The 141020-nt window shown below is 46.7% G+C and overlaps 2 protein-coding genes across 3 annotated transcripts; one reads left to right on the top strand and one right to left on the bottom strand.

Annotated features, from left to right (window-relative positions):
• Positions 1–31733: 31733 nt before the first annotated feature.
• On the bottom strand, positions 31734–102969 carry trappc11 (trafficking protein particle complex subunit 11). 2 transcript variants are annotated; one of them, XM_055632047.1, is made up of 31 exons: positions 102842–102969; positions 95257–95483; positions 94359–94528; positions 93514–93584; positions 90236–90350; positions 84573–84672; positions 81860–81933; positions 80352–80448; positions 77767–77900; positions 76016–76163; positions 74090–74183; positions 72350–72429; positions 69744–69822; positions 69560–69614; positions 68622–68767; positions 65934–65995; positions 65719–65851; positions 62381–62511; positions 61175–61330; positions 59837–60024; positions 58882–59030; positions 56895–57016; positions 53961–54080; positions 51343–51408; positions 48814–48970; positions 45202–45313; positions 40399–40490; positions 38171–38304; positions 36181–36348; positions 33559–33619; positions 31734–32207 (listed from the first exon to the last, which is right to left on the bottom strand). In XM_055632047.1, the coding sequence occupies exons 2-31, from the start codon at positions 95458–95460 to the stop codon at positions 32188–32190; spliced, it is 3438 nt and encodes a 1145-aa protein (XP_055488022.1). In that variant the 5' UTR covers positions 95461–95483; positions 102842–102969; the 3' UTR covers positions 31734–32187. The 2 variants fall into 2 exon arrangements, with proteins under 2 accessions (XP_055488022.1, XP_055488023.1); XM_055632048.1 differs by lacking the exon at positions 33559–33619.
• A 435-nt stretch (positions 102970–103404) lies between these two features.
• On the top strand, positions 103405–116694 carry rwdd (RWD domain containing 4). The gene is made up of 6 exons (XM_055632049.1): positions 103405–103608; positions 108741–108821; positions 110003–110112; positions 111756–111906; positions 114498–114609; positions 116441–116694. Exons 1-6 carry the CDS (start codon positions 103585–103587, stop codon positions 116626–116628), a joined length of 666 nt encoding a protein of 221 aa, XP_055488024.1. The 5' UTR covers positions 103405–103584; the 3' UTR covers positions 116629–116694.
• The last annotated feature ends 24326 nt before the right edge of the window (positions 116695–141020 follow it).

Below are 141020 nucleotides of genomic sequence, written 5' to 3' on the forward strand. Positions count from 1 at the left end.
ACAGCCTACTCAACCTCTCCCTGTAGCTCAGACCCTCCAGTCCTGGCAACATCCTCGTAAATCTTCTCTGCGCCCTTTCCAGCTTGACAGCATCTTGCCCACAACATGATGCCCAAAACTAAACACAATACTCTAAATGTTCCTCCTTTTTGCTTTAGGGGCAGCATGGTGGCGCAGCAGTAGAGTAGCTGCCCTTCAGCACCAGAGACGCAGGTTCGATCCCGACTACGGGTGCTGTCTGTACAGAGCATGTACGTTCTCCCCGTGACCTGCGTGGAGTTTTTCCGAGATCTTCGGTTTTCTCCCACACTCCTTAGACGTGCAAGTTTGTAGGTTAATTGGCTTGGATTCAGATTCAGATTCAGATTCAACTTTAATTGTCATTGTCAGTGTACAGTACAGAGACAACAAAATGCATTTAGCATCTCCCTGGAAGAGCGACATAGCATATGATTTTAATAAATATTTACATTAGCATATATACAGACATAGTGTTTTTCCTGTGGGAGGAGTGTCCGGGGGGGGGGTGATTGGCAGTCACCGAAGTACGTTGTTGAGTAGAGTGACAGCCGCCGGGAAGAAGCTGTGCGGCATCGGAGGGACCTGTAGCGCCACCCGGATGGTAGGATGATAAACAGTCCATGGTTGGGGTGAGAGCAGTCCTTGGCGATGCTGAGCGCCCTCCGCAGACAACGCTTGCTTTGGACAGACTCAATGGAGGGGAGCTAGGAACCGGTGATGCGTTGTGCAATTTTCACCACCCTCTGCAAGGCCTACCGGTCGGAGACAGAGCAGCTGCCATACCATACTGTGATACAGTTGGTAAGGATGCTCTCGATGGTGCAGCGGTAGAAGTTCACCAGGATCTGAGGAGACAGATGGACCTTCTTCAGCCTCCTCAGGAAGAAGAGACGCTGGTGAGCCTTCTTGATCAGAGTTGAGGTATTTGGGTCCAAGAGAGGTCATCGGAGATGTTAACACCCAGGAACCTGAAGCTAGAAACACGTTCCACCTCCCTTGGGTTTGTATACTTGGTATAAGTGTGAATTGCCCCCAGTGTGTGCAGGCTTGTGTTAGCGTGCGGGGATCCTTGTGTCGGCGCAGACGCGGTGGGTTGAAGGGCCTATTTCCACGCTGTATCTCTAAAAGTCGAAAGGCCCCGAAATATCCTTTTAAACCGCAGTTGAAACTGTTGTATAATCTGTCGATTGTTTAACCCTGAAGGAGTCTGAAGAAGGGTCTCGACCCGAAATGTCACCTATTCCTTTTCTCCAGAGTTGTTGCCCATCCCGCTGAGTTACTCCGGCATTTTGTGTCTGATTTTTTAACTCATCCCTTTGCGTACATCAAACTGATGTGCCGGGAGAGGAGAGGCGAGGCGAGGCGAGGCGAGGCGAGGCGAGGAGAGGAGAGGAGAGGAGAATGGAGGAGAGGAGAGGAGAATGGAGAAGAGTAGAGGAGAGGGAAGGGGAGGAGGAGAGGAGCGGGGAGGAGAGGAGAGGAGAGGGACGTCGGTTCGCGGGAACTGCTCCAGTGCATCGAGCGCGCGGGCCGACGGTATTCATGTATAACATATGCAGAAATAATTTTGCCATGCCGTTGTATATGTGGCAAATAAAGCAACATTGACTCGTGACTATGGAACAGTACAGCACAGGAACGGGCCCTTCAGCCCACAATAGAATTCATTGCCATCGATGATCCCTCTCACTTTAAATGTTTAAGAAAGAACTGCAGATGCTGGAAAAATCGAAGGTAGACAAAAGTGCTGGAGAAACTCAGCGGGTGAGGCAGCATCTATGGAACGAAGGAATAGGTGATGTTTCGGTTCGAGACCAAAAACGTCACCTACGCGTTTCAGTGATTGCTGAACCAGACTAGGGGATGCTGAGAAACTCACCGGGCTGGGTTTCTCCTCTTTTTTATCTCCCCCCACCCCACCCCAACGCCCAGCTTCATCTGGGTCTCGACTCAAAAAAATTCCTTCGTGACTGTCTCACCCCTGAGATTCTCCAGCATTTTTGTCTACATTTTCCAGCATCTACAGTTCCTTCTTAAACATTTCCTGCGAAATCTCCTCAAAAATGCCCAGTTTATCCAAGTCTCCTCACGGCTTTCCAAAGACAGATACCCTCTCTCCAGGCAACCCCCTGGTAAATCCCCTTTCCATCCAACTCTAAAGCCCACTCTCCGCCTTGCTTTAATGGGGCCGCCCCCAACGCCCACACTCCTCAGTCTGAAGAAGGGTCTCGACCCGAAACGTCACCTATTCCTTCGCTCCATAGATGCGTGACCTCACCCGCTGATTCTTTTCTCCAGCATTTTTTTTTCCCACTCTCACGACAAAGCACATTTTCCTCACTGGAAAAAAAGGTTGTGACTGTCTACCCTATCTAAGCCTCTCATAATGTTCAGGTATCTCTTCAGCCTCCGATTATCCAGACAAAACGGTCCAAGTATTTCCAAGTCTCCTCACGGCTAATACCCTCTCATCCAGGCAACATTTTGGTAAATCTCCTCTGCACCCTCTCCAAAGCCTCCACATCCTTGCTGTAATGGGGCTGATCTTAAATGTTGGGATAGTCCCAGCCTGTGAAAAATATCCATCTTCTAGATGGAACGCATCCTCAGTGATGTGACCTGGGGGTCATCGGGTGTTTCGGGTCTCACAACATCAGACACCCTCGCCCATGCGACCCAGCCGGGGTTGATCAGGCCCCGACTTGCGTCCCAGCAGCAACCGCCCACGGATCGGCCATCTTAGTAACCACTCTGCAGGGTTTGGGAGACTCTAGTGCGTGGAGGGACTGGGCTCTGTGGGGGTGAGTCCCGGCCGGGCTCCTCCTGCATCTCACCAGGTTCAAGGCCTGTGCGTGCGCTGCACCTCTATCTCCTTCTCCGAGCATTTCATTCTCGCCTGATGGATATTTAGGCCATGGTGGTTCATTGGGCCTTTCCGTAGATTTATTGGGTGACTTTCTCACGAAAGACACATACTGGGGTGCTAACCCAGCCTGTCCCGGGTGCCGTCCTTCCGTGCCGTCAACTGTCTCTCCAGTAGTCACCAAACTATTCCTGGTTGTCACTCAATCTTTTCCTAGGTGCCACTGGCCTCAACTGCCTCCTCTGGTAGCTCGTTCCATACACCCAACACCCTTTGTGTGAAAAAGTTACCCCTCAGATTCCTATAAAATCTTTTCCCCTTCATCTTAAACCCATGTCCACAAGTCCCCGATTCCCCTACTCTGGGCAGGAGACTCTGTGCATCTATGCGATCTATTCCTCTCATGATTTTGTGCACCTCTATAAGATCATACTCATCCTCCTGCGCTCCAAGGAATATAGACCCAGCCTGCTCAGCCTCTCCCTATAGCTCACACCCTCTAGTCCAGGCAACAGCCTCGTAAATTCTCTCTTTGCCGTTTCCAGCTTGACAACAAACTACCATTTCACCACTTGTGTTGCCTTTGTAAAAACCTGTAGTTCATGATAGTTTATTCTATAGGACTTTGGTTAGGCTGCATTTGGAGTATTGTGTGTAGTTCTGGTTACGTGAAGAATGTGGGGGCTTTGGAGAGGGTGCAGAGGAAGTTTACCAGAACGCTGACTGGATTAGAGGGTTTCAGCTACAGGGAGAGGTTGGACAGACTTGGATTGTTTTCTCCGGAATGTCGAAGATTCAAGGGAGACTTAATGGTTATGAGAGGCAGGGATAGGGTAGATAGGGTAGACATTCAGAACCTTTCCCCCCCCCAGGGTGGAAATGTCCAATACTAGGGGGCGTAGCTATAAGGTGAGAGGGGGGAAAGTTTAAAGGAGATGTGCGGGGCAGGTTTTTTTTTCACAGAGGGTGGTGGGTGCCTGGAACGCATTGCCAGGGGTGGTGATGGAGGCAGATACGATAGTGGTGTTTAAAAGGCTCTTGGATAGGCACATGGATATGCAAGGTATGGAGGGATATGGAATACAGGCAGATGACAATAGACAATAGACAATAGGTGTAGGAGTAGGCCATTCGGCTCTTCGAGCCAGCACCGCCATTCAATGTGATCATTGCCGATCATCCACAATCAGTACCCCGTTCCTGCTTCAGATCAGATTAACTTGGAATCATGTTTGACACAAACATTGTGGGCTGGAGGGCCTGTTCCTGTGTAGGAAGGAACTGCAGATGCTGGTTTACACTAAAGATGGACACAAAAAGCTGGAGTAACTCAGCGGACAGGCAGCATCTCTGGAAAGAGGGAATAGGTGACCTTTCGGATCAAGACCCTTCTTCAGACCGAGAGTCGGGAGAGAGAGAAAGTAAAGATATGAAGAGGTACAAAGAACAAATGAATAAAAGATACATTTTTCAAGATACCTGCTTTCACGAGAGAGCTAGATAGGGCTCTTGAAGATAGCGGAGTCAGGCAGGATAACTCAAAGCCAGCAATGATGATCAAGGAAAGGTGGAGCCCACAATGGTCCATTGTTAGCTGTGGGGAAGATGATAATGAGTGAACCTAACGAGTGAAACAGTGAAACTCAGGAGGACGACAGTGAAACTAGTACGATGACTGGGGTGGGAGAGGGACGGAGAGAGAGAGGATGCAAGGGGTACTTGAAGTTAGATAAATCAATTCCTATGTCCTATGTCCTATGAATGGAGCAGCTGGGCTTATATACTCTGGAGTTTAGAAGGATGGGAGGGTATCTCATTGAAACATTTAAGATTGTTAAGGGTTTGGACACGCTAGAGGCAGGAAACATGTTCCCGATGTTGGGGGAGTCCAGAACCAGGGGCCACAGTTTAAGAGTAAGGAGTAAGCCATTTAGAACGGAGACGAGGAAACACTTTTTCTCACAGAGAGTTGTGAGTCTGTGGAATTCTCTGCCTCAGAGGCCGGTGGAGGCAGGTTCTCTGGATGCTTGAGTAGGCCGAATTGCCTACTCCTGCACTTATTGTCCATGTCCTATGTCCTATGAGCTCACACATCTCCGTGATCTGCTGTCACGGTGGCGTAGAGGTAAAGTTGCTGCCTTACAGTGAATGCAGCGCCGGAGACCCGGGTTCGATCCCGACAAAGGGTGCTGCCTGCACGAATGTTGTTCGTTCTCCCCGTGACCTGCGTGGGTTTTCTCCGAGATCTTCGGTTTCCTCCTACGCTCCAAAGACATACTGGTTTATAGGCTAATTGGCCTGGTAAATGTAAAAATTGTCCCTAGTGTGTGTGGGATAGTGTTAGTGTGCGGGGATCGCTGGTCGGCGCGGACCCAATGGGCTGAAGGGCCTGTTTCCACGCTGTACCTCTAACCTAAACTTCACATTGAGATTACCAACAATATCTGTGAAAGGGGCCTTAAATGGACAGAAAACACAAAAGAGACACACATGCTCAGGGTCCGGAGTTTAAATTCCCAGTATCTGGCATGTAAACAGGCCCTTCGGCCCGGCGAGTCCATGCCAACAATAGACACAAAATGCTGGAGTAACTCAGCGGGACAGGCGGCATTTCCGGAGAGAAGGAATGGGTGACGTTTCGGGTCGAGACCCTTCTTCAGACTGACATGAAGTCCGAAGCCAGTCTGTTGAAGGGTTCGACCCGAAACGTCACGGGGAGAACGCACAACCTCTGTACAGACAACACCCATGGTCAGGATCGAACCGGGGTCTCTGGCGCTGTGAGGCAGCGGCTGAACCAGCTAGTGCCATATTGAATGACAGGGGGGGGGGGGGGGGGGGGGGGGGGGGGGGGGGGGGGAGAACGCCATCAATGGTTTGAACAATCCTAAATGAAGCTCTGAGGCAGTTGTGCATTCAGTATGTGGAGCTAGCCAGCTGTGAAACTTTACGGTCTATAAAAGCTGACAACCCAATCTAGGGAGATTGATTACTGTCTGTGCCTACAGGGGTATAATCCTGACCTCAACCACCGAGCGACGGACCGCTGCAAGGTCATTGAATGTATACACTCCCATTCTGCTCCCAGTCTCCGATGGATGTGCCCATGTGATGGAACATAACCTTGCATCTCCCCACAAATAAAACAAAATGGGTGGTACAGCGGTAGAGTTGCTGCCTCACAGCGCCAGAGACCCGGCTTCCATCCTGACTATGGGTGCTGCCTGTACGCAGTTTGTACGTTCTCCCCGTGACCTGCGTGGGTTTTTCTGGGTGCTCCGGTTTCCTCCCACACTCCAAAGACGTCCAGGTTTGTAGGCTAATTGGCTTCAGTGCTAATGGTAAATTGTCCCTAATGTGTGTAGGATAGTGTTAGTGTAGGGGATGATCGCTGGTCGGCACGGATTCGATGGGCCGAAGGGGCTGTTCCCCCGCTGAATCTCTCAAAACTAAAGAGCAATCACCCTACTCCTATCCCCCGCCCTCGTACACTCATCTTGCAATCCATGCCCATAACTTCCCATTCATCCCCTCTCTCTCCCATCCCCATCTCTCCCCTTCCAACTATCTACCTCCCTCTAACTTTACACTTCACCCCTCTTCTCTCCGCAGAGTCGTACAGCATGGAAACAGGCCCTTCGGCCCAACTTGCCCAGCACTTGGGCAACCAAGGAATAGCTAAGGATTAGACAATAGACAATAGGTGCAGGAGTAGGCCATTCGGCCCTTCAAGCCAACACCGCCATTCAATGTGATCATGCCTGATCATCCACATTCAGTATCCCGTTCCTGCCTTCTCCCCATATCCCCATGACTCCGCTATCTTTAAGAGCCCTATCCAGCTCTCTCTTGAAAACATCCAAAGAATCGGCCTCCACTGCCTTCTGAGGCAGAGAATTCCACAGATTCACAACTCTCTGGATTAGAGGGATATGGGCCAAACGCAGGCAGGTGGGACCAGTGTAGATGGGGCATGATGGTTGGTGTGGGCAAGTTGGGCCGAATGGCCTGTGTCCACGCTGTATCACACTATCACTGACTCCACGACCCAAAACAACTCACGCCACTCTTTTGACGATTTGGCTTGGAAAGTTCAGCATGTCCTTATCTCAACTCTCAACAACTTCTACAGATGCACCATAGCATTTTATCGGGATGCATCACAGCTTGGTTTGGGAACAGCTCCATCCAAGATCGCAAGAAATCGCAAGAGAATTGTGGTCGCAGCCCAGACCATCACACAAACCAACCTCCCTTCCATTGACTGCATCGACAACTCACACTGCCTCGGCAAGGCCAGCAGCATAATCAAGGACCAGTCTCACCCCGGCCACTCCCTACTCTCCCCTCTCCCCTCTCCCGTCAGACAAGACGTACAAAAGTGTGAAAACGAACACACACCTCAGGATTCAGGGACAGTTTCTTCCCAGCTGTTATCAGGCAACTGAACCATCCTATGAACAACTACAGGGCGATCCTGACCTACTGACCTCATGCACAGTCACGGTGGCGCAGCGGTAGAGTTGATACTTTAGGGCGAATGCAGCGAATAGACCCGGGTTCGATCCCGATTATGGGTGCTGTCTGTACGGAGTTTGCACGTTCTCCCCATGACCTGCGTGGGTTTTCTCCAAGATCTTCGGTTTCCTCCCACACTTCAAAGAAGTACAGGTTTGTAGGTTCATTGGCTTGGTATAAATGTAAAATATTATCCCTAGTGTGTGTAGGATAGTGTTAGTGTGTTGGGGATCGTTAGTTGGCGCGGACCCGGTGGGCCAAAGGGCCTGTTTCCGCGCTGTATCTCTAAACTAAACTAAACTATCATTTACCTCATTGGAGACCCTCGGACTATCGTTAATTGGACATTACTGGACTTTATTTTGCACTAGTCATAGAGCGATACAGTGTGGAAACAGGCCCTTCGGCCCAACATGCCCACACCGACCAACAATGTCCGAGCTACACTAGTCCCACCTGCCTGCGTTTGGCCCATATCCCTCCAAACCTGTCCTATCCATGTACCTGTCTGAATATTGCTTAAACGTTGGGATAGTCCCAGCCTCAACTACATCCTCTGGCAGCTTGTTCGATACACCCACCACCCTTTGTGTGAAAAAGCTACCTCAGATTCCAATTAAATCTTTTCCCATTCACCTTAAACCTAAATTCTGCTTCTCGATTCCCCCACTCTGGGCAGAGACTCTGTGCGTCCACCCGATCTATTCCTCTCATGATTTCATTCACCTCTATAAGATCATCCCTCATCCTCCTGCGCTCCAAGGAATAGAGTCCCAGCCTGCTCAACCTCTCCCTGTAGCTCGGGCCTTTGAGTCCTGGCAACATCCTCATAAATCTTCTCCGTACCCTTTCCAGCTTGGCAACCTGACAACTAGATGTTATCCCTTAATCATGTATCTGTACACTGTGAACGGCTCGATTGTAATCATGTATTGTCTTTCCGCTGACTGGTTAGCACGCAACAAAAAAGCTTTTCACTGTACCTCGATACACGTGACAGTAAACTCAACAGAACTTAATCAAATGCAACACAGGACAAAAACTGCAATAGTCTTTGCAATAGTCAGTATCGGAAGCAAGCAGATGTGCACTCGTTAGCATGCCATGAAAGCTTTTCACTGTACCTCAGTATACGTGACATTAAACACAGCAACATAGAAAACAGGTGCAGGAGTAGGCCATTCGGCCCCTCGAGGCAGAACTGCCATTCAATATGATCATGGCTGATCATTCAAAATCAGTACCCCGTTCCTGCTCCCCCCCCCCCCCCCAACATATCCCCTGATTCCGTTAGCCCGAAGAGCCAAATCTAACTCTCTCTTGAATGCATACTTCTGTGGCAGAGAATTCCACAGATTCACAACTCTCTGTGTGAAAAAGTTTTTCCTCATCTCAGTCCTAAATGGCCGACCCCTAAATGGTGTGACCCCTGGTTCCGGACTCCCCCAACATGGGGAACATTTTTCCTGCATCTAGCCAGTCCAATCCCACAAGAATTTTGCACGTTTCTATACAATTCCATAACAATAAAGGAAGCGTCAGGCTAAATAAAGGACACTCACCTCACTGACTATGGTGGAGGCGTATCGGTCCCTGCTGTACACCCAGCCATCCACACATGGCTCCGTTTGCCTTATTGTCTGGTTGAGACCCTCTTGCTCCTGCCTCTTGAACCTGCTGCACCTGCTGTAGACTAGCTTGCCGCCCTCCACATTGAAGGGCAGCAGTAGACTTTGGTTCATGGAGGCAGCTTGCTCAAAGGTGACGTTGGGGGAGTCGTGGAGACGGCAGTGGTGCTGGGGAGTGTCGGCCAGGAACACCATCGACAGGCCCACGTAGCCATTCGGGATGATTCCGATACTGAGCAGAAAGAAGATTCGCTTCTGGTAAAAACCCCACTCCCCCAGGAACGCAGTGGCCTTATCGTAATCCTGCATCTCTCGCGCCTTCTTTTTTTTTTTGCAAAGCTTTAGTTTATCGCCTTCAAAAAGTTAACCGGTCTGCGGTCGACCACCTCCACTTGGAAAGAAGCTCCTCGTCGGAAACCCCACGCCGCTCGAAACCCCACGCCTCGGGATAATTTCCAATCAGAACAAGCAGAAACAAAATGCATGAACCTGTCGTGGTGTTCAGCAAAGAGTCGACAGAGAGATCAGCTCGACAGCAACATGTTCGTTACCACGCAGCAACTAATCTGAGCTTATTGCATGTTCATGCTTCACCAGGTGAATAGAGACCTTTCACTGAAATATCCCACTCTATCTGACCATTTGTGAAACAGGCTTCTTTCTTGCCCTCTCCCTCCTGCACCACCTCCCCATGCCTTATGTGCCTTAATTGGCTGCTACTCGATTGAGTGACATGGCTTCTCCAAGCCTATTAATACATGCCTCCAATCTTTCTATGAACAAGAGGATATCACAGAATCTCGTTATTAATATCTAAATGATATCAGTAGTAGTGACAAGCTAATGGCTTTAACAGATCGTAGTTAAAACAAGATTGTTACTGATTAGTGGAGGGCAAACGTGAGTTCTTCACCCCAAAGATAGCACAACCTTTATATTTCTTTGCTCTCTATCTTTGCTTTTAATGCTTAAATGACAGTTTAGCGTAGTGTGATGTGGTGTAGTGTAGTGTAGTCTGGTGTAGTGTGGTGTAGTGTGGTGTAATGTAGTGTAGTGTAGTACAGTGTAGTACAGTGTAGTGTAGTATAGTACAGTGTAGTGTAGTAGTGTAGTGTAGTACAGTGTAGTGTAGTACAGTGTAGTGTGTAGTGTAGTAGTGTAGTGTGTAGTGTAGTGTGTAGTGTAGTACAGTGTAGTGTAGTGTGTAGTGTAGTACAGTGAAGTGTGTAGTGTAGTGTGTAGTGTAGTGTAGTGTGTAGTGTAGTACAGTGTAGTGTAGTACAGTGTAGTGTAGTACAGTGTAGTGTGTGTGTAGTGTAGTGTAGTGTAGTGTGTAGTGTAGTACAGTGTAGTGTAGTACAGTGTAGTGTGTAGTGTAGAAGTGTAGTACAGTGTAGTGTAGTGTAGTGAAGTGTGTAGTGTAGTGTAGTGCAGTGCAGTGTAGTGTGTAGTGTAGAAGTGTAGTACAGTGTAGTACAGTGTAGTGTAGTGTAGTACAGTGTAGTGTAGTGTGTAGTGTAGTGTAGTAGTGTAGTGTAGTGTAGTGTAGTGTAGTGTAGTACAGTGTAGTGTAGTGTAGTGTAGTGCAGTGTAGTGTAGTACAGTGTAGTGTAGTGTAGTACAGTGTAGTGTAGTGTAGTACAGTGTAGTGTAGTGTAGTGTAGTACAGTGTAGTGTAGTGTAGTGTAGTGTATAGTACAGTGTAGTGTAGTGTAGTACAGTGTAGTGCAGTGTAGTGTAGTGTAGTACAGTGTAGTGTAGTACAGTGTAGTAGTGTAGTGTAGTACAGTGTAGTGTAGTGTAGTACAGTGTAGTGTAGTACAGTGTAGTACAGTGTAGTGTAGTACAGTGTAGTGTAGTGTATTGTAGTGCAGTGTAAACTCTAGAATATCCAAGCCCAGCCGTTCCATTCTCTCAGCATATGACAGTCCCGCCACCCCGGGAATTAACCTTGTAAACCTACGCTGCACTCCCTCAATAGCAAGAATGTCTTTCCTCAAATTAGGGGACCAAATTCAGGAGGTTGTGTGCGTGTGGCAGAGCTGTGGACTGGGCAAGGCCTTATTTACCCAAGATGTTTAACTTGCCTTCTGGGATCCGTCAGTATTAAATTCCCGTGCTGTCCCAGTTTTAAGTTATCGCAAACTCCTACGTCACTGGCCGACCCTGGCTGGAGTGATCATAGAGTGATACAGCATGGAAACAGGCCCTTCGGCCCAACTTCCCCACACTGGCCAACATGTCCCATCTACACTAGTTCCACCTGCCCGCGTTTGGCCCATATCCCTCTAAACTTGTCCTATCCATGTACCTGTCTAAATGTTTCTTAAATGCTTCATAAGTGCAGCGTGGGTTCACCAGGTTAATACCCGGGATGGGTCGGCTGGGCTTGTATTCGCTGGAATTTAGAAGGATGAGAGGAGATCTTATAGAAACATAAGAAACTCTTAGAGGATTGAACAGGCTAGATGCAGGAAAAATGTTCCCGATGTTGGGGGAGTCCAGAACCAAGGGTCACACTCTCAGAATAAAGGGGAGGCCATTTAGAACGGAGGAAAAACTTTTTCACCCAGAGAGTTGTGAATCTGTGGAATTCGCTGCCACAAAAGGCAGTGGAGGCCAATTCATTGGGTGTTTTCAAGAGAGAGTTAGATTTAGCTCTTAGGGCTATCGGAATCAAGGAAATTGGGGTGAAAGCAGGAACGGGGTACTGATTTTAGATGATCAGCCATGATCATATTAAATGGCTGTGCTGACTTGAAGGGCCGAATGGCCTCCTCCTGCTCCTATTTTTTCTATGTTTCAATGTTGCGACTGTCCCTGCCTCAACTACCTCCTCTGGCAGCTCGTTCCATACACCCTTGTGTGGAAAAAATACCCCTCGGGTCCTTTTTACATTTTTTTCCCCTTAACTTAAACTTACGTCCTCTGGTTCTTGATTGCCCTACTCTGGGCAAGAGGGAGAACGTGCAAACTCCGTACAGGCAGCAGCCATAGTCAAGACCAATAGACAATAGACAATAGGTGCAGGAGTAGGCCATTCGGCCCTTCGAGCCAGCACCGCCATTCAATGTGATCGTGACTGTTCATCCATAATCAGTACCCCGTTCCTGTCTTCTCCCCATATCCCCTGACTCCGCTATCTTTAAGAGCTCTACTAGCTCTCTCTTGAAAGTATCCAGAGAACCGGTCTCCACCGCCCTCTGAGGCAAAGAATTCCACAGACTCACAACTCTCTGTGTGAAAAAGTGTTTTCTCGTCTCCGTTCTAAATGGCTTACCCCTTATTCTTAAACTGTGGCCCCTGGCTCTGGAACTCCCCCAACTTCGGGAACATGTTTCCTGCCTCTAGCGTGTCCAAACCCTTAACAAGCTTATATGTTTCAATAAGATACCCTGTCATCCTTCTAAACTCCAGAGTATACAAGCCCAGCCGCTCCATTCTCTCAGCATATGACAGTCCCACCATCCCGGGAATTAACCTGGTGAACCTACGCTGCACTCCCTCAAAAGCAAGAATGTCCTTCCTCAAATTAGGGGACCAAAACTGCACACAATACTCCAGGTTTGGTCTCACTTGGGCCCTGTACAACTGCAGAAGGACCTCTTTGCTCCTATATTCTAACCAAATAGCAAACCCGGGTCTCTGGCATTGTGTTCCATTATATTGCCCAAATCCTGCAAGAGACTCTGTGGGTCAACGCAAACCATTCCCCTTGTGATTTAGAAAAATAGGTGCAGAAGGAGGCCATTTGGCTCTCTGAGCCTGGCACTGCATTTAAAACATGGAATGGAATAGCATTAAAAGGTATTTATAAAATTGTATTCAAGTTTTATAAGATTGGCCTCTGAATTAATAGGGGACCAAAATTGCACACAGTACTGATGACCGCCTGCTCCTAAATATAAACCTCTGGGGTCTGCGTGTGAAGCTGCCGCTGACTCTGACAACTGTTTGATTTGCAAGCTGCACTAAGAGCACGGCTAATGCCTCTCTCAACTTACCCAGTCCGCCTGTCACGCACGAGGGGCCATTGCCCCAGCATGGCCACAGGCAAACTCGAGGAACAGCACCCAGCCGTGTTCATAAGATCATGACTTTAGTTTAGTAAAAGCCCTGTCCCATGTTACGAGTTCATTCCAAGAGCCCTCCCGAGTTGAAAAATAAAATCGGCAAATAACCCTGGTCTGGCAATGGGTTAAAATAAAATGTTTCGAACTTGTTCGTTAAACCATCCTGCAATTGACAGGATGTGGTCCAGAGGATCATACATAACCCTTGCTGCTGATGTTGTAGCAGTCCTGATGGAGTGCTAGAAATTAGTATCTACTCCTGTATAAGCCAAAAACCCCGTTTTAACCTCCTGGAAATGATCTGAACTGATACGAGGTATGAGGTTATTGTACCTAACAAACATTGCTAGTATCAGAGCATCTAAGGCTCTAGATGACCTTGATGTATTGTTGTTGTAATGTGTGACCATACATAACCGAAAGGTGCATGGGGTATGCCATGAGAACTAGTTTGACCTGACTCCCCTGGGCTGCCCTGCTTAACTAAATCGTAACATGAAATATTATATTATTAGCAGGTGTACCCATCCTGTCCAGTCGCAATTTTTTTGTAATCACTGGACCAGTTGTGCTGAGAACAGCGCCAATGGAATAACTACCTTATGAAAGCCGAACCAAAGATAGGGATATAACTGGAGCCCGCTGATTAAGTAGTGTTAACACAATGTCAATATCCCGTGTACTTGGGTCTGGGAGAACTAGTGTTAAAGATATCCTAATGAACTGGATATCAGAGGATGAGACCCGACAGAAAACGGGTCCCGCTCGCTGCAGCAAATATGATGAGAAAGCACGTTGGCACAGTTAATGGGACTATAACTAATTTATTGTCCAGGACCCATTTGAAATGAAGTCTAAGACATCAGTGTCCGTGCCGTATTATATGTAGCATAGCATTTAAACAGAACGCTCCCATCTCCCAAAGAGGAAATGTCCTGCTTTATTGGTGCTATCCCTGCACTCTGCAGTGAGCACTACATGGATCAGTCTGACAACCCAAGCCGCAGGAGCAGTCTTCCCAGATACTGTAAGCCAATGAATTGATTAATCATGCAGAGGCTGGTTCCCCAAGTCCCAGGCTGAACCAGCAAAGTTTATGTTTAGAAACCCCATATAGGGTTCTGCTATAATTCCCAACATTTGTGGGAAACCATGGTTACATAGGCCAGTCAGACAGTACGAAAACCCTGAAGCGGGATCTTGCTGAATTATTGCAAGATGAGGCAATTGGAGCAATGACATAAAAGAACATTCCTCCCCCGTGTAGCGAGAATGTATCCCTCGCCACTATGATGCCACATGTCTTACAACCGGTGAATGAGCCTGCAAACATATTAACATTCGGTGTTCCATCGAGCCATTATGTCATAAAATACTTTGTGATCCAACATCCATTCTGTGTTGTCATTGATTTTACGTGATGATACAACAGCGTCAAATAAGGTTGGGTAAATTATGACAAGATACTTTGGCTTTATAGCACCCATGTGACCAACATATGCCACCACCACAGTGTATCAACCTGGAACTGAGCATGCAGATCATGCATATCCGCAATAACCCTTTAACCCATAGTATGCACCTAGTGTCTATAGGTAGTTGATACCAATAACTGAAGAATGGATAATTCATGCAAATCCCATCTGCCTCCGTAACGAGAGATGGCATTCGTAATTTTCCTTCTTGAGCACTAGCATCAGTGTGTAATATAACTGAAAATTTATTGACCAAACTGCTGGAGCAATGCTAAATATTGTTCGTCCACCATTGCGACTTTAGTGGCTTCAGCTGGTAATAGCATAGGTCTGTTAACAATGACCTAAATGGCACTTGAGCGGTTACTACTTTGCACATTGTAAGTTCTGATAATGCAAAGGCCCAATTGCACAGCTGAAACACAGCTGCTATATTGCCAATTACACTTGATGTATAGAAGACTGCTTGATAACAAGGTTGTTACAGGCTTCTGCTGATTCCAATCTCTTGCCTCAGGGCAAGCTACAGCCAAATGAATAATTAAGGGTAAAACCGAATAATTAATAAATGTAGTTGGTATCAACAAATTTTACTGGATGAATGAGGAAGCTCAATTTCTCAAATCTAGTTGCGGCTGAAACAGTTGAACACAGCGTTTTGAATATCAGCCAGATAAGCCATAATAAGTGTTTTTGAGCTCTGAGCAGTCCCAGCACCGGTTTAGTAATTTGGTAGATGACCTGTGAGCTGAAGTAGCCCATTTGCAACACATTAACTGTTATCATAGCCCCATCCAGATAAATTCCAAATGTCTCCTGGGATCCCTGTGAATGGGACCTGAATAGTATGCATCTTTGAATTTGATGCATGTAATAAAAGTCCTAAAGAAATCAGTTTGTTAGACAGTTACAAAGTTTCATATACTGAAAAATCTATGTTGCACATGCGAGTTAATCAATTATGAACCAACATTGACTCCATCTTTCATAATGAACAGGCCACGCCTGCCATAATTCCGTGCCTGCCTTGAATGACAAGTCTGGCCAGATTCTCGAGCCTGTCTCGAAAGGTGATCCTGACCATAATACTGAGCCTGCCTCTAAAGACAACTCTGGCCATAATATACTGTGCCTGAGCCTGCCTCGAAAGATAACACTGGCCCCAATTGCAAGCCAAGCTTGGTACCTTTGTATGCTGTGCAATAATAACCCAATCTCACCTTATCATTTTAGTATATAACTGATCTGAGTCTCATGTTATCATTGTCTTTTGTACAAAAAACAATTGTAAATGTTACTAACTTGTAAATGGTCCACTTACCCCATGTTTTGGAAGAACCAGACCCACCTACCTCCATGGTTACCGGTGGTCTATGGTAAGCTCAATGGCCCCTGATGTGGGTTCTATTCCCATCCTTGATTCCATATTTCCTGAGACCGGTTTGGACCTTGGCCTGAAAGCCTCTGCCCAGCTTTCAAGCTGCCACCAGATTCAGTGAACTGCTTACTGCCGATGAGGCGTGGGGTGTGTCGTCGCCGATACGATGTATGTTGATACCTTGATCAGTCCGCCAGCTTTACCTTCCTCATCCAGGTATACCTGTTGGATAAGTCTTACCTGAAGACCCCTGATAGCGCCGTTCACTGCCGGCACTTGTAGGGTGAGGGGAAACTCTGGCCCCTTCCGGGTTTTCTGCCGATGGCTGGAACCAATTCTTCCGGCAGTAACCCCTTTGCTTGCGAGCATTTCCTCGCACTCCCCTCCACAGAGGGGGAGATTCGGAGGCAGCCCTGAAAACAGGTGCTGCTGCTGGCCCCTGAGGATACCTGTGCTGACATGGCCCCTCCTACGGACCTATATCAGGACTTTAGTTCTGAGTCAGACTGAAAACTGACCCTGAATGCACCCCTCCTCAGAGAGGGAGACATTGTGCAGCCCTGAAACAGGTGCCGCTGCCGCGGGTTCCCGAGGAGACCCGCGCTGGTAACTCCCTCCTACGGAGTATATCATAGTGGAGCACCTCTCCATCAGGTGCTCCATGTGGGTTTGATCATTCAAAGACGTTATCCATTGAAGGAGGGGATCCACTCCATCAGGAATCCTCCTGGCCCGCCTCATTTGAGTCAACGGGCCACTTCCCTACGCTCCCCTTCTGAGAGAGGGAGATATAATTTAGTGCCCCTTCTCAGAGAGGGAGTGGCTAACCCTCCAAGTGGGGTTACCTCGGTGCTACCGGCACCAGTCTGAAGCCGCTGGCTCCACCGCCGCCCGCTACCCGCACTTCCGCGGTCTCTGTAGCGGGTTCCTCGCGGTCCGTGGCCGGGATTCCCTGAGGTCACGACCGGGAGTCCCTGCGGTCCTTGACTGGGGTTCCCCGCGGTCCATGAAGGTTCCCTGTCCGGACTTCGCCCCGAAATTCAGCAGGAAAACTCTGTAACCAGAGCTTCCTGCAAGACAAAACACAACCTGGGAATAAGTTTAAAACTTACCTGCGGGTTTAAACTTACCGCTGGAAGGAGCAGCGCACCTGCCAGTCCGTCGTTGCGCAATGCGGTAGACGTAATGACGCGCATGCGGGCTGACGGCCTTCTTCTTCACGTCGTCACTCACGTGACTCCGAAGTAGAATTCAGAATGTCTCTGAGGATCCTGCAGTGCTTCTACTCAGCGGCTGTGGAAAGCATCTTGTCCGGCAACATCACAATCTGGTATGGGAACTGCTCTGCCCAGGATAAGAAGGCTCTGCAGAGAGTAGTGCGTTCGGCCGAACGCACTATGGGAACTACACTCGCCCCCGTGCAGAAAGTGCAACTCCAGAGCCAACAAGATCACGGGGGACCCCTTCCACCCCAGCAACGGACTGTTCCAGCTGTTACGGTCAGGCAAACGCCTCCATTGCCATGCTGTGAGAACGGAGAGGTTGAGGAGTTTCTTCCCAGAGGCCATTAGGACTGCAAACACTTATCTCACCAGGGACTAACTTTACTGCAACATTTTACTGTTGTGTGGTGTCTTTTTAAAATTGCTGTTTTTTCTTTTTCTTTTCCTCCCACAAATATGTAATATGTGAATATGTGATTCTGTTCCATTCTATTTTGTAGTTTTTTTGCACAATCTGCAAGCATTGCCACTTTTCATTTCACTGCTCATCTCATATGTGTCTGTGACGAATAAACTTGACTTGAGTTGATTTCCAGTGTGCAGATACATGATAAGGAAATAGCTTTTAGTGCAAAATAAAGCCAGCAATGTCTGATTAAAGACAGTCCTAGGGTCTCCAATGAGGTAGATAGTAGTTCCTTAAACCTATGTCCTCTGCTTCTCGCCTCCCCGACTCTGGGTAAGAGACTCGATCTATCCCCAATATCCTCAATAAAATATACAACATGTTGTGTTGTGAATATGTCCCCATCATTTGATTTTCCGTGTTGATGCAACGGCTGGTGAAATGGATAATATGCTGTTTCTTGCATGTTATGGTCTGCTGTTTACATTCGTGGGATAAATATTAACAGCTGCACTACTTTAAATAAGGCTCAATACTCACTTTGCGTCACGAGCAGTCCTGGTTAATTATAGAGCGAGTGACCCGAGGCATTTAGTTAGAAAACTATTGGAGCATTAGAGTTATCTAACTTGTGTTGCAGCCAGCACGTAAAAAGCAAGACCATGTTTCTGAAGATCTGTATTGGAAGGAACTGCTGATGCCGGTGTGCACCGAAGATAGGCACAAAATGCTGGAGTAACTCAGCGGGACAGGCAGCGTCTCTGAGGAGAATGAATGGGCGAGGTTTTGGTTCAAGACTCTTCGTCCGATCTGTCCTGCACCCATCGCATTGATGCAATTATAAAGAAAGCCCTACTTTAGTTTGACAGTCTGAAGAAGGGTTTCAGCCCGAAACGTTGTCTATTTCCTTCGTTCCATAGATGCTGCTGCACCCGCTGAGTTTCTCCAGCTTTTTTGTGTACCTAAGTTATTTCCTCATCACTAACTCATGTCCAAATTTTTTATTGAGAAGCAGAGGAGGTTAAAGAATACATCACCAACTTAAAACACCTTAGACTTTCGACTTTATAGATGCAGCATGGAAACAGGTCCTTTGGACCACTGAGTCCATTGTAATCATATGCACTAACATTACCCGACACACTAGGGACAATTTACAATATACAGAACCCAATTAACCTATAAGTCTTTGGAATGTGGGCGGAAACTGGAGCTCCCGGTTGTCAAGTGTACCGAGGTACAGTGAAAAGCTTTTGTTGCGTGCTAACCAGTCAGCGGAAAGACAATACATGATTACAGTCGAGCCAGTCACAGTGTACAGATACCTGATAAGGGAATAACGTTTAATGCAAAGTAAAGCCAGCCAAGTCCGATCAAAGATAGTCCGAGGGTCACCAATTAGGTAGATAGTAGTTCAGGACCGCTCTCTGGTTGTGGTAGGATGATTCAGTTAGCTGATAACAGCTGGGAAGAAACTGTCCCTGAATCTGGAGGTGTGCGGTTTCACACTTCTGTACCTCTTGCCAGATTGGAGAGGGGAGAAAAGGGAGTGGCCAGTGTGCGACTGGTCCTTGATTATGCTGCTGGCCTCGCCGAGGCAGCGCGAGGTGTAGATGGAGTAAAAGGAATGGAGGTTGGATTGTGTGATGGTTTGGGCTGCGTCCACAATTCACTGCAATTTCTTGCTGTCTATGGTGCATCTGTAGAAGTTGGTGAGAGTTGTCAGAGACATGCCAAACTTCCTGAGTCTTCTAACGTTGGTGCGTTCTTGGTCTTTGCTTCAATATGGGTGTTCCAGGGGAAGTTTTTGGTGATATCGACTCCCAGCAAATTGAAGTTTTCAACCATCTCTACTTCGGTGCCATCAATGCAGACTGGGGCAGGTGAACCGCTTCACTTCCTGAAGCCCATCACTGTCTCCTTTGTCTTGCTGACATTGAGAGAAAGTTTGTTGTCTCGACACCAGGACACGAGGTTCTCCATCTCCTTCCTGTACTCCGTCTCAGCATTATTTGATATCCGGCCCACAATGGTGGCGTCTTCTGCAAATTTGTAAATGGAATTAGATTTGTACATGTCTGCACGATCGCGGGCAGGAAAAATGCTGAGGGGCGCCGTCCTGTATGGGTATGGCTGCCCAGCCTGATGCTGTCCATTTTTTCACTTCTTTTATTTATTTTTAGTTAGTTAAGTTTTTGTTTTTTCGGAGCTCTAGTTTTTTTTATGTGGGGGGAAGGGGGAAACTGCTTTTTTGGGTCCCTACTTGGTCGGAGAGGCAGCTTTTCTCCGGGCAGAATCTTCGACCCGTCCTCGCGGCCTACCAGCGGGCTTGGAGCGGCGTTTCCTGAGGGGACTGGCCACAACCTCGGCTTCGGCGGCGGCACAGCGCTGGAGCACTATCGCAGCGCGGGCGATGCCTTGCCCGGGTCGCCGAGCTGGAGCTGAGCCCGCCAATGAAACATCGCGGAGCTGCGGGTCTGTGGAGCGGCCAGCCGGGGGCGGCGGCGCTGAACTTTTCATCGGGAGCCTGGGATCTCTCGCCGAGATCGTCAGTGGTGGAACCGCGGTCTCGGGTAAGAAAGCGGCCGTTCCAGGTGTCCCAAGCCGCTGAGAGGATTCTCCCGGAGCACCATCACCCGGCGAGAACGTCCTGGAACATCGGGCCTCCGTAAAGGTGACTGCGGAGGCCTCAATAGGCCCGACTATGGGTGGACATGGGGATGGGGACTGGACTTTGTGCCTTCCCTCATAATGGGAATCATTGTGGGGGGATGTTTTTTACGTTAAAATTTCTTTATTACTGTTATGTTGTATTCTTTTTTTTTGTGTGCTGCAATGGCAATAAGCATTTCACTACACCAATTAGTGTATGTGACTAATAATGAGCCTTTGAACTTTTGAATGCTCCCCGATGTTGGGGGAGTCCAGAACCAGGGGTCACAGTTTAAGAATAAGGGTTGGGCCGTTTAGTACTGAGATGAGGAAAAACTTTTTCACCCAGAGAGTTGTCTTCTTCTTCTTCCCTATGGCGTGCACAGCCTAAAGTTGTAGGACAATTTGTTCTATTTGATCTTATTTGATTGTGCACGCCGGGTTGATTGCATTCGTCGAAACAGGGCGGACCACGTGAAGGTTGCAATCTCCCACCCCCAGAGAGTTGTGAATCTGTGGAATTCTCTGCAACAGAAGGCAGTGGAGGCCGATTCACTGGATGTTTTCAAGAGAGAGTTAGATAGAGCTCTTTGGGCTAACAGAATCAAGGGATATGGGGAAAAAGCAGGAACGGGTTACTGAATTTGGATGATGAGCCATGATCATATTGAATGGCGGTGCTGACTCGAAGGGCCAAATGGCCTACTCCTGCACCTGTTTTCTATGTTTTTATGTTTCTACAAGGAGTAAAGGGGGCTGAGAACACATCCTTACAGAGCACCAGTGTTATTGTAGAGGATGGTTTGTCCCCTCTCCTCACTGATCGGGGTCTGTTGGTCAGGAAGTCAAGGATCCCGTTGCAGAGACAAGTGCTGACTCCAAGTCCTGCAAGCTTAGATGGTATAATGCTGTTGAAGGCAGAGCTGTAGTCCATGAGTTGGAGTCCGGTTTAGGTGCCTCTCTTATACAGGTGTTTTTAGGGATGAGTGTAGGGCGATGGCATCGTCCGTGGACCTGTTGTTGCGGAAGGTGAACTGCACTTGGTCAAGGCTGCTGGGGAGACTGGATTTAATGCGTTCCATAACTAGCCGCTCAAAACATTTCATGACGTCAAGGCCACTAGACGGTAGTCAATTAGGTCACGGGGAGAACATAAAACTCCGTGCAGATGGCACCCCTAGTCAGGATGGAACCCGGGTCCCTGGCGCTGTAGGGCAGCAACTCTACCGCTGTGCCACCGTGTTGCCCTTGGGGAAAACTCAAATCACAGCAGGATTTACAGGGGAATTCTTTCAACTGACTCCAGTATCAGAATCATAGCGTCGATGTTACTTAGTGCTACTTTGATGCTTGGTAACATGAAAATGTGCGGGTGAATGGGTTTATCCATTATCATGGACAATGATCAGCCTGGTTTGAAATTCCATAACATGTCTGTCTCGGCTCTTGAATTGTACCAGTGAAAATATTTGACCTCGATAAGATCCATTGCTAATTAACCAGTTTAAACGCTGAACACAGAAAGATATTGGTGTTCGGAATACACTGTTTGTCGTTCACTTCTCGTTAACGTGGACGGACAGCAGAAATGTTGTGAAGGCAAAAAGAATGTTGGTCTGAAATAGAGTCACAGAGTGATACAGTGTGGAAACAGGCCCTTCGGCCCAGCTTGCCCGCACCGGCCAACAATGTCCAGCTTGCCCGCACCTGCCTGTGCCTGGTCCATATCCCTCCAAACCTGTCCTCTCCATGCACATAATGGGCTTGTCCCACTTAGGCAACTTTTTAGGCGACTTCAGGAATCTATGTAGTCGCCACATGTTCACGGGTGGTTGCCGGGGAGTCGCCTTCATGGTCGTGAGGAGTTCCCGCATTCTGGGAACTAGTCGCGGCCTCATTCTGGTCCCCGCGAATTTTTCAACATGTTATAAAATTAGCGGCGACCAGAATGAAGCCGCCATGGAGAGTAGCGACGATTCTCGGGCCCTAGGTGGGTCGCCAGGAGGTGAAAAATTCTCGTATGTTCTCGTAGGTTGTAGCCGGTGCTGACCGGTGAATTTCATTGGCTCATTGGGGGAAAAAAACATAAGCAGTAGTTTTCAGAACCAAGGATAACCGACCGGTAATGTTAAATGTCCTCCGAGCTTCACAGCCGTGTATCTCTGGCTTCTTAAAAGTTGTCTCCACTTCTTCTCCCTGCATCTCCCTCCCTAATTTCTCCTCCCTCTCCTCTTCTCCCCCCTATTTTAAAGGACTTACCACACTGTGCTTTAGCCGTCTTAATTACAGCTCCAACCTTCCTGTTCATCGCGATGTGTGTCTGTATCACCTTGGCTTTGCACCGTGTGAATTTCACTCAGACAGCGCTCCCCCCGCTTGCCTTGTCCCCCGCCTGCATAATGTGCTGGTGAAGGAAGCGATGTGTGTGTGTGTGTGTGTGTGTGTGTGTGTGTGTGTGTGTGTGTGTGTGTGTGTGTGTGTGTGTGTGTGTGTGTGTGTGTGTGTGTGTGTGTGTGTGTGTTTTCTACTCTGACAGTCGCCGGCAGTCCGTTGAAAAATCCCCAAAGTGGGACAGGCCCATAATTGTTTCTTAAACAATTGGATAGTCCCAGCCTCGAATACCTCCTCCGGCAGCTCGTTCCCTCTTTTTATGCATCCTCGGGGGAAAACAGCCGCTGCAAAGAGCCTACCTTTCTGTAGAAACAAAGAACTGCAGGTTAGTTTAGTTTAGTTTAGAGACACAGCATAGCAAACAGGCCCTTCGGCCCACCAAGTCCGCACTGACCAGCGATCCCCGCACACTAGCGCTATCCTACATTCTCGGGACAATTTACAGAAGACAAATAATCCACAAAACTCGCACGCCTTTGGAGTGTGGGAGAAAAGCCAAGCCGGTCACGGGGAGAAGGTACAAACTCCGTACAGACAGCACCTGTAGTCAGGATTGAAGGCGGGTCCCTGGCGCCGTGAGGCAGCAACTCTACCGCTGCGCCACCGTGCCCGCCCTAAAAATGCTGGTTAAACACAAATTGCTCTCAAAGTCAGGAAGCATTGGAGGAGAACATAGATAGGTGATGTTTTGGGTCAAGACCCTTCTTCAATATTCAAACTTTGACCCTTTGAACCCTATCGACTAGTGAAAGGTTTGGATATAGTGGATGTGGAGAAGATGTGTCCACTGGTGGGAGAGTCTAGGACCAGAGGGCATAGTGTAGGAATTAAAGGGCACACCTTTAGAAAGGAGATGAGCAGGAATTTATTTAGTCAAGGGATGGTGAATCTGTGGAATTAATTGCCACAGAGACTGTGGAGGCCAAGTCAATGGATATTGTTAAGGTGGAGATTTACAGTCAATAGACAATAGGTGCAGGAGTAGGCCATTCGGCCCTTAAAGCCAGCACCGCCAATCAATGTGATCATGGATGATCATCCACAATCAGTACCCTGTTCCTGCCTTCTCCCCATATCCCCTGACTGTCTTTAAGAGCCCTATCTAGTTCTCTCTTGAAAGTATCCAGAGAACCGGCCTCCACCGCCCTCTGAGGCAGAGAATTCCACAGACTCACAACTCTCTGTGAGAAAAAGTGTTTCCTCATCTCCATTCTAAATGGCTTACCCCTTATTCTTAAACTTTGGCCCCTGGTTCTGGACTCCCCCTACATTGGGAACATGTTTCCTGCCTCTAACATTTCCAAACCCTTAATAATCTTATATGTTTCTTGATTAGTGCGGGTGTCAGGGGTTATGGGGAGAAGGCCTACCTAGAAGGGGAAAGGGGCTGAGAGGAAAAGATAGATCAGCCATGATTGAATGATGGAGTAGCCTTGATGGGCTCAATGGCCTAATTCTGCCCCTAACACTTACGACCTTTAGACTGCCCGTCCTATAAGTGGAGGAGTCTGTGAGAGCACTGGAATGAAAACAAGCCGTCCCTGATCCCAAGGGGCTGCCTAAGGAGAATGGGAGTTAAACCAGGCTCTGGAGAATCAAGTAACTACGGCTGAAGTCAGGGCTTGAAGCTAAATATAAATGAGGTGGGTTGGGTTCTCGAGCAAAGCCAAGATCAAAGAGCCACAAAGGCCAAACATTGGCAAGAGCAGCTGGCAGATCAGTGTCTAGATCGAGGCTTGTTCCAGGAGGAGCAAGTCATGGAACCAAGCTGAGAGCAGATTCAAATCGACACTAGGAACTCCAGGTGCTGCTTTTCAGAGTAAGGTACAAAGTGCTGGTCACTGTTCGTTCTCCTCCGCCGGGATCAGTCCCCGCTTTCCGTTTGGCGACATCTCCGACTCTGGGCTGGGTCTCCCACACTGGGCTGGGCTGCTGGAGGCGGGGCTGCTGCTGGGGGCGGGGTTGCTGCTGGGGGCGGGGCTGCTGCTGGGGGCGGGGCTGCTGCTGGGGGCGGGGTTGCTGCTGGGGGTGGGGCTGCTGCTGGGGGCGGGGCTGCTGCTGGGGGCGGGGCTGCTGCTGGGGGCGGGGTGCTGCTGCTGGGGGTGGGGCTGCTGCTGCTGGGGCGGGGCTGCTGCTGGGGGTGGGGCTGCTGCTGGGGGCGGGGCTGCTGCTGGGGGCGGGGCTGCTGCTGGGGGTGGGGTTGCTGCTGGGGGTGGGGCTGCTGCTGGGGGTGGGGCTGCTGCTGGGGGCGGGGCTGCTGCTGGGGGTGGGGCTGCTGCTGGGGGCGGAGTTGCTTCGGGTCCCTCCGTAAGTCGGTTGGAAACCTCCGCCGGCCACCCTCAGCGCCAGTAAAGACGTGATGGCACAGGAAGGGGCGGACCGTCCCGGTGAGTGTCAGGGGTAGAGACTATTCTGCACGCGGCGCCGACTGGCAGGAGAAGAGATCGATCTGCACACGCGTGGTTTTTAAGAGTTTTAAAACTCACTAACTTTTACGACATACAACCGATCGGAACAATACTTGGCGCACTAGCGGCACAGAAGAACGGTGAGTGAACTGGCAAAAAATTGTAGCTATCGCGAACCGTTTTTGCGCGAATAGAAAGACTAAGATAACAAGATCGGAGTTTTAGTTTTATATATTATAGATATATATATATAAATCAATATATAATAGTTTAATAACCTGATGGCTGTAAGATTGCTCCATTTCCAGTAGATACAACAATTAAATACTCACAGCTCCAGGTTTGATCATGACCTCTGGTTCTGACAGTGTGGCATTTGCACACTCTGCCTGACATTTGAAATTGTTGTTGGCTGCTCACTTTTCCTCCTTCATCCTCAGGGAAAGGTCGATGGTTTAACCACCCGCCGTAAACCGTATTTTACAGAACAATTTACAGAAACCAAATCACCTACAAACCTGTACGTCTTTGGAGAGTGGGAGCACTCGGAGAAAACCCACGCAGGTCACGGGGAGAACGTACAATACTCCGTTCAGGCAGCACCCGTAGTCAGGATGGAACCCGGGTCTCTGGCGCTATGGGGCTGCAACTCTACCGCTGCGCCACCGTGCCAATTTGATGGAGATGAGTGGGAGAATAAGTTACAACTCTGCTGAGAGAGTGAGAGAGAGAGAGAGAGAGAGTGGGAGTGGAATTGAATGGATTACTCTGTAGCGTACTAGCATGCATCCAATAGGCTGAAGGGTCTCATTCTGGATGCAAGTCAGTTATAGAAGCAAGAGGATATAAATAGGTTTGCAGAATCTGTAGCAGATCCGCTGGCAAATGAAATTAAGTACGGAGAAGTGTGAAGTGATATGGCTCAGCAGAAAGAAGTTGTCGAGACTAAATGGCACAATTCTAAAGGATGTTCAGGAACACAGAGATAGTATAATTGCCCATCAATCCTTAAAAGTGACAGGAATATTACGAGATTGTTTAATAAAGCACACACAGGGTATAAACATTCATGATAAAGAGAAATCAGTTAGAACGGAGGTAGCATGGCCCCAAAGAACTGCAGATTCACATGACCCAAGAGACAGAGTGCTGGAGTAACTCAGCGGGTCAGGCAGCATCTCTGGAGAACATGGATAGATGACGTTTCACAGAGTGCTGGAGTAACTCAGCGGGTCAGGCAGCATCTCTGCAGAGAAGGAATGGGTGATGTTGCCATCCGTTGAAAGAAGAGTCGTGACCCAAAATGTCATCCAACCTTTTTCTCCAAAGATGCTGCATGACCCACTGAGTTACTCCAGCACTTTGTGTCGATGTTCAGATAGAAGGGAGGTGATATCAAACTCAGATGTGTGAAGTGTTGCTGTTTGGTAAGTCAAACCGGGGGCAATAGACAATAGGTGCAGGAGTAGGCCATTCGACCCTTCGAGCCAGCACCGACATTCAATGTGGTCATGGCTGATCATCCACAATCAGTACCCCGTTCCTGCCTTCTCCCCATATCCCCTGACTCCGCTACCCATGGGGGACGTGCAAACTTCGTATGGACAGCAGCCGTGTTGAGTAAGTAAGTAAATTTTATTTATATAGCACATTTAAATCAATTCGCGTTGAAACCAAAGTGTTTACATAAAATAAATAATGAAGTTTCCGTACATCCATAGAAAAAAAAAAGAAAAATGACACAACACATTATAGAATTCAACATGAACATTCCCCCACAATAGAATCAACATTTTCCACTGTGGGGAAAGGCACCAGAAAGTTCAGTCCTCTTCCTGTGTGATCACCCGAGGTCGGGGCCTATTTGTGGCCTCCGCAGCCAGTCCGTTGTTTTCAGGCCCTCTTGCCGGGAAGATGGAACTCCGGCGTCGGGTGAACACTCCTCAGCGGCTTGGAATGACTGGAGCGGCCACTTCCTCCCTGGAGACCGCGGCACCAAAAGTCCTCAGGCCGCGCCGGTATCCCACGCTGTGCCGCCGCCGAAGTTGTAGTCCCCAGCCACTCACGACAGGAAACGCCGCTCTAGTCCGATGGTAGGCCGCGAGGAAGGGGCGAAGAAGCAGCTCGGAGGGAGCTGTGGGGGGACGTTCATGTTGAATTCTATAATGTGTTGTGTCATTTTTCTTTTTTTTTTAAATTTTTCTATGGATGTACCGAAACGTAATTATTTCTTCTATGTAAAGCACTTTGGTTTCAACGCGAGTTGATTTAAACATGCTATTTAAATAACATTTACTTACTTACTTACTATTGTCTATTGTGCATTGAACCCACGTCTCTGGTCAGCGAGGCAGCAGCTCTACCTGCTGCGCCACCGTGCCGCCCTTTGTGAGAAATCTGCCAGGTAATGAAACAATTTAAAATCTGGCTCGTACAAAGGTGATAACATTAAAAGGGTTTTCCCCCAGATGAGCATTCCACGAGGGATAGCAACAATCACCTGATATCTTTGGGATTAAATTCAACTGTCTGGCCAGTTTCCTAGTGATTATCAGCAAAATGAGATAAGACAAAGATAGTCATTGAAACCAAACAGCAAAAATAAATATGGTGGAAGGAACTGCAATTGCTGGTTCAAAGCAAAGATAGACAAAAAATGCTGGAGTAGCTCAGCGGGGCAGGCAGCCAGCCAGCATCTCTGAAGAGAAGGAATGGGTGATGTTTCGGGTCAAGACCCTTCTTCAGACTCTTACTTCAGATGAGGTAGCGGGGGCCTGAAAAATAGGCATTGAAGGGACGAAGGCCATGTGAAATGTCTTGGGACATCGGTCGGGAGGACAATAGACAATAGGTGCAGGAGTAGGCCATTCGACCCTTCGAGCCAGCTTCACCATTCAATGTGATCATGGCTGATCACCCTGTTCCTGCCTTCTCCCCATATCCCCTGACTCTAGGGATATCTTTAAGAGCCCTATCAAGCTCTCTCTTGAAAGTATCCAGAGAACCGCCCTCTGAGGCAGAGAATTCCACAGACTCACAACTCTGTGTGAAAAAGTGTTTCCTCGTATTCGTTCTAAATGGCTCGTATGAATGGCCCCTGGTTCTGGACACCCCCCCAACATCGGGAACACTAGGGCTCTGTAAAACTGCAGAAGGACTTCTTTGCTGCTATATTAGATTCCTCTTGTTATAAAGGCCAACATGCCATTTGCTTTCTTCACTGCCTGCTGTGCCTGAATGCTTTCATAGACTGATGTACAAGGACCCCCAGATCCCGTTGGACTTCCCCTTTTCCCAACTTGACGCTATTTAGATAGTAATCTGCCTTCCTGCTTTTGCTACCAAAGTGGATAACCTCACATTTATCCGCATTAAACTTCATCTGCCATGCATCTGCCCACTCCCCCAACCTGTCCAAGTCACCGTGCATTCTCATAGCATCCTCCTCACAGTTCACACTCTCCACATGTTCAACCTCTCCAGCAGCTCCCTCAGCACCTCTGGGCAGGCAGCACGGCATCTCTGGAAGACCTCCGCCATACAGTATCTCGGTGGTACAGGAGCATGAGAATTGTGACCTCCAGGTTCAAGAACAGCTTCTGCCCTTCAACCATCAGGCTCGTGAACACTAATCTCAACTCTACCTCAGCAACTGTGATCCACTGTGGATTTCTGCTTTGCACTATTATCATCTGGTTACCGAGTATTACCGATTAATTTATTGTGCTATTGATTATTGTAAGTTTATTGTCTATTGAAACATAGAAAATAGGCGCAGGAGGCCATTCGGCCCTTCGAGCCAGCACCGCCATTCATTGTGATCATGGCTGATTGTCCCCAATCAATAACCCGTGCCTGCCTTCTGTCCATATCCCTTCATTTCACTAGACCCTAGAGCTCTATCTTACTCTCTCTTAAATCCATCCAGTGATTTGGCCTCCACTGCCCTCTGTAGCAGGGAATTCACCACTCACTGGGTGAAATTTTTTTTTCTCACCTCAGTCTTAAATGACCACCCCTTTATTCTAAGTGACCTTGTTTATTGTATATTTCGTTGTTTTATTGTGTTAATGGCCCTGCAAAACTTCAGCAAGTAAGAATCTTGTACTTCTGCCTCCGGTACATATGACAATTAAACACATTGTCTCTGAGGATGATGTTTTAGTTTTAGAGATACAGCGCAGAAACAGGCCTTTCGGCCCACCGGGTCTGCGCCCACCAGCGATCACTGCAAATTAACACTAGCCTACATCCACTAGGGACAATTTTTACATTTACCAAGCCAATTAACCTACAAACCTGTACATCTTTGGAGTGTGGGGAGGAAACCGAAGATCTCGGAGAAAATCCCAAGCAGGTCACGGGGGGAACGTACAAACTCCGTACAGACAGCACTCGTAGTCGGGATGGAAGCCGGGTCTCCGGCGCTGCAAGGCAGCAACTCAACCGCTACGCCACCGTGGCTGCTCTCGGTTTGGTCATGACCTCGGGTTCTGACTGTGAGGAGTTTGCACGCTTTCCACGTGCCACATGGACTTGCTGCTGGCTCTCTGCTCTCCTCCCACATTCTCAGGCAAGACTGATGGGTCAATTGGCTGCTTTTGGTTCAGTTTAGTTTATTGTCACGTGTACCGAGGTACAGTGAAAAGCTTTTGTGTTGCGTGCCAACCTGTCAGTGGAAAGACAATACATGATTACAATCGAGCCATCCACATAAGATAAGGGAATAACGTTTAGTGTAAGGTAAAGCCAGCAAAATCCGATCAAGGATAAAGTCAGAAGTGTTTAAGAAGGAACTGCAGATGCTGGAAAATCGAAGGTAGACAAAAGTGCTGGAGAACCTTAGCGGGTGCGGCAGCATCTATGGAGCGATGGAAATAGGCAACGTTTCGGGCCAAGACCCTTCTTCAAACTGATGAAGGGTGGGGAGAAGAAAGGAAAAAGGAAGAGGAGGAGGCCGAGGGCTGAGAACGGGAGGAGACAGCAAGGGCTACCGGAAATTGGTGAATTCAATGTTTATGCCGTTAGGGTGCAGACTGCCCAAGCAGAATATGAGGTGTGGCTGCTCCAATTTCCGGTGGTGCTCACTCTGGCCATGGAGGAGGCCCAGGACAGAGAGGTCGGATTCGGAATGGGAAGTTGAAGTGCTGAGCCAGGTTGGTTAATGCCGTCCAAGCGGAGGTGTTGGGCGAAACGATTTTTTAGACAACTACAGGCGACTAGTATGTCGCCACATGTTTGCCGGTGGTCGCCAGGAGTAGTCTCCTCAGTCGCGCAAAAAGTCGTCGCCGCTAAAATTTTGTTAATTTGGTATTTCTGGTTGCCGCTAAAATTTCAACATGTTGATACGTTTTCGGCGACAGTGAGTTTGACGTCAATGAGCGTTGTTTGACTTCTCCTGACGTAGGCGCTGCCGGGTTTTCGGCGACCTACTACGACTATGACAGTCGCCTAAAAAAAATCGCCAAATGGGACAGGCCCATAACCTGTTGCACGCTGCCACCTCCTGGTGTAGTCATATAATGACACCTACAAACCCAGAAACAAGGAATTTGCAGATGCACAGCCTGTCAACGTCTGCCTTAAAAGTACCCATTGACATCAGCCCAGCGAGTCCGCGCCGACCAGCGATCACCGCATGTTAGCACTATTCTACACGGTAGGGACGATTTACAATTTTACCAAAGCCAATTAACCTACAAACCTGTACATCTTTGGAGTGCGGGAGGAAACCAGAGATCCCGGAGAAAAACCATGTAGGTCACAGGGTGAAAGTACAAACTCCCGTACAGACAGCACCCGTAGTCAGGGTGGAACCTAGGTCTCTGGCGCTGTGAGGCACCAACTGTACCACTGCGCCATCGTGCCGCTCATCTTCAGAATGGTGGTGCCGAACTTCAGTTGGAGAGAGTTGGAGTTCCTTCCTGCACATTTTGTCCGCTCCACTGCAAAATTTCCTCAAGGTATGCCGACTGTCAAGAAGTTCATCTCCTCTCTCCGACGTGAGTTCTGCAACACCAGTATGAAGAAGGGTCTCGACCTGAAGCGTCACCTATCCATGTTCTCCAGAGATACTGCATGCATGACCCGCTGAGTTACACCAGCACTCTGTGAAACGTCACCTATCCATGTTCTCCAGAGATGCTGTCTGACCCGCTGAGTTACACCAGCACTCTGTGAAACGTCACCTATCCATGTTCTCCAGAGATGCTGTCTGACCCGCTGAGTTACTCCAGCACTCTGTGAAACGTCACCTATCCATGTTCTCCAGAGATGATGTCTGACCCACTGAGTTACTCCAGCACTGTGAAACGTCAACTATCCATGTTCTATAGAGATGCTGCTTGACCCGCCGAGTCAAGTCTACTCCACATTCAATCATGGCTGATCCATCTTTCCCTCTCAATCCCATTCTCCCCACAACCCCTGACATCCTTACTACTCAAGAAGAATCATGATACTCATCGACCTACAGGTTAATTGGCTTGTGTAAAAATGTAACTTGTCCCTAGTGTGTGTAGGATAGTGCTATAGCGTGGGGGGGTGATCGTGGGTCAGCACGGGGGGGGGGGGGGGGGGGGGGGGGGGGGGGGGGGGGGGGGTGAAGGGGGGGGGCCTGTTTCCAAGCTGCATCTCTAAAGTACCAAAGTCTAAAGTGCTGCAGCAATTTTATCAAATAAATGAGAACACACAATGATGCAGATCCATGATTTATTGAAAGATATTTTAGCAGCTCCACTTGTCCAATTGTAAATCAAAGCTGCATGATGGCAATAAATGGAAAATTTACAACAGAATATAAATAAGTATTGCCAAAGACGAAGGTCATTTCTCACTGAATGTGAAACAATAGAAAGCTCAATTATATCATTCCACTTCCAAAATAATTCTTGCTTCATCATCCATCTACATTTGTTCCCGGGACACTAATTTTAACGCGAAACATTAACTGCTTGTGGCTGTCATACTTGCCTTTAAAGGCGGTGGAGAAGCATATAACTGATGAAAAATACCGCAGCCAGAAGGCCTGGGTCATTTGTACACCCACGAATAAGAGCAATGTTTTATCCAGTTCTGTTTTTTGCTGCAAAAGCGGCGACTTTTATCCTTCAAAGCAGTTTCCCCGTCAGGCAGCCACAACGATCACTTCATCAGCACGTCGACCTTGCGGCTAAAGTGGGGGCAAAATAGCACAAGTTCACAATGCGTGTCTGAAAACTAGTCGGGATGAATACCCTTTTCAATAAACTCTGTAAGGATTATTTCCTGTTTAAGAATGAACTGCAATGCTGGAAAATCAAAAGTAGGCAAAATTGCTGGAGAAACTCAGTGGGTGAGGCAGCATCTATGGAGCAAAGGAAATAGGCAACGTTTCGGGTCGAAACCCTTCTTCAGACTGAACTAAACTACAAAACTTTATCTGAAGAAGGGTTTCTACCCGAAACGTCGCCTATTTCCTTTGCTCCATAGATGCTGCCCCACTCGCTGAGTTTCTCCAGCATTTTTGTCCACCAAGGATTAATCCCTATGTGGTTCATATTGTACTTTCAGCAATAATAAGAGGGCGACACGGTGGTGCAGTGGTAGAGTTGCTGCCTCACATCACCAGGGACACGGGTTCCATCCTGACTACGGGTGCTGTCTGTAGAGTTTGTACGTTCTCCCCGTGACTTGCGTGGGTTTTCTCCGGATGCTCCGGTTTCCTCCCACACTCCAAAGACGTGCAGCTTTGTAGGTTAATCGGGTTTGGTAAGATTGTAAATTGTCCCTAGTGTGTGTAGGATAGTGCTGGTGTTCGGGGGGTCCCTGGTCGACGCGGACCCTAAGGGCCCCGTTTCCACACTGTATATCTAAACTAAACTACAAAGCTTTATCTGAAGAAGGATCTCGACCCGAAATTTCGCCTACTCTTTTTCTCAATAGATGCTATTCGCCGAGTTTCTCCAGCATCTTTTGTCTACTTTCGATTTTTCCAGCATCTGCAGTTCCTTCTTCTACAAAGCTTTGTCTATCACCAGAAACTTGTACTGGACCATCCACATCGAAGCAATGGCCAAGAAAGCACACCAACACCCCTTAGAAGGCTGAGGAAGTTCTGCATGGCCCCCAACACTCTCACCAACTTCTACAGATGCGCCGTAAACAGCATTTTATCGGTATGTATCGCAGCTTGGTTTGGGAACAGCTCCATTCAAGACCGCAAGAAATCGCAGAGTGTTATGGACGCAGCCCAGACCATCACACAAGGCCAGCAGCATAATCAAGGACCAGTCTCACCCTGGTCACTCCCACTTCTCCCCTCTCCCTTCAGGTAAGAGGTGCAGAAGTTTGAAAACGCACACCTCCAGATTCAGGGACAGTTTCTTCCCAGCTGTTATCACGCAACTGAATCATCCTATCAACCAACTAGAGAGTGGTCCTGAGCTGCTATCTACCTCATTGTAAGTATGATGAGGTATACTATCTTTAATTGGACTTTATCATACTATCTTTAATCGGACTTTACCTTGCACTAAACTTACCCTTTATCCTGGATCTGTACACTGTGGATGGTGTAATGTTCTCTGTCAGGCCCTGTTGTGACTAGCACAAAGAAAACACGTCCGCCACCGTGTAAGATAAGTTTAATCTGCTATGACCGAAACTTCCAGTAGGTCACTTGACCTCAGTCACGAGGCACAGGTACATTTACCAGCTTCTGCCTTTGGCCTCAAGGGGCACTGGCATTTACATTATATATTACATTACATATATTACATTACAAAGACATCACATCTCCCCCTTCACGTTAATTAAATCACATCTCCCCCTGATATCCACTTTAACCTAAAACTCTAGAAACTCTGTTAGAAGGGCCTGTCTCGTTGCTTTTTGCTGTGACTGGGAGACTGGCTCCTGCCTCTCGCTGCATCTCGGCGCATCGTGTATGTACCGCAGCTTGGTTTGGGAACAGCTTCTGGGAGACTAATAGACTCCCTTCTGGGAGACTATTTCTGGCTTCTGGGAGACTGGCTCCTCTGTCTAGGTTTGTCACCTCTGGGAGACTGGCTCCTCTGTCTAGGTTTCTCACCTCTGGGAGACTGAATCCTCTGTCCAGGTTTCTCCCTATCTGGGCATCTGGCTACAGGTGGTCTATCCACGGCTATATTACATTACAAAGACATCACAGACGGCTTGATTGTAACCATGTATTATTTTTCCGCTGACTGGTTAGCACACAACAAATAAAAGCTTTTCAGTGTGCCTCGGTACACATGACAACAAACTGAACTATTTATTTTATCCTGCATCTAATTTGATTGTGATCATCTATAGTCTTTCCGGCGAGTTGATAGCACGCAACAAAAAAGTTTTTCACTATTCATAAACTCATAAGTGTGACAGGAGCAGAATTAGGCCATTCGGCCCATCAAGACTACTCTGCCATTCAAGCTGATCTATCTCTCCCTCTTAACCCCATTCTCCTGCCTTCTCCCCATAACCCGACACCCGTACTAATCAAGAATCTGTCTGTCTCTGCCTTAAACATATCCACTGACATGGCCTCCACAGCCATCTGTGGCAAAGAATTCCACAAATTCACCACCCTCTGACTCACCTTCTTCCTAAATGAACATCCTTTTATTCTTAAGGGCCTGCCCCGCTTAAGCTATTTTTAGGTGACTGTCATAGTGGTAGCAGGTCGCCGAAAAACCGGCGAATGGGCCCCCCTTTCGACATAGAATTTGAAATTTGAAATACTTTAACAAAAAAAAAGTCAGCACAAGCGACAATCTACGTTAACCTGGCGACAAGTACGACAGCACATACGTCAGGAGAAGTCAAGCCACGCTCAGTGGCGTCAAACCCAGTGTCACCTACTGTCTCCGAAGAATGTTCAACATGTTGAAAATCCAGCGGCCACCAAAAAATAGCCTCAGTGGGACAGGCCCTTTAGGCTGTGCCATCTGGTCCTAGACGCTCCCACTAGTGGAAACATCTTCTCCACATCCATTGCTTCCACTGTTGGGTATGATTCAATGAGGTCCCCCCCTCATTCACACCATCACACTTCCATATCGTAGCTCGGTACACGTCACAATAATAAAAGTAAAACTAAGGCACAGACAGTGTGGGTGTGGAGGGGTGTTTCCACTGGTGGGAGAGTCTAGGGCAAAAGGTCATAGCCTCAGAATTAAAGAGCGCTCTTTTAGAAAGGAGGCGAGGAGGAATTTCTTTAGTCAGGGGGTAGATAATCTGTGGAACTCATTGGCACCAACGTCAGTGTGGATATTTTTACAGTAGAGATGGACAAATTATTGGTTAGAATGGGTGTCAAGGGTTATGGGGAGAAGGCAGGAGAATGGGATCGGGAGGCAGAGATCAGCCATGATTGAATGGTGGTGTGGACTCGATGGGCAGATTTCTACTCCTATAATTTGTGTACCAGTGTTTTTCTCCGTGGATTGTCACGTGGTGGAGAAGCTTGTGTGGGTCCTGAGATCCTGAGAGCGCTGCCGTCTGGAGCTATGCTCCTGGTATGGCCACCCATGGCGGTGAGGTCGTGGGGGGGGGGAGGAGGAGGTATCTGACAAAGAGCATTCCAACCAAGACCTCAACGGTGGAACAGGCGGAGGATGATGGCTGACCTTGGTGGAGCGTCACAACGGCTGGGAAGGCGGATGAAGGCTGCAGCATAGAAGGGTCTCCGGTCGTCATGGGACTCCACGCCACTGGATCAATAGACAATAGGTGCAGGAGTAGGCCATTCGACCCTTCACCGCCATTTAATGTGATCATGGCTGATCATCCCCAATCAGTACCCCGTTCCTGTCTTCTCCCCATATCCCCTAACTCCGCTATTTTTAAGCCCCATCTAGCTCTCTCTTGAAAGCATCCAGAGAACCGGCCTCCACCGCCCTCTGAGGCAGAGAATTCCACAGGCTCACCACTCTCTGTGAGAAAAAGTGTTTCCTCGTCCTGACCCAGATCTGTCAAGGGCCGGGGGGGGGGTGGCTGTCTGTGCACTAGTCTCCCCGCGGTAAACAAAAGCCACGCACAGATGTCCTCCAACCCTGGAGACACCCATGGTCAGCCACGATCGAGGGGGGACCTAAGAAGAAGAAGCGTGGGGTGCAGTTTGGCGGCGCTGGGTGTTGACGTACCTTTACAAAGATGTGCGTAGGAAGGAACCTGCGCAGCAGCTGGCCGGAGACGGCAGGGAAGCGGGGAATGCTGATGTTTAGGCCCGGGAGCTGTTGGTAGCCGGCCATCAGGGGGTAGAAATTGTACAGTAACTCCTGCTCCGTGTCTGGGAGAATTCTTAACCGGATCTAAGAAAGGTGAAGCCAAAACAAAATGCAAACAGCGTTACAACGAATCCGAGGGGAAATGTTTTCCTCCACACAGTAAAGTACATGTTCTCGATGTTGGAGTTCAGAACCAGGGGCCACAGTTTAAGAATAAGGAGTAAGCCATTTAGAACAGAGACGAGGAAACAATTCTTCTCAAAGAGTTGTGAGTGTGGAATTCTCTGCCTCAGAGGGCGGTGGAGGCAGGTTCTCTGGATGCTTTCAAGAGAGAGCTAGATAGGGCTCTTAAAGATAGTGAAGTCAGGGGATATGGGGAGAAGGCAGGAACGGGGTACTGATTGGGGATGATCAGCCATGATCACATTGAATGGCGGTGCTAGCTCGAAGGGCCGAATGGCCTACTCCTGCACCTATTGTTTATTGTCTACATGACGTGTTTATGGAGTAGCCTCGTAGAGTTGGAGGGAAGGGGGAATCAAAGAGTGCTCGGGTTTTCTCCCATATTCCAAAGGCGTACAAAACAGTCCAGGGCTCGGCAACCTACGGCCCCCGGGCCAAATGCGGCCCAGTAACCTGAAATCATCCGGCCCGCCGAGCGTGGCCGAGATGTGGCTGTACCACATCCTGCGCAAAGCCGCCGGCACGGCCGCGCACCTTCTGTGAACAGTTTTTTTTTTTTTTTTTTTTTTTTTTTTTTTTTTTTTTTTTTTTTTTTTTTTTTTTGTTTATTTTATTAGAAGTTAATACAGCATAAAACAGTACAGTGGCGCCTAATTTTAGGTGCCAACTATGTAATACCGTAATCCATTCTATGTACAACCTCTAGTTTTATGTTATAAGAAAAAAGTAAGCAGATCAAGAAAAAGAAAGCAATAGAAAGGGGAAAAAGTGGAAAAATAGATGGCAGAGAGTAGAAAAACGTGAAGTGTGTATATAAAAAATAAAAAAAGGAAGAGAGAAAGAGGAGAGTAGCAATAGAAGAGAAGGCCCCTTAAAAGAGAATTTTTCAAATCTGTATTCGGAGATGTAGATCTATCCGCGTCATGAACTGAAATCGGCAATCCTTACGGCACCGCTGCATCACATGATTCCAAAAAGTCGATGAAAGGAGACCAACTCTTTAAGAATTGGTCATATTTATCTATTAGTCGGAGTCTCATTTCTTCAAGGCGTGCTATGTCCATCATATTCCTAATCCACATTTTAACAGTTGGTGTGGTTGTACTTTTCCAAAATTTAAGTATCAATTTCTTTCCAATTATTAACCCATAATTAAAAAAAACATTTTGATCTTTATTTAAATTGGTATCTTCTCCTATTATTCCAAATATAATCCATTCCGTTTTGGGTTCTATTCTTGACTTGAAAATCTTTGTAAATATATCAAATATATCACTCCAAAATTTATTCAACTTTGTACATCCAACAAATGAGTGTGTTATATTAGCGTTTGTGAACAGGTTTAAGTAACAATTGCAGATGCTGGAAAAATCAAAGTTGGACAAAAATGCTGGAATGAAAACACAGCGAATGAGACATGCAAGGATTGCACGAGGCTGCCTCACCCACTGAGTTTCTCCAGCATGTTTGTCTACCTTCCGTGAACACGCGATTTGATGCCTGCCATCCGGGGCGGGATGGGGGCGGGGCGCATGTGAACACGTGATAGACGTGGCCTGCCATCCGCTCAGACATGCGTCCCGGCCCCTATTGCAGAACAAGGTTGCCCACCCCTGCCCTAGAGTACGATGGTATTAATGTGCGGGGAATGCTGGTCGATTCGCACTCAGTGGGCCAAAGAGCGTCTCCGAGCATTATCTCTGAACTAAACGACTAATCGTACCTGTTTAAGACCAGAAAACATAAAGGCATCATTGGGCTCCACAAAAATCTCCACGTCTTGCACTAACTTGGTCCTGTTTTGCAACCAGTATTTGACGGGCAAAGATTCTCGCACCCTGCCGAAGGAAGGAAGATCTTTCACAGAAAGAAAAGAAAAGTTAGCAAATGGTTTTCAAATTCATTGACAAAGTAAAGGGCCTGTCCCACTTTCTCGAGTTATTCCCGTAGGAATCCGTAGATACATCGTAGCGGCTCGTTATGCCAGCCGTAGGTAAACAGAAGTGCTGGAGAAACTCAGAGGGTGCGGCAGCATCTATGGTACTCGGGGCATCAGTTAAGTCGGGACATTTTTTCCAGCCTGATAAAAAATGTCCACGAGTAAAAAAATAGCCCCGAGTACCTATGGCTGGCATAATGAACCGCTACGATATATCCACGGACTCCTACGGACTCATTACGAATATTCCGCGAGTTTGAATCAAGGGGAAAACTCGCAGGGGGAATTCGTGAATAATTCGGGAGATTTCGGGAATAACTCGGGAAGTGGGACGGGCCCTTAAAGCATATTTTCATTAAAAGCTATACAATGCATATATATGTATAAAAATATTCGTCGGTTACTCTGGTAAAATCTGTAGTCAATTCCGAGTGGAGACATGGAAATCAATAAACCACATTTCACATCTCCACCCTCAGTACAATCACAAAGCATTTACACGACTTCACATAGTAGTATTACCTGGAGCAATGTGTTCCTCGGGGGCCGATTTCAGATCCCGTTGCAATAACAAGTTAAAATAATTGGGCAGAATAGTGACAATAGACAATAGGCGCAGGAGTAGGTCATTCGGCCCTTCGTGCCAGCACCGCCATTCAATGTGATCATGGCTGATCATCCCCAATCAGTACCCCGTTCCTGCCTTCTCCTTATATCCCGACTCTGCAATTTTTAAGAGCCCTATCTAGCTCTCTCTTGAAAGCATCCAGAGAACCCGCCTCCACCACCCTCTGAGGCAGAGAATTCCACAGACTCACCACTCTCTGTGAGAAAAAGTGTTTCCTCGTCTCTGTTCAAAATGGCTTACTCCTTATTCTTAAACTGTGGCCCCTGGTTCTGGACTCCTCCAACATCGGGTACATGTTTCCTGCCTCTAGCGTGTCTAAACCCTTAACAATCTTATATGTTTCAATAAGATACCCTCTCATCCTTCTAAACTACAGAGTGTACAAGCCCAGCTGCTCCATTCTCTCAGCATACGACAGTCAGCTAACCCGGGAATAAGCCTTGTAAACCTACGCTGCACTCCCTCAATAGCAAGAATGTCCTTCCTCAAATTAGGGGACCAAAAATTGCACACAATACGCCAGGTGTGGTCTCACTAGGGCTCTGTACAACTGCAGAAGGACCTCAGCAAGGCCAGCAGCTTAATCAAGGACCAGTCTCACCCAGGGGGACTCCCTCTTCTCCCCTCCCATCAGGCAAGAGGTCGAGGTTTGACAACACACTTCAGATTCTGGGACAGTTTCTTCCCAGCTGTTATCAAGCTACTGTACCATTTTATCACCAACTAGAGAGTGGTCCTGACCTACCATCTACTGTACCTCATTGGAGGCCTTTGGACTATCTTTAATCGGACTTTACCTTGCACTAAACGTTATTCCCTTTACCTGTACACTGCGGACGGCTCGATTGTTATTATGTACAGTTTTTTCGCTGACTAGTTAGCGCACAATAAAATAGCTTTTCACTGTACCTCTGTACACGTTGACAATAATAAATAATAATAATAATAAACTGTTTCCATTCTGTATTTCTAATTTAAACTAAATCCAATTTGTCTTTTCTGCCCCTCCTGCATTACTTCCCCTTGCGGGTTTAGTTTTTTAGGTTAGAGATACAGGCCCTTCGGCCCACCGAGTCCACGCTGACCAGCGATCCCCACACACTGGCACTATCTTATACACAAGGGACAATTTTTTAAAATTTTACTGAAGCCAATTAGCCTACAAACCTGTACGCCTTTGTAGTGCGGAAGGAAACCGGAGCGCCCAGAGAAAACTCGCATAGTCACAGGGAGAACGTACAAACTCCGTACTGACAACACCTGTAGTCAGGATCGAACTCGGGTCTCTGGCGCTGTGAGGCACCCTGGACCTATCTCTGAAGAGTGCGACTGCATTCTACATTGAACTTGAAGGCACATTATTATCTACAAATGCACAATTTACCTGCATGAACGTAGAGTGGAATTGCCTCCACAATCACGTGTGGCAACGTAATCACCGTCTTGACAACAGGTACACTCTTTGCAGCAGAGGTCCTTTATAAAAAAACAAACCAAGATATGTTAGCAATCGTTTAGCAAAGCAGGTACAGGTCTATCAAGGATTTTGCGGCAACTAGTGATCTGGCACCTCCTCTAATTCCGGACAAATTTACGAGAGTGCGCTCTTGGAATCCCCCCGAAAATGTGGTGCCTAGGCCGGGTGAGGTGGCCGAGCTCAACCTCATCGGGACTTCCGCGGCCGATCTGCGGGTGGAATTTGCCCCCCTGCTGCCAGGGCTCTGGAACTCCGGCCCGGCCTGAGCCGACAGATCCGTTCCCGTAGCCGACTTTGCGGATCTCAGCCCCTCGGAGGCCTAGGCGGAACGTTCCAATAGACAATATACAATAGCTGCAGGAGTAGGCCAATCGGCCCTTCAGGCCAGCACCACCATTTAATGTGATCATGGCTGATCATCCACAATCAGTATCCCGTTCCTGCCTTCTCCCCATATCCCCTGACTCCGCTATCTTTAAGAGCTCTATCTAACTCTCTCTTGAAAGTATCCAGAGAATCGGCCTCCACTGCCTTCTTAATTACACAGATTCAGCATGTCCAATCCCTTAATAATCTTATATGTTTCAATAAGATAACCTCTCATCCTTCTAAATTCCAGTGTATACAAGCCCAGCCGCTCCATTCTATCAACACATGACAGTCCCGCCATCCCTTGGAATTAACCTCATGAACCCTACGCTGCACTCCCTCAATAGCAAGAATGTCCTTCCTCAAATTTGGAGACCAAAACTGCGCACAATACTCCAGGTGTGGACTCACTAGGGCCCTGTACAATTGTAGAAGGACCCGTTTGCTCCTATACTCAACATCTCCTTATGAAGACCAACATGCCATTTGCTTTCTTCACTGCCTGCTGTACCTGCATGCTTACTTTAATTGACTGATGAACAAGGATCCCCAGATCCTGTTGTACTTCCCCTTTTCCTAACATGACACCATTTAGATAATAATCTGCCTTCCTGTTTTTGCTCTCAAAGTGGATAACCTCACATTTATTCACATTAAACTGCATCTGCCCACTCACCCAACCTGTCCAAGTCACCCTGCATTCTCAGAGCATCATCCTCACAGCTCACACTGCCACCCAGCTTGTGTCATCTGCAAATTTGCTAATGTTATTCTTAATCCCTTCCTCTAAATCATTAATGTATATTGTAAACAAGACTAAGTGGGACCCGTTGCGTCCCAGCTTAATAGGGGAGGGCTGGTCCCCCAACGCAATATTCCACCTCTCCACCAATTCCAATATTGGTGGCTAGTGGGGGGGGGGGGAGGGGACTTTCTGGAGCGCTAGTATGGGTGTTGTGGGCTGAAGGGACTGGTTTCCAGAGGGCTAGTATTGACATTGTGGGCCAAATGGGTTCTTGGGCTGGCGGCTCAGTCACTCAAGCCTATTGTGCTGGCAGCTCACTCACTCACGGCTGGTGGGCTGGCAGTTAAGTCGCGGCTATTCCTTGAAATTCCACTTCAAGCAGGGTGCAAGGCCACCAAATTCAAGTGCAGTGTCATACCACTTCAAGCAGCAGGCCACCAAATTCAAGTGCAGTATCTTCAAGCAGGGTGCAAGGCCACCAAAGTCAGAGAGATGTGACCTCTCCCTCCCCCCTCTTACAGCGACTGAGCCACGCCCAAACTTCCGGGTTTTATAGTCCCTCCCCCTCCCACCGGAAGGGGCGTGGCCTTCATGGTGCGATTCACAGGAGAAAGAATCTCAATATTTTTTAAACACTAATAACTTATTTTTCTTCGATGGGAAAAATCATCGGCATCTCATGAGCGGAGGGGGATTCTGAGTAAGATGGCCAAAAATCACAGCCGTATGTGGTAGCAATTTTCCTAAAATCAATATACAGCACAAACAGGAAATGGTCAAGAATAGACTTTTAATTATATAGAAGGCAACACCACTTTTCAATAAGGCAAGGCAACTTTTGTATTTTCAATCAAACCAAAGGCAACTTTTTCATTTTCAAACCACATTAAGGGCCCTCACAGGTCAGTAAAACCACTCAGTTTAGTAGACACGTGCTCAGTGTTATTCACAGCTCAGACTGAGAGCCGCGACCTCTAGCTCCCCCATCTTGCAGAGAACTGAGGCACCTCCACACTTCCGGGTTTTATAGTCCCTCCGGAAGGGGCGTGGCTTTCATGGCGTGATTGACAGGAAAGAGAATCTCAACATTTTTTATAAAACTACCCAAATCATTCTGTATCAATAATTAGATTATCATGTACATTTTTCATTATTTTATACTGCCTCACAGCGCCGGATACCCGGGTTCGATTCTGGGGAAACCCACATGGTCACAGGGAGACAAAAATGTTGGAGAAACTCAGCGGGTGAGTCAGCATCTATGGAACGACGGAATAGGTGACGTTTCGGGTCAAGACCCTTCGTCAGACTGATGTGGGGGTGGGGGAAACAGAAAGGAAGAGGCGGAGACAGTGGGCTGTGGGAGAGCTGGAAAGGGGAGGGGAAAGAGGGAGAAAGCAAGGACTACCTGAAATCGGAGAAGTCAATGTTCATACCTCTGGGGTGAAGCATACAAATTAGCCAGAGAAAGCAGCCTACCAGAGGACTGGGAGAAATTCAGAGTCCAGCAGAGGACAAGGGGCTTAATTTGGAATGGGAAAATAGATTATGAAAGAAAACTGGCAGGGAACATAAAAACTGACTGCAAAAGTTTTTATAGATATGTGAAGAGAAAAAGATTAGTTAAAACAACTGTAGGTCCCTTGCAGTCAGAAACAGGTGAATTGATCATGGGAACAAGGACATGGCAGACCAATTGAATAACTACTTTGGTTCTGTCTTCACTAAGGAAGACATAAATAATCTGCCGGAAATAGCAGGGGACCAGGGGTCAAATGAGATGAAGGAACTGAGTGAAATCCAGGTTAGCCAGGAAGTCGTGTTAGGTAAATTGAATGGATAAAGGCCGATAAATCCCCAGGGCCAGATGGGCTGCATCCCAGAGTACTTAAGGAAGTAGCCCCAGAAATAGTGGATGCATTAGTGATAATTTTTCAAAACTCTTTAGATTCTGGAGTAGTTCCTGAGGATTGGAGGGTAGCTAATGTAACCCCACTTTTTAAAAAGGGAGGGAGAAGGAAAACGGGGAATTACAGACCAGCTAGTCTAACATCGGTAGTGGGGAAACTGCTAGAATCAGTTATTAAAGATGGGATAGCAGCACATTTGGAAAGTGGTGAAATTATTGGACAAAGTCAGCATGGATTTATGATAGATAAGGTAAGGTAAATCATGTCTGACGAATCTTATAGATTTTTTCGAGGATGTAACTAGTAGTGGATAAGGGAGAACCAGTGGATGTGTTATATCTGGACTTTCAGAAGGTTTTCGACATGGTCCCACATAAGAGATTAGTATACAAACTTAAAGCACACGGTATTGGGGGTTCAGTATTGATGTGGATAGAGAACTGGCTGGCAGACAGGAAGCAAATAGTAGGAGTAAACGGATTTGGACGAGGGAATTGAATGCAACATCTCCAAGTTTGCAGATGACACGAAGCTGGGGGGGCAGTGTTAGCTGTGAGGAGGATGCTAGGAGGCTACAAGGTGACTTGGATAGGCTGGGTTAGTGGGAAAATGCATGGCAGATGCAGTATAATGTGGATAAATGTGAGGTTATCCACTTTGGTGGCAAAAACAGGAAAGTAGACTATTATCTGAATGGTGGCCGATTAGGAAAAGGGGAGATGCAACGAGGCCTGGGTGTCATGGTACACCAGTCATTAAAAGTAGGCATGCAGGTGCAGGAGGCAGTGAAGAAAGCGAATGGTATGTTAGCGTTCATAGCAAAAGGATTTGAGTATAGGAGCAGGGAGGTTCTGCTGCAGTTGTACAGGATCTTGGTGAGACCACACCTGGAGTATTGCGTACAGTTTTGGTCTCCAAATCTGAGGAAAGACATTCTTGCCATAGAGCACAGAGAAGGTTCACCAGACTGATTCCTGGGATGTCAGGACTTTCATATGAAGAAAGACTGGATAGACTTGGCTTGTACTCGTTAGAATTTAGAAGATTGAGGGAGGATCTTATAGAAACATACAAAATTCTTAAGGGGTTGGACAGGCTAGATGCAGGAAGATTGTTCCCGAAGTTGAGGAAGTCCAGAACAAGGGGTCACAGTTTAAGGATAAGGGAAGATCTTTTAGGACCGAGATGAGGAAAACATTTTTCACACAGTGGTGAATCTCTGGTATTCTGTGCCACAGAAGGTAGTTGAGGATAGTTCATTAGCTATATTTAAGAGGGAGTTAGATGTGGCCCTTGTGGCTAAAGGGATCAGGGGGTATGGAGAGAAGGCAGGTACAGGATACCGAGTTGGATGATCAGCCATGATCACATTGAATGGCAGTGCAGGCTCAAAGGGCCAAATGGCCTAATCCTGCACCTATTTTCTATGTTTCTATATAAACTACCCAAGTGAAATATGAGGTGCTGCTCCTCCAATTTACAGTGGGACTCACTCTGGCCATGGAGGAGGCCCAGGACAGGAAGGTCGGATTCGGAATGGGAGGGGGAGTTGAAGTGTTGAGCCACCGGAAGATCAGGTTGGTTATTGCGAACCGAGCGGAGGTGTTGGGCGAAGTGAGAACGTGCAAACACCGTACAGACAGCAGTCGAGGTCAAGATTGAACCAAGTTCTCTGGCACACTTTACCTTTTCCAGGAGATGATATAACGACCTGAAGCGACCCCGCTCTGATTAACTGGTGCTGGCGGGCACTGCAGACAGAAGCACTCACTGGCACTTTCGCCCGTCTGTAAAACCACTGCACAAAGAGTTTTGTTAGAAATGGCAAGTAATACATCAAAGCATGAAATCACGACTACGTTGTAAATCTTTCCATTCACCATTTGAATAATTGACTCTCTGTTCTTTGTCATTGTCTGGGCAGAAGTAATAGTTGCCAGTTCTTTCTCAGCAATCCTTTCTTAACAAATGAACTCCATGGATAGACATGCAAGAAACTGCAAATGCTGGAATTGCGAGCAAAACACAAAAGGAGCTGCCGAGGAGGAAGCAGTGCTGGGGTAACTCAGCGGGTCAGGCAGCATCTCTGGAGAACGTGGATAGGTGACTGAGTTACTCCAGCTCTTTGCTTTTCCTAAACCAGCAGCTACAGTTCCTTGTTTCTACATTGAATTGCCAGAGGAGGTAGACACAAAATGCTGGAGTAACTCAGCGGGGCAGGCAGCATCATTTGATAGAAGGAATGGGTGACGTTTCGGGTCGAAACCCTTCTTCAGAGTGAAAGTCGGGGGAGATGGAAAGGTAAGGTGTGAAAAAGGAGACATCAAAGGGGACAAAGCTCAAGGAAAGTGTAGAATTGATCATTGTTAGCAAGGGGAAGCTGACAACGAAGCATAAAATAAGCACAAAGATAAAATTTAATCAGGAGTCAGAGACTAGTCGGAGAACTGGGACGGATGAGGGACTGAGAGGGAGCGAGGGAATGCAAGGGTTACTTGAAGCAGAGGATTCAAAATTCATGCCGCTGGGGTGCAAGCTGCCCAAGTGAAATATGAGGTGCTGTTCCGCCAATTTGCTTTGGATCTCACTCTGACAGTGGAGGAGGCCCAGGGCTGAAAGACCAATGTGGGAATGAGAGTGGGAGTTAAAGTGTTGGGAATGGGTGGGGGAGTTAAAGTGTAGGTAAGTGATTGAGGTATTCAATAGATTCAAAAGACAATAGGTGCAGGAGCAAGCCATTTGGCCCTTCGAGCCAGCACCGCCATTCAATGTGATCATGGCTGATAATCCCCAATCAGTACCCCGTTCATCCCTTCTCCCCATATCCCCGATCCGCTATTTTTGAGAGCCCTATCTATTTCTCTCTTGAAAGCATCCAGAGAACCTGCCTCCACCGCACTCTGAGGCAGAGAATTCCACAGACTCACCACTCTCTGTGAGAAAAAGTGTTTCATTCGTCTCCATTCTAAATGGCTTACTCCTTATTTTTCAACTGTGGTTCTGGACTCCAACATCGGGAACATGTTTCCTGCCCCTAGTGTGTGTAAGCCCATAAGAATCTTATATGTTTCAAGGTAGGTATAATAACATTTAAAAGACAGGTACATGGATAGAACGGATCAGGGGCCTAGGGGCCAAACCCAGGTAGACGAGACGAGCTTAGATGGGGTGTCTCGGTGAGCATGGATGAGTTGGGCTGTACGACTCTGTACTAAGCTCTGGTACATGTGGCTTGCGAATCCCTCGGTTCACAACCACCAACCAATGTTAGTGTCAATGTTAAACGAGAGATTAACCTGTCTTGTCATAGAGGGAGTACAGAGCAGGTTCACCAGACTGATTCCTGGGATGGCAGGACTTTCATATGAAGAAAGACTGGATAGACTCAGCTTGTACTCGCTAGAATTTAGAAGATTGAGGGGGGAATCTTATAGAAACTTACAAAATTCTTAAGGGGTTGGACAGGCTCGATGCAGGAAGATTGTTCCCGATGTTGGGGAAGTCCAGAACAAGGGGGTCAGAGTTTAAGGATAAGGGGTAAGTCTTTTAGGACCGAGATGAGAAATACATTTTTCACACAGAGAGTGGTGAATCGGTGGAATTCTCTGCCACAGAAGGTAGTTGAGGCCAGTTCATTGGCTATATTTAAGAGGGAGTTAGATGTGGCCCTTGTGGCTAAAGGGATCAGGGGGTATGGAGAGAAGGCAGGTACAGGATACTGAGTTGGATGATCAGCCATGATCATATTGAATGGGCTCGAAGGGCCGAATGACCTACTCCTGCACCTATTTTCTATGTTTCTATGAGATCTCAAAATCATCCCAGGGTTGACTGGGTTGACATATGACATTCACTTTGGTTCATTGTGAATTTGTTGCTGTGACAGGTCTAAATGTACAACTGTGGGTTCACTTGGCTGCATAAGGATAGCAGGTACTTGACTAGTTCATGATCGTAACTGATAGGAGTAGAATTAGGCCATTCGGCTCAATAAGTCTACTCTGCCATTCAATCATGGCTGATCTATCTCTCCCTCTCAACCCCATTCTCCTGCCTTCTCCCCATAACCCCCTGACACCCGTACCAATCTATCTCTCTGCCTTAAACATATCCATTGACAATAGACCTCCGCTCGCATCAACCCACCTGATCTCCCTGTGGCTCAGCACTTCAAATCCCCCTCCCATTCCGAATCTGACCTTTCTGTCCTGGGCCTCCTCCATGGCCAGGGTGAGCACCACCGTAAATTGGGGGAGCAGCACCTCATATTTCGCTTGGGCAGATTACACCCTAGCGGTATGAACATTGACTTCCCCAATTTCAGGTAGTCCCTGCTTTCTCCTTCCCTTCTCAGCTCTCCCTCAGCCCACTGTCTCCACCTCTTCCTTTCTCCCCCCCCCCCCCCCCCCCACCCTGACTCAGATCAGTCCGAAGGGTCTCGACCCGAAACGTTGCCCATTTCCTTCGCTCCATAGATGCTGCCTCAACCGCTGAGTTTCTCCAGCATTTTTGCCTACCTTTGACAATAGACAATACGTGCAGTAGGCCATTCGGCCCTTCGAGCCATTCGGCCTTTGAGCATTGACTTGGCTTCCACAGCCTTCTGTGGCAATGAATTTCAGAGGGCGGTGGTGTCAGGTTCTCTGGATGCTTTCAAGAGAGAGCTAGATAGGGCTCTTAAAAATAGCGGAGTCAGGGTGTAGATTGACTATGCATGTTAACCAATCACACATAGTTAGCATCATTAACCACACCCTGCTATAACGTTTATATTAACACTCGCTTCTGGCACTACTCAGTTCGAGCAGCAGTTGGCATGTTCTGACATCTAACCATCCTTCATGCTGTTAACGTTTAAGTGCTGATTAAAGATGATTTTGGATCACATAGCGTGTCTGGCGTTCGTCTACACAGGGGATATGGGGAGAAGGCAGGAACGGGGTACTGATTGGGGATGATCAGCCGTGATCACATTTAATGACGGTGCTGGCTCGAAGGGCCAAATGGCCTACTCCTGCACCTATTGTCTATTCACCACCTGATTAAAGAAATTCCTCCTCATCTCCTTCCTGAAGGAACATCCTTCAATTCTGCGGCTATGACCTCTGGTCCTAGACTCTCCCACTAGTGGAAACATCCTGTCAAAGAGTATTGAAGGTTATGAGGAGAATGGGGTTGAAAGAGAAGGGTAAATCAGCTATGATTGAATGGCAGAGTAGGCTCAATGGGCCAAATGGCCTAATTCTGCTCCTTTGACTTATGAATTTGAGTCTCCTCTGCACGCCCCCTGACTTGTACCTTGTGCCAACTGCGATTCCATCTGGTCCACCGAAGTCATAGAAGGGGCCAGCTCCAGTCTACTGGTGTCAATGGTGAGTGCCCACGGAGAGGCACTCAGGATGTCCATCATCAGCAGGAAGGGGATGTCTGCAAACACCCGGTCCATGTTTTCAAACTGCAAGACAAGGAGAAAGAGCCACATGCTAATTGTATGCTGAAAAATATCATAACGTCATAGGTCGCAAGTGATAGGAGCAGAATTAAGCCATTCGGCCCATCAAGTCTACTCCGACATTCAATCATGGCCGATCTATCTCTCCCTCCTAACCCCATTCTCCTGCCTTCTCCCCACGACCCCCGACACCCGCACTAATCAAGAATCTATCTACCTCTGCCTCAAAAATCCTTATCACTTTGTGCAGCGTGGTCACAGATAGCCAGTTGTTATCCTGTTTAGTTTATTGTCACGTGTATCGAGGTACAGCGAAAAGCTTTTGTTGCGCGCTAACCAGTCAAAGGAAAGTCAATACATGATTACAATCGAGCCGTCCACAGGGTACAGAGGAGTAGAGGTTTAAAAGTGAGGAGCGAATTATGAGAATCACCCAGTCTTCTTCAAAGATGGGCGGAGAAGATCTACAAGGCTGTGGCCAGGAGTCAAGGGCCTGAGCTATAGGGAGCTTGCGCAGGCTGGGAGCGCAAGAGGATGAGAGGTGATCTTATGGAGGTGTATAAGATCATGGCAGGAATAGATCGGTAGATGCACAGTAGGGTAATCAAGAACCAGAGGACATAGGTTTAGGTGAAGAGAGGAAACTAGGAACCCGAGGGGTAACGGTTTCACACAGAGGTTGGTGGGTGTATGGAACGAGCAGCCGGAGGAGATAGTTGATGCAGGTACTATCACAATATTTAAGAAACAATTAGACAGGTACATGGATAGGACTGTCATATGCTGAGAGAATGGAGTGGCTGGGCTTGTATACTCATGAGTTTTGAAGGATGAGAGGGGATCTGATTGAAACATATAAGATTAAGGGTTTTGACACGCTGGAGGCAGGAAACATGTTCTTGATGTTGGGGGAGTTCAGAACCAGGGGCCACAGTTTAAGAATAAGGGGTAAGCCATTTAGAATGGAGACGAGGAAACACTTTTTCTCACAGAGTTGTGAGTCTGTGGAATTCTCTGACGGGCTGACATTTCTGGAAACTTTCAAGAGGGAGTTAGATAGGGCTCTTAAAGATAGCGGAGTCAGGGGACATGAAGAGAAGGCAGGAACGGGGTACTGATTGGGGATGATCTGCCATGATCACATCAAATGGCGGTGCTGGCTCGAAGGGCCGAATGGCCTACTCCTGCACCTACTGTCTATTGTTTAGAAGGACATTGGCCAAACGCAGGAGACAATTGAGATGGAATTGGCCCATGGAAGTCAGCTATGGGAACGGATCTGCCGGCTCTTGCCGGGCCGGAGTTCCAGAGCCCCGGCCTTAAGGGGCAAGTTCGACCCGCCGATCGGCCGCGGAAGTCCCGACGAGGTCGAGTTCCATTTTTGCTGCAGAATCTGAGATCAGGTTTATGCAGAATTTTCTGTTTTTACACGTATTTTAATAAGTTGAATTATCCCTACACTTACTACTTCTGTATCCAGAAATCTGGAGAGGGTTCAACACTGATAGAGCAGTAAGTAGATGCATTAAATTAAGGAAATGAGAATGCAGAGTTCTTTATTTTAATGCTGTATTTAGATGATCACACTTTCCTGTAATGATATATCATGAGGCAGCCTAGGACTGTCGTGAGCCCCACCGTGGGGCGCAAACTTAACATCGGAGCGTATCCCTTGCATGGTATCGCTCCCACCGCGGCCTGCGGACTTACCATCAAGGGCTCGCAGTCTCGGGAGAGGCCGGTCGGGAGCTCCAACGTCGCAGAAGGTTTGTCCAGCCCCGACGTGAGGTTTGATAGCCCGGTGCGGGGGAGCTGACATCCCCCCTGATGCGGGAGCGGATCGCCTCGACGCGGAGGGCCCTAAAACCACCGGCTACGGGCCTCAAGACCATCCCGTTAACGGGGGGCTCGTGGCCCTCAACCAAAGAAGAACAAGGGAAGGGACTTGAACTTTATTTTCTCCTTCCATCACAGTGAGGAATGTGCAGGAGTCACTGTGATGGATGTTTATGTTAAAATGTGTTTTTGAGTCTGTTGCTTTTTTAAATAGTTTGACTGACCTGGCCAGTGAATTTCACTACACCAATTGGTGTATGTGACAATATAAATGAGCTTATCAGCCATCAGTTGCATAACTGTAGATGAACAAATATTTACAAATGATGCAATTATTTTTACACATATCGTGACGTAAAGTAAAGATTGCTGAACAGGGTAGGAAAGAAGTGACGACAGACGCTTGAATCTTGAGCAATGCACAAAGTGCTGGAGGGACACGCAGCGGGTCAGGCAGCATCTGCGGAGTGAATGGACAGGCGATGTTTCCGATCGGCTCCGGTCTTCAGATGGTATGAGAACTTATTGTGGCAACTTACTTTTGTGGAAACAAACTTTGCAGTGACGTCGAATGGGACAACTGTTTCAATGGTGATGGTCTCGTCCTGAAAGGTAGAGATTTTTTTTTTAGGATTTCAACGCCGTCACCAGTTTCGAAACTTAGACGTAAAATCGTACAATTTTATGAAATTGGGGAGAGGGGGGGGGGGGGGGGGGGGGGGGGGGGGGGGGGGAGAGGGGGGAGGGAGGTCATTCAGCCCATCAAATTTGTGCCAAGTCTTTCAAAGAGTCGTAGTCATGCAGCGTGGAAACAGGCCCTTCAGCCCAACCCAAAGATCCAATAGCAGATCACGATAGACCACTCCTTCTAAATGCAATGGGCTGACGTGTAGTACGCAATGGAGCGGAACGTGGGCCTTTTTTTCATCCATTTCTGTAACCCGACCCGACTCGCAGTGTAATCAATGTTGCGGGGGAACAGTTTGTGTTAATAAATTAAAATTCTGAAGATGAGAAGATTTTTCCCAAAGAACTTTGATTTTTACGAGGATATTTCCGTAACCAGCTTTCGTCTCCGCGCTAGTATCCTATGAGATATTTGGTGCAGACGGGAGACGGTTACGGAAATGGGGCCGAAAATTACCCATGAATCGGCCCATGACCGTACTACGCCTTTTTCGTTGAGTGATCTATCTTGCTTGCTATTGGATCTTTGGCCCAACCTGCCCACATCAACCAACATCTATACTTGTCCCACCTGCTTACATTTGGCCCATGTCCCTCTCCGATTCAAGCATGTGTCATCTCTGCCCTATGCGTTGTTTAAGAAACAACTGCAGATGTCTACCTGTCCTATCCATATACCTGTTTAAATGTCCATTAAACTACGTGGTTTAATCTAAACAGCTTTTTCACTGCAAGACTATAAATTAGTTTTGTGTGTGTACGAATTGCCTTTATTAACCCACAGCAGAATTTTTCATAAGTTCATAAATCACAGGAGCAGAAGTAGGCTATTCGGCCCATCAAGTTTACTCCGCCATTCAATCATGGCTGATCTATCTCTCCCTCCTAACCCCATTCTCCTGCGTTCTCCCCATAACCCCTGGCACCCGTACTAATCAAGAATCTAACTGTCTTGCCTTAGAAATATCCACCGACTTGGCCACAGCCTTCTGTGGCAATGAATTCCATAGATTCACCATCCTCTGACTAAGAAATTCCTCCTCCTCTCCTTCCTAAAGGAACATCCTTTAATTCTGAGGCTGTGACCTCTCGTTGTAGACTCTCCCACTAGTGGAAACATCCTCTCCACATCCACAGGATATAAACAAAGAATTTAATGGGTCCATTCACAACTTCAAAGAATTTGCTTCCAATGAGGTCAAGTCAAGGGCCTGAGCTATAGGGAGAGATTGGTTTTACTCTAGGCTAGTTTTATTCCTTGGAGCGCAAGAGGCTCAAGGGCGATCTTATAGAGGAAATAGAGTCATATAGCGTGCATAAGATTAAGAGGGGAATAGATAAGGTATGTTTTATCTAGGGTCGGGGAATCAAGAAGCAGAGGACATGGGTCAAAGGTGAAAGGGGAAAGGAGAAAGATTTAATAGATACCTGATGGGGTAGCTTTTTCACACAGAGGGTGATGGGTATCTGGAACAAGCTGCCAGATGCTAGTCTATGACAACGTTTAAAAGGCTTTTGGTCAATTACATGAATAGAAATGTTTTCGAGGGATATGGGCAAAATACAAGACTAGTGCAGGTGGGGCATCTTGGTCGTCATGGGAAAGAAGGACCGAAGGGACTGTTTCCATGCTGTATAACTATGATTCTTGTGCACTGAGCCCCACGAACAGCAATACGTCGTTTTAGTAATGTTATTTTAGGGATAAATATTGCATGGGAAGAACACAAGCTGTGGTGCAAGGCTTAAACCCATGTGGCATGACTCGAGATCAGTGGCATTCTGACAGCATATTTGAAACAAATTGACCTTTCACTTAGTTACAATAAAGTTATTAACATGGCAAAATATTTTCAATGAATAGTCATCAGTATTTTTTTCAGGAAGTTGAGACTGACAATTTATGCATGGTGACTGGAGGACAGCAATAAGCCATTAAAGTAGCGTTAATTTAGGGATAAATAACGTAGAGCAAGAACTCAACCTGTAGTGTTGCATCTAATGTTTAGTTTATTGTCACGTGTACCGAGGTACAGTGAAAAGCTTTTTTGTTGCATGTTATCCAGTCAGCAGAAAGACTATACATGATTACAATCGAGCCGTCCACAGGGTAAAAGGAATAATGCTTAGTGCAAGGTAAAGTCTTGTAAAGTCCGATTAAAGATAGCCCGAGGGTCTCCAATGAGGTAGACGGTAGGTCAAGACTGCTCACTAGTTGTTGGTAGGATGGTTCAGTTGCTTGATAACAGCTGGGAACAAACTGTCCCTGAATCTGGAGGTGAGCGTTTTCACACTTCTGTACCTCTTGCCCGATGGGAGAGGGGAGAAGAGGGAGTGACTGGGGTGGTATTGATTATGCTCAAGATCAGAACATGTTTATTTCTGCTAGTATATTTAGAATAGATTAACGTGGTAAAGGAGAAAAGCTGATGCAGCCACAGTTTGAGGGTTTAAAAGAGAAACCACCTACCTTGTGACATTTGCAAATGATTTCTTTGCCTTCAACGACGGTAGTAACAACATAAGAGACGTGAACCAAGAAAACTCGCGTTCCAACCTGCGCGCACCTGATGTAAAGAGGCATCTCCACCTATGCATGATTTAAACAATAAGTTACGAGCGTTATTAAACATCATCCAACGTTAGCATTTTACTTAGACAATAGACAATAGGTGCAGGAGTAGGCCATTCGGCCCTTCGTGCCAGCACCGCCATTCAATGTGATCATGGCTGATCATCCCCAATCAGTACCCCATTCTTGCCTTGTCCCCATATCCCCTGACTCCACTATCTTTAAGAGCCCTATCTAGCTCTCTCTTGAAAGTATCCAGAGAACCAGCCTCCACCGCCCTCTGAGGCAGAAGATTTCACACTCACAACTCTGTCTGAAAAAGTGTTTCCTCATCTACATTCTAAATGGCTTACCCCTTATTCTTAAACTGCGGCCCCTGGTTCTGGACTCCCCCAACATCGGGAACATGTTTCCTGCCTCTACCGTGTCCAAACCCTTAATAATCATATACGTTTCAATAAGATGCCCTCTCATCCTTCTAAACTCCAGAGCGTACAAGCCAAGCCGCTCCATTCTCTCAGCATATGACAGTCCCGCCATCCCGGGAATGAACCTTGTAAACCTACGCTGCACTCCCTCAATAGCAAGACTTAAAAATTAACTTGCCAAATTAGGACCACTATGCCCCATCCACCTGAGTGTTTAGCCCATAGACCTCAAAATATACACCTCGAAACACGGACCTCGAAACGTTTCCCATTCATGTACCTGTCCACCTCTATTAGATGTTGTTATAATACCTGCCCCAACCACCTCGCCTGGCAGCTTGTTCCATTTATCCACCCCCACCCTTATTGTGGAAAAGGTTACCCCTCGTGATCTTATACACCTCGAAAAAAAATCACCCGTCTTCTGCACTCCAAGAAATAGAGTCCGAGTCCAGAGATGCAGTGTGAAAACAAGCCCTTCGGCACTCCGATTCCATGCTGACCAACAATCACCCATTCACGCCAGCTGCTTCCTACACTCTATGGACAATTTACAAAGCCAATTAACCTACAAACCAACATACATACTTTTGGAATGTTGGAGGAACCACGAGTATCCGGAGAAAACCTGAGGAATGCTGCAGTCTGAAAAATAGCCCCAACCCAAAACATAGCCCCATCCATGTTCTCCAGATTCGCGGCATGACCTGCTGAGTTACTCAGCATTTTGTGACCATCCTTGTAAATCTTCTCTGCACGCTTTCTGTAAATATGGACAATTGATCCTGCTCTCTCCATATACAGACCCCTTACAACCCCTTTAAAATTGATTTTGGTTATAGCGCAATGTTTTTTCAAGATCACAGGCTGTTAGTTACACTGTGGAGGCATTGAAATTGACGAGGCATTGAAATTGACAAGCATTCACTTTGATCCACGCAATACAATACCTTTTATTGTCAGTGAGGCTCAAATGAAATTCTGTTTCCACAGCCATACAAACAAAGACAATTCCTAGACATACACACAATTTAATTCACACAAACATCCATCACAGTGAACCCACTGTGATGGAAGGCAAAGTCTTTTCTCTCCCCTGTTCTCCATGTCTCTCCTGATGTCCAAGCCCCAGGCGGGCGATGGTAAGTCCCACGGACATTTTAGGCCGCGCGGGGCGATTTACTGCCCCGCTCCCGGTCTAAAAGTCTCGAAGTTGGAGCCCCCGGCGGGTGCTAGAATGTCCCACAGCCATAAAGCCGCGCCGGACGATGTACGACCCCACTCCGGGTCGTTCCAACCCCGCGACACGGGCTGGAGAAGTCGCGTTGCAGGAGCTCCGGGAAGCGGTCTCTCCCCCCGGACCCGCATGCTCCCGATGTCCCAGTCCACCGGACCTGCGGCTGCGTTGCTGGAGCCTCCGAGCCCCAGGAGTCGAGTCGCAGCAGCGAGTCACCACCGCTACCCACGCTCCGAGGCCGGCCACCCCCACGATGGTGAGTAGTCCGCAGCTCCGCAGTCTCCCGAGCCCCCGGGTCGTTCAGGTTGGAGGCCGCTCCACGGTGCTAGGCCCCAACGACAACGGAGACCCGACAGGGAAAAGGTCGGGTCTCCCGGACAGGGAAGAGATTTTAAACGGTTTCCCCCCCCCCCCCCCCCCACACATACCCCCACAAAAAAATAAAAACAAAAAAAAAACAAACAACAAAAACAAAAAAAAAAAACAAACAGGCTGTAGGGGCCGCTGCAACTGGCGAGTCGTGCCGCCAATGCACTCTATTAAACAATGCAACCTCCTCTCCACCTTCAGAGGGATCAATCACAGTTGTTCCTCAAAAAGGCAGCCAGCATCATCAAAGACCCACACCATCCTGGCCACACACTCACCTCTCCGTTGCCATCGGGAAGAAGGTACAGGAGCTTGAAATCTGGAACATTCAGATTCAAGAACAGCTTCTTCCCTACTACCATCAGGCTATTAAACACGACATCAAACAAGCTCTGAACAATAACAGTCTATTGCACTATATCTGACACACTGAACTTTTATCTCCTGTTCAGTACTGTGTTTACATACTGTGTTGTGCTGCAGCAAGCAAGAATTTCAATGTTCTATCTGGGACACATGACAATAAAACTCTCTTGACTTGACTTAACAAACAGCCTTTGGCAGTTTTATCTTGCAGTAACAAAAAATCATTTCTAGCCGTTAAAAAAGATTGTATTTGAAAGCAACTCATTGCTTTACAGTGACCGCTAGGCGATTGGAGCGAATCCCTTACATGGTCATATAGCGGACAACCGGCAATAGCGCCATCTTCCCACCCTCCTCACCCCCCTCAGTTATAACGACGGTCGACAGCATTATTGTTTCTGCTTCATGCACAAGCCTGTTGGGCAGGTTTACCTTCGCTGCTGGAAGCAAGTCTCCAATTGGAATATCAGGAAGCAAGGCTGGGCAGGAATCATCGCACATCTCCGTGCTATCAAGGGTTATGTGAGTCGTCTGAGTGAGGTTGGCATCCTGGCCTGAAAAATGGTACAAACAAAATCCTGTCACTCTTGGCTTTCAGAAGCCTGACCCAGTTCATTGCAGTAAACTGCCCCTCCAGATAAAAGTCTCAATTCATGAAGCCAGACCTGGCCATTTTTATTACATTGTAGTCGGTACAGTGAAGCCCAGAGATATTTCTACTTGTAGTCACCAAATATGCACTGGACAATGATAAGGGCTTTAATCTTTGATCTTTAATTAGAGGACACTTCTCTACTCTGCTGAACATGGAGCTCAGATCAGACATAGAAAAAACATAGACAATAGGTGCAGGAGTAGGCCATTCGGCCCTTCGAGCCAGCATCGCCATTCATTGCGATCATGGCTGATCATCCACAATCAGTACCCCGTTCCTGCCTTCTCCCCATATCCCTTGATTCCGCTAGCTACTAGAGCTCTATCTAACTCTCTTTTAAATTCATCTGGTGAATTGGCCTCCACTGGCCACTGTGGCAGGGAATTCCGCAAATTCACAACTCTCTGGGTGATGAGGAAGAATTTCTTCAGTCAGAGGGTGGTGAATCTGTAGAATTCATTGCCAAACACGGTGGTGGCCAATGGATATTTTTAAGGCAGAGATAGATTCTTTATTAGTACGGGTGCCAGGGGTTATGGGGTGAAGGTCCGGAACCAGGGGCCACAGTTTAAGGATAAGGGGCAAGCCGCTTAGAACGGAGATGAGGAAACACTTTTTCACACAGAGAATTGTGAGTCTGTGGAATTCTCTGCCTCAGAGGGTCGTGGAGGCCGGTTCTCTGGATACTTTCAAGAGAGAGCTAGATAGGGCTCTTGAAGGTAGCGGAGTCAGAGGATAGGGGGTGAAGGTAGGCACGGGGTACTGATTGTGGATGATCAGCCATGATCACATTGAAAGACGGAGCTGGCTTGATGGGCCAAATGGCCTACTATGGCACCAATTTTCTATTGACTTGAGTCGAAAGTCTAAGGTGTTTTCAGTTGATCAAATATTGTTTAACCCCCTCTGATTATCAATAACATTTTTGAACATGAATTAGTGATGAGGAATTCACTTTGTTTGATTTAGAGATACAGGGTGGAAACAGGCCCTTTGGCCAACTGATTCCACACCGACCAGCCATCCCCGTACACTAACACTATCCTACACACACTGGGGACAATTTAAAATTTTGCCAATGCAATTAACCTGCAAACCTGTTTGTCTTTGGAGTGTGGGAGGAAACCGGAGCACCCGGAGAAAACCCACGCAGGTTATGCGAAGGGCCGATTGGCCTACTCCTGCACCTGTTGTCTATTGTCTAAGGCGGGAGAATGGGGTTAGGAGGGAGAGATAAATCAGCCATGATTGAATGGTGGAGTAGGCTTGATGGTCTTATTCTGCTCCGTGCACTGTTGAACATATAGCTGGCAGATTACACAGACTGCAACCATGCTGCGGTACCCATTATTTTTATTTAATATTTTTATTAGAAGCATGGGTACAAATAGTAGTAAGTGACAATTTAATTATAGATCTCTTACAAAGCTTCAATTAAAAAATTTTTTTTTTTTTTAAAATAGCGAGAAAAAGATAAAAGAAACTATAAACTAATAGAGAGAAAAAGAAGACGAAAAAATAAATTACAAATAAGAAAATTGTGGAGATAGATCCAGGAGATGTTAAGTATAACTATTCATCCAATCCCAAACTCAAGTTTCAACCCTGATTTTGTGTTAAACCAATTCACTTTTTAAAGAATTCAATAAATGGAGACCATATTCTAACAAATAATTTTGGTTTGTCAATTAAGGCAAATCTTATTTTTTCCAAATGCAAGGTCTCAGTCATTTGCGTAATCCATATTTTAATTGTGGGGTGTACCTGGTTTTAAGCCTGCGGTGAGTTTCACATCCCCTGCGGTGGTGACCTCTTGCGACTTAACAGTCACTGCTAAGCAATACATCTCATTAGTCAATGTTGGCGGTTCATGGCGTAACTGTACGGATACTTTTGGAATGCGGGATATCACCCTACGGTTACAAAAGACAAGCCACAATTAATCGATTTTTGACATAAAGGAGCATTTTACGCTCCATTTTATTTTTGTTTATTTTTATTTTGTTTATATCATTTTTGACCATTTCAAAGCTTCAAAGCAGTGGTTCGGTTTAGTTTAGCTTATTATTGCCACATGTACCAAGGTACTGTCAAACTCAAGTTCAATAGGTAGAGCAAATGGGAAGATGCAGAGTGCAGAATATAGTTTTGTTTTTCTTTAACTTAGTTTAGAGATACAGCGCGGTAACAGGCCCTTCAGCCCACTGAGTCCACACCGACTCGCAATCCCCGCACACTAACATTTCCTACACACACTGGGGACAAAATTTGCATTTCTACCAAAACAATCAACCTACAAACTTATACGTCTTTGGAGCGCGGGAGGAAACCAAAGATCTCGGAGAAAAACCCACATAGGTCACGGGGAGAACGTACAAACTCCGTACAAACACATTTTCTCACAGAGAGTTGTGAGTCTGTGGAATTCTCTGCCTCAGAGGGTGGTGGAGGCTGGTTCTCTGGATACTTTCAAGAGAGAGCTAGATAGGGCTCTTAAAGATAATGGAGTCAGGGGATATGGGGAGAAGGCTGGAACGGGGTACTGATTGGGGATGATCAGCCATGATCACATTGAGTGGCGGTGCTGGCTCGAAGGGCCGGATGGCCTACTCCTGCACCTATTGTCAGGATCGAAGCCGGATCGCTGGTGCTGTAAGACAGCAGCTCTACCCGCTGCGCTCAGCTTACCGCAGTAAACACAATGCTTCCTGGTACTCACATGGTGCTTGCCAGTATTGAGATGCTGGCCCAGCACACTTCATTGTCTGGCAGCTTTGGTCGGCGTTTAAAGGAGCGAGTGGCCTGCAAGGCCTCCTGGCACGAGGCTGCATCACCCCCACCGCCCCTCCAGTTGAGTATCACACACCTGCCCATGTCAGAGCCCAGCACAAGGTCGACAGACGTAATCTGAGGAAGACAAACAATATCGCATCACATACCGAGTCTCTCCCCAGCTGTTATCAGGCAGCTGAATCATCATACCACAACCAGAGAGTAAGTAAGTAAGTACGTTTATTGGCCAAGTATTCACATACAGGTACACAGCCTTTTATCCGAAAGCCTTGGGACCAGACACTTCTCGGATTTCGGAATGGAAGATTTTTAGCGTAGATTAGGTAGGTAGCACGGGCGGCTTGAAAAGTCTGGAGCGGCTGCCTCCTCCCCCGAGACCGGGGAATCATTGTAAATCATTGCTTAAATGTTAGTCAGTTAGTTTGGAGGGATTTTATGTGGTTGTGGGGGGTGGGGGGGGGGTGAAGGGGGAAACTTTAATTCTTAGTCCCATACCTGGTCGGAGAGGCGGGGAGCGGGCAATGCCTTACCAGGTCGCCGTGCGGTAAGCTCCGGAGCGCTGTGGCCGCCGACTCCCAACATCGCGGAGCTGGGGCTGCGGGCGTACGGTTGCGGGCGGCGCTAGATTTGGAGCGCCGCGCAGCCAGGGGTAGAGTTGCCGGGATCGCAGCTCCAACCGGCGCCGCCCACGGCCGGACGCCCGCTGCCCCGCGATGTTGGGAGTCGGCGGCCACAGCGCTCCGGAGCTTACTGCTCTACGACCCGGTAAGGCATTGCCCGCTCCCCGCCTCTCCGACCAGGTAGGGGACTAAGAATTAAAGTTTCCCCCTTCACCTGCACCCCCCCCCCCCCCCCCCCCCCCCCCCCCCCCTTCACATAAAAGCCCTCCAAACTAACCGACTAACATTTAAGCAATGATTTACAGATGTTTAAGTGTCTCCCCGTTCTCCGGGGAGGAGGCAGCCGCTACAGTAGTACAGACCTGGGTTGACCGTGGGTCGTTTCGGGTCAAGTTTGGCGCCAAACGCGAGCTTTGGTGTGCAGGCTACATCCAGGAAAAACTGTCCGTTTTTCGGAGCTTTTCGGTTTCCGGAACTCCGGATAAAAGGTTATGCACCTGTACAAGGAATTTACCTTGGTGCTCCGCCCACAAGTAACAACATGACATACAGTGACAGTTACGAATGACTCAGAAAACATTAAACATTAATAATAATAAAACATTAATGAATTTTGAAAATGCCAGCATAAAAAAAAATCATACCTCCACTTTCTTTCCGACATCCTCAGTGCGAGCAACGAACTTGAACGTACACTGCCTGGTCTTACCAGGAACGAGGCACATGGTGCCCTGTGATGAGGCTTCCAATATGTCAGATGTTTGGTAGGTTTCCTCCACCACACAGTGCTGGTTGTACTCCTTTAATTAAAGATATTATCAAATTTGGCAACAATCAGGACAGAGTCCCACGCATAGAAACAGGCCATTCATCGTAACATTCCCTTGCCGACCAAGATGCCCCGTCTGGACTGGTCCCCCCCCCCCCGCCTACGTGCCTAAACATGTCTCGTCCTTGTACCTGTCCAAATACCCATTGGGTAGGAAGGAACTGCAGATGCTGGTTTATACCAATAGACAATAGACAATAGGTGCAGGAGTAGGCCATTCGGCTCTTCGAGCCAGCACCGCCATTCAATGTGATTATGGCTGATCATCCACAATCATTACCCCGTGCATGCCTTCTCTCCATATCCCTTAACTTCGCTATCCCTAAGAGCCCTATCTAACTCTCTCCTGAAAGCTTCCAGCGAACCAGAATCCACCGCCATCTGAGGCAGAGAATTCCACACACTCACAACTCTTTGTGTGAAAAAGTGTTTCCTCGTCTCCGTTCTAAATGGCTTACCCCTTATTCTTAAACAGTGGCCCCTGGACTCCCCCAACATCGGGAACATGTTTCCTGCCTCTAGCGTGTCCAAACCCTTAATAATCTTATGTTTCAATAAGATTCCCTCTCATCCTTCTAAACTCCAGAGTATACGCCCAGTCGCTCCATTCTCTCAACATATGACAGTCCCGCCATCCCGGGAATTAACCTCGTAAACCTATGCTGCACTCCCTCAATAGCAAGAATGTCTTTCCTCAAATTAGGGGACCAAAACTGCACACAATACTCCAGGTGTGGTCTCACTGGGGCTCTATACAACTGTAGAAGGACCTCCTCTTGGCTCCTCTTGTTATAAAGGCTAACATTTGTTATAGATCCCTCTACATCACTGTCTATATCTCTTGTTTCTCTTTCCCCTGACTCTCAGTCTGAAGAAGGGTCTCGACCCGAAACGTCACCCATTCCTTCTCTCCAGAGATGCTGCCTTTCCCGCTGAGTTACTCCAACATTTTGTGTCTGTCTTAGGACAAACCCCATATCTTTAATGGATGGATAAGTTTTTGTCTCATAATACATCTTACCTGGTTGTTAAAACGGACACAGAGCTTTGAAAATCGGAATGGATGAGGGCAGTCAGCTCGCAGATACACATGAAGTTGTACGGGGTCATCAATGTGGAAACTTGGTGCCAGGAAACGGGCTTTACATTCAACTTCATGGAAGCAAATGGTGGAAAACAAGCAAAACACACAGTTAACATTCAGTGAGCAAGACCAAACCAGAAGAATCCAGCTCATCAGAATTGGCATGGTAGACAAAACAAGATAGAATAGTGCCCTCCATAATGTTTGGGACAAAGACACATCATTTATTTATTTGCCTCTGTACTCCACAAATTGAGATATGCAATAGAAAAAAAATCACATGTGACTAAAGTGCTCATTGTCAGATTGTATTAAAAGGCCATTTTTATACATTTCGGTTTCACCATGTGGAAATTACAGCAGTTTATACATGGTGTGTCCCCCCCCCCCCACCTATTTCAGGGCCCCATAATGTTTGGGACACAACAATGTCATGTAAATGAAAGTAGTCATGTCTAGTATTTTGTTGCATATCCTTTGCAGGCAATGACTGCTTGAATCTGTGATTCATGGACATCACCAGTTGCTGGGTGTCTTCTCTGGTGATGCTCTGCCAGGCCTGCATTACAGCCATCTTTAGCTTATGCTTATTTTGGGGGCATGCTCAATTGAGTTCAGATCGGGTGATTAACTTTTGGGATAAGGGATAAGAATAAGGGGTAAGCCATTTAGAACAGAGATGAGGAAATACTTTTTCCACACAGAGAGTTGTGAGTCTGTGGAATTCCCTGCCTCAGACGGTGGTGGAGGCCGGTTCTCTGGATGCTTTCAAGAGAGAGTTAGATAGAGCTCTTAAAGATAGCCGAGTCAAGGGATACGGGGAGAAGTCAGGAACGGGGTACTGTTTATGGATGATCAGCCATGATCATACTGAATGGCTGCGTTGGCTTGAAGGGCCGAACGGCCTACTCCTGCACCTATTGTCTATTGTCTTGCTGTAGAATGAACCGCCAATGAGTTTTGAGGCATCTGTTTGAACTTGAGCAGAAAGGATGTGTCTATACACTTCAGAATTCATTATGCTACTACCATCAGCAGTTATATCATCAATGAAGATCAATGAGCCAGTACCTTCAGCAGCCATACATGCCCAGGCCATAACACCCATCTCATCTATCCACAAGACCATTTTCCAGAACTGTGGTTGCTCTTTTAAGTACTTCTTGGCAAACTGTAACCTGGCCATCCTATTTTTGCGGCTAACCGTGGTTTGCATCTTGCAGTGTAGCCTCTGTATTTCTGTTCATGAAGTCTTCTGCGGACAGTGGTCATTGACAAATCCACACCTGACTCCTGAAGAGTGTTTCTGATCAGTCAGACAGGAGTTCGGGGATTTTCCTTTATTATAGAGAGAATTCTTCTGTCATCAGTTGTGGAGGTCTTCCTTGGCCTGCCAGTCCCGTTGCGATTAGTAAGCTCACCAGTGCTCTCTTTCTTCTTAATGATGTTCCAAACAATTGATTTGGTAAGCCCAAGGTTTGGCTGATGTCTCTAACAGTTTTATTCTTGTTTTTCAGTCTCATAATGGCTTAGTTGACTTTCTTTGGCACAACTTTGGTCCTCATGTTGATAAACAGCAATAAAAGTTTCCAAACGCGATGTAAAGACTGGAGGAAAGACTAGGTGCTGAGAGCTCTCTTATATCTGCATTAAAGAGGCAATTAAACACACCTGAGCAATTACAAACACCTGTGAAGCCATGTGTCCCAAACATTATGGTGCCCTGAAATGGGGGGACTATGTATAAACACAGCTGGAATTTCTACATGGTGAAACCAAAATGTATAAAAATGTTTTTTAATAAAATCTGACAATGTGCACTTTAACCCCATGTGATTTTCACTCTTACAAATCTCAAATTGTGAAGTACAGAGGCAAATAAATACATGACGGGTCTTTGTCCCAAACATTATGGAGGGCACTGTGACTGCATTAAATGATTCTTACGCTGTTGTTTATTTTAAGATACATGTGGCACAATACAAACTTCTCACACTTCGTTATATATCCAACCAACATAAGCTTGTAATACCATGTGGTCATTGTAGCAAACTTGAAAATAATTTTAGAAATTTGAATTTTAGGGTGGCATAGTGGGGCGGTGGTTGAGTTGCTATGCTGCCTTACAGTGCCAGAGACCCAGCTTCCATCCTGAAACTCCAGAGGCATGAATTGGTGAAATTCACAAACATGAAGGGCTGTAAAGGCTGACCATATTTGAAGAAGATGAATTTAAAGATAATAGGTGTTGCGTGCCAAGAGACAATAGGTGCAGGAATAGGCCGTTTGGCCCTTCGAGCTAGCACCACCATTCAATGTGATCATGGTTGATCATCCACAATCAGTACCCCGTTCCTGCCTTCTCCCCATACCCCCTGACTCCGCTATCTTTAAGAGCCCTATCTAGTTCTCTCTTGAAAGCATCCCGAGAACCTGCCTCCACTGTCCTCTGAGGCTGAGAATTCCACAGAGGGGGCTGGTAATGAGGCACTGACCTCCCCACCATCGAAGGGATCTATCGCAGTCGCTGCCTTGAGGCAGCCAATATCATCAGAGACCCACACCATCCTGGTCACGCTCTCATTTCACCACTGCCATCGGGAAGAAGGTACGAGAGCTTTAAAACTGTAACGTCCAGGTTCAGGAACAGCTTCTTCTCTACAGCCATCAGGCTATTAAACACGACAGCATATAAGCTCTGAACTACAACAAACTATTATTATTGCCCTATATTTGTTATTTATTGAGCATGTGTATTTATTGTTCATGTGTATACACACACTGAACTTTTTATTCTTCTCCCATTATGTACTATGTTCACATATTCTGCTGCAGCAAGCAAGAATTTAATTGTCCTATCTGGGACACCTTACAATAAAAGTCATACTCTTGAGATGATTGGCCACGATCACATTGAAGAGAGCAGTCCTGAAGGGCTGAATGGCCCACACCTACTATTTGCTTCTTCTTGACACTTGATTTTCCACCTTGCTCTGTTAAAAAGGCTTCTACTTTAAAGTAACCAAGGTCATGTCCCAGAAGCAGAAATAGGCCGCTCAGCCCATCAAGTCTACTCCACCATCCAATCACGGCTGATCTATCTTTCCCTCTCAACCCCATTCTCTTGCCTTCTCCCCAGAACCTCTGACACCCGGACTAATCAAGAATCTGCCTATCTACGCCTTAAAAATATGCATTGCCGTCTGCGGCAATGGATTCTACAGATTCACCACCCTCTGACTAATTAAACATTTTAATTTAAACTTTAAACTCACCAAATGGCACATAATCTTGCATTTCAATAGTAAATACATTGCTTCCAGCTAAAGAAATACGGTCTGCCCACATTTTCTGAGCAGATTTGATGGCCTTGGAATCACATTCAGGCTCTGGAGCTGGGCTCTCGTTCTAAGTTGAAGAGAACAATCATTATTGTCATTTTGTTTTTTTTTGTTGTTTTAAAGAATTGAAAAGCTGACGCCACACTCACCATCAACACTTTGATCAGGTTCTTTTCCACACGTGATTTCTGTTCATCGCTTAGTGTGGACGCTGTCTTATCAGTAAAGGAGTAGCCTTGGAAGCAAGAGACTACCTCCGCTCAGTCAGTCTTAACCAACCTGACCTCCCGGTTGCTCAGCATACAACTCCCCCTCCCATTCCCGATCTGACCTTTCTGTCCTGGGCCTTCTCCATTGTCAGAGTGAGGCCCAGCGCAAATTGGAGGAACATCAGCTCCTCATATTTCGCTCGTAGATAAAAATGCTGGTGAAACGCAGCAGGTGAGGCAGCATCTATGGAGCGATGGAAAAGGTGACGTTTCGGGTCAAGACCCTTCTTCAGACTTCATATTTCGCTTGGGTAGTTTACAGCGGTATGAACAGGGACTTCTCGAACTTCAGATAGCCCTTGCGTTCCCTCTCCATCTCCTACCCCTTCCCCATCCCAGTTCTCCCACTAGTCTCCGCCTATATTCTATCTTTGTCCCGCCCCCTCCCGACATCAGTCGGAAGAAAGGTCTCGACCCGAAACGTCGCCTATTCCTTTTCTCCATAGATGCTGCCTCACCCGCTAAGTTACTCCAGCATCTGGTGTCTACCTTAGACTCTACCTATAATTGGAATCACAGGGAAAGAGCAATACTCTCTTGACACAGATAGGTTAGCACAAGATAGGTGCAGCATGGTGGCGCAGTGGTAGAGTTTCTGCCTCACAGCACCAGAGACACGGTTTTGATCCTGACTACAGGCGCTGTCTGTACGGAGCTGTACACAGCTTGCCCCTGTGACCTGGGTGGGGCTTTCTCCGGGTGCTCCAGTTTCCTCCCACACTCCAAAGACTTACAAGTTTGTAGGTTAATTAGCTTTGATAAAAATGATAAATTGCTCCTAGTGTGTGTAGGATAGTGTTGGTGTGCGGGGATCGCAGGGACTTGGTGGGCCGAAGGGCCTGTTTCCGCGCTGCGTCTTCAAACTAAACTAAAGCAAGAGCAGGTGACAGGAACCAAGGAGTGACCTCAAAATTTGACCAAACAAGTCAGAAAAGAGACATGAAAACGCTTGAGGATACAAGGAACGGCAGATGCTGGTTTACAAAAAAAGACAGCGTTGAAGTAACTCAGCAGGTCAGGCAGCATATCTGGAGGACTTGGATAGGCGAGGTTTCGGGTCAGTACCTTTCTTCAGACTGATTATAGAGGGACAAAGAAAAGCTGGAACAGAGGTGGCGTTGGGCCAAAGCCTGACAAATGATATGTGGATACAGGTGAGGGGGAGCAGTTGAATGGCAAATAGTTGGCAAATGCCAGAGATGGAAAAACAGATGAGGTAGTTGAGTCGGGGGAAACTGGAGGCGAGAAAATGCCAGAACAAAACAGGGCTGGCCTTTTCTCTACCTGGCCAGGTGTCCCCCCCACCTCCATCTTTCAGTCCGAAGAAAGGTTCCGATCCAAAATGTCACCAATTCGTTTTCTCTAGAGATGCTGCCTGCCCCGCTGAGTTACTCCAGCATTTTGAGTCAATCTTCAGTATAAACTGGCATCTGCAGTTCCTCCCGACACACTTTGATCAGTGGTCGGAGTGGACTCGTTGCCATGCTATATCTTTCAATCAAAAAAGCTGCCTGAAGTTGTAAAACGTTTTTCAGACCCGTCAGTTGGGGTCAGCATTGAAATGGGAAAAAAAAACAACTTCGTTCCTGGAGACTTTTGAGTTGATTTACAGCCTGGTAAAATACATGGACTTGCCCTTCATTTTAACTTTAGCTTCACAATGCAGTCATGGAGCTACCAAGGAGATTAAAAGACCACAGTAAAATTTAGACTATGATCTTGCTCATAGAGTGATACAGCATGGAAACAGGCCCTTCGGCCCAACTTACCCTTACCTGCCAACATGTCCCACCTGCCCGCATTTGGCCCATATCCCTCTAAACCTGTCCTATCCGTGAAGAAGGGTCTCGACCCGAAACGTCACCCATTCCTTCTCTCCAGATATGCTGCCAGTCCCGTTGAGTTAATCCAGCTTTTGCGTGTCTATCCATGTCCTATCTTGCTGTCACACAAAGCTCATGACAAGGTGTAGATGTTTTGGGTCAGTACCCGATGTTGGGGGAGTCCAGGGGCCACAGTTTAAGAATAATAGGCCATTAATAACGGAGATAAGGAAACATTTTCACCCAGAGAGTTGTGAATCTGTGGAATTCTCAGAAGGTAGTGGAGGCCAATTCTCTGTATGCCTTCAAGAGAGAGTTAGATAGAGCTCTTAAAGATAGCGGAGTCAAGGGATATGGGGAGAAGGCAGGAACAAGGTACTGATTGTGGATGGTAGACAAAAATGCTGGAGAAACCCAGAGGATGAGGCAGCATTTATGGAGCAAAGGAATAGGTGACGTTTCCGGTCTCGACCCGAAACGTCACCTATTCCTTCGCTCCATAGATGATGCCTCACCCGCTGAGTTTCTCCAGCATTTTTGTCTACCTTCGATTTTTCCAGCATCTGCAGTTCCTTCTTAAACACACGGATTGTGGATGATCGGCCATGATCGCAGTGAATGGCGGTGCTGGCTCGAAGGGCCTACCCCTGCACCTATAGCCTATTGTCAGAATGTTAATATATTTCCTTAAATACAATTCAGAATTCTGCTGAGAGCAAGTGATTTTCTTTCGGAATAAGGATACACCTCCCAAGGAGTTCCAGAGAATAGGTGATGTAATCTTTGATTTGTCCCATCAGGTAGGCACACTTGAGAGCTGTGCTCAAGATGAAGGTGAGCAGCTTCCACCAGCGTTCACTGCGGTAATCACACATCACGTAATCCAACAACCTGTTAGTGGTGGGACGATAGGAAGTGGGAAAAAAAGAAGACATTCAAAACATGAAAGTTATTACAGCACTTGATGGCTTCAAAACACTTACACTAATCTGTATAATTCAATTATATTGACAGCAAAAGTAAATTTAAGATGAGGACTAAATTCCTTGGAATGCAGATCTTATAGAGGTGTACAAAATCATGGGAGGAATAGACCGGGTCGATGCACAGAGTCTCTTGCCCAGAGTACGTGAATCGAGGACCAGAGGACTGATTGGGGATGATCAGCCATAATCACATTAAATGGCGGTGCTGGCTCAAAGGGCCGGATGGCCTACTCCTGCACATATTGTCTATTTAGTTTAGGTTAGAGATACAGTGTGGAAACAGGCCCTTCGGCCCACCGGGTCTGCGCCGGCCAGCGATCCCCACACATTAACACTATCCTACACCCACTAGGGACAATTTTTACATTTACCAAGCCAATGAACCTACAAACCTGTACGTCTTTGAAGTGTGGAAGGGGTGTGGAAAATCGGTGCTCCACCTGTAACGTACAACTAGTGTGGGTGGTTGGCATTGAATCAGTGGAACAAAGGGACAGTTTTGTTTAGTTTATTATTGTCACGTGTACCGAGGTACAGTGAAAAGCTTTTGTTTGCGTGCGATCCCAGTGAAAGAACATTCTATACATGAAAAAACTCCAGCTGTCCACAGTGCACGGGTGAAGGATTGAGGATACAGAGCTAAGTGCAAAAATATACATGCTGTATCTCTAAACACGAAATAAAAGAAGATACTCACTTCAATGCTTTGGTGTAATCCTTTGCATAATAATACTCCTCACCCATTTGAACCACTATAAAGACAGAACGGCGATGTAAGATGTCTTCCGAAGGGCAATTCACCTTTATAAAGATGTACTCAAAAAGACAAACATAAATCTTGTACGACAGATAAAGCATTAATGTTAAAACGCATCACTTACTCAAATGGCTCTTCATTCGAGGACACTTGTACTTCTTGAATTGAGCTACTGCATTACTCAAGAGTGTAATGATTAGTTCCTGAAAAATGATAATAGTCGCAGTAAGACATTGCTCCAGATTAAAAGAGATTTAAGTTCAAAAGTCAAAGGAGCAGAATTAAGACCATTCGGTCCATCGAGTCTACACCGCCATTTCATCATGGCTGATTTATTTACAAAAGTCTGTGGAATTCTCTGCCTCAGAGGCCAATTCTCTGGATGCTTTCAAGAGAGAGCTAGATAGGGCTCTTAAAGATAGCGGAGTCAGGGGATATGGGGTGAAGGCAGGAACGGGGTACTGATTGGGGATGATCAGCCATGATCACATTGAATGGCGGCGCTGGCTCAAAGAGCCGAATGGCCTACTCCTGCACCTATTGTCTGTTGTCTATAAAAGGCTGGAGTAACTAAGAGGGACTGGAGAGAAGGAATAGGTTACGTTTAGATCAAGACCCTTCAGTATGAGAGTCAGGGGAGAGGGATCACATTCCTTTTATCCAGGGAAGCTGCCTGTCCCGCTGAGTTACTTCAGCACTTCGTGTCTATCTTCGGTGTAAACCAGCATCTGCTCTTCCTTCTTACACATGGCTGATTTATTTTTCCCACTCGACCGCATTCTCCTGCCTTCTCCCCACAACCCTTGACGTCCTAATGGGCCTGATCTTTTTGGCGACTGCCACACTCATAGCATGTAGCCGAGAAACCGGCGACTGGACTAATGGGCCTGTCCCACTTAGGCGATTTTTTAGGCAACTGCTGGCGACGACGACATTGAAATTCACGAAAGTCAGCACCGGCGACAACCTACGTCTCCTGTCGACAACCGATGACATCCTGGCAACACCCTATGACATCCTGACGACCGCTGACATTAACCTGGCTACAGCCTAAGACAGCACCTACGTCAAGCTACACTCTTTTGGTGTCAAACCCTAGGTCGCCACTGTCGCCAAAATTTTTTAAACATTTTGAAATAATTTCGGCAACCAGAAAGACGCTACGACTCTTTGGTCGACTGAGGAGGCGACTCACGACACCCCGGCGACCATGTGGCGACCGCATAGTCTCCTGCAGTCGCCTAAGTGGGACAGGCCAATTACTAATCAAAAACGTGTCAATCTCAGGCTCTCACATAACATCACCTAATGTCAAATCAATCACCACAGCTTGCAGCAAAACTGCAGACAATAAGAGTCACGTGGCTACCAAAGATGAGAATACCCACTGGTGCACGAGATTTATTTGAGACAAAGTAATTGGGATATTAAATACAAATTCTGAACATAACTTTATCAAGACTTGACCAAAACGTGTTTTGTTGGAGGAACTCAGTGGGTCAGATGGCATTAGAGCATTAGACATTGGAGCCGAATTAGGCCATTTGGCCCATCGAGTCTTCTCCGCCATTTGATCGTGGCTGATCTATTTTTCCCTCATGACCCCAGACTCCTGCCTTCTCCCTGCAACCTTTGACACACTTCCTAATCAAGAACCTGTCAATCTCCGCTTTAGAAATACCCAATTACAGCCTCCACAGCCGCCTGTGGCAATGAATTCCACAGATTCACCACCCTCTGACTAAAGATATTCCTCCTCATCTCCCTTCTAAAAGTACATCCTTTTATTCTGAGGCCATGGCCTCTGGTCCTGACCACCAGTAGAAACATCCTCTATTCAGGCTTTTCACTATTCAGTAAGTTTCATAAGTTCATAAATGATCGGAGGCCATTCGGCCAATCAAGTCTACTCCGCCATTCGATCATGGCTGATCTATCTCTCCCTCTCAACCCCATTCTCCTGCCTGCTCCCTATAACCCCTGACACCCGTACCAATCAAGAATATATCAATCGTCAACTTAAAAATATCCAGAGGCATTGGAGACACAGAGCTTCAAAGAGCTTCAATGAGGTCTCCCCCTCGAAAACACCCTTCTCCCCAACTCCCCACCCACCCTCCCCACCCCCCCTTCCCCCTCCCCCCCCCCCCCCCCCTCCACCCCTTATCACCCCCCCCCCCCCTACCCCCCGCCGCCTCCCGCCCCCCCCCACCCCCTCCCACACCCACCCCCCCCCCACCCCCCCCCCCCCCCTTTCCCTCCTCCCCCCCCCCCCCCCCCCCCCCCCCCCCCCCCCCCACCCCCCTCCCCCCCCCCCCCCCTCCCCTTCCCCCCCCCCCCCCTCCTCCCCCCTCCCCCCCCCTCCCCCCAATCCTCCAGCCAGTATGGTGCGCAGCCGTAGAGTCAGTGCTTGGGATCAAACCCGACTATGGGTTCTGCCTGTACGGAGTTTGCACGTTCTCCCCCGTGACCTGCGTGGGTTTTCTCCGAGAACTTCTGTTCCCTCCCACACTCCAAAAGCGTACAGGTATGTAGATTGACTGGTTTGGTATAAATGTAAAATTGTCCCTCGTGTGTGTGTGTGGGACAGTGTTAGCGTGCGGGGATCGCTGGTCGGTGCGGACTCGGTCGGCTGAAGGGCCAGTTTCCGCGCTGTATCTCTAAACTAAACTACAGGCCCAGAGCCGTCAAACGTCACGGTGGGTTAAGTTAGTACAAGAGTGCTCTTACTGAATGGTCAACATCTCGCTCTTTATGCTGTAGCGCCAAAATGCCAACTTTCTCTTTCTCGTTGTCCGGTGGTTCAATACCTGAAAAAGACAGTTTGTAATCCATGAAACGTGAACAAAAATCAGGGGGGAAAAATGGAAACAAATTCAGGGGAAATATTGGATGGCCACCGATTAACAATTTCAAGAACAGCAAAAAAAAAAAAATGGTTTTCAGTTATGCTACAATTCAATTAAAATTCAGTGGCGACAGGCGTTGCCATGGAAACAGATTGTTTTCTGTTAAAGAGTCCTCAGAGTTTCACTCTCATTATCACTTTAGATATTCCACAGATAAAGCGCCTTTGACCAACTAACATCAGGTGGGAAATAAATTTGAACTGTACACCACCACCTGACTTTATATCCTTTATGTTACTCCAGTACTCTGTGTTTTAAACAAAAAAACTTGTAGGCTTGCAGGCTAATGTAAACTGTTCCTAGTATGTGCAGGATAGAATTAGTGTACGGGTGATTGATGGTTAGTGAGGACTCGATGCGCCAAAGGGCCTGTTTCCACACTTAATCCCTAAACTAAACATACATCTATGCCGAACACCTCCGCTCGGTCCGCATTAACCAACCTGATTTCCCTGTGGCTCAGCACTTCAACTCCCCCTCCCATTCCGAATCTGACCTTTCTGTCCTCGGCCTCCTCCATGGCCAGAGTGAGCACCACCGGAAACTGGAGGAGCAGTCTGCATCCCAGTGGCCTGAACATTGACTGCCAATTTCCAGTTGCCCTTGCTGTCTCCTCCCCTTCTCAGCTCTCCCTCAGCCCTCTGGCTCATCCTCTTCCTTTCTTCTCCTCATCCTCTTCCTTTCTTCTCCTCCCCCTCCCCTCCCCCCCCCCCCCCCCCCCCCCCCCCCCCTGCATCTGAAGAAGGGTTTTGGCCCGAAACGTTGCCTATTTCGTTCGTTCCAAAGACGCTGCCGCACCCGCTGAGTTTCTCCAGCATTTTTGTCTACCTTCGATTTTCCAGCATCTGCAGTTCCTTCTTGAACATACAGGGGCAATAACCTACGGCCCCCGGGCCGAATCCGGCCCATAACCCGAAATCAACCGGCCTGCAGGCATATTCTTTTTCCCCACATCTGGCCTGCAGACTTCCGTCGTCTCTGGTACCTGGGATGTCGAAGAAAGAACTGCAGATGCTGGAAAAATGGAAGGTAGAAAGAAAAAGAAAAAGTGGGTTTCTCCAGCATTTTTCTTCTACCTCTGGTACCTGGAAGGTGATTTGTCCGTACCGCATCCTGTGCGAAGCCACCGGCACGGCCGCGCACCTTCTGTGCCTGGGCTTCACTGTCGGGATAGGGGTTGTCAATAGGCCGCAGACGAGCGAGTGTGAGTATTTGAGCCACCGTCTTCAGGACAGAGCTAAGGCAATGGTCCGTAGGTACGCCGTGCATGAGCGCCCATAACTAGGGGCCAGTACTCCGGGTGGCTTCCTCGAAGCCGCGGGATCTATGTGAACACGTGATTTGATGCTTGCCAACCGGAGCGGGATCCATGTGTACACGTGATAGATGTGGCCCGCCATCCGGAAACAGTCGCCGACCCCTGGTCTATACCAATAATGACTTGATAACTTGAGCAGGTTTAATCAGTCGCAGCCAGCTAACCTCGGTGCTGAATTTAAAAAAAATAAAATTTTAAACTAAACAAATTGTGTTGAATGAAAGGAATCCTGAGGCCCCTTACTTTGATGGCCTTGCCGCCAAGGTCTTTGCCCAAAGAAGTCCATTAGTCCAGAAGGGGTCTCCAATGGGTCAGGACTCGGATAGGTGGCCAAGGACTAGGAATAAATAGACAGCAGGTTAAATACAGAAGTTACCCAGGGAAGAATTAAGAGGCAAAGAAAGTGATATTGTCAGAGGTTAATGCAACTCATTAATATAGCATACAGCATGGAAAGCGGCCCTTTGGCCCAACTTGCCCATGCTGACTACATTGCCCCATCTACACTAGTCCAATCTGCCCACAATTGACCCATATTCTACATCTTTCCCATCTGTCCAAATGTCTTTCAAATGTTTTTATATTTGCCTCAACTACCTCCTCTGGCAGCTCGCTCCATATACCCACCACCCTCAGTGAGAAATGGTTACCTCAGGTTCCTAATAAATCTTTCCCCTCACCTTAAACCACTGCCTTACAGCGTCAGAGACCTCCTGGGTTCCACCCAGACTACGGGTGCCGTCAGTATGGAGTTTGGACATTCTCACCGTGACCTGCGTGGGTTTTCTCTGGGATCTCTGGTTTTCTCCAAAGACATACAAGGTTTGTAAGTTAATTGGCTTGGTTCAATTGTAAATTGCCCCTAGCGTGTGTAGGATAGCGTTAGTGTGTGGGGATCACTGGTCGGCGTGGACTCGGTGGGCCGAAGGGCCTGTTTCCTCACTGTATCTCTGAAACTAAAAACTAGAACTATGGCCTCTGGTTCTTGATTCCCTCACTCTAGGTAAGATAGTGTAAAAATAAATTCTCGACATCCACAAAAGACTCTATATCGACAGCACAATTCGTGGGTACTGGGCAGAAGATCCTTTGGTGGGAATTATGCAGTTTGCTTCGATCCCACTCAAGTTATAAAATTGGTTAGTCAAGCATTGCTCTAAAGATTATTTAATTGGATTATGTTTTAGAGAGTTGTGAGTCTGTGGAATTCGCTGCTTCAGAGGGTGGTGGAGGCCGGTTCCCTGGATGCTTTCAAGAGAGAGCTCGATAGGGCTCTTAAAAATAGCTGAGTCAGGGGAATATGGGGAGAAGGCTGGAACGGGGTACTGATTGGGGATGATCAGCCATGATCACATTGAATGGCGGTGCTGGCTCGAAGGGCCGAATGGCCTACTCCTGCGGCCATTGTCTAAGTTTACTCCGCCATAACATCATGGCTGATCTATCTTCCCTCTTCTTCGTCTTCTTCTTGCGAATGAAACATAAACCAAATCTCAAGCCGGGTGTTGAGCAGTCAGGTTGTTGTCTCTGCGTCAATGTCTGCCAGGACCAGAGCTCCACTTGGTGGGTGGTAGAGCAGGCACCCAGAGATGACATGGTTGGCTGTCAGTTGCTCTGCTCCGCATTCACAGGCTGGGCTCTGGCAGAGCCCCCATCTATCTCCACATGTTGGCATTGAAACGTCCAACTCCAGTACAAATTCTCTCCCTCTCAACCCCATTCTCCTGCCTTCTCTCCGACACCCGAACTGGCATTGGACATCTTTTGTACTTTTACGCTTCGACCAAGTCTACCCTCAACATCCGACGTGATCCAGTGAAAACAACCTCTCCTTGTGGCTGAGACCCTTTGATCCAGCCAGCGTTCTGGTATTAATGAGCAATCTTGGTTTAATTTTAAAAAAAACTGAACGCTAAATAAACAGGAGGTAGACAAAAATGCTGGAGAAACTCAGCGGGTGAGGCAGCATCTATGGAGCAAAGGAATAGGTGACGTTTTGGGTCAATCCTCGACCCGAAACGTCACCTATTCCTTCGCTCCATAGATGCTGTCTCACCCGCTGAGTTTCTCCAGCATTTTTGTCCACCCTTCGATTTTTCCAGCATCTGCAGCTCTTTCTTAAACACCAAATAAACAGCATCGGTTTTTTTCTCTGGGAACATAACGTACGTCATGGTTGCAGAGCTGGTTTGCCAACTGCTTGCGTTCTTGAGCATAATATGCTGCCTGCTGGTAGTAGAAGCCCGGGTTCTGAGTTTGAATTGCTGTCAGACCAAGTTTTATGGCTTCATCAAACAAATCGCCAAACGCTTGAAATCTTAAAAAGGGGAAAAAAGAGAAATGATACAAATAAATAAATCATCGCAAAATCCCACAGCAATGCTTATATTCATAAGTGATTGGAATGAAATTAGACCATTCGTCCCATCAAGTGTCAGGGGTTATGGGGAGAAAGGCAGGAGAATGGGGATAAGAGGGAAAGGCAGATCAGCCATGATTGAAAGGCAGTGGACTCAATGGGCCGAATGGCCTAATTCTGCTCTTATCGCCTATAAAATGAGTTCTGCTGCACCATTCCATCATGGCTGATCTATCTTCCCCTCTCAACCCCATTCGCCTGCCTTCTCCCCATAACCCCTGATACCCGTACTCTAATTACGCTTCATTAATCAAGAGTCATGAGTGTTGCATTGTCACAAGTTGCTGCCAGAGCAGGTCGTTGAGGCAGGGACTATCCCAACATTTAAAAAAACAGTTACAGGTAGGTGGGTCGGGCAGGTTTTGGAGGGATATGGACCAAGCGCAGGCATGGTGGGATTAGTGTAGCTGGGACAAGTTGGCCGGTGTGGGCAAGTTTGGCCGAAGGGCCCGTTTCCTCACTGTATCACTCTATGACTATGTATCGGGACCACCACAACGGAATTCTTACTCGTTACAGCTGTATAGGCACATTATATGTAGCATGACAATTAAGGCTTAATTCAATTGTTAATTGTTAATTAATTTTTTGCCTCCATTTATTTGAATTTAATGGATTCACTCGAGGCAAATTTGGACTTGAGAAAATGGCGCCAAAACATGGCGGCACCCGCAAGTGAAAAGAATTTCATCGTGCAGCTGTGGCCACGTGTGACACATAAGGCACCACTGAATTACGAAGACTGTTTGATGACTCTGCGCTTCTACTCTCGCAAGTTTAGAAGGATGGGGAGGGGGGTGGGGGGATCTCAGTGAAACGTCCCCAAATAATGAAAAACCTGGATAGAGTGAATGTAGGGAGGATGGTTCAGGTAGTGAGGGTTCATGACCAGAGCCAACCATGTCACCTCTGGGTGCCCGCTCTACCGCCCACCAAATGGAGCTCAGGGCCTGGCAGACATTGACTCAGAGACAACAACCTGGCTGCTCAACACCTGGCTTGAGATCTAACTATTCCTTTGGTTTATTTAGGTTTCATTCGCAAGAAGAAGACGACCAGCGGGCAAAGCCTCTGAAAAAAAGGACGCACCTTTAGAATGGAGATGAGGAGGAATTTCTTTAACCAGAGGGTGGTGAATCTGTGGTATTCATTGCCACAGAAGGCCAAGTCATTGGTTATTTTTGAAGCAGAGATTGACAGATTCTTGATTAGCAAGGGCGTCAAAGGTTATGGGCTGAAGGCAGGAGAATAGGGTTATGAAGGAAAATGGATCAGCCATGAATGAAATGACGGAGCAGACTCAATGGGCCAAATGGCCTTATTCTGCTCCGATGTCTTCTGGTCTGGTTGAGCTAATAGTAGCTGGAGATCACAAATGTAAAGAAACAACGTTTGCAATGCCCCACTGACCACAATTTACGCACTTAACGAGCTGTAAGCTAGAGTAAGGTACATGGGGGTGGTCCAAGCCAGAGTTGGTGAAAGGTCAGGGGGGTCTTACTGTTTGGACATCCAAGCAGTGTGTTCAAATGCCAAGTCACCGCTGCCAATCTTCTTCTTGCACAGATCCACGTGCTTACGAAACTGGGCGATGGCATCCAATGGAGCGTTGTGCTGGAAGCATAATCGACAAATCTGGAGAAAGAACAAAACGGCTCATGATCATCGCCGGCACCATTTAATGTTAGCTCATTTATGGTCTTATTGAGACATATCTATACATAACTAAAACTCTGATCTAGTTATCTTCTGCGTTGCACGGTCTTTCTATTTGCGCGGTTTGCGATAGCTACGATTTTTTGCCAGTTCACTCACCGTTCTCCTGTGCTGCGAGTGCGCCAAGTTTCATTACGATCGGTTGAATGTCGTAAAAGTTAATGAGGTTTAAAAATCTTAAAAACCGCGCGTGCGCAGATCGATCTCTTCTCCTGCCAGTCGATGCCGTGCGGATTAGTCTCTTCCCCTGTCACTCACTGGGACGGTCCGCCCCTTCCTGTGCCATCGCGTCTTTACTGGAGCTGAGGATGGCCGGCGGAGGTTTCCAACCGGACATAATTTTCGGAGGGACCCGAAGCAGCCCCGCTCCAAGCAGCCCAGCGTCGGAAACCCTGACCAGCCCAGCCCAGAGTCGCAGATGTCACCAAACTGTTGCGTTGGGGGGGCCAGACCTCCCGTGTGACTGGGACCCAACGGGTCCCACTTAGTCTAGTAATATTATAAAGTGTTCGGACTCGCTAGATGCAGGAAATCCGTTCCCGATGTTGGGGGATTCCAGAACCAGGGGCCACAGTTTAAGAATAAGGGGTAGGCCATTTAGAACAGAGATAAGGAAAAACATTTTCACCCAGAGAGTTGTGAATCTGTGGAATTCTCTGCCTCAGAAGGCCGGTTCTCTGGATGCTTTCAAGAGAGAATTAGACAGAGCGCTTAAAGACATCAGAGTCAAGGGATAAGGGGAGAAGGCAGGAACGGGGTACTGATTGTGGATGATCAGCCATGATCACAATGAATGGCGGTGCTGGCTTGAAGGGCCGAATGGCCTACTCCGGCACCTATTGTCTATTGTGATATGGTGCTCAGGAATCGCTGCTGCTCAGGACTTTACATCTCCTCCTCCTTCTGTCATGGGGTAGACTGAAACTGACCCCTCCCCAATCCTTGCACATCGCCCAATCCTTTCCATTCGTCACATTAATTTAATATTTCATGGATTTTGTGTTTTTTATGACTGTTGGCAGATCAATTTCTCTCCTGGGATAAATAAAGTTCTATCGTACCGTATCGTATACTGCATAAATGGGGTTTATTGTTTGGTCTGGTGATCCGTCAATATTGGATTTTTGCAGGCACACACATACACATACACACAGGCCACCAGCATGCAGGACCAGTCTCACTCCCTCTTCTCCCCTCTTCCATCTGTGAAACAGAAAACTATAACGTCCAGGTTCGGGAACAGCTTCTTCCCCACAACCATCAGGCTATTAAACACGACAACAAATAAGCTCCGAGCTGCAACAGACTATCATTATTATTGCACTATATTTGTTAGTTATTGAGATTGAGTATGTGTGCAGGTGCATTATACACACACTGAACTTTTTTTTACTTCTCCCGTTATGTACTATGTTTACATATTCTGTTGTGCTGCAGCAAGCAAGACAATGAAACACTCTTGACTCTTGAAAATGCACGCGGCCAGATTCAGGGAGTTTCTTCCCAGCTCTTATCAGGCACGAAACCGCCTCTCAACAACTAGAGAGCAGTCCTGACCTCCCATAAACCTCATCAGAGACCAAACTATGTTTAATCAGACTTTATCTTGCGCTACATGTTATACCCTTTATCTGTACACTGTGGACAGCTTGATGGCTTTGGGTAGAAAGGGAGAAGGCAGGAAAATGGGGTTGAGAGAGAAAAATAGATCAGCCATGATCAAATGGTGGAGTAAATTCGAAGGGCTGAATGGCCTAACGCTGCTCTTTAGTCAGAGGGTGGTAAATCTGTAGAATTCATTGCCACAGAAGGCTGTGAAAGCCAAGTCAATTGATATTTTTAAGGCAGAGATCATGTTGCAGTTGTATAAGACGTTGGTGAGACCGCATTTAGAATATTGTGTTCAGTTCTGGAAAGGGTACGGAGAAGATTTTGAGGCTGCTGCCAGGACTCGAGGGTCTGAGCTGTAGGGAGAGGTTGAGCAGGCTGGGACTCTATTCCTTGGAGCGCAGGAGGATGTATAGAGATGTATAAAATCATCAGAGGAATAGATCAGGTAGATGCACAGTCTCTTACCCATAATAGGGGAATCAAGGACCAGAGGACATGGGTTTAAGGTGAAGGGGAAAACATTTAATAGGAATCTGTGGGGTAACTTTTTCATACAAAGAGTGGTGGGTGTATGGAACAAGCTGCCAGAGGAAGTAGTTGAGGCTGGGACTATCCCAACGTTTAAGAAACAGGCAGATGGGAACATGGACAGGGCAGGTTTGGAGGGATATGGACCAAACGCGGGCAGGTGGGACTAGTGTAGACGTGGCACGTTGGCCTGGAAGGGCGTTTTTTCACGCTGTATGACTACTCTATCACCTTGTAGTTAATGAATCCAGCCATTGTTTTGATTTCAAGCATGTTGGTCTCGTGGGCACGCAGTTCATGTACCAGGTTATACGCACTCCGATAGTTTCTGAAAACAAGATGTGATATAAAAAGTTGTATTAACAGCAATATTAATATTCAGCACCCTGTGTAAAAAATAACATGACATCAAATATCCGATCATCATGCCCTAAAGGATACATAACAGAGGCTGTCACACAATGTAAATACAAATTGGTGGGAATTTAGTATTTTAGTTTAGAGATACAACGTGGAAATAGGCCCTTCGGCTCATCGAGTCCGTGCTAACCAATGATCACCCATACACTGGTTCCATTTCTTCCCAGTTTTGCATCCTACATGCTCGGGGCAATTTACAGAAGCCAATTAACCTAAAATCCAGCACGTATTCGGATCGTATGAGGAAACCGAAGATCTGAGAGAAAACCAACGTAGATCACGGGGAGAGCGTGCAAACTCTGTACAGACAGCACTCGTAGTCGGGATGGAACCCGGGTGTCTGGCGCTGCGAGGCAGTAACTCTACTGCCGCGCCACCATGGAGGGACATTGTGGCAAAATGTCATTGAAAGCTTGTAGAGTATGTCCACTTCATGCTCTGTAGATGAAGGAACTCCATTTTATTTACCTGACCTGCTGAGTGTCTTCAGCATTTTCTGTTTTATTTACTACATACAAGAAGCTGCAGATGCTGCTTTGCAACAAATGACAGTGCTGAAGTAACTCAGTGGGTCAGGCAGCATCTCTGGAGAACATGGATAGGTGACGTTTCACAGAGTGCTGGAGTAACTCAGGGGGTCAGACAGCATCTCTGGAGAACATGGATAGGTGACATTTCGCAGAGTGCTGGAGCAACTCAGCGGGTCAGGCAGCATCTCAAGAGCGTTTAATTGCCATATGTATCAACAGCGACCAGTGTAATTCTTAAGGGCCTGTCCCACTTACGCGATTTTTTTTCATGTTGTGGGGTGACGCCTGTTTGGTCGTGAGTAGTCGCCTAAATGGTCATTCTTTTTCTGGTTGCCGCTGGATTTTCAACATTTTGAAATTTTTCGGCGACCTGCTGCGAATATGACAGGTGCCGGCAAGTCGCCGAAAAAAATCGCCTGTGGGACAGGCCCTTAAGATGACGAAGGAAGAACATAATATTTTATCATATTTCCCTATGCTCTAAATATTTGATGATGACTAGTCCGTGCTTGGCTGAGATGCAGTCCTTTTAAATTCAAATACTTTATTAACAATAATCTCCTGCATATATACTCATCAGCGGGCCTTTGAACATTTAATTGGAGATCCTCTGGCAAAGCCACAGCTTACACACAAGTCATTACAAATAGAAAGCTGAAGAGAAATCATTTCCCTTCTTAGTCAGTTTGTTTGGTCAAGTCATTTGCAAAGCAACCACGCACAAATAGATCATACTTTCAATATCATGTCATTAATATTAATAATTATTGAAACAATTAAGAACCTTACTTCAATGCATTTTGTGTGTCTTGTTTTAATTCACTGAAGAATGCAGTCTTGAACTGATGTCTCACAAATAAGAGCTATCAAAGACAAAGGGGTAGGTTAATCCACTTTCCGATCACAACAATTAAACCTGTTGATCTCAACAGATTTCTATATGAGTGGCTACTTGCTGGCGAATTGATTTATCAAGGAGTGAGTAGGATGGAACTGTGGGTGCTGGTTTACACCAAAGATAGACACTCCTTAATAAGATAGACACAAAATGCTGGAGTAATGCCGGGTCAGGCAATATCTCTGGAGAAAGGGAATTGGAACAGGCGATGCCACTATACTGACAGAACAGTGAAAGGTTTGGATAGAGTGGATGTGGAGGTGATGTTTCCACTAGTGTGAGAGTCTAGGACCAGAGGCCATAGCCTTTAGTCAGACGTTCAGAGGGTGGTGAGCCTGTGAAAATCTTTGCTGTAGAGGCTGTAGAGGCCGTCAATGGATATTTTTTAAAGCAGAAATAGATAGGATTCATGTTTAAGAAAGAACCGCAGGTGCTGGAAAAATTGTAGGGAGATAAAAATGCTGGAGAAACTCAGTGGGTGAGGCAGCATCTATGGAGAGCAGGAATAGACGACGTTTCGGGTCGAGACCCCAGTCTGAAGAAGGGTCTCGACCCGAAACGTTGAGTATTCCTTCTCTCCATAGATGATGCCTCACCCGCTGAGTTTCTCCAGAATTGTTGTCTACCTTAGATAAGATTCACGATTAGTATGGTTATCCGGAGTTGTGGGGAGAAGGCGGGAGAATGGGGTTGAGAGGTAGATCAGGCACGATTGAATGGCGGTAGATGAAATGGGCTGAATGGCCTAATTTTGCTCCTATCACTTATTCACATGAAAGTGACGTCACCTATTCCTTTTCTCCAGAGATGCTGCCTGACCCGCTGAGTTACTCCATCACTTGTGTCTATCACTCTAGGGAGTGACTTCTCATTTCCAAACACACATATGGAACACATTATTTCCAGGGAGTTCAAAAGGTTCTTCCCTATCCCTTGGTAGACGTAACATTAATAAACCAATACCAATTAGTTTTAATGAGCACACTGCCACACAAATTACTCCTAGCTTATTTTCAAATTAGGAAACCTTTTGATTTTCAGCAATAGCGCTAATTATTAATCATTTAGTGATACCAATCTGTAATAAAACAAATCGGTAATTTGACAAATAAAAAGAGGAAAAATAAAAATAAATATATATCTTTTTAATTTAAAAAGGGGGCACAGCGGCGCAGCGGTAGAGGTGCTGCCTCACAGTGCCAGCGACCCAGGTTCAATCCTGATTATGGGTGGTCTCTTGAGATGAATGAACTCCTTCAGTGTTGTGACACATGCATAGTATTATAATCAATACAGCAATTATGTATAAGAAGAGTCCCTACCCAAAACGTCACCGATCCATGTTCTCCACAGATGCTGCCTGACCCGCTGAGCTACTCTAGCACTCTGTGTATTTTTTTGTAAACCAGCATCTGCAGTTCTTCCAGTGCTCTAATTTCCCTCCCCCCTGATTCAGTCTGAACAAGGGTCTCAACACGATATGTTACCTATCCATGTTCTCCACAGATGATGCCTAACCCGCTGGGTTACTCCAGCGCTTTGTGAAACGTCACCTGTCCATGTCTCCACAGATGCTGCCTGACCCGCTGAATTACTCCAGCGCTTTGTGTCAATGTTGCAGTTCTTGTGTCAACTTTTTGTAGCCATTATTTTACACTAGGCTAATGAATATTGCAGTGGTGTGGCGCCACCTGGTGGTTAGGCCACATACTGAGCGAACCCTCGGCACTTGGGCTGGCAGGGTCACGTGACTGCGTTTGGCGGGAAGGAGTCAATACAAGTTTATTCGTCACATTGCACATAAAGTGCAAGTGAAATGAATATGTCAGCAGCGATACAATGAGAAAGAACACACAATACACAATACAAATTGAACATAAACATCCACGTGAGTCGTCACGTGGTTAAGGGGCGTGCCCTGGTATATAAGGAGAGCCCTGGGAAAACCCTCCCCAGTCGCGTGTGTACTGTTCTCCGATTACCTTAATAAAGATCACTTTGATTCACATCGAGTGGCTTGCTATTATGGTATAAATACCACCAACCCCCTGCATACTTCCAGTCTCCTTTTCCCGCCCACTATTATTATTTAAAAAAAAAAATTTTTTTTTACTATTTTTATTTGAAGCATGTATATAAATAATAGTAAGTGACAATTTAATTACAGATTTCTTACATAGCTTCAGTTTTTTTTGTTTTTTTTAAAGAATAAAGAGAGAAAAAGATGAGAGAAACTATAATCTAATAGAGAGAAAAAGAAGACGAAAAAAGAAATGACCAATAACAAGATTGTGGAGATAGGACCAGGAGATGTTGAGTATAACTATTCATCCAATCCCAAACTCAGGTTTCAACCCAGATTCTGTGTTAAACCAATTCAGTTTTTCAAGAATTCAATAAATGGAGACCATATTCTAACAAATAATTCTGGTTTGTCAATTAAGACAAATGTTATTTTTTCCAAATGCAAGGTCTCAGTCATTTGCGTAATCCACGTTTTAATTGTGGGGGCTGCCGGGTTTTTCCAAATTTTAGTATTAATTTTTTTGCAGTTATTATCCCGCCCACTATTATTACTCACTAAAACGTTTCAATAATATCTACCTGATGAGTGGTTTTATTCAGGAATTCTTTGTGTGATTTAACTCTCCGGATCTCCGTGTAGTAATAAGTCTGAGCGTGCTCATAGAAAGCATTTTCCAGCCTACAAGTAAAAGAACAACTTATATTAGTGTTTGATATGACGAATAAAAAAGTAAACTAATATAGCTGAGCAGCAACAATGCAACATCCATATAGCCTATTTATAACAAATCAATTGTGTTGAACATAGAACGGTAGGGGCACCACGGTGACGCAGTGGTAGAGTTGCTGCCTCACAGCACCAGAGACCCGGGTTCCCTCCTGCGTACGGGTGCTGTCTGTACAAAGTTTGGATGTTCTCCCCGTGACCTGCGTGGGTTTTCTCCGGGATCTCCTTTTTCCTCCCACACTCCAAAGATTTGCAGGTTAATTGGCTTGGTATAAATGTAAATTGGCCCTAGTATGTGTAGGACAGTCAGTGTTAATGTGCGGAGATCACGGGTCGGCACAGACTAGGTGGGCCGAAGCGTTTCCGCACTGTATCTTGAAATTAAACAGTATCAATTAGAATTTGAATCAATGATAAATCTTTCTGAATTTTGGCCACTTTACAGATACAGACCTTGCAAAGCCCAAGTTTATATTTAAATAAGCTGCAATCTATGCATCATGAAATATTAATTGAATTAGGACGAAATGTGATGAGGAGGGCAAAAGCAAGAACCTGCAAGGCAGATTGTATTAATCTGATTTTAGGACATTGGTGCAATGGGAGAAACAATATTGAAAGTGAATCTTTACCTAGCTTTATTGCAAGCACCTTCGCTTAAGACTTCCTTTTTACTTTTAGAGATACAGCGTGGAAGCAGGCCCTACAGTCCACTGAGTCCGCACTGATCAGTGATCCCCACACACTAAATGGCCTGTCCCACTTGGCAATTTTTTCGGCGACTGTCGGCATCATTGACTGACGTATCAGGTCACCGAAAACGTCGTGGCATAATGCAGCGTGATGACGTATTGATGCGCAGTGTTTCCTCAGGTGTCGCAACATTTTTTTTGTCGCTGCTAGATTTTGAAATGTTCAAAATCCAGCGGTGACTGCCGGCAGTCGCCAAAAAAATCGCCAAGTGGGACAGGCCCTTAACACTATCCTGCACACTAGGACCATTTTTTTTTCCAACGGAACCCAAATAACCTACAACCCTGTACATCTTTGGAATGTGGGAGGAAACCGGAGCACCTGGAGAAAACGCATATATTTTTGGATAAATATTAGCCAAAAGTATTTTGATCTGCACTTCTCTTTGCAGAAGACAAGCAGAACAAGCTTCAGAAAAAGGGTCTCAACCCAAAACGGCAGCTATTCCGTTTCTCCACAGATGCTGTCTGAGCCACTGAGTTACTCCACCTTTTTGTGTCTATCTCTGTTTTAAACCAGCATATGAGATTCCGTCCTATACACATCTCATTGCAGATGCAGCATAACCAGATTTTTTCCAGCATTGCAGAGAACAACACAGCACAGGATCAGGCCCTTCGGCCCACAATGTGTGTGCCCAACACAAAGCCAAGTTCAGCTGATCTTATCTGTCTGTACATGTAGTATTCTTAGAGTTTAAACCCAATTACCCTCCTTTAGATCAAGGCTTAGGTAGTTCCGCATGTCCCCAACATGTCTCACCAACTGCTACAGATGCGCCGCAGAGAGCATTTTATCGGGATACATCACAGCACGGTTTGGGAACAGTTCCATCCAAGACCGCAAGAAATTGCAGAGATTTGTGGATGCAGCCCAGACCAACACTAAAACCAACCTCCATCTACACCTCACGCTGCCTCGGCAAGGCCAGCAGCATCATCAAGGACCAGTCGCACCCCAGCCACTCACTCATCTCCCCTCTCCCATCAGGCAAGAGGTACAGAAGTGTGAAAACGCACACCTCCAGATTCAGGGAGTTTCTTCCCAGCTGCTATCCGGCAACTGAACCATCGTATCATCAACTACAGAGCACTCAGAGTTGTAAATCTGTGGAATTTGCTGCCATAGAAGGCAGTGGAGGCCAATTCACTGGATGTTTTCAAGAGAGAGTTAGATATAACTGTTCGGGCTAACAGAATCAAGGGATATGGGGAGAAAGCAGGAACGGGGTACTGATTGTGGATGATCAGCCATGATCACATTGAATGACGGTGCTGGCTCGAAGGGCCGAATGGCCTACTACTGCATCTCTTTTCTATGTTTCTATGGTACTGACCTACCATCGATCTCATGGAGACCCTTGGATTATCTTTGATCAGACTTTACTGGACTTTATCTTGCACTATGCGTTATTCCCTTTATCCTGTACCTGCATGCCGTGGACAGCTCTATTGTGATCATGCACAGTCTATCCACTGACTGGTTAACAGGCAACAAAAGCTTTTCGCTGTACCTTGGTACACGTGACAATAAACCAAACCAAACTGGACGGCTCTATTGTAATCATGTATAGTCTTTCCGCTGACAGCGGACAACAAAGGCTTTTCACTGTACCGCTCTACACGTGACAATAAACTGAACTATGACTCCAGGCCCAAGTACTTTTCCTTCTATGGTATACTACAGTGAAATTCATTGTTGTACTGGGTGGGAGATTGCAACCTTCACGTGGTCCGCCCTGTTTCAACAAATGTAATCAACCCGGCGTGCACAATCAAATAAGATCAAATAGAACAAGCTGTCCTACACCTTTAGGCTGTGCAAGCCGTACGCAAGACGAAGGTCACTATACATAAACACTTATGGCCCTGTCCCACTGTACGAGTTCATTACGACAGATGGCGCAATGGGCTAAGTGTTCGGCTGGCGACCGGAAAGTAGCCGGTTCGAATCCCGCTTGGAGTGCATACTGTCGTTGTGTCCTTGGAGCAAGACACTTCACCCACCTTTGCCTGTGTGTAAATTTAATGTAATTATGTGAAGCACTTTGGGGTCAATGCAAGTTGACTAAAAATGTGCTATATAAATAAGATTATTTTTATATATATTTATTAAAGTGCTCACACGAGTTAAAAAAAAAAAATCAAACTTGTGGTAAGCACGTAGAATGTACGTAGCGGGTACGGCAGAGCTCGGGACATCTATCACGCGGCTCGTAACGCTAACGGCACGTACTCGGGAAACACGGTAAGCTCGGGAAGATTCGTGAAGATTTTTCAACATGTTGAAAAATGTCCACGACAGCCCCGATGAGCGGCCTTTACCATAAATCTCCAAATTCAAATCAGGGCAAACTCGGGAGAAATCTTGAATTAACTCATACAATGGGACAGAACCATTAGATCCATCTTAGATAAGCATCTAGGATAAGCATCTAAGATACAGTACTGATGTACAGCAGTAATTCCCGGGATGGTGGGACTATCATATGCTTAGAGAATGGAGCGGCTGGGCTTGTATACTCTGATGCTTGGGTGGGCGGAGCGACTCACGTCGCAGCGGCCTCTGCAGTCCGTCTGTCTTTTTATTATTTTTTGTCTCGATTGAATGTAGTTTTTATTTAATTTTTTAACTGGGTATGTGTGTGGGGGGCGGGGGGTGGGGAAACTTTTAAAATCTTTTCCCTGTGAGGAGAACCCGATCTTTTCTCTATTGAGTCTCCGTTGTCGTTTGTGCCGAGCACCTTGGAGCGGCCTCCAACCGGAACGACCTGGGGCTCCAGTCGCAGAGTTGCGGACATACTAACCATCGTGGAAGCTGGCCGAGTTCGGAGCGGGAGGAGCTGTGGTGGCGCGCGGCTGCGACCCGACCCTGGAGATTCGGAGGCTCCAGCCGCAGGTCTGGTGGACAGTAACACTGGGAGCCCGCGGGTCCCTGGTGGGAGACCGCTCTTCGGGGCTTCCGCAACGGCGACTTCTCCCGCCCGAGTTGCGGGGTTGAAGAGTACTTGGAGTGGGGCCTTACATCATCGCCCGGCGTGGCTTTGAATGGCTGCGGGACTTGCTAGCGCACGCTGGGGACTCCAACACCAAGACCCGGAGCGTGGCCTTGCACCGCCCGGCACAGCTTTAATGACCGCGGGACACTTACCATCGCCCTCCGGGGGCTTTGACTCGGTCATCGGGAAGAGAATGGGGAGTGCAGGGCAGAGATAAGTCTTTGCCTTCCTTGTGTGTATGACTGCAGAAACCAAATTTTTTTTTTTTTTTCAAATTTCGTTTGAACCTCAATTAGGTTCAAATGACAACAAATAAATTGTATTGTATTGAAATACAGCAGGATCTTATTGAAACATATCACATTATTAAGGGTTTGGACACGCTAGAGGCAGGAAACATGCTCCCAATGTTGGGGAGAGTCCAGAACCAGGGGCCACAGTTTAAGAATGAGGGGTAAGCCATTTAGAATGGAGATGAGGAACCAGTTTTTCCACACAGAGAGTGGTGAGTCTGTGGAATTCTCTGTGGAGGCCGGTTCTCTGGATACTTTCAAGAGAGAGCTAGATAGGGCTCTTAAAGATAGCGGTCAGAGGATATGGGGTGAAGGCAGGAATGGGGTACTGATTGGGGACGATCAGCCATGATCACATTGAATGGCGGTGCTGGCTTGGAGGGCCAAATGGCCTACTCCTGCACCTATTGTCTATTGATACAATACAAGCGTATAGAAGTAGTACACTGAGACAATATACAGTTGCCAGTTTTGATGAGATTTAACAGGAACCTGAGGATCAACATTTTTGGTGGTGGGTGTATGCAATGAGCTGGCAGAGGAGGTGATTAAGGCAGGTACTATTTAACAATATTTAAAAGACAGGATAGGACAGGTTTAGAGGGCCGAACGCAGCCACAGGTGGGACTAGTGTAGATGGGGTATTTGGTCAGTGTGGGCAAGTTGTGCTGTGTGACTCCGTGACTGCGTGAAACATTCACCTTTTAAAAGTATTGACTGCATATCATTATGAGTAATTGAAAAGCCTATTAAGATTCTAAAACCAGAGGGTACACGCTGAACGAGAGAGGGGCGGGATTTAAGAGAGGTCACAGCGACAACCTTTTCACTCAGAGGGTTGACCCTCTCTGGAATGAGTTGCCAGATGAAACTATAGAAGCGGAGACAATCACGAAACATTAGTGTGCTGAGGTACAGTGAAGAGCTTCGTTTTGCATGCTATCCAGTCTAATCAGATTATACTAGATCTGAACCAGACTCAAGTCCACAGGTAGAGCAAGGAGAAAGATACCAGAGTGCAGAATATCATTTCTCAGCATTAAAATGGAATGGAATACATTATTGCCACATAGAGACATAGACAATAGGTGCAGGAGTAGGCCATTGGGCCCTTTGAGCCAGCACCACCATTCAATATGATCATGGCTGATCATCCACAATCAGTACCCTGTTCCTGTTTTCCCCCCATATCCCTCGATTCCATTAGCCCTAAGAGCTAAATCTAACTTGGGGCCATTTTCAAGTCCCAGTTGTTGTAAGTTCAGGAATCTTGACCTGACCGTGAAGGTCTGTTGCCCTGGCAGCTGCCCAGTAGATTGTGTAGGCAACAAAATTGCCCACAGGTTGCCCTTCACAGTACAGATGCATCATTGGTAAAGCAAGAGAACACGTTGAACATTTAACATAAGTACAACTTTACAATTACGGAGTAGGAAATGGGGAATTGGTCAGTTAATACAAGCCAGTTTACCTGATTATATATCCCACCAGATGGTCCGTGTGTGGCAGTACGAATAAGGACTTTCCCGATAGGTCACAGGCATTGCACAATGCAGCTGCTCTTTCTGAGGCGATTAAGTCCTCACCTAGGAAGCAATAAGTGGAAAGCTTAGAGATACAGCGCGGAAACAGACCCTTCGGCCCACCGTGTCAGCACTGACCGGCGATCTCCACACACTAACCTACACTCACTAGGGATAATTTTGCAACTTACCAAAACCAATTAACCTACAAACCCGCGTTAATTTATCTTGTGGGGGAAACCGGAGCACCCAGAGAAAAGCCACGCGGTCAAACATGGAGAACGTACAAACTCCATACAGACAGCACCCAAGGTCAGGATCGAACCCAGGTCTTTAGTTTTTTAGATACAGCGTGGAACCATCGGGTCCACGCCGACCTGCGATCACCGCACATTAACACTATCCTATACCCACTAGGGACAATTATTACATTTACAATGCCAATTAACCTACATACCTGTACGTCTTTGGAGTGCGGGAGGAAACCGAAGATCTTGGAGAAAACCCACGCAGGTCACTGGGGGGAGAACTTACAAACTCCGTACAGACAGCACCCAAGGTCAGGATCGAACCCGGGTCACTGGCGCTGTAAGGCAGCAACTCTACCGCTGCGCCACAGTGCCACCCTAAAATGCAGGTGCTTGATCTAAAATGCAATGAGGATGCTTGACATCTTGGAATTTGCACATTTCTTTGGCAATGAAATCCCAGAAAGGTAAAATCCTGCATTGCATTTTACACATTTAATAACCACACATTTTGCATAGTATAGGTTTATAAGTTCAGAATATCTAGAATCAGAATTAGGCCATTCGGCCCAGCAAGTCTACTCTATCATTCAATCATGGCTGATCTATCTCTCCCTCTCAACCCCATTCTCATGCCTTCTCCCCATTCTCCTGCCTTTTCCCCATAACCCGAAATCCGTACTAATGAAGAATCTGTTCATTTCCGCCTTAAAAATAATCAATTGACGGCCTCCACGGCAGTCTGCGGCAATTATTTCTGCAGATTCACCACCCTCCGACTAAAATTCCCCCTCATCTTTCTAAAGGCACGCCCTTTTATTCTGATGCTGTGACCTCCGTTGCTAGACTCTCACGACCATACAGGCGTCACCACGCGACCCACATGTATGGTCGTGAGTAGTCGCCCAAAAGGTCGTGCCTTTTTCTGCTTGCCGCTGGTTTTTCAACATGTTAAAAAATTTCAGAGACCTGCTGCGGCTATGACGGGTGCCGGCAAATCGCCGAAAAAATTGCGTAAGTGGGACAGGCCCTTCACCACCCTTGTTTCCCTCTCATCACAAATGTGGTTTTCCTTTTTTCATCTTAAAAAATCTCTTCTGTCCCTGTTTGCTTTTCTATTTCAGGTGATTATTACCTTGTCGGCTTTGGTCTGCACCCAGTCACAGATATTTCCCTTATACTCTCCTCCTCTTATCTCAACCCATTTGTTGAAAGATCGTTGGTTTGAAACTTTAAGGGCATGTCCCACTTCGGCGTTATTTGCACGTCACGCAGATAGCGCGCAAAGATTTTGTACATCCCAAAATCCTGGGGCACCTCGCGTCACTGCCTACGTCACCACTCGCCATACGCGCATCACGTGCGCGTCACGACGCATGCGTCGTGACGCTTAAATGATGTAGCGTAAATGACGCCCAAGTGGGACAGGTCCTTTACTCAAAATTGATAAATGTCCTATTAAATACCAAGAGGTTACAATGTGCCCAGAAGTAGGCATGGTGGCACAGCGGTAGAGTTAGTGCCTCACAGCACCAAAGACGTGGGTTCGATCCGGACCACAGGTGCTGTCTGTACGGAGTTTGTACGTTCTCCCCGTGATCTGCGTGGGGTTTCCTTCGGGTGCTCCGGTTACCTCCCACACTCCAAAGACGAACAGGTTTGTGGGTTAATTAGCTTCTGTAAAATTGTAAATTGGCCCCAGTGTGTGTGGGACAGTGCGAGCGGGGATCGCTGGTCGGCGGGGTGGGCAGAAGGGCCTGTTTCCGCGCTACATCTCTGCACTAAACTAAGCTAAGTCGAACAAAGAGACAACATGCTGGGAATATTCAACAGGTCTGGGTGCATCTGTAGAAAGACAACAGAGTTAATACTGAGTCTGAAGAGGTCTCCTGACCCGAAGCGTCGCCTATCCATCCCCTCCACAGATGGTGCCTGACCCGCCGAGTTCCTCCAGCACTGTGTTTCGAAACAGATACCACATACCAGCAAACAGCAAACAGAGAACAAGAAAAGCTTGCCGAGTTGCAGTGGGATGCCACTGAGATAATCATGCAGACAATCTCTAAACAGGCAAGTTGATCACTGGGAACAGTTAAATTCAGAACAGATATTAAATATTAAGAATAAGGGGTAAGCCATTTAGAACGGAGACGAGGAAACACTTTTTCACACACAGAGTTGTGAGTCTGTGGAATTCTCTGCCTTCGAGGGCAGTGGAGGCTGGTTCTCTGGATACTTTCAAGAGAGAGCTAGATAGGGCTCTTAAAGATAGTGGAATGAGGGGATATGGGGAGAAGGCAGGAACTGGGTACTGATTGTCGATGACCAACCATGAGCACAGTAAATGGCGGTGCTCGCTCGAAGGGCCGAACGGCCTACTCCTGCACCTATTGTCTATTGGAAAGATCATAGACAGAATGATATCTGGAGCAGCACGGTGGTGCAGCTGATAGAGTTACTGCCTCACAGCGCCAGAAACCCAGGTTCCATATTCGCCTACAGGTGCAGTCTGTCAGGAGTTTGTACAATCTCCCTGTGGCCACATGGGTTTTGTCCGGGCGCTCCAGTTTCCACCCACACTCCAAAGGCTGCACATACACTTTGGAAACTTTTTTTTTTTTTTTTTTATAAAAGAACTTTTTTACTTTTAGGGATTAAGCATGGAAAGAGGCCCTTCGGCCAACCAGGTCCGCACCGACCAGCAATAAACCCGCACACTGGCATTATTCTACACACCAGGGACAACTTACAATTTACAGAAGCCAATCAACCTAAAAACAAACCTGCACGTCTGTGGAGTTTGTGTGAAAACCGGAGCAACCGGAGAAAACCCACGGGGTCACAGGGAGAACGTACAAACTCCATACAGACAGCACCCGTAGTCTGGATCGAACCCAGGTCTCTGGTGCTGTGAGGCAGCAACTCTACCGCTGCGCCACTGAGCTGCCCGATGTTGGAAAAATTTGCCATGAAAATACCTGGAGGTAAAGGAGTCTTCTTCTGTATCAGCACGACAGCAACCTTCGTGTTTCTTCCCTGTAAACTTTGCCTGGAAGCATAAAATACACAGTTCATAGAATGACAGAGGAGCAGAATTAGGCCATTTGGCCCTTCAAGTGTAATCTGCTGTGTCTGTGTCTGTGTGTGTGTGTGTGTGTGTGTGTGTGTGTGTGTTGTGTGTGTGTGTGTGTGTGTGTGTGTGTGTGTGTGTGTGTGTGTGTGTGTGTGTGTGTGTGTGTGTGTGTGTGTGTGTGTGTGTGTGTGTGTGTGGTCGGTAGCAACAGTAGATGCAACTCACGCCTCGGTCGCGGCTTTCCAGGCAAGTGAACAAAACCTCTGGCGACTCGTGGAAACCTTGGGTGGGGCGCAAGGTCACCAGAGATTTCCGTTCACGTTTCCTAAGTGGAACAGGGGCACCTCCACCGTCTCCATTTTCAACCTCCCCTCTGACTCCATCTGCTCCTTTTTTGGCTTCCACCAATCTCCCGCCCCACTTTACCCCTCACCCCAGCTACCCCACTTCCTCTTCTTCTGCCCTCACCGCTCAATCCACCAGTTCACTCGAGGGGCGGCATGGTGATGCAGCGGTAGAGTCGCTGCCTCACAGCACCAGAGACCCGGGTTCCATCCCGACTACGGGTGTTGTCTGTATGGAGTTTGTACGTTCTTACCGTGACCTGCGTGGGTTTGTCTCCGAGTGCTCTGGCTTCCACCCAAGTCCCTTAGGCGTAGGTTAAATAGCTTCTGTATATTTGCCCCTTGATGCAAAACTGGGAAATTCAGAACTAGTGCAAGGGCGAGCGTACTCAAGGAGGGACATTACCTGACAATTTCCACTCTGGTGGAACACTCAGACTGTTTCTCCTTCCACTGGGCCTCGTCCCAGTCGAGTTCATAAAAGACCACAACCAGTGCCGGCACCAGGTTCAGATGTTTGTTCATCCAGCCTGTTTTAAGGATGCCTTTTGGAATGTACCACTCATAAGCAGTCCTCTGCAAAGGGAAGGAAGGCAATAATCAGCAAAAAAAAGTTTAGTTCAGACTTTGTGAGCCTGATACAGATTCATTTTCAAAGCCTCGAACATGACAAGATTTTAAGCTCTGTGACTATACAAGAACATAAAAGAGCACAGCGCTGGAACCGGCCTGTGGCCCACAGTTCTGTGCCGAAAATGATGCTAAGACCAATTCTCAGCTGCCAGCACATAATCAATATTCCTCCATATCCATGTGCCTATCTCTTAAAGTCTCTTAAATGCCACTATCATATCTGCTTCCACTACCCCCTGGCAGCGCGTGCCAGGCACTCAGCGGCCTCAATAAAACTTGCCCCGCACATCTCCTTACAATTTAACCCCTCTCATCTTCGGAATTTTGGTACAAGATGATAGGGTGGGCCCAGTAGGCGCAGCGGTAGAGTTGCTGCCTTATCGCAATAAGGGTTTGATCCTGACCATGGGTACTGCATGTACGGAGTTTGTATTTTCTGCCTGTGACCACGTGGGTTTTCTCTGGGTGCTCTGGTTTCTTCAGATACTCCAAAGACACACAAGCTTGTAGGTGAAATTGTGAATTGTCCCCCCGAGCGTAGAATAGTGCCAGTGTATGGCGCGATCGCTGGTCGGCGCGGTCTACGTAAGCCGAAGGGCCGTTTCTGCACTTTATCTCTAAAGACTAAAGTCTAAAAAGTCAAAACGATAATGCCACCACTAAAGTCTTACCCTTTGTTTGCATTTTGGGTATTCGTGATCTCCAGCAAGAACTTTAAAGGATATAGGAACTCGGTCAGCCCGCCTGTTGGCACAGAATGCGTCCCAGATGGCTCGGTGAATGGCATTGTAAGTCACATCAAGGCCCGTCAGGGCTACAAAAGCCATGGGTCGGCAACAAAGCTCCAGCGGAAAGTCCCAGTGCGTTGGCCTCATTTTCCAGATAGATGCTGGACAATCTAAAATAAAAAAAAATAAAGTAGTTGGGTTGGTAACAAAGAGATGGCTGGAAAGTTCGCATAGTTACACGGCATCTTCAACACTACAGCTGAAAAGTATGTTATTACAATCGCAGGTAGATTAAAATGCTAGAGAAACTCAGCGGGTGAGGCAGCATCTATGGAGCGAAGGAATAGGTGACGTTTCGGGTCGAAACCCTTCTTCACTCTGATGTGGGACCCCCCCATCCTTCTTCCCACCCCACATCCTTCTTCACGCCCCCACATCCTTCTTCCCGCCCCCACCATCGCACATCAGCCTGAAGAAGGGTCTTGACCCGAAACGTCACCTATTCCATTGCTCCATAGATGTTGCATCACCTGCTGAGTTTCTCCAGCAATTTTATCTCCCTTCGATTTTTCCAGCATCTGCAGTTCCTTCTCAAACTTATTACAATCGCAAGTCAATGGGATATTGCACTTGGCAGAAAATGCATTTATTTTTTATTTAGTTTAGAGATATTGCGCAGAAACAGGCTATCCGGCCCAAGCAGATCATCCCGTACACTAGTACTGTTTAATATTTCTGGTTGGGTTATTGTATTCAACTTTCCCTTAATTTGGTTAGAAATGACTTCCATCCCTCTAGATGTGCATAAGTCTCATTAAAATAAGCTCAACCAATATCCCAGAACCTTGAATTAGGGTTATGAAAGGTCTCGTCCAGAAACTCCACCCATTCCTTCCCTCCAGAGATGCTGCCTGTCCTGCTGAGTTACTCCAGCATTTTGTGTCTATCCCTGAACCATGATGAACGCAATAAGATGGAGAGACTTTACATAAACAGCTACAGCTTTGTGTTTTTATATTGCCTTTATCAGCAATAATTTGGGCAGCACGGTGCCACAGCGGTAGAGTAGTTGCCTTACAGCGCCAGAGACCCGGGTTCAATCCAGATGTCAGGTGCTGTACAGAGTGTGTCAGCTCTCTCTGTGACCTGAGTTGGTTTCCTCCGGGTGCTCCGACATTCCCACATTCCTCCCACGGTTTCCTCCCACATTCCAAAGACATACAAGGTTTGTAGGTTAATTGGCGTCGGCAAAGATTGTAAATTGTTTGTGCAGTGTGCGCAGAATAGTGCTAATGTACAGGGATCGCTGGTTGGTGCGGACTCGGTAGGCCCCAAGGGCCATTTCCGCTCTGTATCTCCAAACTAAACATAATGTTACAATATCACAAAACCTTTTACAAGACAATTATCAAATTAAACATTAGCAACACAACAGACATTGACCAGGCCAGGGGAGAGCAAGCGACCAATTAGATGAATTAGATGAATCAGAATTAGATTCCTTTATTTTCATTCAGAGTTCAAGTTGGCATATTGGACTAGTTTGCCTGCATTTGACACATTACTCTGAAAACCCTTCCTACCTATATACAGTGCCCTCCAAATGTTGGGACCAAAGACCCATCATTTATTTATTTGCCTCTGTACTCCACAATTTGACATGTAGAAAAAAAATCACATGTGGTTAAAGTGCACTTCGTCAGATTTTATTAAAGGCCATTTTTATACATTTTGGTTTCACCATGTAGAAATTATAGCTGTGTTTATACATAGTCCCCCCATTTCAGAGCACCATAATGTTTGGGACACATGGCTTCACAGGTGTTCGTAATTGCTCAGGTTTGTTTAATCGTCTCCTTAATGCAGGTATAAGCGAGCTCTCAGCACCTAGTCTTTCCATCACCTTTGGAAACTTTTATTGCTGTTTATCAACATGAGGATCAAAGTTGTGCCAATGAAAGTCAAATAAGCCATTATGAGTGATAAACAAAAATAAAACTGTTAATGGACATCAGCCAAACATTAGGCTTACCAAAATCAACTATTTGGAATATCACTAAGAAGAGAGCACTGATGAGTTTACTAATCGCAAAGGGACTGGCAGGCCAAGGAAGACCTCCACAGGTGATGACAGAAGAATTCTCTCTATAATAAAGAAACATCCTCAAACACATGTCGGACAGATCAGAAACACTCTTCAGGAGTCAGGTGTGGATTCACCAATGACTACTTTCTGCAGAAGACTTCATGAACAGAAATACAGAGGCTACACTGCAAGATGTAAACCACTGGTTAACTGCAAACATAGGATGGCCAGGTTACAGTTTGCCAAGAAGTATTTAAAAGAGCAACCACAGTTCTGGAAAAAGGTCTTGTGCACAGATGAGACGAAGATTAACTTACATCAGAGTGATGTTAAGAGCAAAGTATGGAGGAGAGAAGGAACTGCCCAAGATCCAAAGCATACCACCTCATCTGTGAAACACGGTGGTGGGGATGTTATGGCCTGGGTATGTATGGCTGCTGAAGGTACTAGCTCACTTATCTTCATTGATGATACAACTGCTGATGGTAATATAATGAATTCTGAAGTGTATAGACACATCCTATCTGCTCAAGTTCAAACAAATATCTTTGAACAGACCTACTTTGAAAACAATAACACCTTTGAACAATTCCAATCTAGCTTCCGCCCCAAACACAGCACTGAAACAGTCCTGGTTAAGTTCACCAATGACATCCTCCGTGCAGCTGATTCCGGTCTACTCTGTATCCTTATCCTCCTTGACCACACCGCAGCCTTTGATATTATATCATACTTCATAACAAGAGGATTTCAGTATAGGAGTAGAGAGATTCTTCTGCAGTTGTATAGGGCTCTGGTAAGACCACATCTGGAGTAATGCGTACAGTTTTGGTCTCCTAATTTGTGGAAGGACATCCTTGTGATTGAGGCAATGCAACGTAGGTTCATGAGATTGATCCCTGGGATGGCAGGACTGTCATATGAGGAAAGATTGAAAAGACTCGGCTCTTATTCACTGGAGTTTAGAAAGATGAGGGGGCATCTAATGGAAACATATAAAATTATAAAAGGACTGGACAAGCTAGATACAAGAAAAATGTTCCCAATGTTGGGGGAGTCCAGAACCAGGAGGCCATAGTCTTAGAATAAAGGGGAGGCCATTTAAGACTGAGGTAAGGAAAAAAAAAAACAGAGAGTTGTGAATTTGTGGAATTCCCTGCCAGAGGGCAGTGGAGGCCAAATCACTGGATGGATTTAAGAGAGAGTTAGATAGAGCTCTAGGAGCTAGTGGAATCAAGGGATATGGGGAGAAGGCAGGCACGGGTTATTGATTGGGGAAGATCAGCCATGATCACAATGAATGGCGGTGCTGGCTCGAAGGGCCTCCTCCTGCACCTATTTTCCTTGTTTCTATGTTTCTATATCCCATCAGATCTTCATGGATCGTCTGGCTAGCATTGGAGTCTGTGGCACTGTGGATCAGTGGTTTGCCTCCTACATTGCAGGTAGGACACATTTTATACAGATTCAGAATTACAGGTCAGAAAATTCCAGTTCACCACGGAGTCCCACAGGGTTCAGTGTTGGGGCCGTTCCTGTTCATGATCTACCTCCTCCCTCTTGGCAACATTTTTCTGCACCATGGTATTCATTTTCATTGTCATGCTGATGCTACACAACTTTATGTGTCCGCTAAGCACACTTCTCCTCAAAGATCCGACAGCAAGCATGATAGACCACTCCTTCTAAATGCAATGGGCTGACGTCTAGTATGCAACGGAGCGGAACGTGGGCCTTTTTTTCATCCATTTCAGTAACCCAACCCGCAGTGTAATCAGCGTTGGGGGGGGGGAAAGAGGGGGAACAGTTTGTGTTAAAAAATTATAATTCTGAAAATGAGAAGATCTTTCCCAAATAACTTTTATTTTTGCGAGGAGGTTACCGTAACCGTTTTCTGTCTCCGCACTAGTATCCTATGAGATCTTTGGTGCGGAGACTAAGCCGGTTACGTAAATGGGGCCGAAAATTACCCAAGAATCTGCCCATGACCGTACTACGTCTTTTTCGTCAAGTGATCTACCCTGCTTGCTATAGGATCTTTGCTTCTACTGTCCCCTCCAGTACTCTCACTGCCTGTCTCCATGAGATACAGATATGGATGACAAACAAGTACCTCAAGCATAACAGTAGTAAAACTGAGCTACTCCTCTAAATCTACACTCTCAACAACCATTATCTGTTCACTCCCCATCGCTGAAGCCATCATACCAGTCTCCACACAGGTTAAGAGCCTTGGTGTTATCTTGGGCAGTACCCTTCTTTCTCCAGTCATATAAACAATGTCTCCTGGTTTGCCTTATACTATCTACAAAACATCTCCAGGCTACGCCCTGCTTCAACACAACACTCCATGAAAGTTCTAGTCAATGCTTTGGTCACATCACGCATTGACTACTGTAATTCCATCCGTGCAGGCATCCCCAACAAACTTATTCATCAACTTCAACTCACCCAGAACTCTGCAGCACGGATTATCACACGCTCAAAGTCCACTGTTCATGTCACACTCCTGCTGATTCCCTATCACATCTCTACTGGCTCCCTGTGTCACAAAGGATTAACTATAAAATTGTATTATCAACATTTAAAGCGCTTTATAACCTTTCTCCAGTTTATCTCACAGACTTCCTTCAGACTTATACCCCCTCCTGCTCCCTTCATCAGCAGGTCTACTGGCACTCCCACTCATCAACCTCAGCACAATGGGTGCCAGGGCCTTCTCCCACACTGCACCTAAACTTTGGAATTCACTACCCCTCACATCCGCATACTGGACTCCATGACAGAATTCAAAACTGCTCTTAAAACCCATCTTTTTAAACTAGCTTACTCATTTTAACTGCAACAACTGCATCTTATTTTATATCAATCTTAACTCGTTGTGCTATGCTTTGTTGCTTATTGTATGTTTATTAGTTCAAGTGAGTTTATTGTCATGTGTCCCTGTATAGGACAATGAAATTCTTACTTTGCTTAAGCACACAGAAAATAGTAGGCATTTACTACAAAACAGATAAATGTGTCCATATACCATGATATAAATATATACACACATGAATAAATAAACTGGTAAAGTGCAAATAACAGAAAGTTGTTATTAATAATCAGAGTTTTGTCTGAGCCAGGTTTAATAGCCTGATGGCTGTAGGGAAGTAGCTATTCCTGAACCTGGTTGTTGCAGTCTTCAGGCTCCTGTACCTTCTACCTGAAGGTAGCAGGGAGATGAGTGTGTGGCCAGGATGGTGTGGGTCTTTGATGATACTGCCAGCCTTTTTGAGGCAGCGACTGCGATAAATCCTCTCGATGGAAGGAAGGTCAGAGCCGATGATGAAGTGGGCAGTGTTTACTACTTTTTGTAGTCTTTTCCTCTCCAGGGCGCTCAAATTGCTGAACCAAGCCACAATCCAACCGGTCAGCGTGCTCTCTATTGTGCACCTATAGAAGTTAGAGAGCGGAAGCCTCCATTGTGTCCGGAAACGTGGCCGTCGGGCAGGACTTCAGGTCAGAATGAAGCGCAGGGGCCTTTGGTCCCCTCTCCCTACTATCCTACTGGCCTTGAAAACAAAGTGGAGGACTTAAGGGCAAGACTGCTTTATCAAAGGGAGCTGAGGGAATGCTCTGTGTTCCGTTTCACAGAGACATGGCTCACCCCCAGCTCCCCAGACTCAGCGATCCAGCCTGAAGGGTTCTCCAAGATTTCTGAGAAGACACCCAGCAACTGGTGATGTCCATGAATCGCTGACTTCAAGCAGTCATTGCATGCAGAGGATATGCAACAAAATACTAAACATGACTACTTTCATTTATATGACATTGCTGTGTCCCGAACATTATGGTGCCCTGAAATGGGGGAACTGTGTATAAACACTGCTGTAATTTCTACATGGTGAAACCAAAATGTATAAAAATGGCCTTCATTAAAATGTGGCAATATGCACGTTAACCACATGCGATTTTTTTTTTTCTATTACAATTGTGGAGTACAGAGGCAAATAAATAAATGATGGGTCTTTGTCCCAAACATTGTGGAGGGCACTGTAACTGCATTAAATGATTCCTATACTTTTGTTTATTTTAAGATACATGCGGCACAATACAAACATCTCACACTTCAAACACTATGGAGGGCACTGTATCTGTCCAAATGCCTTTCAAAAAAAAAATCATAATTATATCTGCTTCTGCAGCTTTCTTTGGCAGCTCAGTGCGCAAACGGGCTACCTCTCTGGGTGAATGTTCCCATTGAGGTCCCTCTCAAATCTAAGATAGCCATAAAATGCTGGAGTAACTTAGCGGGACGTGCAGCATGTCAGGAGAGAATGAATGGGTGACGTTTCGGGTCGAGGCCCTTCTTCAGCCCTTGACCCATCTTTCCCTCTCGCCTCAAGTCCATGCCCTCTTGTTTTAGAATCTTCTACGCTGGGCAAAGACTGAGCGTTCACTTTATCCATGGCCCACATGATCTTCTGCAACTCAAAAAGGTCACCCCTCAGCCTCCTACGCTCCAAAGACAATAGGGCCCAGCCTATCAAACCTCACCCTTAAATCAAGCTCGCAAACCCAGATAATCACTAACATTAGGACTGAAAGCCCACTCCTATCCAAGGACACGGAGTCAGCCTCACTCCCCCATCCCAGAGACAGACGCCAGCAGTGGGCCAGTATTTTGCTCTTGGTCCCTGTATAGGTTCCCTCCCATCTACTGGGACAGTCATTGAGTGGAATGATGGTGTAGGTAGAGTCTCACTCGCCTCCCCGGAGGCAGTTTTTGATATGGGGGCCTCACCCTCACCTCAGTCCACCCCCCTACTCCCTACACCCAGCCCATTCTCCCTCGCTCCCTCCTTTCCCCTCACCTTCCCTCTCCATACCCACTCCCAGAACCCCCTCCCCCCTTATCCCCTCCATTCACCGCTAACCCCTCCCCTGTTCCCTCCCTGTTCTCCCCTCTCCACCAATACTCTCATTCACTCTCTAATCCTCACTCAGATTCACTTCCTACCTCAGTCTCCTATTCCCTCGCTCACCCTCTCCCCAGACTCACTTTTCCTCTCTCCCTCCCCTCCCTCCTCTCTCCCTCCCTCCATGCCTCCTCCTCTCTCCCACCTCCCCCCCCCTTTCCACATTCTCCTCCACCCTCCCTCCTTCACTCTCCTCTCTCACCACCCTCCTCCTTCACCCCCCCTCCTCCGCCCATTCTCCTCCACCCCCCTCCTCCCTCCCTCCTCCCTCCTCCCCTTCCTCCACTCTGTCCATCCCTCACTCCTTCCCCCCCCTCTCCTCTCCCTCCTCCCCTCTCCCTAACTCACCAACTCCTCCTCCTCCTCCCCCTCCCCTACCTCTCCTTCCTCTTCTCCCCTACCTTCACCCCCTCCCTTCCCTCCTCTCCCCCCTCTTCTCCCCCTCCTCTCTCCCTCCTCTCTCCCTCCCCTCCTCACTCACCGTCCGGCTCCGCCGCCGCCGCTCTGTCCCTCAGGCCGCACTAAAGATCTTCTCCGCTATAAGATCTTTGGGCCGCACCACAACACCATACGTCATGACGTGACGTGCTTGCCGTTTCGTGACGCAACACGTCGCCACCGTCACCGCCCTCCCCTGAGTGACGGCCCGCTCCTCCATTCAGCGCCGCTGTTGCCGCAAGCGGGGGGCGGGATCTCGCGGGGTCACAGAGAGCCCGTGACGTCACAGAGAGCCCCGACAGCAGCGACATCGGCTGGCGGGATGTCAGTGATGCACCTGCCCCTCCTGTGCAAAGATCTTAGAGGATCTTTGCTGTAGACATCTACAGCTCATCATCCTTTTTGGCCACGCCTTAAAAAAATGTTTTATTATATTTACGTACTGTCAAGAACTTAAGAATGAACATAGGGTCTCGACATGCTTGTCTAAAAGTCACACATGATTCCTCTTCAGTTTCTCCACAGGGACTCTGGCGCAACATGACTATTGTTTGTTGTCCGGGGGACGGCAGTGGGGGACGGACCCGCTGCCTGAGGCGGACCACGGGGACAGAGACAGAGACACACACACACACGCACCACGTGACGGGGGTCGGCCGACCGACCGGCCGTTCGGCAGCAGCGGCGGCGGCGCGGGGTGAAAGGGCGGCGGCGACGGCGGGTCGTGGAGGCCGTGGACGCTGACACCGACACCGGCCCCGGCCCGGGCCCGCGGGGAGAAGCGCGATGGCGGACAACGAGGACCAGACGGTGAGGGGTCCGGGACAGGAGATTCTGAATGGATCCCTTCCCCCCCCCCCACAGGTCTCCCTGACTTCACCCTCCCCTCACCCTCTCCCCTCCTTCTCCTACCCCTCTCCCCTCCCCCCTCCTCCTCCTCTCCCCTCCTCCCCCTCCTCCTTCCTCCCATTTCTTCCTCTTCCCTCTCTGTCAGTGGTCATCACTCTCCCCCTCCCTCCTCCTCTCCACCCCCCTCCTGCCCTCTCGCCCTTCTCCTTCCGCCCTCTCCCCCCCCTTCTCCTCCTTCCTCTCCCCCTTTCTCCTCCTCTCTCCTTTCCTATTCCTCCCCTTTTCGCCTCCCCCTCCTCCTCCTCTCTCCCCCCCCCCTTTCCCTCTCCCCTCGTCCCCCTCCTCTCCTCCTCCTCTCTCCCCCCCTCTCCTCCTCTCCCCCCTCCTATCTCTTCTCTTCTCTCTTCCCTTCTCTCTCTCCTCTCTCTCCCCCTCTTCCTCCTCCTCTCTTCTCCCCCCCCTCCCTCCTCTCCCGCCCCCTCTCTTCCCTCTTCTCTCCTCTCTTCCCTTTCTATCTCCTTCTGCTCTCTCCCCTTCCCCCTCCTCTCTCTCTCTCCTTCCCTTCTCCCCCCCCCTCCTCCCTCCCCCTCTCTCTCCCCCCCCCCCCCTCCTCCCTTCTCCTCATTCCCTCTCCTCCTCTCCTCCCCTCTCTCTTCCTCTCTCCTCCTATTTATTCCCTTTTCCTCTTCTTTCTCCTCTCTTCCCTTCTCCTTCTCCCCCTTCTCCCCTCTCTCTCCTCCTCTCCCTCCCTCTCCTCCCCCCTTTCTCCCTGAAGTCTCTCCCCCCTCCCCCTCTCCCCTCTCTTCCCCCCCTTCTTCGCTCTCTCTCTCCTCTCTCTCTCCTCTCCCCCTCCCCTCTCCTCCTCTCTCCCTCCCTTCCCTCTTCTCCCCCTCCCTCTCCCGTCTCTCTCCTCCTCCTCTCTCCCTTGTCCCTCTCTCTCTCTCCTCTCTCCTCCCTTCCTCTCTCTCTCTCTCTCTCCTCCTCTCTCTTTCCCTCCTCTCCCCCCCCTTCTCTCCCCCCCCCTTCTCCCCCCCCCCCCTCCCCCCCCCCCCCCCCCCCCCCCCCCTCCCTCCCCTCTTTCTCTTTCTCCTCCTCTCCTCTCTCTCTCTTCTCCCCTCCTCTCCTCCAATCCCCCTCCCTCTCTCCTCCTCTCCCTCCTTCCTCCTCCTCTCTCTTCCCCCCCTCTCCTCTCCTCCTCCTCCCCCCCCCCCCCTTCTCTCTCCCTCTTCCCCCCTCTCCTCCCTCTCCCCTCTCCTCTCCCTCTCTCCTCTCCGTCTCTCTCCTCTCTTCTCCCCTCCTCTCTCGCCCCCCCTCTTCCTCCCCTCTCCTCTCCCTCCCTCCCTCTCCTCTCTCTCTCTTCCCTTCTCTCCTCTCTCTCCCTCTCCTCTCCTCTCCTCCTCTTCCCCCCTCCCCTCCTTTCCTCTCCCCCTCTCTCCTCTCCCTCCCCTCTCCTCTCTCCTCTCCTCCTCCCCTCCCCTTCCCCCTCCTTCTCCTCTCCTCACTCTCTCCCCTCCTTTCCTCTCTCCTCCCTCCCTCCCTCTCCCCTCCTCTCCTCTCCTCCCCTCCTCCTCCCTCCCCCCCCCCCTCCCTCTGCTCCTCTCCCCCCCTTCTCTCTCCTCTCCTCCATCTCCCCCTCCTCTTCTCCTCCCCCCTTCTCCCTCCCCTCCCTCCCCTCTTCCTCCCGTTCTCTCTCTTCCTCCTCCTCCTCTCCCCCCCCCCCTCCCCTTTCCTCTTCCCCCTCTCCCCCTCCTCCCCCCTCCCCTCCCTCCTCCTCCCCTCCTCCCCCCCCCTCCCTCCAATCCTCTTCTCTCCTCTCCTCTCCTCTTCTCCCCCTCTCTCCTTCCTCCTGCCTCCTCCCCCTGTCCCCCCCCTCCTCCTCCTTCCTCCTATTCTCTCCTCCTCTCCCCTCTCCCCCCCTCTCCCCTCCCCCTTCCTCTCCCTCCGTTCCCCTCTCCCCCCTCTTCTTCCCTCTCTCCTCCCCCTCCCTCCTCCTCTCCCCTCCTGTCCCCCCTTCTCTCTCTCCCCCCTCCCCCCCCTCTCCTCCCTCCCCCCTCCCTCTCCTCTCTCCTCTTCCCCCCCTCCTCTCTCCCTCCTCCTCCTCCCTTCGCCTCTATTCTCCCTCTCTCCTCTCTCCCCCTCCCCTCTCTTCCTCTCCTTCCCTTCCCCTCCCCTCTCCTTCTCCCCCTCTCTTCCCCCTTCCCTCCTCTCTACCTCCCTTCTCTCCCCTCCTCTCCCCCATCTCCCCCTCTCCTCTCCTCCCCCTCTTTCCTCCCCTCTTCCCCTTCCCTTCCCTTCTTCTCCTCCTCTCCCCTCCCTCTCCCCCTCCTCTTCCTCCTCCCCTTTCTCGCCCCTTCTCCTCCTCCTCTCCTCTCCCTTCCTCTCCTCCCCCCCTTCCTCCTCCTCTCTCCCCTCTTCCCCTCTTCTCCTTCCCTCCTCCTTCCCCTCCTTCCTCCCCCTCCTCTTCCTCCCCCCTCCTCTTCCCCTCCCCTCCTTGGGCCCCTCCTCCCTCCTCTTCTCCTCTCCCGCCCCCCTTCCCCTCCTCTCTTCCCTCCCCTCTCCCTCTCTCTATCCTCCCTCTCTCGCCCCCTTCCCTCTCCCCCCCCTCCTCTCTCCCCTCCTCCTCCTCCTCTCCTTCCCTCCCCTCCTCTCTCTCTCCCCTCCTTCTCCTCCCTCTCCTCCCCCTTCTCCCTCTCCCCCTCTCTCTCCCCCTCCCCTCCCCTTCTCCTCCCCCTCTCCTCTCCCCTCCCCTCCACCCCTCCCCCCTCCTCTCCCCTCTCCTATCTTCTCCTCCCTTCTCCTCTCCACTCTCACCTCCCTACTCCTCTCCTCTCCTCTCCCCTCTCCTCCCCTTCCTCCCCACTCTCACTTCCCTTCTCCTCTCCTCCCCCCTCTCCTCTTCCGTCCCTCTCCTCCTCCCCCCCCCTCCTCCCCTTTCTTCCCCCTCTCTTCTCCTCCCCTCTCCCCCCTCTCTCCTCCTCCTCCTCTCTCCCCGCTTCTCCTCCTCTTCTCCCCCCCTTCCCCCCTCTCCCCCCCTTCTCCTCCCCTCTCTCCTCCCCCCTCTCTCCTTCTCTCCCCCTTCCCTTTCCTCCTCCCTCCCCTCCCCTCCTCCTCTCCCCTCCTTCCTCCCTCTCTCTTCCCCCCCTCCTCCTCCCTCCCTCTCCGCCCCTCTTCCCCTTCCTCCCGTCTCCTTCTCTCTTTCCTCCCTCCTCCTCCGCTCCCCCCCCTTCTCCTCTTTCCCCCTCCCCTCCTCCCCTCCCCCCTTCTCCTCTCCTCCCCCTCTCTCCTCCTCCTCCCCCCTCTCCCTCCTCCTCCTCCCCTTCCCTCTTTCCCCGCTCCCTTCTCTTCATTTTCCTCCCCCCTCCTCCTCTGCCCCCTCCTTCTCCTCCTCTTCCCCCCTTCTCCTCTTTCTCCTCCCTCGCCTCCTCCTCCTTCCCCCCTTCTCTCCTCCCTCCCCCCTCTCTCCCCTTCCTCTTCCTCTCTTATCCCCCCTCTTTCCAGTCTCCCCTCCCTTCTCCTCCCTCCCTGTTCCTCCCTCCTCCTCTCTCCCCTTCCCCCCCTCCCCTTCTCCCCTCTCCCTCTCGCTCCTCTCCTCCTTCTCTCCCCCCCCCCTCTCTCCTCCTTCCTCTTCTCCTCCCCCTCCCCCTCTTCTCCCTCTCCTCCTCCTCTCCTCCTCTCTCCCTCTCTCCTCTCCTCTCCTTCCTCCTCTCTCCCTCTCCTCCTCCCCCTCTCCTCCCCTCCTTCTTCCCCCTGGGCCCCCCCTCCTTCTCCTCTCCTCTCCTCCTCCCTTCTCCTTCTCCTCTCCTTCCTATCTTCCCTGCCCTCCCCTCCTCCTTCCCCTTCCCCCCTCTCTCCTCTCCTCCCTCTCCTCCTCCTCCTCCTTCGTCCTCCTCCTCCTCTCCTCTCCTCCTCCTCTCCCCCCCCTCTCTCCTCCCTTCTCCTCTCCTCTCCTCCTCCCTCCCTTCTCCTCCTCCTTCTCCCCCTTGTCCTCTCCTCCCTCCTTCTCTCCTCCCCTCCTCCTCTCCCCCCCCCTCTCCCTCCTCTTCTCCCCCCTCTCCCCTCCCCCCCCTCTCCTCTCCTCTCTTCCTCCTCCCCTCTCCTCTTCCCCCCCCTTTCCTCCTCCCCCCCCTTCCCCCCTCCCCTCTCCCCCCCCCTCCCTCTCCTTCCTCCCTCTCCCCCCCTCTCCTCCCCTCTCTCTCTCCTTATCCGTCCCTCCCCCGAGACTCCCCCCTCCCCCTCCCCCCCTCTCTTCCCCCACCCCGCTTCTTCCTCCCATCCCCTCTCTCCCCTCTCCCCCCCCTTCCCCCCCCCCCCCCTTCCTCTCTGCCCTCTGTCCCCCCCTGCACCTTAACCTCTATGACTTGATAATGTTTTCACTAATTTAGTTAATTTATCCTAACAAATTAATTTTTCTTGGAATCTGTTATGATTATCATTCTAGTGGTTGGGTCAAAAACAGTAGACAATAGACGCAGGAGTAGGCCATTCGGCCCTTTGAGCCAGCACCGCCATTCAATGTGATCATGGCTGATACCCCGTTCCTGCCTTGTCCCCATATCCCCTCTCCGCTAAAACCTTTTTAAACATGGTGCACGTTGACTAGTATGATTCATAAATAATGTGGCACTACCACATTTGCAAGACCAGTGTTTCCATAAATAGATGGAAGCAAGCGGTTGCAATTTAAAAAAAAACCTTATTTACCTGGAAGGGAGCTTAAATACATTTCAAACTTCATTCAAATAATCTAATTCACTAAGGTAAAGATTTCACTGTTAAAGAAATGTTTATTATCCTTAATATTGTAGTATCTGGATGCGAAAAAAAAGACAAAGTGCTTGAGTAACTCAGCCGGTCAGGCAACATCTCTGTAGAACTTGGATAGGTGATATTTTGGGTCGGGACCACCAGCAACCTGAAACATCACCTATCCACGTTCTCCAGAGATGCTGCCTGACCCGCTGAATTACTCCAGCACTCTGTGAAATGTCACCTACCCATGTTCTCCAGAGATGCTGCCTGACCCACTGAATTTGTGTCTTTTTTTTTAAACGATCATCTGCAGTTCCTTTTGTAACTAGATGCGTTACTTTCAGATGGAGCTCGAAGTTCTGCGCTCCATTTATGAAGGAGACGAATGTTTTAAAGAACTTAGTCCAACATCTTTTCAATATCGGGTGAGTACAGAATGGTGTTTGGTACAAATGTCTCATCTAGTCCCGCTTGCCTGCGTTTGGCCCATATCCCTGTAACCCTATCCTATCCATGTACCTGTTCAGGTGTTGGGACATAATTCATTAGAGATCATCTTCTTCTTCTTCTTGCGCGTGGCATGCATAGCCTAAAGTAGTAGGACAACTTGTTCTATTTGATCTTATTTGATTGTGCACGCCGGGTTGATTGCATTCGTTGAAACAGGGCGTTTCACGTGAAAGTTGCAATCTCCCACCCCATTAGAGATCATAAAACATAGGGACAGAATTTGGCCCATCAAGTCTGCTTCATCCTTGAAGGGTCTCGAACCGATACGTCACCTATTCTTTTTCTCCAGAGATGCTACCTGACCTGTTGCGTTACTCTAGCACTCTGAAACGTCACGTATCCATGTTCTCCAGAGATGCTGCCTGACCCGCTGAGTTACTCCAGCTTTACAAATGAAGGATACAAATCAAGTGCAGTATCTGAACAAAATGGTGACATTTATTATGTAATAAATAACTAGGTGGTTGTTTAGTGGAGTATCCAACACATTTAAAATGTTGACTCAAAGAACTACAGATGTTGCTTTATACCAAAGATAGACATACACACTGCTGGAATAGTGAAAGGCCTGGATTGAGAGTGGATGTGGAGAGGATGTTTCCACTAGTTTGCTACGCAGACGATACAAACCTCTTATCTCCCCCTGAAGCCCAAAAACCAATCAAATGTGCTTAACCTTATCCGCTGCCTCGAGGATATAAAGTGTTGGATGGCCCAGAACCTCCTCCAATTAAACGAGAATAAATCTGAGGTCATCCTTCTCGGCCCCTCGGACTCAATCAAAATGATAGCAGGCATCCTTGGAAGCCTTACCCCATTACTCAAACCTCACGTCAAAAACCTTGGCGTGATATTTGACTCGACATTGAAATGTGACAAACAAGTCAAGACAAACTAAAGAAGTCTTCAGGTCTGAGGATGGGTCCCGACCCAATATGTTACCTATCCTTTTCTTCCGGAGATGCTGCCTGCCCTGCTGAATTGCTCCATCAAATTGTCAATCTTCTGCATATAAAATGTTGTTTAGTCATGCCTTGCCTTCACTTCATTGCTAATGTTAAATGTAGCTTTTCTATTTTGTTTTGTTATGTTTTAGATAGGTGACCATGACGACCCTAAGGCCTTCCTACTTGAAATATCATGGCCTGAAATGTACCCGGAACTGCCCCCAAAAATATCGCTGAATGCCTTCTTCAACAATGGCATGTAAGAGTTCTAGTCTGATTTCACACAGAATGCTGAACAACTTTCTTCATCTCATTTCGGTTTTATAAGGATTATTGAGGCCTTTGAATTGTCAAAATTGTCATAATTACAAACTGATTACGTGCTCTTAATTTAATTCTATTCTGTTATGAAATGTACATGTATAGGCAAAACAATGATCATTCTAGAAAGATCTTTTTTAGTTGCCCTTGGGCTGCACAGTGGTGCAGATGGTAGAGCTGCTCCCTCACAACGCCAGAGACCCAGATTCAATTGTGACTTTGGGTGCTGTCTGTGTGGAGTTTGTGTGTTCTGGTTGACGCTGTACTGGAGTAACTCATAAGGTCATAAGTGATAGGAGTGGAATTAAGCCATTTGGCCCATCAAGTCTACTCCACCATTCAATCATGGCTCATCTATCTCTCCCTCCCAACCCTATTCTCCTGCCTTCTCCACATAACCCCTAACACTGTACTAATCCATAATCTATCTATCTCTGCCTTAAAAATATCCACTGATAACTCAGCGGGTCAGACGAGCATCTCTGGAGAATGTGGATAGGTAATTCTTCGAGTCAGGACCCTTCTTCAGAATAATCTCTGGCCTTTCCTCCAGCCATTTGCCTAATAAACACCCCCCACCTCCTTCACCTGTGTCCACTTATCATGCTTTGTCTTACCACTCTTGGTCAGGCTTTCTTCCCCCCCCCCCCACACACACACGCACACACACACACACGCACACACGCCCGCACACACACACACGCACACACACACAGACACACACCCCCACACACACACACACACCCCCCCCCCCCCAAAAGAAATGTAAAAGTAATAAAAAAAAAAAAAAAAAAAAAAAAAAAAAAAAAAAAAAAAAATAAAGAAAAAAAAAAAAAAAAAACAAAAAAAAAAACAAAAAAAAATAAAAAAAAAAAAAAAAAAAAAACAAAAAAAAAAAAAAAAATCAGAATAAATAAAAAAATAAAACAAAAAAAAAAAAACCCCCCCCCTTCTTCAATCTTTCCCCCCCCCTCCAGCCCCCCCCCCCCCCCCCCCCCCCCCCCGCCTGGCCCCCAATGAAAAAACCAACCTCCCCCATCCATGTTCTCCAGAGATGCTGCCTGACCGCTGAGTACTCCAGCCCTCTGTGAAACGTCACCTATCCATGTTCTCCAGAGATGTTGCCTGACCTGCTGAGTTACTCCAGCACTCTGTGAAACGTCACCTATCCATGTTCTCCAGAGATGCTGACTGACCCACTAAGTTACTCCAGCATGTTGCCCTTTTCCCCCCAAGTTTAATAAAGCCTTACTTTATGAACATTTTTACTGACAAACATTACGCTTCACGCTTTGAATATAATTTACAAGGGTTGCAAACTTCCAAATAGTTTTATAAATAACTGGCACAATCTATTGAATCAGTTTCAGTTGAGTTTATTGTCACGTGTACCAAGGTACAGTGAAAAGCTTTTGTTGCATTCTAACCAGTCAGCAGAAAGACAGTACATGATTACGTTATCAAGTAAAAAGTATTGTTAATCGCGTTATCAAGTAAAAGTCACAACATGAATTGGAATCGTGTTTGATTATTCAATATGGGAGACAATTGGATTACATGTTTGCTTTGTGTGCTCCTCAGTGCCACGTTAGTGAAGCAAAATATAATAGCCATGCTGCAGGAGCAGGTTGAAGCAAACCTCGGGACTGCCATGATGTACACGCTATTTGAATGGGCTAAAGACAACCAGCAACAACTCATGGAAAACCACCGGCCAGTAGTCAACACAATGGTACGTCAACGTAAAACAGCGCAATAAAATTAAAGCAAGTCACACTTAATTACTGGAGATGTGATGAACTGCAGTTGATGGTTTTCAAAAAAAGATGCAATAGGGTTAGGCAGCATCTCTGGAGAACGTGGATAGGTGATGTTTCACAGAATGCTGGAGTAACTCAGCAGGTCAGGCAGCATCTCTGGAGAACATGGATAAATGACGTTTCACAGAGTGCTGGAGTAACTCAGTGGGTCAGGCAGCATCCCTGGAGAACATGGATAGGTGACGTCTCACAGAGTGCTGGAGTAACTCAGCGGGTCAGGTAGCATCTGTGGAGAACATGGATAAATGACGTTTCACAGAGTGCTGGAGTAACTCAGCGGGTCAGGCAGCATCCCTGGAGAACGTGGATAGGCGATGTTTCACAGTGCTGGAGTAACTCAGTGGGTCAGGCAGCATTCCTCATCTTTTTAAAGGTACGTCCTTTTATTTTGAGGCTGTGGCCTCTGGTACGAGACTCTCCCATGAGTGGAAACATCTGTAATTGCACCATAAAACTTCAAGTCCAGATGTTTCTCGGACTCCACACTCCCACCCGAGGCAGTGACTTCTGTTTGTCCGGCAAAATGGATAATACGGCAAGGCTCTGGAACCAAGGGTGGTAGAAAATCAGTGGTGGATCTGCAGAAACATTGACATTTAATGTGATTTCTCAAATACGATCGGGTTTTGAATTGTGTTCTTGTCCTTTGGTGGTAGGTTATTATTAAATCTGGTGTTATTGTGCAAGTCATCAAACTTACATTTAAAAGTGGGTTTCATAATGTTCGGAAGTCCCCTCAGACTTCTCGATCTAAAACAGTTGGCTACAGAAAACAGATATAGAAACTACAGAAAATGGACTTGTTCCAAGGAGGTTTATAGCATCTGTTTTTTAATGGTATTGGTATTTTTTTTAAGGGTATTAGGCAGCATAGGAGCAGCGCAAGGCTGCGCACTTTCCCCTCTCCTCTACTCTCTCTACACCAACGATTGCATCTCCACAGCCACCTCTGTCAAGCTTCTCAGGTTTGCAGACGACACAACCATGATTGGTCTGATCCGGGATGTAGAATCATCTGCCTATAGACAGGAAGTGACACAGCTGGCGTCCTGGCGCCATCACAACAACCTCAATGCTCTTAAGACAGTGGAATTGATAGTAGACTTTAGGAGAGCTCTCACCCCACTCACCATCAACAACACCACAGTCACATCTGTGGAGTCTTTTAAGTTCCTGGGAACCATCATCTCCATGGACCTTAAATGGGCTACCATCGACTCCACAAGGCACAACAGAGGATGTACTTCCTACGGCAACTGAGGAAGCACAATCTGCCACAGGCAATGATGGTCCAATTCTACACGGCCATTGTAGAGCCTGTTCTCACCGTCTCCATCATGGTCTGGTTTGGCTCAGCCACCAAGCACGACATCCGGAGGCTGCAGCGAATCGTCCGATCAGCTGAGAAGGTTGTTGGCTGCAACCTTCCTGCCATTAGGAACTGTACACTGCAAGGGCCAGGAAGCGAGCGGGCAAGATCATCTCTGACCCCTCTCACCCTGGCCACAAACTCTTTGAATCACTTCCCTCTGGAAGGCGACTCCAGACTGTCAAAGCTGCCGCAGCCAGACATAAAAACAGATTTTTTCCACAAGTAGTTGCTCTACTCAATAACCAAAAATCTGCAGCCTCCTTTTTAATTCACATGTTTTATCAATAATGCTTTATTATTAAATTTTAACGTTTTACGTTTCTTTCCCAACTGTCACAGTATGTCATGTTGTCACTTGTGGGCGGAGCACCAAGGCAAATTCCTTGTATGTGAATACTTGGCCAATAAACTTATTCATTCATTCATTCATTCATTCATTCATAAACTTATACATTCAAATGGAACCCCCTGCTTCATTCCCCTGGCCTTCTTTATTAGATTATTGTCACTTGTTTCGAGATAGATGAGAGGTCTGGACTAGTTTGTGATAGTTTAGTTTATTGTCACGTGTGCCGAGGTACAGTGAAAAGCTTTTGTTGCGTGCTATCCAGCCAGCGGAAAGACAATTCATGATTACAATTAAACCATTCACAGTGTACAGATACATGATATGGGGAATAACGTTTAGTGCAAAGTAAAGCCAGTAAAGTCCAAGGTTCTCATTTGAAGCAGTTGGTTGGTCAGGACAGCTCTCTAGCTGGTGAGAGAATGGTTCAGTTGCCCGATAACAGCTGGGAAGAAATTGTCTCTGAATCTGGAGGTTTGCGTTTTCACAATTCTATCCCTCTTGCCTGATGTAAGAGGGGGTGACCCGGGGTGCGACTGGTTCTTGATTATGCTGCTGGCCTCGCCGAGGCAGCGTGAGATGTAGATGAAGACAACTGGGGAAATCTCTGGAATCTTTTGAGAAACACAAAAACAAACATGTTATGTTCAATCACATGTTTCTGAACATGCACAACTGCCTTGCTTTTAGCAAAGAGGAACTATTTCTGCAGTGACTTCTCAGAGGGGTTAAATATATTAGTATAATAATGTTACATGTGTAATAAAAATATATTTTCTCCACAGACTACGTCAACGAATGAAGATTCTGTTCCTTCAAATATTCCATCGTCCAAGAAGAAAGAGAAAAAAGAACAACTAACAAAGTCTCAAAAGAAAAAGTTGGCTGATAAGACAGGTTTGAATTTTGCTATGAAGTATTAAAATGTTATGTGATGGCAATGAAGCTTGGTTTGTGCACTGTCACTTTTTGCTGCTTCTGCAATTGATGTGTTGTGTGGGTTTGCTCTGGGTTTTCCAGTTTCCACCGGATGATCAGCCATGATCACATTGAATGGCCTACTGCACCTTTTGTCTATTGTCGCCCACATCCCGAAGGGCGCACTGTTTACTGGCCCCCAGTGGATGCAAATGTGGGATGACCTGGAATGGGCGGGCGATCGATGGTCAGTGTGGACTCAGTGGGCTGAGGGCCCTCTTTCCATGCTTCTCTTCAACTAAACTAAAGTAAAACTTAAACAAAGTAACATTGTAGTTTTAGTTCCTTGTGTGGATCGAGCATGAATACTCCAAGGAGAATAAATAACTCAATTTTACCCACTCCATCCACAGACCTATAACCAACCGCCTTGCCCACAGTCATAGAGACATACAGAACGGAAACAGGCCCTCCAGCCTACCTAGACCAAGATGCCCCTGAGCTAGTCCCGTTTGGCCCATATCCCTGCAAACCTATCCTAAAAATATACCTGTCCAAATCTGTTTTAAATATAGGTTAGACACAAAATATTCGGCCCATCAAGTCTACTCCACCATTCGATCGTGGCTGATCCATCTTTCCCTCCCAACCCCCCTCTCCTGCCTTCTCCCCGTATCCCCTGACCCATACTAATCAAGAATCTGTCAATCTCTGCCTTTAAAATGCCCAACGATGTCCTCTACAGCTGTTTGTCACAATAGCATATATTTTTTTAATTGTTCTTGACGTTGCCGCAAGGATCGCGACTATTCCAGCACCAGGGTATTATTTATTAATCTATTTATTCAGACCGCTATGAATCAAGACCACATCCATTTTACGTTCATAAGTTATAGGAGTAGAATTAGGACATTCGGCTCTTTGAGTCTACTCCGCCATTCAATCATGCCTAATCTCTGCCTCCAAATCCCATTTTCCTACCTACTCCCCATAACTCTTGACAACCGTTCTAATCAAGAATCTATCTATCTCTGATAGATAGATATGCCATTTATTGTCACTATACATGTACAGTATAGTGACAATAAATGGCATATCTATCTATCAGAGATAGATAGATTCTTGATTAGAACGGTTGTCAAGAGTTATGGGGAGTAGGTAGGAAAATGGGATTTGGAGGCAGAGATTAGGCATGATTGAATGGCGGAGTAGACTCAAAGAGCCGAATGTCCTAATTCTACTCCTATAACTTATGAACGTTACAAATCTGCCTTACAAATATCCACTGACTTGGCCTCCACATCCCTCTGTGGCAATGAGTTCCACAGATTAACCACCCACTGACTAAAGAAGTTCCTCCTCGCCTTTCTAAAAGAGCGCCCTTTAATTCTGAGGCTATGACCTCTAGTCCTGGACTCTCCCACCAGTGGACACATCCTCTCCACATCCACTCTATCTGCGCCTTTCACTATTCAGTAAGCTTTCAATGAGGTCCCCTCTCAACCTTCGAAACTCCGGCGAATAAAGGCCCAGTGCTGTCAAACGCTCATCATACGTTAACCCACTCATCCCTGGAGTTTTAATAGCTGAAGGGAGACATTGTGGGCCGAAGGGCCTGTTTCTGTGCTGTTCCCCGTCATGTAGCCTGCGTGATCTTTGCTGACGCCTCCGTAGAAATATCAATAGTTGAGAAAACAGGCAGAGCGACATCGGTTCTAAGGGAGGGAGGATGGAGGAGAGTTTTGTCAAAGAAGCAAATGCTGGTGCTTTGATCTTGTGGTGAGAATAACTTTGCGTTCTGTCTGACCAGATCACCAGGGGGAGCTGCCGCGAGGCTGGAATTGGGTGGATGTCGTGAAGGTACAGCATGGACTTTATATTTTTAAGCATTATACTGTGACTATTTTCACATGTGATCATAGAATGAGGTGTAAGCCTTCAACTAAAAGATGTATTAAATGTTATTCCCTTCACCCTGCATCTGTCCACTGTGGATGACTTGATTGTAATCGTGTATAGTCTTATCGCTGAAAGGTTAGCGCGGGACAAATAAACTTCATACTGTACTTCTGTGCACGTGGTGATAACACTAAACAAATGTACAGATTTTTTTAATGTTGGGGTGGCACAGTAGCGCAACAGGTAGAGCCGTTGCCACGCAGCACCAGATACCCACGTTCGATCCTGCCCATGGGTGCTGTCTACGTAGTTTGCATGTCTTCCATGTCACCACGAGCGTGTCCTCCGGGTGCTTCGTTTTCCGGAAATATGTTTCCGGAAGGAGGAAACGTGTTCCCGATGTTGGGGGGGGGGGGGGGAGCCCAGAACCAGGGGCCAAAGTTTAAGAATAAGGGGTAAGCCATTTAGAACGGAGACGAGGAAACTCTTTTTCACCCAGAGAGTTGTGAGTCTGTGGAATTCTCTGCCTCAGGGCGGTGGAGGCTGGTTCTCTGGATACTTTCAAGAGAGAGCTAGATAGGGCTCTTAAAAATAGCGGGGTCAGGGGATATGGGGAGAAGGCAGGAACGGGGCACTGATTGGGGATGATCAACCATGATCACATTGAATGGAGGTGCTGGCTCAAATGGCCTACTCCTGCACCTATTGTCTATTGCTTCCCACAGCCTAAAGACGTGCGGGCTTGTATTTTAATTGCCCTCTGTCAATTGTCCCCCAGTGTGTGGGGAGTGGGGAAGAAAGTGGGATGACATAGAACTAGTGGGAATGGGTGACCAATGGTCGGCTCGGACAAGATGAGCCGAAGGGCCTGTTTCCATGCTGTATCCCTAAACTAAACTAAACATGATGAATAATAAAGGAAACATTCTTGCACTAAAATGGCAGACTTTACGAATTGCAAATTAATTTCGAACATTCGAAAGACTAATACACTTTTCCACTTTCTCTCAAATAAAACCTTCTGATGCTGGACGGATGACTTTATTCCCGGATATTCAGCATGTAAGTGTTTATTCGTTTTAAGTTATTCAAGATTCAAGAGAGTTTATTGTCATATTACCCATTGAAGAGTGATTTTTCATGTGGACTGTCTAAATGTAGAGCAGAGGGATCTCGGAATCCAGGTACATAGTTCTTTGAAAGTGGCACCTGAGATGGACAGTTGTTTAAGAAGGAACTGCAGGTGCTGGAAAATTGAAGGTAGTCAAATGCTGGAGAAACTCAGCGGGTGAGGTAGCATCTAAGGAGTGAAGGAAATAGGCAACGTTTAGGGTCGAAACCCTTCTTCAGACTGAAGTTGTTGCCTATTTCCTTCGCTCCATAGATGCTGCCTCACCTGCTGAGTTTCTTCAGCATTTTTGTCTACACCTGAGATGGACAGGGTGGTCAAAAAGGCTTTCGGCACATTGGCCTTCATCAGTCAGACGATTGAGCATAGAGGATAGACACAAAATGCTAGAGTAACTCAGTGGAACAGGCAGCATCTCTGGTGTGAAGGAATAGGTGGTGTTTCAGGTCGACACCCTTCTTCAGACTCTGAAGAAAGGTCTCGACCTGAAACGTCACCCATTCCTTTTCTCCAGAGATGATGCCTGTCCCGCTACCTGGTGGTAGGCCACGGGCAGAGCGAACCCTTGGCTCTGGAGGGAGGAGTTTGGTGTCTCGGTGTGTGAGGCGCAGGCCACGGGGTTGACCCTTAATGGGAATATAAGGTCGGGCAACGTCCGTGCCCATTGAGGAGTGGGGAGCAGCATTAATAATAATAAATACGTCTCGTTCACACAACTTGTGTTCCGACTGATTTCTGGCTGAACTCCTGCGAGTCTCCGCCAAACCTTAATCTTTTCTCATTTTCATTTGTCTGCAGTTGAGCAAAACCGGCTGCAAGGACGAGGAGTGACCCGAGTTTATGGATTAGCGTGAACTTGTAGATTATCAGATTTTTATTGCGCTACAGTGCGTCTGTTTCCTGTGTTTCTGTGGAGCATCTCTATGGTAAAATAACAGCACCTTTTGATATGAACTTATTGTTTCTTTTAACTCCTGCAAGCCAGCTGCACATTACCACGGTATTACAGTGCACTAAACATGTCATCTCAATCAATCTGTCTATTTAAAAATCAAATTAAAAAAAAAGAACAATAATACCTGAGGACTTGGCCGCACGGTAACGGTTTGCTGGGAGGGCATAAATACTTAGTGAAGTTTATCTCAGTTTTTAACTATTGTTCACTGAGCCAACATTTTCCCAAACAGCATGGTAACATAGTGAACCATCTACAATCATGCTGTTCTGTAAGTTCAATGAAGACAGCATCATGTATGGACTAAATAAGCCAGGAACATTCACGTTTCCTGGAAATCTTCAAGGTTTTAATAAAGCTTTTAAATATTTTTTACTCATGTAGATTCCTTTATTATTGCTCTGGGAACATTGGTGATTGGAGTTCAGACCTTTAATATGAAACATATAATGTTTAATATGAAGCATATAGGATTGTTAAGGGTTTAGACACGCTAGAGGTAGGAAACATGTTCCCAATGTTGGGGGAGTCCTGAACCAGGGGCCACAGTTTATAAATCAGGGGTAAGCCATTTAGAACGGAGACGAGGAAACACTTTTTCTCACAGGGAGTGGTGAGTCTGTGGAATTTTCTGTTTCAGAGGGCGGTGGAGGCCGGTTCTCTGGATGCTTTCAAGAGAGAGCTAGATAGGGCTCTTTAAAAATAGCGGAGTCAGGGGATAGGGGGAGAAGGCAGGAATGGGGGTGATCAGCCATGATCACATTGCTTGGTGGTGCTGGCTCGAAGGGCAGAATGGCCTACTCCTGCACTTATTGTCTATTGTCTAAGAGGGATGCTGCTTTGTAAACTCAAACCGGTTAGCTGTTTTTTAGTGAAGGAAGGGGGGGCAGGGAGGTGATGTTTCAGGTTGGGACCGTTCTTCAGATTGATTGGGCGGCGACAGTTGCAGTGGGGGGCGGGTGGTGGAAGGATGAGACAATTTCCCCTCTTCCACTACAAAACGGTTAACCAGTTCACAGCCATGTCTCCCTTTTGGTATCAAACACTGTCGTTAGCCAACAATCTGCCTATAAGGGAACCACTGTGCCTGGAGGAGGATCAACATAACTGACTTCAGTTGGCAGATGTAGACACAATGATCTGCAGATGCTGGAATAACTCGGATTGAAGAAGGTTCCCGGCCCAAAACGTCACCTATCCATGTTCTCCACAGATGCTGCCAGACCCGCTGACTTACTCCAGCACTCTGTGAAACGTCACCTATCCATGTTCTCCACAGATGCTGCCTGACCCGCTGGGTTACTCCAGCACTTTGTCTTCTAAGCTGGCTTCCTTTGCCAATCTGAACCACCAACAGTACTGCACAGGAGCAGGCTTTCTTTTGATAGCCATAGATGAGGCCCTCGCTCGTGTCTCCTCTGTGCCCACAGCTCTGCCCTTGCTCCTGCTCCCCCTAGTCGCAACAGAGACAGAGTCCCCCTCATCCTTTCACCCCATCAGCCGTCGCATATAACACATAATCCTACGAAATTTCCGCCACCTCCAACCACCTCCCTCGATTATGGCCAGAGACCCCGACAGTCCTTTCAGGTTGGGCAGAGGTTCACTTGCAACTCATCCAACCTCATCGACTGTATCCATTGTTCAAGATGTGGACTCTTATACATCGATGAGACCAAACGCAGACTGGGCGATCGTTTCGCGGAACACCTTCACTCAGCCCGCCTGAACCAACCTGATCTCCCGGTTGCTGGACACTTTAATTCTCCTTCCCATTCCCACACAGACCTTTCTGTCCTCGGTCTCCTCCATTGTCAGAGTGAGGCTAAACGCAAATTGGAGGAACAGCATCTCATATTTCGCTTGGCCAGCTTACAGCCCTGTGGTATGAATATTGATTTCACTCACTTCAGGTAGCCCCGGCATTCCCTCTCTCTCTCTCTATATCTCCCCCACCAAGTTGCACTAGCTTCTCGTTTTCACCCTACAAAAAGCTTACAAGTTTCCTTTATCATCATTACTTTTTTGCATATCTTTCATTCATTGTTCTTTATCTCACCACATCACCATCTATATCTCTCGTTTCCCTTATCCCTAACCGGTCTGGAGAACGGTCCCGACCCAAAACGTCGTCCATTCCTCCTCTCCAGAGATGCTGCCTGTCCCGCTGAGTTACTCTGGCTTTTCGTGTCTATGGAAGGCTTTTTTTTAATGTTGCTTTTCCACCAGATGGCACCATAGATTACTCAAATCTTGTGTCAAAAGACAATAGGTGCAGGAGGAGGCCATTCGGCGGTTCGAGCCAGCACCGCCATTCACTGTGATCATGGCTAACCATCCACGATGAATGAATAAGTACGTTCATACAGCCATGCTGTGTGGAAACAGGCCCATCCGCCCAACTTGCAGAGGAACAAGCCTTTCGCCCACAATGTCCATGCTGAACACAATGCCAGGTTAAACCAATCTCTGCCAGAGAACCGGCCTCCATTGCCCTCTGAGGAAGATGATTCCACAGACTCACAACATAATCCAGGCATCATTGGAATCTTTTGCCTGAGAGGTCAGTGGAGGCCGGTTCTCTGGATACTTTCAAGAGAGAGCTAGACAGAACTCTTAAAGATAGCGGAGTCAGGGGATATGGGGAGAAGGCAAGAACGGGGTACTGATTGTGGATGATCAGCCATGATCACATTGAATGGCGGTGCTGGCTTGAAGGGCCGAATAGCCTACTCCTGCACCTATTGTCTATTGACGTATGATAATAAAACATTCTTGAACTGCGGAGCATCTTGGACAATATAGCTCACCCCCTCCATGACACACACTGGTCAACCTGAGGAGTATCTTCAGCAACAAACTGATTCAACAAAGAGGAATAGGTCAGGTAGATGCACGGTGTCTCTTGCCCAGAGTAGGTGATTCGGAGACCAGCAGACATAGGTGAACGTGAAGAGGAAAAGATAGATTCTCAGGGGTAACTTTTTCACACAAAGGGTGGTGGGTGTATGGAGGAGGTAGTTGAGGCTGGGGCTATCCCATTGTTTAAGAATCAGTTAGATATATGGATAGAACAGGTTGAGAGGGATATGGGCCAAACGCAGGCACGTGGGACTCGTGCAGCCGGGACATGTTGGGCCATTGTGGGCAGGTTGGGCCAAAGGGCCTGGTTCCACACTGTGACTCTATGAGATCAGATACGCCATACTTACATGCCATCGTCAAACTCTAGTACAATAGGTAGAGCAAAGGGGAAGATACAGAGTGCAGAATATAGTTCTCAGCATTGTAGCGCATCTGTTCCAGAGACAAAGTCCAATGTCTGCAATGGAGTTGAGGTGAATGGGACAGTACCCTAGCTTATGGAAGGGCTGTTCAGAAACCTGATAACAGGGGAATAAGCTGCTCCTGAGCCTCCAATGCATGGATTATGTTCACATGTACCAAAATAAAGAAAATTGATATCAATCAAGCAATCAAAGACTTTATTGTCATTCAAAAATACACCAACAAATGCAGATCTGAACGAAATTTCATTGCATCTGGATCACCATGCAACATAAAATAACAAATGGATAAAATAGATAAAAAGATAAAATAGATAAAATAAAATATATAATGGTGGAGGCACATTATATGGAATTCAAGATGGCTTGGGGGAGAAGTATGATATGTACATTTTAAAAAGAAAATGTTGGAAGGCAGCATTTGTGGAGAGAAACATGATTCACGTTTCAGGCCGATGGCCTTTTCAAGTTTATTTCAAATGTCAGTACGTATGTATCATACGAAGACACTGGGAACTGCAGGTACTGGAATATTGAGCAAAACACAAAGTTCTGGAAGAACTAAGCGGGTTAGGCAGCCTGTGGAGGGAAGTGGATACAGACAACGTTTTGGTTTGGGACCCTTGTTCAGACTGATTTTTTTTTAAACAAGGTAAGTTTGTTTGCAGGTACAAAATGACAGTGAAAACATGATTCTAAGGAGACATTGATCCAAAATAAGGAATATACATATAAGTTGGGAGGTCATGTGGCAGTTATACAAGACGATGTAATCTATGTAAGATTTTAATTGAATTAAAGTGTGTCTTACGCTAATCGAGCATTTATGCACATATAGTAAGTGTTCATCCCACCTCTCTTGAAATTTTTATAGCTAATTCTTGTTCCCAGTCTCTTCTAATACTGTCGGTTGATGGTATTTCTATATTTAGAATGATGTTATACAAGTATATTAAATGTTCTGATTCGGCCTTTGTCTTCATTGCTTCATCCAGTAAATCAGGTGGCATATTATAATAATCTTGTGTATATTTTTTTCAGATAGTCACATATTTGAAAATATTTAAAATAATGATTATTTCTCAAATTGTATTTTAATTGTAATTGTTGGAATGATAATAATTTTCCAGTTTGATACATATCTCCGAGCGTTTTAATTCCAATTCTTTCCAAGTTCTAATTGTACTATGTATAATTGGATTTTTATTGTATTTTGTATTGTTCAGGTTCATTGGTGAGGGGAGGATCGCTCCAATATTGCAAGGAGAGCTGTCCTCTCTCCATTTTAATCCAATCCACTTGCTGGGCAGAATTGTCCAACAGGCGAATCATGTTTTTGATGTTTACTGCAAAATAATAGTGCATAAAGTTAGGAAGTGCTAAACCTCCCAGTTCTTTACGCTTGCACAAGTGTGTTCTTTATATTCTGTGGGATTTATAATCCCATATAAAATTTGTAATATCTGAGTCCATTTAAAAAAAAAACTTTTTTGGTAGGTATATTGAAATTGACTGGAATAGGGATAGAATTTGTGGTAGAAAAATCATTTTTATAGCATTTATTTGCCCTATTAAAGAGATCGGAAGCGTTTTCCAGAATTTGATTAAGGCATTTAATTTCTTAAGTAGGGGACTATAATTTGCATTAAACATAGCTTGATATTTTCTAGTGATTTCAATTCCCAAATATTTAAATTTTTCTGTAGCTATTTTAAAAGGGAATTTTAAGAGATGTGTTGAATCTTTAGGTTTTATCGACATAATTTCACTTTTATTCCAATTTATTCTGTATCCTGAGAAAGATCCAAAATTCTCAATTAGGTTTAATATGTTTGGTATACTAATTTGGGGTTTTGTGATGTACAATAGTACATCATCTGCATATAAGGATATTTTATTATTCAAATATGTTGTGTTATAACCGTGAATGTTCGGATGTGTTCTGATCCTTTCAGCTAAAGGTTCAATTACAAGAGCAAATAGCAGCGGTGATAGTGAGCATCCTTGTCTATTACCCCTTGATAATTGGAATTTCGTAGATAATATATTATTAGTTAATATTCTTGCCGTAGGCTTATTATATAATAATTTTATCCATAAGATGAAATTCTCTCCCATTTGAAATTTTTGCAATACTTTAACCAGGTAGTCCCATTCCACTTGGTCGAATGCTTTTTCTGCGTCCAATGAAATAATTGATAAGTCTTGTTCTTCCGTTTTATGTGAGTGCATTATATTGAGCAGACATCTCAGATTATTAGATGATTGTCTTTTGGGTATGAACCCCGTTTGATCCGCATTTATTAATTTACTAACGTATTTACTTATTCTAGCTAGTGTTTTCGTTAGTATTTTTAATCTGTATTTAACAGTGCAATAGCTCTGTATCATCCGGGTTCTTCTATATCTTTATCTTTTTTAAGTATTAATGTAATCGTTGATTCTGCTAGTGTTTCAGGTAAGGTTTGTTCTTTAAAAGCATATGTATATGTCTGTAAATGTGGTTTAATTATGTCGTAATTTTTTTTATAAAATTCATTACTAAATCCGTCTGCTCCTGGTGTTTTTCCATTCTTTAATTAGTTTATTGTATCTTCTATTTCCTTAATTAAAATTTGTGCTCCCAATTTCTCTTGTTCCTTCAACTCTAGTTTTGGAAGATTACATTTATCCAAGAACTTTGTAACTTTATTATTGTCTGTTACTGTTTTAGATGTATATAAATTCTGGTAAAATTGAGCGAATCTTTTATTGATATCATTAGGTAATGTTAATAATTCCCATCTATGTGATTTAATCTTTAGAATCGTGTGTTTTTCCCGTTTTTTCAGTTGGCATGCCAAAAGTTTGTGTGGTTTATCCCCAAATTCAAAATGTTCCTGTTTTATAATTTGGAATAGTCTACTAACTTTTGCTGATAGTAATTTCTTTAACTTAAATTTCAATATTAATATTTTATTATGTTTATCCATGGTTGGATCTTTAGCGTTATCTATGTCCCGTTGTCTGATTTGTTCTTCTAACTGTCTTTGTTCGTTCTTGTTCTTTTTATTTTGAAATGCTTGGTATGAAATTCTGACTCCTCTAATAAATGCTTTAAAGGATTCCCATAATAAAGTAGGCAATATATCTGGTGTATCATTTGTCTAAAAAAAAAAGTCCATTTGTTGTTTTAAATATATACTCGTCTGAGGGTCTTTTCAAATTTGAGGATTGAACCTCCAGAACGATTTATTCTTAGATATTCCTTCCAGTTTTATATAGAAAGTTAGCGGGGAGTGGTCTGAAATAGTGTTGGTGAGATATTTTGGGTTCATAGTATAGGGGATTAATTTTGTATCCACTGGGAAATAGTCTATACGTGAGTATGTTTTGTGTACCATTGAATAAAACGAGTATTCCCTTCCCGCCGGATTCGCGATCCTCCAAACATCTGTTATATGTGTATTTTTTATGTATGTATTTAAGAGTTCACTAGTTTTGGATTTTGCATTATCTCTCTGTTTTTGCATAGATTTATCTAAATACGGATCTAGAACGCAATTCAAGTCTCCTCCAATTATAACATTTTGGTAATTAAACTCTGCAATTATATTCAAGATTTTCTTTAAAAAATGCGGATTATCAAAATTTAGCTCATATATATTTACCAAAGTGATTGGCGTAGCGTGGATCTCTCCGGTAACTATGAGATATCTCCCTTCCTTATCTGTTATAATATTCTTTGATTTAAATGGTATGCCTTTACGAATAATAATTGCCGTACCTCTGGATTTCGAGATATATGAAGAATGATATATTTGGCCTATCCAATTTGCCCTCAGTCTAGCCAGATCTTGGGATTTGAGATGAGTTTCTTGTAAGAAAATAATGTCTGAATTGTACGATTTCAGCTGTGCTATTATCTTACCCCTTTTAATAGGTTCATTAACACCCCTTATGTTCCAACTGCAGAATGTGATTCCTCCCAATTTATTTTGTTTATCGTCTTGCATTTTAAATGGTTTTAATACCCTTGAGCCATATGGTGCATCCCATACCTCAGGTCTTTGGATAGTGGGGGAACGTTTGCGCTACAAATTTCCTTTGGTAGATCCCTTTTGCGGTTATCCTTAAAAAAAAAAAACACATAGATGTGACATTGTGTGATTTTTTTTAAATGGAAAAAGTAAAATTACAGTGTCTGAAATTGTCGACACTGTAACAGGTGACCCACCGGTAGGTGGGAATTGACGTTAATTTGACTTCCATTGTTGATAGTATACAATTAGCTCCGCTCCCTTACTTACTCTTGCCATAGGGAGGCGGGACCTTTTCAAAATCAATTATATATCTCCCAATTACAATATTATATATATTTAGTTAAGACTTATCTAATAATATGTTCAGCTAATCTGAGACTTATGTATCTAACACATATCTACCAACTGTTTATGCGTATATTTATAGCTTTGATAATAATCAACTGTTGATTGAAGGGGTTAACCAGAATCGGGCTCCTGGGTCTGAGCCAAGTGCCTGATTCTCCTCCCCTCTCCCCAAATGTACATGGAACTGAAATCTAAGTTAGTTCTTAAATTTGTTGTTAGTTAATTCCTTATCTCTACTATACTATCCCCCTCTATGGAGGGGATGGTCTGTCTTTATAAAACATTATTACATTCTGCCCCATTGTGCAGTTCTGGTTAGAATCCATTTCTATTTCTATGTTAGTTTTATTAATAGTGTTAATTCTGTAAGTTTTATGATAGTATTTTAAAATCTTAAAAGGTAATGTCCTTGTGTTGTTTTCCACATTCGGCTCTCCTGTTCGCCGCTCCCATGTTATTCTATCTTTGCCTCACGTTTGAACAAAGAGTGTCCTTGGATAAAATTCCAAGCAGTCCAAAAAAGATAAGGTGTCTAGACAGGCGCATGTGGAAAGGCATCGCCATCTTAGTCTTTTAAACAGTTCTATTTCTTCACATATCTTCGGCCGTTCTCTGTGAAATAATAAACAAAAAGACTTTGTCCATACCATCCAGCTGTATTCTTTAGCCAGCAATCTCTTTTAAGATCTCTTGAGCGTGTTTGTGTGCAGCCTCCGGATCTATGAACGCTTGTTCCTTTCCCTTGTAAGTGATTCGCATCTTGGCTGGAAAAAACACAGTATCTGACATTTTGAACTCTTTGGAGAATCTGTCTTGTCTTTGAGAATTGTTTACGCTTTTGAACTATTTTGTATGGATAGTCCCTGAATAGTTTGATAGAATCGTTTCCAAACCTCATATTCTCTCCATATTTGATTTTTTTCATAACCTCTTCCAGGGCTGCAATGTCCCGAAAATTCACAATGATCTGTCGTGGGTGGGCTGGTCTTGTTTGTGATCTTGCTTTATATCTCGGTACTCGATGTGCCACTTCAATTTTCGGTTCAATTCATTCCCTCCCTCTCTCTGTCCCTGTCTTTCTTCTGCCATCTCCCTTCCTTGCTTCCTCGCTCTACACATCTCTTTCACTCAATAACTTTCACCAACTGTCTCTCCGACTAGATTGTGATTTGCAGGATGAACAATTCGCGCTGAACTTCACAATTTCCACTTTCGTCATGCCTGTCGCAACCGTGGCCAATGGCTTCCTGCTCGACTACTTCGGTACTGAGGTCACTCATCTCCTGGCTATGTAAGTTATTCTTGATTGCTTTGTTCAGTGTTGGTATAGGGGTAAAGAAGTTCTTCTGCAGTTGTATAGGGCTCTGGTGAGACCACATCTGGAGTATTGTGTACAGTTTTGGTCTCATAATTTGAGGAAGGACATCCTTGTGATTGAGGCAGTGCAGCGTAGGTTCACGAGATAGATCTCTGGGATGGTGGGACTGTCATATGAGGAAAGATGAAAAAGACTAGGCTTGTAATCACTGGAGTTTAGAAGGATTAGGGGGGGATCTTATAGAAACATATAAAATTATAAAAAGGACTGGACAAGCTAGATGCAGGAAAATTTTTCCCAATGTTGGGCGAGTCCAGAACCAGGGGCCACAGTCTTAGAATAAAGGGGAGGTCATTTAAGTCTGTGGTGACACCCAGAGAGTTGTGAATTTATGGAATTACCTGCCACAGAGGGCAGTGGAGGCCAAATCACTGGATGGATTTAAGAGAGAGTTAGATAGAGCTTTAGGGGCGAGTGGAGTCGAGGGATATGGGGAGAAGGCAGGCACGGGTTATTGATAGGGGACGATCAGCCATGACCACAATGAATGGCGGTGCTGGGTTGAAAGGTCGAATGGCCTCCTCCTGCTCCTATTTTCTATGTTTCTATGGTGCCGGAGGAGCATCAAGAGGAGTGAGGGTATACTGAGCGATGCTGCAGGAGTCTTGGTGAAGTTGAAGGGGTCGTGACAAGTGGGTCCTGGGACGGGTCACGCGGTAGTTGAATGCCGAGATGGTCGCAGTGTCGTGTTGTAACACAGGAGAGGTATTCTGAGGAGATAGATGTTTAAATAATAAAGGGACAAGGTTAGGGGTGGGGCAAGAGGACAGTATGCAAGAAAGCATCACGTGTAAAAAACCAAACGTTCATCTTGGCAGGCATATCAGCAGAAGCCATTTAGAGAAGTTAATGGCAGAGGAAGTATAGCAATGTTACAAAATTTTGAGATTTTAAAAATCAAGTGTAATTTATCCCATCAGATAAAGCATAAAATGAAATTTAATTTGACACCTAATTCACTTTCATATCTTCAATATTAAAAAACTTATGGCCATTTTCATACTCGGAAATTAGCATCTTGTTCCAAATTGCTTTTCCATTGACTTAACACAAAAGCTGTGATCGAGGAGATTCAAAAGCCCATAACTTTCTTAAAAATTAAGAGAACTGAAATACATTTTCATTTATTATAGATTGAAGCATTCTGAAACAAATATGAAACAATCTTACTTAGGTGACTGGAAATTAAAGCATATAATAGTAAGATTAAATGAGAACTTACCAGTTTGAAGTTTGATCTGTATTTTATGAGGAGTTACGATGAGGGATTACGTGAAGAAGCCCGCCCCAGGACGCATTGCGGCATAACTTCAAAGCAGCGGTGTGGAATCACAGACAGACACGTATTTGAAGTAACATAGTAAAGAATAAAGAGACATCAATTATCAGTTTGATCCATGTAATGAGGGTGGGAGCGGAGGGCACGTAATCCCTCATCGTAACTCCTCATAAAATACAGATCAAACTTCAAACTGGTAAGTTCTCGTTTAATCTTACTATTTTACTTCGGAGTCACGTGAGTGATTCCGTGAAGATTTCAAAGCTCTGTGATTTCAAACCGTGTAACAGTTTATATCACTCGCTGCCGAAGCCTTTGAGGGAGGAAGCGTGTTATCATAACCAACCAATGATTCTGTTATAGAAAACCCAATGGTATTTTACAATAGACACTGAAGAAATTTAATGCTCCCTTTGGCTAATCTGAATATTTGCAGATTGGAATCTTTCCTGCAAATGAAAAACAGGTTTTGTCAACAGTTTATAATAAATTATTTCTCTCTGAACGTTTTACCCCCACTATTCTGCTGGAGCCAGGATGTGGTTTATAGGTACGTCCATTCTTTTGCCGTTGACGTGGAAGCTTCTCCTGTGGGATGACAACTTTGACATGTTAGTTTTATCCCAAGAGCTTTAACCTGCTTGAGCCATTTCAAAAAAGGCTTGTTACCCGACCACAAGGTTTTTTGTAACCAACCCACAAGGCTTTTCATCTCCCTCGCATAATTAGGTTGTGTCTATGTAAGGTAAAAAAGGGTCTTGGTACATTACCGTGTTCTCTGGCGGGTAAGCCCGGATTTTATGACTGGATAAAGTATTCCTGGTCTGGTTTGACCATTCCCTCGACAAATGATAGAGATCTGGTCTGAAGCTGTGAGCATGGTGTCCAGTTGAAATAGGAGTAGTGACTGGACCCTCTGTGCTGCTCCATGTGCCTTTAACATATGTTTTTAGTGCATAGAAGGTTCAGGTTTTGGACTCTGGCTGGTGGGATCCCCTGAAGTGTGGTTAACCACTGTGACATCCCATATATAGGTGTACATTGTCTAGGGGTTTAGAGTTTTAATACCCTTCATTACCACCAGCCAGTGACCCCATGGCCTGTTGTCCTGTAGCTGTTTTTGAAAAAGAACAGGCAGGGCAATTCTAGCTGTGTTGATGGCACTGTAGCCGAATCCTTCATCATGATGAAGGTTCTCCAGGAATTCCAGTTCGTAGTACCTGTATCGGATGAGTAGGTTTTCCCCTTTATCCTTGCAGTACTTCTCTTGATGCTGGACAAGTGTTGTAGTCCAGTGGATGTTCAAAAGGATGCTGACATGGTGTCGATTATTCAGTATAACAATCCCAGTCCCAGAGGTTTGCGCAGAATCTGCAGCTCAGGAGCTTATTTCTCATGGCACAGTTGATTTGTGCCCGGCTCCGATTCTGGGTACTGGAAAACACCATCCAAGTTCCAACAACCATGTCATGGCGTGAAGTGAAACAAGGCCTGCGTAAGTCCGTCAGGTACTATCAAATACCTGAAGCAGAATCCTTTTGTACTGTGCGTTGTTCTCGATTGGTGAGGCAGAAGGGAAAATACATAAATTAATTTCACCAATGCAGCGTGAACGCATTTGTCTATCAATATTATAAATACATTCTTGAATGACAACATGACCTATAGGCCAGAAAAGTCAATATATATAGCTGACGATCTTTCTGCTGGAACTATCTGTCCCAGAGAAAAATTTTTTTAATGAGGATTCCACTGGCCCAGGGTCTGGTTTCCCCCCGCGACATAGATAGGACATCCCCAAACACCTGGTGATATAGCGTTAATGCAAATAATCGATATCAGTTTCACATTCCATTTTAATTGTCATTATCAGTGTACAGTACAGCGACAATGAAAAAGCATTAATATCTGATGCATCATATAGCTTGATAGTTTTGTTAAACTTTATATGAAAACATCTAATTGATGTTGTCCTTAATTTTATGTGACCTGGTGTCTGTCACTTTATTTTGCTTACCAGGCAGGTAAGTTGTTGATAGTCCAATACCTCTATGGATATACCATTGCCAAATTGTTTTGACCAACTTGTCATATGATACCGACTTTATGCTGCCATATGGTTAATATAGGCCACCTCCATAGTGTAGTCTTATTTATACCCATACATGCAAGTGCTTAAACTCATAAATTTCACCCGAGCATTTTTTAGATACTTAATGCCCAGTATAAGTGGTAACCCCACCACTGTCTTTCTAATATTATTTCAGTGGGTAACTTCATGAGATGCTCAATGACAACCTATATGTTGATTTTGATACTAACATCTGAATCATGTAGACAGAAAATGGTACCTTTTTTCCCCCCAATTACTCTGTTATTTGTCGAGTAGTTGGTAGTTTGACCATTAATTTGTCCCTTGTTTGTGCCAATTCAACTATGTTGTCTCTTGGCAACATTAAAGTTACGTGGACTGAATTAATATGAAAGCCAAGATAGTCCAAGAAAGCGCTCTATTTGCTGGTAGGAACCAGACCCACCTACCTTCATGGTTATTGGCGGGGTTGTGTTTTTTCTTTTTGAGTGTTCTTCCCTGTCGATGTGCTGGTGATGTTGGGGGGAGGCGCATTTTCCAGGGGGTCCGCTGCAGGCCCTGACCTAAAAAAGGTTTCTGGGGATAGTGCGGCCCCAAGCTTTGACCAGTCGCATATTCGGGACGCCGACTGGTAGATACAGTGGTGTGCTGCCGCCTGGGTGGAATGAAGTGTTCAAGTCCTTCCCAAATAAAAATGAGTCGGTCTCTACTGATGGAGTTTTGCATAACCCTGCAAATTTAGAATTGAGGGCCGGCCTGATGTTGTCTCTTCTCAGGTTATTTAGCTCATATTGTGTCGTGCACATGAGTGCCAGGACATCCTGTTGGTGAGATGTCATATCTACGGTCTCGACACCCCGCGCATAGGCTGTTATAGCCGCCGTGAGGAGGCGAAGTATGCGCTGGAGTTTGACCTCCTGTGTCCGAATCGGTCCCCCCACGTTGCCCCATATTTGAGGCTCTTGACCTTGAGAGCGTCACAATTATTCGGGGCTGTGTGCTCCTCAAGCACTTGGGCGAGCACCTTCTCCTGCAGTGGTTTGTTGGAGAGATGGTTTATGCTGGCAGCCATCCTTGGCTCCAGTGGTGCTCCAACCCGTGGGGTAGCGACGAATCGGCTTACAACCCCTAGCAGCTCTTCCTGCACACCCTGCTCTCTTTCGGCTCCTTCCGCCTGCCCCATACTCAGACCAGCCTGCCCCTGGTCACCGATGCTAACCTCCCATTCCTGGTCCGAGGTCGCAAAGGGAGGTGCCGGACTCAGCACCATGGAGGGGGCGCCTGTCCTGTCTGTCCGAGAGCGCTGCTGCTCTCGGTAGACCATCCCCTCCAATAGCTGCTGGATGCAGCTTAGGCGGCTGTCTCTCCCCCGCTTTGGGGTGGACATTTCCCCCCTCCCCGACGAGTCGGAGACGACCGGCCGTTTGGCTTCCTGTCCGCTTTCCCAGTCCGCCGTGTAGGCTATGGCGAGACTGGCTTGGCTCGGTCTCGGGGATAGCGAAAAACGCTCTGCGAGCGACGCTGCCGCCGGTTGCTGCCCCGCTGGTAGAGTTGGAGCGGGGCAGTTTCTCTTTGCGAGTGTTTTGCGTTGTGTTCCTGAAATCTGTAATAAAACACAACTGCAAACTCACCTTTCCTATGCCCAAGAGCCGCTCCTGCAGCTCAGGCGGCTGTCTCTCCCCCTCCTGGGTGGAGAGACGTCCCAGTCCGATGTTGCTCCACCGCCGGGTTTTCCACACATCCAGCCCGCTGCTCAGGTGCTAGCGGGCTGGCTCGGTCGCGGTGTCGGGTTTGTGGACCGCCCGCTAAGCGGTCCTACCGCCTGTTGCTGCCCTGACTCTCTCTTGAGCGGGCAGGTGCAGCATATTTCCCCCCTCAGCCCGCAGCTGATGCTGACGGGCTTGGAGCAGTGTCGGGAGCGGGCCGCTAATTAGCGGTACTCGCTCTCTCTCTCTGACTCGGGCTGCTGCTCACCTGCACTCGGGCTGCAGCGTACTCCACGCCAGCACTGCACAGTGGGTTCCCCTAACGGCTCCGTAAATGTCGGAAGCCTCCTCCCGCTCGCCTGCCTGCCTGCCTCACCTGGACAGTGCGTGGAGAGCGAGCGAGGACTAAGGGGAACCCCCAACGCAGCGCTAGCGCCGTCTCCTGCGCTGTCAAATGTAGCCCCTGGGGAGATTTTACCGGCACCGGCACAGGTCCCATCCATGGTCCGCCGGCGCTCTCTCTCCCTGGTAGCGTCTTTCCTCCCCTCCCTCGAACGGGAAACTCCTACCAGAGTCCAAGGGGGCCGCTTGCACGCCCTGCGGGAAACAAGCAGACGCAAAGGGGCTGTAAAAGTAAAGGTAAGTACTTACCTAAACTTAGATTCTCTCTCGTTTCTTCGGGAGCCCTGACTCCCGGCTGCCGCTTTGCATTGCTGAAACGTAATGCCGCAATGCGTCCTGGGGCGGGCTTCTTCACGGAATCACTCACGTGACTCCGAAGTAAAATTAGTTAGTTACCTAATTGTAGCTAATTACAAAGTTCAATTACTAGATCTAAACATCTATCCATTTCTTAAGAATAGATTAACATTTTTAAATAGCCTAAATGTCCAAATAACATTCACAAAATAATTCACAATATAGCATAATTTTTAAATCTCATTGTCATGGGTTTATAGGCCAAATGGATGGAATTTAATGTTTAATACCTGTAAATTAATGGTCATTTAAATCAACGCGAGTGGGTTTTTCTGGAACGCGATCATTTGGAATGTTGCGGTGCACTGATTTAGTCCCCATATCGGCATGAAACACACTGCCGGTTCGTATGGGGGGCAAAAATCACCATTTCGCAACTTAAAATGTGAATTAAAGGCATCTTAAGAAACACTTTTATACATAAAAATAAACTACTTTCTTTTACCTGTCCCCTACGTAAAATCCATCCCCATTGTCGGCGTTGACGGCTTCTGTTTTAAAATCACTCCAGCGATGAACTTGGCGGGCAAATTTTATTTTTTAAAGACACAGAACGGCCGTCGGAGCGACACTTCAGCAAAAGCTTGCACTCCGACAAAATATAATCCAGGACAAGGTAGAAGAAAAGCGTGTTTTAACCCCGCCCCCCCCCCCCCCCCCTCAAATGCGCCAAAACGCGCACACGGCCAGTGGCAGAATTGCAGCACCGCTGAAGGTAAGTATTGTAACATACCTACAATGTAGTTACAGGGGTTGCTGCTATAATCCGAGGCATGGTTTGAACCTCAGGAAGTTAAGAGCGTCCGTGATCCCAAGGCACTCAATACATCAAGAGAATCTGAACTCTAAATAAAATGCTGGAAATATTGAGAAGCTCCCCCCCATCCCACCGACATGCAGGTTTGTGGGGTAATTCGCCTCTGTAAAAAAAGAAGATTGCCCCTAGTGGTCAGGGAGTGGATGAGAAAGTGGGATAACATAGATCAAGTTCAACCATTGATCGACGGTCAGCATGGAATCGGTGGGCTGAAGAGCCTATTTCCACACAGTATCTCTAAACAAGTTATACTAAATAAGATCAGGCAGCAACTGCGGTGAGCGAAACACGATTAACGTATCATCTTGACGTTCATCGGAGGTATTAACCTATCGAGACGTTGTCTGAGTTGCAGGGTGGAATTATTGGGGTATATTTCTTCGCATGGCACCATGCTTTAAAGTTGTAGAGTTATAACCAACAAATAATCGCGTTGGGCTGATCGATAAGCGGCGCTCGGCTATCTTTCACTCGCGCTGATGAGATTGATTTCAAGATGCTCAGATGATACAATGCGGTTATTGATTCGAGCGCCACATCCCTTCAGCTGTATCTGCAAGTGAAGCTATGGGTGGGTTAGTAGACCTTGAAGAGGCACTGACACTTTGTTTTTATTTAGAGGGGTAAAAAAAAGCAACAGTGTTAAAGAAGACATCTCCATCCTGCGGCTTTGAGTTGGGGAAAGGAAAACAAGAGATGTAGATTGAAAGGTATGCACAAAAGTAACGATGATAAAGGGAACAGGCCATTCATCGTTAGCTGCTCCAGTTTTATGTGTCCGTCTTCAGTTTAAAGAAAGAGATTAGTTAAAACAAATGTAGGTCCCTTGCAGTCAGTAACAGGTGAATTGATCATGGGGAACCAGGATATGGCGGACCAATTGAATAACTACTTTGGTTCCGTCTTCACTAAGGAAGACATAAATGATCTGCCGGAAATAGCAGGGGCCCGCGGGTCAAAGGAGGTGGAGGAATTGAGTGAAATCCAGGTTAGTCGGGAAGTGGTGTTGGGTAAATTGAATGGATTAAAGGCCGATAAATCCCCAGGGCCAGATAGGCTGCATCCCAGAGTACTTAAGGAAGTAGCTCCAGAAATAGTGGATGCATTAGTAATAATCTTTCAAAACTCTTTAGATTCTGGAGTAGTTCCAGAGGATTGGCGGGTAGCAAACGTAACCCCACTTTTTAAGAAGGGAGGGAGAGAGAAAACGGGGAATTACAGACCAGTTAGTCTAACATCGGTAGTGGGGAAACTGCTAGAGTCAGTTATTAAAGATGGGATAGCAGCACATTTGGAAAGTGGTGAAATCATTGGACAAAGTCAGCATGGATTTACGAAAGGTAAATCATGTCTGACGAATCTTATAGAATTTTTCGAGGATGTAACTAGTAGCGTGGATAGGGGAGAACCAGTGGATGTGGTGTATCTGGACTTCCAGAAGGCTTTCGACAAGGTCCCACATAAGAGATTAGTATACAAACTTAAAGCACATGGCATTGGGGGTTCAGTATTGATGTGGATAGAGAACTGGCTGGCAGACAGGAAGCAAAGAGTAGGAGTAAACGGGTCCTTTTCACAATGGCAGGCAGTGACTAGTGGGGTACTGCAAGGCTCAGTACTGGGACCCCAGCTATTTACAATATATATTAATGATCTAGATGAGGGAATTGAAGGCAATATCTCCAAGTTTGCGGATGACACTAAGCTGGGGGGCAGTGTTAGGTGTGAGGAGGATGCTAGGGGACTGCAAGGTGACTTGGATAGGCTGGGTGAGTGGGCAAATGTTTGGCAGATGCAGTATAATGTGGATAAATGTGAGGTTATCCATTTTGGTGGCAAAAACGGGAAAGCAGATTATTATCTAAATGGTGGCCGATTGGGAAAGGGGGAGATGCAGCGAGACCTGGGTGTCATGGTACACCAGTCATTGAAGGTAGGCATGCAGGTGCAGCAGGCAGTAAAGAAAGCGAATGGTATGTTGGCTTTCATAGCAAGAGGATTTGAGTATAGGAGCAGGGAGGTTCTACTGCAGTTGTACAGGGTCTTGGTGAGACCACACCTGGAGTATTGCGTGCAGTTTTGGTCTCCAAATCTGAGGAAGGACATTATTGCCATAGAGGGAGTGCAGAGAAGGTTCACCAGACTGATTCCTGAGATGTCAGGACTGTCTTATGAAGAAAGACTGGATAGACTTGGTTTATACTCTCTAGAATTAAGGAGATTGAGAGGGGATCTTATAGAAACTTACAAAATTCTTAAGGGGTTGGACAGGCTAGATGCAGGAAGATTGTTCCCGATGTTGGGGAAGTCCAGGACAAGGGGCCACAGCTTAAGGATAAGGGGGAAATCCTTTAAAACCGAGATGTGGAGAACTTTTTTCACACAGAGAGTGGTGAATCTCTGGAACTCTCTGCCACAGAGGGTAGTTGAGGCCAGTTCATTGGCTATATTTAAGAGGGAGTTAGATGTGGCCAAGGGGATCAGAGGGTATGGAGAGAAGGCAGGTACGGGATACTGAGTTGGATGATCAGCCATGATCGTATTGAATGGCGGTGCAGGCTCGAAGGGCCGAATGGCCTACTCTTGCACCTAATTTCTATGTTTCTATGTAAACCAGCATCTGCTGTTCCTTCCAACACATTTCAAAGTGATTGAGGTTTTTATTTCGTAAGAAGAGATTTTATTTTCACTCCCTGTCCGGAGGCTGTTGTAAAAGGCTGCACGGATTCGTACATGGTGACTGGTCCTCTGACGGTAACGCATTATGATGTGGTTTTGTTGACGAGCTGGGTGAACAGTTGACAGGTTGCATACAGTCAGTGTAACCACCAAGGTCATTAGATTAAGTTACAAAAAATGTCCGTGTACTAACACATAAAATACTCCAAAAGAGAGCTAATGCATAAAAAGGTACACAAAAACAGCTGGAGAAACTCAGCGGGTGCAGCCTTGGCGCGAAGGAATGCATAAAAAGTGCGGGCTGCGTTTTATTGAGTGAAGCTGAATCAATAATGATCTTATCTCGATTTACTTTTGAACAACAATTCATTTTAAGCTGCTTCCTCATTTTTTCAGTGGCTGCCCGGAAAGAAAAACGGGTTAACCGGAGATACATTTTAATATGTTGTCAACCTCTCGTGTTTATCTGAGTAGTATGTTTTCGGTAATCTTCGTTTAACCAGTTCGGCTGCGGAACAAAGATTACTGTACACTTTCCTGGGATTTCCGAAAGAGTGGGGTCTTCTCCCGCCGCCACGTTATTTTTTATGTGTAGGAATGAACTGCAGATACTGATTTAAACCGAAGATAGATACAAGAAACTGGAGTAACTCGGCGGATCAGACAGCATCTCTGGAGAAAAGGAACATGTGACGCTTCGGGTCGAGACCCTTGTTTAATGCCTGACGAATAAATGTTCTGAAATGGAAAAGCGGAGACTTTGGATATTCCAAAGACGCAATAAATACAGATTGCACGTCACTTGGAAAAGAACAAGTGATCCTTTGCAGTCCAAAATCAAAATTAACCCAGCAGCCAAATGCAGGTTGGCGATCCGAAACGTGTTCTCCACAGATGTTAGTTCAGCACTTTTGTGTTTCAAGATAACAGCACCAGGGTAGTGGGAGATGGTGGCGGAAATATTGAATGGAACACAAGCCTTGCTGTACTGTGGACTCTGCAACAACCTGGTGGGTATGAGAGCTTTAGAGGGATAGAGGCCAAATGTGAGACGAGGTCATCCCTCAGCCTCCTGCACTGCAAAGAATAAAAACCTCAAACCTATCCACCTTCTTCTTGCAACCCAAGCCCTCCAGGAAGGACCTAGCTTGACATGAACAAGTTGGACCGAGGGGGCATTTTCCTTGCTGTAACACTCTATGACCCCCCATAACCAAACCATGTAAACCTCTCAGAGCGGGTGCCATTCTTGACGCGCACGGAGATTGTGACAGAATCCCTGGTCAACAGGCAGGACACAAATTTGGCGATGTATCGGATTCACAGGGACATTGGCCACCCCCTCGCCTCTCAGAGTATTTTTTCCCCCTAGATTCTTCCTCTATTTGCGAGGCCTCCCTTTAACTAAAACACTCCACTCGATTGCTCTCTACCGCAGGGATTTGCTCCCACATTATGTAATTGTTTAGAATTTACAGCATGGGAAAAGGACCTTTGGCCCACCGAGTCCACACCAACCATCGATCACCCGTACCCAATTTCTCGTTTATCCCACTTTCGTATCCCACACACCAGTGGCAATTTACAGAAGTCAATGAATCCACAAACCTGTACGTCATTGGAGGTTTGCTCCTCCGTTCATAATAATTATGTATAAGACCCCCCCCCCCCGGTTTCACGCACATGGAATTAGTTCTTCTATATACACAGTTTAAATACCCATATCAGGTTTACTGCTTAATTTCCAATTAATCTCACCCCAAATCCAAAATAAAATCACTCCATTTTTAAAGAAAACGTGCCTTAAGGGGACTGCAAAGAGTTAATAATGTTCGCTACATAGACTTCAGTAATATATAAGTCTGTATATTTAATTCAAACACCTACATAAAATGGATTTGACACAAATGGTCACTGTCACCATTTTAATATGGTAGTAAAAATAGACGAGAAACATGTAGAGAGTTTATAATATTGTCGACATAGGTTAGTGAACGACAGTCTTCTGTTTGAGTGATGTAAACCAACCTGTGCCCTGACAGGGATTACACCAGGCACTTATCTATTCCATCCTACCATTGACTTACTATTTGAGGAAATTCACATCATGCCACACATTACCATTGCAGGTCGACCTAATTTCAGTGTTTAGTTACAACAGGCAGATTACTTAAACAATCTTAAATATTGTCAGATAATTTATTAACCTGGGGGCTGCAAGTGGAAACAAATGGAAAGTATATTTAGAACATAAAGCCAGAAAAATAATTGCTTTACCCAAAGAGTGACAAATGGTTGGAATAACCCTGTAAGTCGAGATGAAATCATGATAGTTGTAGACTCACGAGTCACCAAGGCAAACGCACGGGCCACGACGTTCTTACAACGTTACAACGGAAGTTTCGATCGCCCCAACGGCGGGAAATAAAAGGAGGAAATAATGAATAAATGATTGATTGAATGAATGAATGGATGAATGAATGTATGATTGAATGAATGAATAAGTTTATTGGCCAAGTATTCACATACAAGGAATTTGCCTTGGTGCTCTGCTCGAAAGCGACATGACATACAATGACTGTTAGGAATGACACATAAAACATTAAACATTAATAATCAAACATTATCGATTAAACATGCGAATTCAATAAAATACCACAGCAAAAGCAGGCTACAGATATTTGGTTGTTGACTAGAGCTACTATTCGTGGGGGGAAAAAAATGTTTTTATGTCTGGCTCTGGCAGTTTTGACAATCCGGAGTCGCCTTCCAGACGGAAGTGATTTAAAGAGTTTGTGGCCAGGGTGAGACGGGTCAGAGATTATCTTGCCCGCTCACTTCCTGGCCCTTGCAATGTACAGTTTATCAATGGAGGGGAGGTTGCAGCCAATAACCTTCTCAGCTGATCGGCCGATTCGCTGCAGCCTCCGGATGTCGTGATTGGTGGCTGAGTTGTGTGCCTTCCATCACAGTGGGGGAAGGTACAAGTTATTTGCCTTCCATTACAGTGGGGTCGCAGAAAAACAAGATGGCCATGCTGCCTGCTCTGGTGAGGACTCGTCGAGAGTGCCGTGAGTGCAGTAATCTCGGTGTTTTGCGGGACATTGCTCCATGAAGACATCCCAGAGTTTAGTGCGAGGGTGTACAGCTTTCTGTCTGTTTGGGTGGACAGGGACTGCAGAGAGAGTGATAGCGGTTAGTACAACTCTGAAGGTGTGCCGATAGCGCAGACATTGAACTAATGGCTGTGGGTCTCTGCTTATGCCGTTGTGGTGGCTGTTTAATTTTTATGTGGTTATGTATTTTGTTGCTATGTTTTTTGCTATATTTGATTTATATTTTGCTATATTTGATATATATTTGCTATATTTTTGCTATATTTTGCTGCTATTTTTAAGAGGATGTGGCCCTTGTGGCTAAAGGGATCAAGGGGTATGGAGAGAAGGCAGGTACAGGATACTGAGTTGGATGATCAGCCATGATCATATTGAATGGCGGTGCAGGCTCGAAGGGCCGAATGGCCTACTCCTGCACCTATTTTTTATGTTTCTATGTTGCTTTTTTTTTGGCTCTTGGGAAATCAAATTCCTTGTATGTTTACATATGTAGCTAATAAATAAATGAATTACAATGAATTACAAATGCAATTATGTTCCGCTTGGGTAGCTCACAACTATGCAGTTGTCCAAATTTGATAACTAACCTACAAACACCCCCTCTCCTCCTTTAACCATGCTCTATCCCACCAGGATGGGCATCTATTGTGCTCTTCACCATTCTCCCTGGCCTCTGCCACCGATATGACATCCTCTAATTTCAAATGTCATACGTCTTCTATTCTGATCTCACACCTTTTTTTCTCTTGGTCCTTTTCCAACTTTCTGCCAATCAAACACCCCACCCTTCACCCGCATCAACTCATCACTTGTCAGGCTTTTTCTTGCCACCTCCTCCCTTTACTCTTGATCCCACCTATTATAAACAGTCCGAAGAAGTGTCACGACCTGAAACGTCACTAATCCATGCTTTTCAGAAACGTG

Source organism: Leucoraja erinacea, chromosome 3, assembly GCF_028641065.1.
Source record: "Leucoraja erinacea ecotype New England chromosome 3, Leri_hhj_1, whole genome shotgun sequence".
Classification (NCBI taxonomy): domain Eukaryota; kingdom Metazoa; phylum Chordata; class Chondrichthyes; order Rajiformes; family Rajidae; genus Leucoraja; species Leucoraja erinaceus.

Bases quoted from the DNA above. Each gene is read 5' to 3' on its own strand.
- rwdd (XM_055632049.1), top strand. From the start codon at position 103,585: ATGGCGGACAACGAGGACCAGACG. The intron at 103,609-108,740 runs GTGAGGGGTCCG...CGTTACTTTCAG, and splicing joins CGGACAACGAGGACCAGACG to ATGGAGCTCGAAGTTCTGCG. The intron at 114,610-116,440 runs GTTTGAATTTTG...CTGTCTGACCAG, and splicing joins AAAGTTGGCTGATAAGACAG to ATCACCAGGGGGAGCTGCCG.
- trappc11 (XM_055632047.1), bottom strand. From the start codon at position 95,460: ATGAGGCCAACGCACTGGGACTTTCCGCTGGAGCTTTGTTGCCGACCC. The intron at 94,529-95,256 runs GTAAGACTTTAG...TTCCCTTTGCAG, and splicing joins ACCCAAAATGCAAACAAAGG to AGGACTGCTTATGAGTGGTA. The intron at 45,314-48,813 runs GTACAAGTCAGG...CTCTTTGTGCAG, and splicing joins GGAATCGCAGTTGGCACAAG to TGGTTTTACAGACGGGCGAA.